This window comes from Pagrus pagrus (assembly GCF_965226575.1).
Source record: "Pagrus pagrus genome assembly, chromosome: 8".
NCBI lineage: Eukaryota > Metazoa > Chordata > Actinopteri > Spariformes > Sparidae > Pagrus > Pagrus pagrus.
This window is the reverse complement of record NC_140192.1, coordinates 25,115,625-25,242,820: the sequence shown is the minus strand read 5'-3', so window position 1 is coordinate 25,242,820 and position 127,196 is coordinate 25,115,625. Positions and strand designations below refer to the sequence as shown.

Below are 127,196 nucleotides of genomic sequence, written 5' to 3'. Positions count from 1 at the left end.
CTCAGGAACAGCTCGAGGAACACAATAAAGGGCCCAAAGTGTTGACCGGGACCCAAATTCCCCAGATCCCAATCTGATCGAGCATCTGTAAGACGTGCTGGAGCAGGTCTGATCCATGGAGGCCCCAACCCCCAACATACAGGACTCAGAGGATCCACTATAAAACGCCCTGGTGCCAGACACCACAGGACACCCTCAGAGGTCCATGTCTTGACAGGTCAGAGCTGTTTTGGCTGCACAAGGGGAACCTTCACAATATTACAGTAGGCAGTTGGTCATAATGTTATGCCTGATCAGTGTATACTCAGTGGCTCTTTTATTAGGTACACTGGTACAATCTAATGCCACTCAATGCAACAGCTCTGCCGTAACATCCATCTGTACCAAGCTCATAATATTGTTTTTTTTTTAGAAATGTGTAATGTCAATCAAATGTTTAGAAATGAGGTGGTTTTCACTGTATGACATTATAATGAAAGGTGTTTCTATTTTATATGTTTTTTACATCAATTATAAATCTTGTTTTTTCAGGTTGTTTAATTGCAGTATTTCTTTTTATTGATAAAAAAAAAAGTGTAACAAGACAGAAACAACAAGAAAACAACGACAGCAACAAATTGAAATGGGCTGATATACAGACAACAAACAAGTACAATTATTTTGACAAACAATGATATTTGATGAGTTGTGTGTGGTTCGAGTGTGAGTGGATGTTTGCATATTTGTATGAGTGGCAGTGATCTGTATCTGTGTTCGGGGATCTAGGTCAGGTAGGTTGGTAGGTGTGTGAGTAAGGGGTGAAGTATGAGCGGCGGAAAGAGAGAAGAAATAAAAAGTAGAAAAGGTTTCTAATTTCGTTCCTTCCACTTAAATACATGAGTGTGGCAGAATATTAGAGAAACAGTTGAATCCAGTGCAACACCACCATTAACTCTGACCTCAGTGCTAAAATGAATAACTGAATGAAGACCTCTGTGACAGTATCAAAAATAAGAAACATTATAAGTGTTAAAAAAACAGACTTTATGGCAGAACAGTTGCTGTACTACGCGCAGCCAGCAGGTGGCGCGCGGACACAAAACAGCCGCTGTGTATGTATGAATGGATCAATTATCACTGCGGCCCCCCCCCCCCCTCCTCCTCTCCTCTCACCCTTTCTCCTCTCCTCTCCTCCCCTCCCCTCCCCTCTCCTCCCCTCCCCTCCCCTCCCCTCTCCTCTCCTCTCCTCCCCTCTCCTCTCCTCTCCTCTCCTCCTCCCTCCTCTCCTCTCCTCTCCTCTCCTCTCCTCTCCTCTCCTCCTCTCTCCTCTCCTCTCCTCTTCCCTCCTCCCCTCCTCTCCTCTCACCCTTTCTCCTCTCCTCTCCTCTCCTCCTCCCTCCTCCCTGATGGGACACGCCCCGGGTTTCTGCCTGAGTCAAAGCTTTTATTTTGGTAACAGCACATGGCACCGCGAGCCCGTCCCAGTGATCGCACTGCGCGCGCAGCCACAGGTGGTGTTGAGCCGTGCCTCCTCTGAGAGGACGCCAGTCGGACAGAGACGGGACTAGCAGCGCTTCATCGCCGCTCCAGCGCTCCTACACTGACGGAGGGAGCTCACAGAGAAGCGCTCTGCCTTGTTTTGGAGGCAGCTGTTGTTGGAGGCTGAGGTGAAGCGGGACCTGCCGGGTGCGTGTTCAGGGTTGAGTCGGGGAGCGCGCAGAGATTCAGCAGGTGGAGACTGCACCTTAAATCACCCTGCACTCACCTCGGTAAGCAAACAGCCTTATTTAAAGTGTCTTAACTAAAGAAACTGGATTTAATTCCATTAATCCACACTTTGGAGGGGTTACATGGTTATTTGTTAGTCGTACTTTTGTTTGCAACTTGTGCGTCATGTTGTGATTTATCACTGGATTAATGCTAATTATTAAACCTGATAGACTGGTATCTGTTAACTAAAAAAAGTGTGGGAACCTCGGGGAAGGCAGCGAGCCTTTGCTAAATTATGATTGATGCCGCAGTAAAAGTATTCAGAAGCCACAGAAGGGGAGCTGTTTTGGCCAGTTAGAAGAAGTGGAAATTGCAAGTCAGTCCAAATGAATAGAAAAAGTAGAGCCACACAGAGCACACTGGCTCCCACCCTGTCAGCGCATCCAGGAGAGCAGGGAGGCTGAGCACATGAAGCAGTCAGTGTGATTTGTGGAGGGGCTGGGCCAGGTGCAACCTCAGGACACCTGAAGTCAGTGTTTATGTCACATTAGTTGAATTGGTGAAGCTGTTATCTTCTCTCCTCCTCTTTAAGTGGCCTGTTGAGGTTTCCAGGTCTACTGTGGTTCAAGTTCAAGCCAGCTCTGCCCACACATGGCTGTTCATCCAGCTCACCTAAAGAAATGTGCACAGCTAAACAGATCTGACTTGTGTGGGCAGCAGGTGGGAAAATACTTAAAGGAAAGGTTCTCCCCAAATATGAAAATTCAGTCCCGATCCACTCAGCCACATGTGGATGAAAAGTCAGTCAAAGTTTCTTCGCCCACACAACATTTCTGGATCTTCACAGCAAAACAGCGCTGCAGCATTCTCCTGATCAACTGAAGTAGATGGAGACTTGTTTTAAAAAGTAAAAAATAAAGGGGAAAAATATAGAAAATTGGCTTCATACAGCTTGTACGGTGTAATCCAAGTTGTCAAAAGCCCTGAGATCCCAAATTAATTAAAAAAGATGTTATTTACTTTCCCCTTAAAGCTAAAATCTTCACTGTAGCTGCTGAGCTAAAAGTGTTAGCACGCGCCCCGTCAGACACGGGCACAAGAGCTTGACTGTGCCTTGAGGGTGTAGATAGTATCTCTTCAAATTAATTTGGGACTCGGGGCTTTCAGAGACTTAGGTCATGCTGCATTCACTTGCTCCTCGGATGGTCCCATTTCCTGAGTTGGGAAGTTTTTCTTCCAACTTTGGTGCGTCACGTCGGAATGTGATGGCAACATGGACGCCAGAAAGAAGTTGTTTAACATTTAGTCGCTCAGAGTGTTTAAACCACACGTTGACAGCTGTTTCCAGTATTTTAGTGGCAAGGGAGACTTAAGGAAATGGCACAATGACTTTACAATACATGAGTTCGGTAAAAGTTTCTTACCATCAGCCCAAAGTGTACTTATGTCCGCCATGTTTCAGTGTCATATGACGTCAACTCAGTAACTCCTGAGTTTTTTCTCAGTTGGAAAAAACGTTTTTCCGATAATTCCAGCAGCAAATGAACGCACAGTTACGCTAGGACAAGCTGTATGGACCTATTTCATTTATGGTTTTTTTTTACATTTTAAAACGAGTCCCCGTCTACTTCAGTTGTTTAGGAGAATGCTTCAACACTGTTTCTCTGTGAAGCTCCAGAAATGTTTTGCGGACTACAAAACTTGGCTGAGTAGATTAATGACTCAATTTTTAATTTTTGGTCGAGCTGTTCCTTTAAGGTGTTGGTCGGCGTTCCTGTATAATCCAGAACAGTCCCTGTGAAACCTCATATTCCTGAACCCTTCACCGCCTGCTGTTTGTGTACCTTCCCCATTGTGTCTGAGCCTTTCATGTGTGTACTCTACCTTTCCCTCCTCTCACTTTATATTGTGTTTGTTTCCTGATGGCTTTGTTATTTTTGTTTTTGAGTGAGAGAGTGAGAGAGAGAGAGAGAGAGAGAGAGAGAGAGAGAGAGAGAAAGAAAGAGAGAGAGAGAGAGAGAGAGAGAGAGAGAGAGAGAGAGAGAGAGCACTGTGCTGTTCCTCAGATAGGATGAGGCTAAAGCCATCAAGGAACCAAAAACAGACCACTGTAATTTAGGATAGAGCAGCAGCTTTTTAAGAAAACAGGGAAAAGGCCAACTCGTTACCTTCTAATTCAGGGAAAGAATTTTTTTGTTTGTGTTACAATTGCATTGAGGTTTTAACTGACGCAGAAGAACATTTTTGTCTTCTAGTTTTGTTACCGTGTTGTGTCTTCAGGGCCTATGAACATGTGCACGGTCATGCAGGAAGTCTGACAGATGCAAGGGGGGTAGATTTTGGCCTGTGGTTTTCAGATTTAACTGATACAGAGGAGTTATGACTGTTCTTTCTTTCACACTGCATCAGATTAAGTAGAAAAAGCAGTTTCTCACTAGGCATCAAACGATGGGCTGAGGTGCACCGTTGCAGGAGCGTGCACGTAATGAACAAAGCTGGCGGTTGCTTGGTGTTTCTTTCGAGAAGAGTGCCTAATGGTGCATGCAGAGGATGTGGTGAAGTGAACTGATTGCTGAGCAGCAGAGTGTGTAGTCTGTGAACTGCAGTAACATGATCTCCAGATGATGATGATGATGATGATGATGATGATGCAGAGGGAGATAAGTCGAGCCAATAGCACACTGAACTGTTCTTGTCTCGTTACCTCACGGTGGAAACAATCCAGTCAAGTGTTGCAGTGCTGCAGCAAACTGGTAAAGGGATGATGGGTAATCTTAGAAAGAGTTTTTTTTTGTATTGCAGTAGATGATGAGGTTATGTCACTTTTTTTAAAGGATTATTCCACACGAAAATTAAAATTCTGTCATTATCTGCTCACCCACGTGCCAATGGAAGTCCATAAAAGTCCACAAAACATTTATGGATTTTCGCAACAAAACAGCATTGCAGCATTCTCCTTAATGACTGAAGTAGATGGGGATTTGCTCCAGGAATATTTTGTGTACAAAACTTCATCTGACTTTCCATCGACATGTGGGTGAGAAGATAATGAATGAATTTTTATTTTTGGGTGAACTTGTCCTTTAAGATTATGTCAAAGGCGCGCGCACCCTTTTAATGGGAGTGACCCACGAACATTTCAGGTATGGCTTCGTCTGTAATTATTTTGATGACAAAAGCGTGATTAGCGATAATATATTACCACAGAAACTCATCAACCAACACCCTCTTTTGGCGTCATGTGTTATTGTTTGATATTTTCTCATCTCCCTAGTGACTGCAGCTATATCTGACCCAATGGGTGTGATTTGGAGAATACCTAGAATGTTATTCCACTCTGCTCAGGCCGGGGAGAGGCTTGCTATTGCATTCTTCTCCTTTTTATTCAGTGGGTGTGTGTGTGTGTGTCCAGGTAGGTGCCGGCCTGCCAGGGTAACTGCATGACACACAGGGTAGAGTCAACATCTGACTGCATCACTGACGAGAGCTGTGGAAAGTTCACACTGGTGAAAGGCCACCAGCGAGAGCCTGTGGACGAGCGTGATTCATCCCAGGAATATTCCCGGGCAGCCGCTGTGGTTCATCTGAGAGGGAGAGAGAGAGTGTGTGTGCCTTTGCATCAAAGCTCAGCAAAATCTCTCAGTTGAATGCATTGCGTCTGCTATGTTCATCAGCCATTCTTTCAGCATTAGCTTGTCGGGGGAGCCAGTGCTTGTTCATTTCAATTCAGTGGATTTTGGCCCAGAGTTGAGGAAGAAGAAAAACAGTCTCTGCTAAGAACTGACTCAGGGAAGAGGTGAAGGGTAGATGTAGGTGGCCAGGTTCAGCTGCCAGACATTTTATTAGACAGAGGTTTAGTCAGATATCTGTTTAGTTAATCTAATCCAATTCTGTTTTCATTAATATTTGATTTCCACTACAGGACATATGATTACATCTTGTTTTTCCAAATGTTTCGTTCCTCAGAATAAATGAGGTGTTAATTCTCAGGGTTAGCTTTGTTAAACACCATGATGTTTGTGGTTTCCTGCGAAGCAGATATTTATTGGTTTCCCATTTCACTCTGCATGTTTATCAGGCCACGCATTCTTTCCATTTGATGCATTATAACAGTTTTCAGTACTGATACTAAGTAGAGGTGTGAGAATTTCTCAATTTTTAAGATGCATCGCGATACGGACAAGGAAGATTCTGCATCGATGCAGAGACGGAGCATGATGGAGAGTCTGCAGCTTATGTTGATTGTTGATTGTCCTCAGCTGGACTATAAAGTTTCGTTGCGATGTTGCTCCCGTGCTTTGAATTGGACAAACTGGACGAGACCCACACTGAGTGTGACTTCTGCCTCACAACAATTACCAATCATGTTAGCCATTTTTTACCTGAAGCTAACGTCTGCAGCCATAAATGAGAACTGTTACAGCAAGCCCAGCTAATCAGCCAAGATCTGAGGAGGCGCTGTCAACTTTGCCATCCAACTCTGACAGAGGTGTGTGCAGCAGAGTCAATAAATGCCTCATCTTAAACCTGCCAGGTGAAAACAATATTACTGTAGATTACAACAAACATGTAAGGCACTGCAGATGGATAAATGTTTTCTTTTTGTAATGTTTATGTATTGAAAAGATACAGCTTTTATTTTGTGGACATTTGTGGTCCGATTATTGGAAGGACTTTCTGAGTAAAAGGGGAATTTAAATGATGAAGACGTAGCCATGTGCAGTAATATAGATGACTGAGGATGCCAAACACTGAGATGCATCGAGAATCGTTTTGCATTCAAATCGTTGACAGCTGAATCGTAATTGAATTGTGAGGCCAGTGAAGATTCACACCTCTAATACTAAGGTATACTATACAGGATTTCCTAAAAAAAACAAAAAAAACTGTAGCCTCATACACTCAATACAGTAGATACCTCTTCACACTATACTCACTCATAGATACCAGCCACCTAAATAAGTTGTTTATCATCAAGATCCATGCCTTATAACCTGAGAAATTCACGATAGTGTCGAAAAACACCGTCTGACAATGGTAAAGAAAGTGAGAGAGAATTCTTGGATCTGCACCATAACAACACCAACACAACCAACAAACGGGCATGGGCATGGTCACAGGAAGTAAAGGAGGGGGCTGCAGCATCAATACAATATAACAAAGCATTTTAAAACCATCATATATGCATCATGCATAACATTTGCCGAATTTACAAGAAAGCCCTAATAATTAAGAATTTGTCATCGGCAGCATTTCAAAAGTTTCAAAAAGTTTTTCTAAACTCAACAACTCACAAAATTTGACGATTTTGTAGTGGAGTCTGGACTCACTTCCAGCAACCCTGGACATGGGTGAAAACACAACCTCCTTAGCGGAGGTCATAATCCCTCTCAGTTATCACTTACGAGCCACTAGAAGAGACCCTACCTTTGCCCGTGTTGTGTTATTTAGTACTTTTGCTTTGAGTTAAGCGTTTGTGTTTGACAACCTGGGAATGACACTCGACTCTTAATCATCTTGTTTACAAAGATGAAATTTGACAAATCCTGCACAGTATGCCTTTTTAAATACTAAAATAACTGTAAACATGGCTACTGGTTACCATAGCAGTATTGTGGTGACATGCTGATCAAAGTTAATTACTCATCAGGGTTGAGTCATCACAATTTCTGCCACACTCCAGTAAATTACACACACAGTTTCAGACTTGTTTTAGCACGTTTTACTCCTTCACCCCAAATTACCCATAACTTTGTCACGGTAAACACACCAAATTAAAGATTTATGCACATCGGTTAGGTGTTATTGAGTCTACGGACTGCCCCTGACCACCAGGGAGTTTTACTGAGGCTTGTGGCACGTGTTTTTTCTCATTTCTAGGTCAACATACGATCATATACCGCAAACCCAAGGTGACATATTTATATTTATGTGTGAGAGAAAAATTCTGCCACACATTTAGTATCACATACTAAGAATTGTTTTGTTTAACCTTTATTCACTAGGTCAAAAAAGTAGCGTTAAACATCAGTGCTAAAAATCAGTCGTACAGTTTTAGCTTCACCATAAACTTGAGAAAGTAAAAGAAAACAGTTCTCTGGTTTAGACACAATGATGTTGTTCCGATTTGATCCTTTAGTTTTCTGCATGAGCACAAGTGATGTGTTATTGAAAAGCTTTTGCAGATGAAACCCTTCAGGCTCTCTGCATGTTCGAGCAATGAGTCTTGAATCCAGCATTTGAAGACGGCCTCTTCTTTACCTTCATACCTCCAATATCTCTTTTGCCTGTAGGGACAATCTCTCATAGACGTGACAAGTGCCAAAAGGCCTTTAACATATAGAGAATGCAGATGACGGCTAAAACTTCCTCTAGTGAGTGAAAAATGGTAATATGGAAACTGAAATGCTGTCTCAGCTCCTGTGGTGTTTACCTTTTGAAATCTGATCAATCCTGCCATTAAATATGCCATTTTAGATTTTTGATATAGTGATATGACAAAGGTGGTGTTATTTCCTGTTTAAAGGCTACATTACGGTAAATGATGAACAATGTTAAACTTACCTGACTGTTTTACCCACTTAGTCATTATATCTACATTACTGATGGTTCTTTATAAAAAATCTCATTATTTTAATGTTTTGTGAAAGTACCAATAGTCATCCCTACAGTATTGAGATATTTGGTTAAGTATATTGTGATATTTGAATTTCTCTGTCAGTCCTAGCAGTAATGTAGTGCTTGTGAGGAGATTTATTAAGAGATATGATGTGTATGGAAATAAAGCCTAAAAATATTGTAATATTACTTGAAGGCCATAAGGATATAACCTCACCAATAACCCTTATCTATAAAATGCGGTCGAGGAAATCTTCTGGGTGCAGCTTATGATTATCTTCTTTAACGAATAATCAGCTGAATATGTACTTAATTATTCATTTGGTCCATAAATGTCAAAACATTTTGAAAAATTCACAATTTACTGAAGCCCAGGTGATTTTTACTTGTCTTGCCTGACCAACAGTTAAGCCTAAAGATATTTGGTCTACCTTCACAGAAGATAAAGACAAGTTCTTCACAGTTCAGTTGCAGGAGTTATCAGTTTTTAACATTGTGTGGCATTTTTGCTTGAAATATCACAATAGCAAACAATCATCAAATATCAGCTGATTTATTTTTCTGGCAATTAACTGATTATCAGCTCAACGCTACATTTGTTTTAGCTTAGTGTACGAGCCAGTGGATGAATCTGTTGAGGAGATTTGAATTCTGACTCTTGTAGTCCGTCAAACGATACACCTTCTTTTTGTGGGTGCGTTGGAATGCAGGTAAGTCATTGTGTGCACAATTCAAACACATCGCATCAGGCGTAAGTGAGAGTATTTCACCCCACCCATAGCTACAGCTCTCCTCACGCCGACCTCCTGCCGTGCAGCTGATGCTGAGCTGCGAGCCATAGAGATGACTTCATGACTAGAATTCTTCTCATTGTGTCGGTCGCGTTGAATTGTGATGCCAAACTGGCGCGGCAGCAAAAGCGGCGAGATGTCACCAGAACAGAATTCACCTTTTATGTGTATTGGCAGCTTCCCAGCAGCACTTTTGTGTGATAGTGGGGTTTCATCAAACAGTGTTCAGCACTTTGCTTTATGTGAGCAGCAGCGCAGTCTTAAAACCTCATCAGTGGCCAATTAAGCACCATGAGCGTGCCAATTATCCTCTCCACCACGACTTGTTGTTTGTCTTCTGCGCTGTTTGTCCGCTCTGCTGCATTCCTTCACCGTCCTTTCACTTTGACATTATCCACCACTCGCGTTTTTTACGATGCAGGCAGTGAACGTTTACGCAGAGAATTAGCAGGGTGCTCAGTTGATAATGAGCGCTCTATAGGAGACGTTGCAGAAGCTCATGGTACTAATTGACACCCCCAAAGGCTGGGAAACTTTGGGGCGGCTGCTCCCTGTCATTATCACAACTGCACTTATTTCTGGAGGCCAGAGCAATTAAGAGACTCTAATGATGGTGAGCCCAGTAACCCTGCTAATTGGCCCAGACTGTTAATAACTAACTGGGTCTGCACTGCGTGGCCCAAGCACTTGTGGAATGTGCGGCCGATGAAATGGGCCAGCGCTTGGAGGGATTTAGGGGAGTAGCGTGGCTGATGTCCTAGATCCACTTCATTGTAATATCCAGAGCCTTCCCGTACTTACTCCTCTTACTTTGATCTGTATTACGCAATGTTCGTAAGTGTTGACAGGCTTTTATCACTTTATTTACGGTTATTGAGTTAGATTATAATTTCCATTCCACTGTTGGCCACAGCGTGTATTTCTGTCTGCACTGTCTGATATGATGTGCTTTGGAGTATGAGAGTAAACTTAATATTGAGATCATCAGATATTAACCCATGATTGACAATGACAGTGTGTATACAGAGGTGCAAAAATATGGTAAAGCTGCAACTACTGCTACTGTCTTACCTGATAAATGGTTTCATGCTTCTGTATATGCATGAAACATTTTAATAATATCCATGATTATGGGAAAGTTAATAAATATACTGAGAAAAAAATCCAAATTAAAGTGCATTTTGATTTAAAGATCTGGAAATAAACTTCAACATGACACTGTCTCTTTAGAAAGGATCAGGCGCATTAGCTCTGTAAGGATGATGCAAGACCAGTTTCTGTTTGTGCTGTGAGTCAAACAACAGATGATGTACACTTGTTCGGGTGGAGACATTTAATTTTTCGAGAGGAGCAGTGTGTACTTTAAATGGCTTATGTCATTGTCTGTGGGTGCAGCTATGTATTACCTGTTACACTGGCGTCTTTGGGTAACAATGAATGCACATTTTCTCAGTGAGGAGTTGCAGATACAGCAGCTGTGTGTGTGTGTGTGTGTGTGTGTGTGTGTGTGTGTGTGTGCAGGCCTTGATGTGTTTATGATCCTGTAAGTGCTCCTCCCATTATCACTTTACACCACAGAGCTTTGTGTCTCCACCTGCCTTCTTTGCATTTATACAACAGACCAGCTTCATATTAACCATGAGCAGTTTTAGTAAAACTGTAGAGCTGCAACAATCACTCAAGCTAACTATTTTGATAATTGACTGATCAGTTTGAGTGTGTGTTACCCCTCAGAGTTGCCATAAGGCAGGGTTTGCGTACCAGCTCAGTGAGCGTACCTCACTGATGCCTCCCGCTGTTGCCCTGACTGTAGCCTAGTTGTGTTCAGCCTCTGAAGCTTGAAATCGAGTTGCCTGCCTAGCTGTACAGAGGGAGCTAAGCTAAGACAACGCAAATAACTGGAAGACGCACACTAACAGCAGGGGGCTTTTAAATGACAATGTTAGGATGGTCCTGTTGAGGACTGTCAGCCAATCGTCTATCGTCGCAACCCAAGCCGACAAAACAAGACATATGAGGACGTCATCTTGCGCTTTGGGAAACATAAATTTCCATTTTTCACCATTTTCTGACATTGTAGACCCAACAACTAACTGATTAGTCGTGAAAATAATCAATAGATTAAACGACAGTGTAAATTCTTGGTTAGTTGCAGCCTTAGTAAACTGGCAGATGAATCTACTATTTCAGAGCTGAAAAGTTTATTCTGTCGTGGTTTTGGCCCACTCATAGGGCTGCACGATACAGTCAAAAAGTTATATTTTGCCATTATTTTGACAGATGTTGTGATATAATTCATGATTGTTATGGATGATTCGATTTTACATGAGTTTAGTTTATCTTGGTCTGGATGAATGGAGTTAGAGACACGAAACAGTAAAGGTTTCTTGACTGTATTTGAAAGGCTCTCACTTATTGCCAACATCACTGTCATGTTTCGCAACCCATCTCATTACCCTGCTGTACCTTTCTAATAAAGACCTTGTCATCCTCGTCATGCTGTTTGTGTCAACAGTTTCACACTGATAACATGAGGAGAACTTGAGACTGAGTGACTTCTTGGTAGGAAGCCCAAACACAACCCCAAAGCACGCGGGTATTATCATAAAGCAGTCAAGGAACATGAAGCTGGATAGCCAATAATCACTGCCAAAATAACGGTGATAAGCGCACAGCTTTTACTCATGTGGATACTTATTTCTGTGCATCTACAGAGATGAGCTCATGCAGAAGGTTCCACAGACTGCTGGAAATGATGGACTTGCCACCGACAGCAGCACACTGTCATTATGATTCTGTATTTTGTGATGTTTTGAAAACTCAGGCGTCTCCAGTAATTAAAGAGCTACATCTGGGGAATCCATTCCTCCTCTGTCCTGTCATGTAGCCGTGTAGTTTTGTGATGGATAAAAATACTTAACAGAATCTTCAGCCTGACCCAAACATCTTAATACTGGATAAATGCCGTTTCATCCGCCTCCAAGAGAATGGAACAATCACAGCTCCTCACATGGTTTCACTAAACATTGGCGTCTCCAATGAATTGATTTTAAACACTGCATTGACAGTTTTACATTCTCAAATTCACAACAGACTGTGTGGAGAGCAAAATCTGTACATTTTCGTGCAAACCCAAACCAGATATAAATAAATGTGTGTATATATATATATATATAGATGATTATTTATGCTGTCCATTTTTCTAAACATGTCTCAAAGGCCGTCCATACTAGATGTCATGTATCGTACTACACCACTGTGTACAGTAGACATAAACATTAAACACAGCGGTCACAGCTCCTTGTACACTCTGCTCCTGCGACGTTTTCTTTGCATTTGCGTTCCTTTTTCCCAAAAGAGCATTTGGCTTTAATGAAACGCTCTGGTTTTACAGGCACTTTAGCGATGTTGGTCATGTGTCTCTGGTTTCAGATTCTTCCCATTCCTGTTTGATGTGGTTACACAATCCGTGTCAGGGGGACTTAGGCCAGTGGAAGTGAGGTGTTGCTGGAGATGAAAGGCGGCTGATGCAAATGTTCACCGTCTTCATCTGTTGGTCCAATATTAAGCGTGGCCAGCAGTAGGACTGCAGCAATGATTATTTTCATTACTATCTGCCAGTTACCTTCATGTTAAAGAGATTCATTGTTATCAAATATTTAAAAATGGTGAAAAATTCTCCTCCCCATTTTTCCAGAGCCTAAAATTGCTTCTTTTGTCCGACCAACAGTCTGAACCCTTGCAGATATAGTTGTATATTTGATATTGATATATCTTCTGCGAATATTTTATCCAATTTTTGATGATGAAAAAATGTTAGCACAGATGCTAGCTGCCACATTTGATTTCCTTTAACGCCTTGGGAGGGTCTTTCGACCAATCAGAGGCTGGAGTGTCTGCCAGCGTGTACTCAGAACCGCTAACTTGGACCCAAAGTGAAGAATTGGCATGTCCCACATTAACCACCACAGCCTGATGTCTGAGGTGATCACACCATCAATGTGTGCTTCAACTTTTGTACATTTTTTTTTTTCCCCTGCTTGCCAAGACTTGTGAAGACAATTTTCAAAAGCCAAAAAAGTATTCATTAAATAAACTTCAGTGAGATTCAGTTTCCACTGTGTTTTTTTGCCCTTTAACTGTTTGCACATTCATGTAGCATCACTGCAACATACATATTCTGATAGCCCAGGTTGACCTGGAAAAATGACGTACATAACTGGGTTGATTTTACACGAGCATTATTACACAAAGGGACCAGGCAAACAGGACAGAAGGAAAAAACAATAGCGTAGGTCTCAGGGGTAAAGTATGTCTTAAATGATTAATCAGTAATCAAAATAGTTGGCAACTATTTGACCAATCGTTGGAGCTCTATCCCACAGACATTCAGCAATGTGCATGTTTATGACCCCCATGTTGCTCACACTCATCTTCACTGTGTCTCTTTTTCAGGGTTCTGACAAGAGTGTGTGCTGACCTGATCACTAAATGGCGCTGACAGTGAACCTCATCGGCCCGTCACCATGGGGCTTCAGAATATTTGGAGGAAGGGACTTCAAGAAGGCCATAACCGTATCAAAGGTACTCGTCAACAGTTTCCACGCTGAACCCAGTCGCACCTTATCAAACCATATCCTCTGTTTTCGTGAAAGCGCAGCCTGTAATGGCATGTCATGCAAAGTCAACTTCCTCCTCACTACGACTCTTTTCTTGTCTTTGTTTGTGTTCGCGGGCCGCTCTGTACCTATTTCCTTGACTACTGAAGCCGCTGGAATAGAATGGAAGCAGATTACATTAGAAGGAAACCACTGATTACAGTTACAGTGGAAGTTGAGGTGGGAGGTGAGGAGTTCCTGATTCCAGAGTTCAGTGTGAGAGTGAGTTTATGCTGGCGTGCTGATGTGCGTGCGTTACCACGTGCATCTGTAAATTTGAACTTCAGCACGTGCATGATGTTTTTGGTGACCATATTTTCCACGTCACTGTTTAAAAAAAAGGGGAAGGTGGAATAGAAGAAGCGGAAATGTTACCACTGAAAGCAGACAGCACGCAGTAAACACCACCAGGAAACTCCGACTCAGACTAACTCCTGCACGCCAGAGACACCCAGTTCTGCCCACTGCACATCCTCAGCCTGGATTTTTCCAGAGAGACTTCCCCCAGTAGTCCCTCAGACCATAAAGGATAAATTATGGCTAAAGCATGGCAGAGTACCAGTGTTTCACTCAGACTTGGACTTCAAAGGCATTTATTGTTCGCCCCCTTCACAATTTAAGCTAGAAAAACATGTCTTCCCGTGATAAATGGGCTTTAAGTCAGATTTTTTGACTGCTATCCAATAAACAACACCATGTTTGCTTGTCTCAAATATCAAACGGGTTCTCTGACGTGACAGGGTTTCCTGCTGAGGGAGAAACTTCATCACTGAGCTTGTTTTCCAAAGCCCAGTTTGAGAAACAGCCTCTCACCCCCACCCACCAGTAGCTATAGGGCCCAACCATCTGAAGAGGTTGGCACTTGGCACACAGACGACATAGATGTCCTCTTTTATTCCTGTTGGCCTGAAAGATAGCGTAGCCCCGATTCACCCGGGCACAGACCCTGGTAAAGGACCCCCAGCTGCTCTTGGTTTATGTGAAACCAGGCGTGTCCTGATCAGAAAAGGCACGCACTATTGTGGGTCACCACAGCAACGCTTAATTGCCTCTCGAGTGGGCCCACAGACATGGCACCTCTGCCCTCATGCTCGGCTAAACTGACAAACAGCCTGTTGACTGGCATTCTCTCTCTTTGCATCCATTTTTCCTCCAAAGATGTAAGAGTGAGACTTTCATCCTCTCTGATTGGCTCTTTATTCATTTTGGTCTGCATTCTTTGTTTTATTGCCTCCCTCTGTTTACAATTGTGTTGGGAGTAATGTTTGTGGCAAATGTCGTGCTTCTTTCTGTTTTTTAAGCCTGTGTGTTTGGGTGTGTATGCCTGGGACACAGGACCAAGCTGATATGGAGGCTAAGACGTTATGTTTCAGCCCATTAGTTTGGAATTCCCTCTGATTTGGTGGTATAGCATTGACTTTGACATGCGGTGAGGCTGGTTGCAAAGGTCAGGCCCAGTCAAACCATCAAGTAGTGTCACACTAATGACTTTCCCCCCGAGGGTGTCATGAATCTGTCTGCTGTTGACCGGCGCTGCCTCATTCCATGTGTGTGAAACGCTGCGGCCTCTGTTGGTATTTATTTGTTATGATTTGTGGTGAGGGACCGTTGGATTAAGAGCGTAGCAAAAGTGTGAAGCAATTGTCAACACGTTTCCTTATTTACATTTGTTGATGCTGAATAGCAGCCGCTGATGAACTGTCCACACGTCCATAAGATACAGATCTGTCTATTCTTGCCAGATGAATAGCATCCATAAAAGTATCGTTCAGAGCAGGACCTGGGGCCAGTGGGACCTAACTGGAGCTCATTCTTCTGTTCAACAGGTCAACGGGGGCAGCAAGGCGCATCAGGCAGACATGCAACCTGGCGACATCATCTTGGAGATCAACGGGGAAAACACTGGCGACATGCTGAACGTGGAGGCCCAGAACAAGATCAAGAACTCCAAGACTCAGCTGCAGCTGGTGGTGGAGAGGTACGCTGCCGTGCAGATCTGCTATGGAAAGAAATGCTCCTGCTCCCATGACTTAGAGTTTGTGTCGAGCATATGTATACTTTGGATTTATAAACATAAATGCATACAAGGGGTGTAATGGTTAGAGGGTTGCCAAGGTGACAACATTTCTCCACCTAATTAGCTCATGACAACGCGTAAAATCTGTAGAGCGCTGTTTTGATTTACAGGTAATGCAAACCGACCATTTCCTGCTGCTGCAGGTTCACATTAAAGCAGAGCAAGTCATTTTTGGCGGGTTTTTTTTCACAGCAAGTCAGTTTAAAATAAGTCAGGGAGAAATGGAACAGGGAGCAGCTGTTAGATGAAGAGCTTCCCAGTGAGGTAACCAGCTTCTTTTCCCTCATCAACGTTATCAGGTCTCCTATTAGCACTGGGTTTAAATCCTTTTTCACTTTGACAACTTGGGGAAGGGAATCGCAGAGTAACTCATGATACGATATGATTCACCTGTTGTTGCCCGCGATAATGATGCAAGGATTCTGCAATAATCGATATATTGCATACATACACGATATCTGTCGAACTAAAGAATACAAAATAACCCTAAAAAGGCAAAGTGCATTGTGGATTTACTCACTGCGTTGTGGTGTCAGCTTCACAGATTTTGGGACTGAGATGGAACAAAGTACAAAAAGAGTCTTAGCGTAGTGCTTCTTTATCACACAAACTGACTGCAGCTTGTCCATGTTGGCGTGTGCCGTCATTCCAATGTGCCAAATGTTTTGATAAAAATATTGATAATAGTATCTCGGGCTCAGTGCCCCCTCGAATCAAACCACTGCCACTGCTGCGCCACAACTTCATCTCTTCTACTTTCACTTCTAACCTGACTCACATTGACGTCTTAGAAAACTCCAGCTAACTGATGTTTACCATATGTCCCAACCCTAAAAGGACAAAGACATTTTTTAAATACCCCTCGATTCTGGCCCAACTTCACCTACTTCCACATTTCATGGAGAAGTCTAAAGAGCTCCGGTAACACTTGCAGTATATAGAATAACTTTATTATTAGACCGATGTTTTTCAGCTCGTGACCGTCAGAGTCATCAAAATATACTTTCCCCCTCAAATTGGACTCCTTTCTCTTCTAAAAATGTGTTTTGTTGGACTGTTGGACCCGGTTCTCACTCTGTGACGGCCTGCTGTAAACAGCAGCCCGGTTCTGTTGAATGACTGACTCTAAATGGTGCATTCAGGGCTGCTCATTTGGGGCTTCCATTTCGACCGACACTTTTTATTGCACAAGACCGGTTTTAAAAGAAGTGTTTATTTATTTTTGTTTGCTTAGTAACGAAGGTATGAACCAAACTGAGGCTCAAAAAATGAAGTCTGAACAATACAGTGCCGTGCAGCCTTCTTCTGCATAGTTCCCCATATGCACATCTTTAATGTCCCTAATTCTCTGTGTTCGTGCCAAGACCACAATCGCTCCAGTTCCCATCTCCCTTTACACTGTTTTCAACTTTATCATGCAAGCACTGTACAAACAAAACAAGTGATTGTAATCAGGGGAAATGCCAGCATGTATGAGAGCCACACAGTTCCCTTCCCTGGTCCTTCTTAATAAACATTGTTTTGAGATTTGTCAGGACCATGTTGGATGACGGGGAGTTGGCTGCTTAAATGGTTTTCCTCTGAGCCAGGACTGCTCTTGGCTGGCATTTTGATTAAAAGGTCCTCCCTAAATCCTCATTTCTTGTCACTGTTGCCCCTCGTCACTCTCTTTCTTAATCGTTCTCTCTTATTGCACCCAGACGTGCGCGCACACACACACACAGTCTCACACTCGTGTATTTTCCCATACTTCCTCCCTGGATGTCTTGCGTCCATGTGAGTGAATTTTTTCCTGCTGACCTCATGTCTCCCGCCAGGCCAGAAACAACAGCATAACCCCTTGCTTGCCCAGAACAATGCCACTGTGTACTTCTGCCATGCCTTTAATCCCATTCTGTTATCTGTCAGCAGTTTTCAGCCCCAACACTTTAATGCACCTCACAGGCTCCTGCCTCCTGTCTCGTCAAGCAACAAATCTGGATTACTTTTAGATTTTCCCGTAAGAGGTTTGTAATTGAGTAGCACAAATCTGTAATTTTTAATTTGTTCTTCGCTTTGTTGAGTTGAGAGCGTCCCCTTTTTTTCCAGCTAGACATCTGGTTGCCAGTTTATTCACATGAAACCAGCAGTGATGTGGGTACTGGCTGTCATCACACAGCTGGTGAAGAAGCTGGCAGCAGCCATTCTGCATAGAAGAGTTTTCTTTTAGGCGTGTCTGCTGTATACAGACGCAGTGGTTTGTTGTTGCTGCATCCAGGGTGCTCATCCCAGACTTTGCTAACTGGGTTATTTTTAAATGACAAAGCCACCACACCATCACTGTCTTGTCATTGACCCTTCAAGCTTTTTAGTCGGGCTTGTTTACGGCTTCTTGTTTGGACCTCATTGTTCATTGATGTTTCGCGGATGATGTCACGATGATTAAAGCATTTGTCCTTCTGTGATCCTGTAGCTCTCTACTGGACTCATGGGTATAGCTTTACCTCACAGTCGAACTGGAACAGTAGATTAGAGTTTCCTCTTTGATACTGAGACACTGTGATATGCATGCAGCATCCAGCATACGTCATTATCTCATTTGATCATGACAAATTCAAAATGCACTGACAGTGCTGTTGCTACAGTGACAAACACAAACTTGACTGCATTTCTTTGACTTTCGCTTAAGCGGTATAGCAGCCGCGCTAGCTATCAAACCTACATGGGAGAATAATAGAAGGTCAGTTTGTTTCATATATTGCCCAAAATGACAAAAACACATTTCAAATAAAAAAATAAATGAAAAGAGGACCAAAAAGCTGTGAGGTATCAAAACTTGGCCTTACATTTCTGGACACATTCGTAGTTTTAACTTTTTCTTTGCTCAGAGAGTTGCTGATGAAGTGTTTTATGAGTGCTTATGTAGATTTATGTTATTTTTAAAAAATGAAGTATTGAACAGAGGTATTATTTCGGCAGCATTACCAGAACCGGCCTATTACATAAGCACTAGTATCAAACATTTTCAAACATTCTATAAGGCAGTGGCTCGCTTTATGACCAGGTCAATTACCAATTGCAACTGTTTGCTGAGGGAAAATGTGTCACAACATACAGTAGTACACTAACATACACCCTTATGTTACTGCTATACATCTCAAACTTGAATGAGGCTGTAAATAGGACTTTTTCCAGTCACCACCTGTGAAATTCTGGTATTTCTTAGCGAACCTCAAGCATTTTGCCTCGTTTCCATCGTTCAACATCAAGTGGTTTAGAAACTGCTGCTCATCCTCTCAGACTACTACAAGACAGCCTTTATTGACACGGCTCGTGCTGATTGGAGCCTTCTGTTGTTTAAGTTCTGTATCTGTGATGAAGTTGCTTTCCAACGTCTCAGGGAACTTAGCTTGATGTATCGATCTTCAGATGGTTTGGTCACTTTGGGTCTGCCTGATGGTGCTTTGGATACAACTGATCCAGTTTCAATGTTCAGTGATCAATGCCCTGCCCCCTTAGAAACCTTTTAGTCCAGCCTCTCAGAATAATGTTTGACTTCTGACCACTTCATTTACTTTTTGAATCCTCACACATTCTGATTATTTCCAGGTTAACGTGACAACATTAAGAGACTTTTGGACTCCAGTGTACCACTGTACTGTAAAGTGTTGTGTTACAGAGACTCTCCGGATTGCAAATCATGTTTCCCAACCAAAAGAGATCGTGCTTAATTTGCACAGCCCCCCGCAAAAATCACATCATCATTTTATTTTTATTTTTTTGACAAAAATGAACATTCACACTAAAATCGTGGCTCGTATCACAACCGCAATATCTGTGAAAATAATCTAATCACAGCTTGACACAAAGTATGTGCCTATTTTGCTTGTTATGGGTTTGAATCCTCTTGAACTCTGCTCAGTGTTACTTTTTTTTAATATTGTAGCTCTGAGAATGGAGAGGTATTCTTACAATGCACACATTTGAGGAATCTGCCTCAGGCAGGTTAACTCCAGGTCCCCTCGATGACAGCTGTGAACAGCAAGTATCAGCAAACGGTTTCAGGTGCTGATTTATGCCAGTTTCACATCCCAGTGGTGTAAAGTCACAGTAAGCATTTTCACCAGAAGCACATTCTTCTGTTAAGGAGACTTTACCTGGAGGTTATAGACTAGACTAGACGCTGATCTGATCATTGACCTAAAGACGTCTCATTGTCTAAAGACCTTGACTTCCTCTGGTGTTCTCGTGTACATGGTAGGAAGTTTACAGCACATGAGCATGTTCCTAATTCATAGCAGTGAGTTTTTCAGGCCTGCCACATTAATATCTCTCCTACGGGAAGAAACATCTTATGGCAGCTGTATCAGCTTTCATCTTCTCACCATCTCTTTCTTGTAAACAATATTTGGAGCCCAGGCCACGAGAGGTGTGTTTCTGGGTGATTTACCACAGGCATCCAGGCCTTCCTGTGTGCCTCATTACCCCGGGCTCAACTGAAAGCCAGTCAGCCTCTAGTTCTGCAGCCAGGGGGGCACTGTGTGTTTGCATTGGCGCTTATGCTGCCCATATTTTCCCCTCCAAATTCAATGATGGAATTGCTTACAGACTGTGTTTTCTATTTAGGAAAGTCAAACAAAAGTGACTAGTTGGAAAGACGAGATCCATCGAGAGAATATTTTGAAAAGGGGGACAGAGTCTGCAGCACTGGTCTTCTGCAGCAATCGTGAAGATTCATGGAAACATAGCAGTGGACGCTCGCCAGGACGTTAGCAGGAGGGCAGTCCAAAAATGAAGTTTACTCAGATTTATGACCCTTAGAAAATGGATTATCTTTTCCTCACTCAGCATTTTCCTTCAACTTCCTGAACACATTACATACAGCACTCTGAGTACATCAGCTTGTCCAGAATGTAATTTAGACCTTTTTTGATTTCACATAAACTTCTATACTGCCAGGTTGTGGGGTTTTTTTCAGTTCAGCTATGATGATATGGGGTATAATCCTACATGCTACACAGATGGAGGCAAATTAAATTTTAAAAATTTAATTTGGATTCTGTCTTTTCTGTCTTTCAAGACCTGAACCTCCCAGCCCAGGACAGACCAACGGCATCAGCACCCCTGAGCAGCTCACTGGACGTTTCCAGGTCAGTGCTGCAGCTCTTGATTACCGGACTTACCAGAACTTTATTCTCCATGTCTTTATGATTGCGCATAAGTGCCTCTTAAATTTGGATAAAGCCTTGTTTTGGCTGCACCAGGGTATTACGCTTCATTTTTACTAATGCATCCATCACACATCTGTTTATCACATATCTGCTCGTTTCACTGTCCTCAAGATGGAAGCAATACAAGACGTTGTAATGATTTAGTGCTTGTTCCTGAGTTTAATGGAGATCATGAGTCCCAGAGCACCACCCACACTACATGGTGATACTGAAGACAAAATACATACTCCTGTTTTAGGATGCAGCGTTTCCTCCTCTGTGCTGACATTCTCACAGGTGTCCTTTTTTATGCTTCTCAATTAAGCCGTGCAAAAATGCAGTCGTAAAGATCAAGTTACGTTCAACACATGCTAATACAACAACATGTTTTGCAGGAGGCAGTAATAGTGAGTCGAGATGAGAATCAGAACTACAGCGAGTACACCATCTCCAGCCCTGCGTCGCTGTCGCCTGGACCTTATTCACCACATCCTCCCGCCAGCCCCAACGGGAAGAGGGAGATACTGACACCGACCATCAACAAGAGGTAGCTCACCTGAACATTTGGTGTTCAGACACGCAGATCACATCAGGTTTCTTCCATACCTGACAGAAAATCATTCAAATAAATTGGCTGCAATGCATATTTGATGGCATGTGGGGCCTTTGGCTGCGCCCAGTCAAACCAAGCTGCATTAATTTGCTTTACCATCGCCTGTTTGACCTCGCCGAGTTGAGCCTCGCCGTGCTCTCCATGAACCCTCTCCGAAGTACAAACCCCCTTCTCCCCCTCAAAAGTGTGTGTTGCAAAACGATACTCAACTCATGTCTGTGCAGGAAACCTGAGAGAAAAATTGTTTTAAAAGGCTTCCGACTGAATCTTTTTTCGTTTCCTGTCCATGTTTGTACTTTCAGACATCTGCTGTCTTTAAATGTCTCATGCCAAAGGTGGTTCTTGAGGCAGATGCAGCCCTCCTCCTTTTAATCTCAGTAAAATTGTGCTGTGTGAAGAAACTACTGTGGATTACAAAGTTTGGAATTTACCTAAAAAGTTGCAATAAAAATTTTAAACCATGAAACTTTGATATTAGCTTGCAACATTTGGAATTGCTGGTCCATGGATGTATAATGTATAACGAGGATGCAGTGGTGCCGCTCAGCCTTGCTTCTTATTCTGCCCAGTGGCCACACGTGGTACTGAAGTGAAAAATTCCCCACAGAACACACAGGTTATAAAAGACTAAACTTATTGACAGGAAACCTTCAAACAAGGACCAGTTATTCTGAAATTTTTATTTTTGTTTCTAGATATTCAAAACTTTCCTCAAGCCGAGAAAAGCAATTTAAAATCTGTGACGTCATCACAGGACTGAACAGGTGCCTTCGTTGGGTCTGGTATCCTGTTTAAAATCCTGTTTTTAAATAATACATCCATGTTTTGACCACTGAATACTGAAATCCTCAGCTAGCTTGTCCACTCTTGCATTGTTAATGTGCTTAGCATTGTTGTAACAAAAGCAAAGAGTTCAAACTGTTTGAAGTCACACACATGAGATTTGGTTACTTGTAATTTATAGTTTGGACCTGAAAGATTAGATTAAAAAGAAATTCTTTCAGCTCGAACAGGGTCTAAGATAAAGTCTAAGAGCTGGACATTTCAGACGGACAGTTGAGTCTTTTTCAGAAACCCGTCTATTCACCACTTAAATAGGCTTACATCTGGACAAAAGGTTGCAACAAGTGCTCTCTTGACTCCACAACAGGCCCAGAGTCAATAGGTATGGGAATAACAGACAGAAAGTGGAGCCATGGGATTGTACTGTAGTAACAAAGGATATGCACAGGATATCACATTCCACCGTTTGCATTCACTTAGACAAAAGGCAGAATGTGGAACGTTCACCAGCATCTCTCTGAGCAGAGCTGTTTGTTGACTCTCCTGGACAACTGTTAATGGGTCAAAGTTTAAAGTCTAGTTTTCACCCTCGTCTGGACTGATGAAGCTGCCCATCCCGCACAGACATGATTTGTCATCATATTAAATACAAAATTCTGGGACAATTATTTTGTTTTTCTATCATATTCACTGTAAATCAGTGTTTCAGTGGATAATATTGTCAGTAAAATTGTGTGGTACATAATGTCTCTTTTCAGGTGATTTTAGGAATTATGGTTCAACAACAGTGGCTCGCCGAAATAAACAAGTTAATTGGTAATCAAATTTGAATTTGTGCAGATCCCTGTGGGAAACATGCAGAACTGGAATATGTTTAAGCAAGTGCATGATTATGGGAATACAATCCTGTGTATATATGTAATTGTTATTTCTTAATATCAACATATATTGTGAATATACTGCATTTGAAAAATCAAATAATAGATAGAAAAATGTTCACGATGACCAAAATATCTGAACTGAACATGCAATAACAAGAACGTTTGTTTTTGACTCATCCAGCAAATACCTGACCAATCAAAATACTTAATCACAGTAATGCAAAAGTCATGAAAAAATATAATATTGCATTTAGTCTGTGCAGTTGGTTGATTTTATGAAATGGTCCAATATAGCCACAAAAGCCTAATGATGCATCCAGAGTTATTAAAGTACTCGACAACTTAACTTGTCTGTCTCTTGGTTTCTATCATCATATGCCCGTCCCAAAATCATACATACTATATGTATCATTGACCCTCTGTTGTCTCGATGTTACAGTGTCCAGCTGCGCTCATGGTCTCCAGAGGAGAAGAGCCACAGACTGTCCAGACCACTGTCACAGGTTGGTGGTTGTTGTTTCTTTAAACCTTTAAACCGGCCAAATCCTTTTTTCCTCCCTAAACCTTCTGAGATTTGCAGTGAAGCGTTGCCCAAGATTGACTGTTTACCCTGCTAAAGAAAAGCAGCTGAATTCCAACTATAAAGTGTCTTTAATTAGATATGGAAAATTGGTTCCTGGTGAGCATGAAATTACGGTTTCCTCCAAGAGGAGACATGGGAGAGGAGTTTGTTGTGTTCCTGTCTTTGCACTAGAGCTACGACTGGTCTAGCTGATCGAAAGAAAATAAATTGCAAATATTTTGCTAATTGATTAATAATTTTTTGTAATTTTTCAAGCAAAAATGTCTCCAACTTCTTGGATGTAAGGATTTACTGCTTTTCTCAGTCATTGTCACAAGAAAATGTGTCTTTGGGTTTTGGACAACAAAAGAAATCTAAAAATGTCACTTTGGCCTCTGGGAAATTGGATTTATGGATTTATTGCACACATGCAGGTTTGGGATCTATGAGTTTAATATACCGGACAAATACATGCAGCTGTTTAGAAAAATGTTTTTGTCCTCACAAAGCCAATCTGTCATTCATCTGTAGCTGCAGTTCACTTTGTCGGTACAGCTGGAGGTTTTTGTCCTCATGTGTGTATATTTATTTGGCTGCACTGTCCCAGACTGTAAGAATAACACTCCAAATCTCGGCCTTTCCTCTTGAATTGTTGCCCTCTGATGCCATAGAAGATGCCCTACAAAAGGTTTGAGGACTCCAGCATACTGTATGTGGAGTCAACAGTAAAGGCAGGATACACAGAGGAGGTTTGACATTTCTACAGCAGGGAGTGTATAAACTTCAAAGGTCAGTCTTTGAAAATATCTGACATTAAGCTGAGCAACAGTCCGAAGCTGTTTCATTCAGAGCCTGCTGTATAGGGAAAAAAATGATTACTTTCTGTCAAACAATGGCCTTAACCTTTGGTTGTCTGAATGGAGGCTCATTAGTCTCAGTAAGAGGTAAAATATGGGAGGCAAATAAAATACAGACAGGGGTTATCATGAGACTGCAGCTTAACTATGCTGTCCTTATCCACCAGTCCTGCATCAAAACCAAGAAGGGGGACTCCGGCGTCTGGAGAGACCTCAGTGAGTTAAAGAGAGAAATTGTTGTGGGAAAGTTCATCGTGAGCTATTTCAGCTATGCCTCCATGCTTCGTCTCAAGCGTGGGTCCCACTGAAGATAGAACATGTGAGCTGACAGAACAGGAAAAAACATACAAGACCTTTTGTAACGACACGAGGAATTCCAGCCATTTTTATCATTCTGGACATAATGTCAGATAAATATGCAGAGGTTTGAACTTCAAAACATTCAAGGGTTCCTTTTAAGAAGCCGCTGGATGAGAAGGTCCTTTTTTTTAAGGTTTCTCCTCGAGTTTGGGATTCTTTGTGTTGTTTACATGTTAAATGGGATTCAGATGTACTGTCACTCTCAGCGGTGTCCACTCTCTCAACATGGTGGCTTACGTCAGAGCAGTTTTCATCTGTTTCCCAGTGGGAGACAGATGAACCAGTCTAGCCGTGATGTAACTGGGCTCCAAGTGGCTCTTCTGAGGATGCTGTCATTACTTTTTCTGCAGATTATGACCAGTCTTTCTTGGAATAAAATGCTCATGTTAGTCATGACTGCTATGAAAGCTGATCCCAGCAAAATATAGTCTTTAGGAATCCAAAGACAAAAGTCTCCCTTAATAACTAATTTGATGTGACTGCAAAGCCGCATGGCATGTTGTCTCCATCCAAGTTGTTTTAGGGCAGGGAGTGTGTGCAGAGTGTCTGTGTGTGCAGACATGAATCAGCTCTCTGACTTGGCTCACTGTTGAGGCAGATTCAACTGACATGAGTGTGATATGTGATGTTCATTTAGAGGACGGACGCCTGAGGCCGGACCGAAGATGATAAAGTTGTCTTGTGTCAAGTCCTTCACACTTGGAAGTGAATTAGCTTGTCTGTGCTTTGGATCCCTTCGGCTAGAAAGTAATTGTAAATTAACCATTTCAGATTCCAATGGTGAGTGTTGTGAAGGCCATTTTACACATGAACATCACTTTACTTGTCACGAAGAAGACGACTCGGCCTCAGTTTGATCGACATGAGTGTTTACCAGACAGAATGGAAAGAGGAAGAGATGAGTTGCATCATGGGAAATTTAGGATGATGTGTTTTTGGAGACATTATGCTGCATTCCCCTGTACTCTGACTTCCAACATGGTTGAACAACCTTACAAGTCCGAAACAGGACAAGATGTTCGTATCATAAGAGTTCTGGTTTCAGTTTGTTGTCCGAGTATCGACCAATCATGTTCAAACCGGGTTTTTTTGCACGCAGGTAAGCAGTGCGTGAGTCCAAGATGCAATCTCAACACCCATTGGCAATTGTTTGACGATTCATTAGCTTTTTTTTATCCTCATTCATATGCAGATAAATTAAGCCTCAACTTCATTCTCACTTCTCAAGTTGCTAATCAGACAATAAACAATGACTGGCACGGGGAAGAGGAAGTCTCGTTCTGATTTCCATTATCCACCGGCTACAACGGAAGCACTACAGGATAGGCTTTTGTCTTCAGAGGCTAAAAAGTCATCAGATGCTTGTCGATTGGTTCCGATATCGCATCTGGCCACACATGCTCAATTAATCTTACTGATACGACATGTTATTGTATTATTCCTCACTGCAGGCATTGTAAGCCGTTGTTAAGTACAGATGCTGATGTTTTCAGCATCAATCCCAAACCACATTCAGCAACCCACTGTGGAGTTATAGTGAGGCTGCGGCCAGCAAACCATGGCGGAGCACACTTCCGTATTGGCCTACCAAAAAACACATTAGGAGCTGTGTTGTGGCCGAGAGCTCCATCAGTGAGCTCTGAGGAATGAACGCGCTCATGTCACAGCTGTCCGTCCGGGACGCCCTCACATGTTTGTGGTATTTATGGAGTCGCTTGTTCTCCCGTTCTCCTGACCATTTTTAAATTCGCCCTGTTCTCTCATTTTTCCAATGTTGGAATCTGCATCGTTGTGTATCCTTTGGGAGTCGTTACATTCCTTCTATCTCCTGCTGCTCCAATATCAACGTTTGCCTTTTTTGGCTTTTTTAACTGTTGGTTCAGTATGTTTGAATTAATATCAAACTGTATGTTTTCAGAAGACTGCAATTTGAGATGTGTAATCACTGCCTCGTCCACCCTGTTTTACTTTTTAAACCTGTTTTGGACTGTTTTCTCTGCCTTCTGTGCCTGACAGCCTGAGTGTTTACCATCATCCAGCCTATTGGATGAGAGTTTGGGGTTTTGGCTGACCCCTTCCTCCGAGGGATGTCTACCCTGGTTTTAAAGCGGTGACGAGCCTCCTGCCGCAGCGCTGTGATTAGTGAGTGGAGTTCTTTCAGAGCGCTCGGTGGGGAAATGGCTGGGAAGAGGCCTGCCATGGGCACTCTGTGCATTATGCAGCTCGGGCTGGCAGGAACACAGCAGCCCAGTGAGCGCTGAGATGTGGAGCCTCCATGACAAGGGCCTCTGTCCTGCCTGAGAAGTGCAGAGTGCTGCTGTATCAGGTGATCAGCCTCTCTGAAAAGCTCCTAAAAGGCTTTTCCACCCCTGTTTTTGCTCCCTGAGTGTGGAGAGTGGGATGCGCAACAGGATCCCCCATTTTCCAGGGTGTTGGATGTCCTGAGAAAAAGCCTGTGTACAATAGTGGCTGTGATGGCAGAGGCTGTGGAAGGCTGGTGCTGCTTTTTCCCCTCGCGTCACAAGGCCTGTCGTTGTGTGATGGGAGCTGGAAGAGACGGGGGTCGGGGTGGAGCGGCGTGGACACCAGGGAGCCTGCTGACATTCCCAAACTGTACTTAAGCCATCACACCACTGTGCTCAGCCCAGAGGCTGCTCCAACACAGCAATGTCCTTTGTGCCTCATCATGAGTCCAAATTGCCTGCACATGAATTATAACATGCAAAGATTAGAAGCATTAGACAATGCACTTCCTGGCTTTGACTTACAAAAGACATCTTCATCGACCAGTGTTGACCTTTTCTGCACATTTCTTTCGTTGCTTTGCATGCTTCTTGCTTATAGGACTTCTCTTTGTTTTTGTTGCGGTTACTGCATCTAAACTTGACTGCAAAACAATTTTCCCTCGGTTCAAGAATGTCTACGTTGACCTTTTAGATTTCCCATACCGCAAACATTTGGCCATGTGCATGAATGTTGTTCAGGAAGTCGATCCAGTACATCTCGATCAAGCTCTAAAGGGTCGTGTGTTGAATAAGGAACGTGACCTTTTTAATCAGTAGTCCTGTTGCAGGAAGCATTCCTAATGGTATCAACCCACCAACTTACCCTGACCTCCGACCTTCATTAGAGGAAAGACGAATGCAAAGAAAGCTGCATACCTTTAAAATGCATTGCTTTAGACATTTAAAAACTCCTGAGTGAAGTGAGTAAAGCTGTTTCTGTATTAGGTGTAACTTTGTACCCTGCAGTTTTGTTTTGTCTCGCCATGATGCGACTGGCTGTGTTCACTGACTTCAATATCTTTTAATGACGGCTCACCACCATGACAAAAGGAGCGAAGGCATCCTGGATTCCTTGAAGTCAGGCATGAGATTATATCTGAACTGGCCGGCCACCGTCATGATTCAGAGCATCTGTTTATATCATCAAGAAATGACCACAACAGGATCTCTGTTGCGATGCACAGGGCCAAAACCAAACTGCTTTGACCCATCACTGGGCCATTAGGACCAGGCTCCGTGTCTGGGTTTGCAGTTGCTGCACTTTGAGGTTCCTGAGGGTTGCCTTAGTGGGCTGCAGGATCCTGTGCTGGGATAGGGTGGTTGCTTTATAAATATATCCCTCCTAGCGTAGGATGGCCAGCTCCTGCAGGGTGACACTCAGTGCAGACCAAACCTTTCCTCTTTATGCTATATTGGGTGGAGTGGCCTTGGCTGCATGACATGTGTCAGTAAGCTCTTTATCCAGAGAGGGCAGGGTAAGTCTATCCATACATCCTCTATTCCATACATCTCCACCGTTCTCCTCAGAGCAGCCCGGCCTGCGCGCCAGTGGCTGGCTTTGTCCTGCACTATTCTGGAGGTTGTGGTGGACTGGAGTGCAAAGCTGCGGTCAGCGCTTTGAGCCAGAACTGGTGACTTGGCATGCAGGAATAGAACTAAGTTTTTGTTTTTTAAATGGGACCAGAATGTAAAACTTTATATTGCACGCACTGCTGGTTGAAGACTGCGGTTATTACTAAGACTTTACTTTCAGAGAGTTGTCGAGGTAAATGCACCTCACCTGTAGCTGCTTCTCCTCCAGCACTAAATGTAGACATGCATAACTTTTCCTTGACGATGATGGCTTGGAATGATGTGCTATTTCAGGGCTGACATGAGCGGGGCTGTTGTTTGGATTGGCAGGTCGGCGCTTCGCTAAGCCAAGCTAGTGTCAGGGGAGCGAGCTGGCTGTGGCCACGGTGGAGGGATGTTTTCTTCTCTGCACAGTGAGCTCTGTGACTGGACAGTGTGAGGTCTTTTCACGTGGACTCGTCGCCGTTAAGCTCGGGGTCCATTGTGGCCCCAGCGCGGGCAGCATGCCTCTCCTCATCCCCGCTGATTGATCAGCACGCGTGTTTTTCTTTCCCCCGCAGTGGAAAAGCAAACTGGGGCACTTTTGATTCCCCGTGCTTTCCAAGCCCCCGGGCGCACTCATGGGGACACTCGGCCCTGCGAGTTTTATGGGGAAATGTTGGCCGGGAGAGATGGGCCTTTTTACTAGTTGCTGCTGTTTACGAAGGTGGTTGAGCGGTATGTCAACATTCCAAAAGTTGTTGTCAAGGGAACGACGTGTATAACTGCCCCTCAGTGTATCCGCGCCAACAAAAACAGACATGTCAGCATATATTCCCCTAGTTTTACACAGGACAACACCTTGGTTTGAGGGTAATGGTTACTATGGCTGCATTTGTTGGTCATAAATCATAATTGTTAAGCTTGTAAAATGGCATCAGCAGTTAACACCGAAGAATAATTCTGCTACACTGAGACACCATAAAGGCATGTCTTGCTGACACTTTGGATTTATGTTTTAGCCATTCATGGAAATTCCTGTAGAAATATGAGCATTGGGCTACACTCCATCATGTTGTATTGCATTATAAGTCATAGTATTATGTTATACAGTAGAGTTACTGTATCTCTGTGTGAAACCAGAGAGAGAGAGACGTAGCAGACTGTTTCTAATTACTGCTGTCACCATTAACCATTAGAGCTCTGACTGTCACCTTGTTATAGAGGGGTTTTACTGATGAGCTGTGAAAAGTGGCACCACATCGAGACCTCCCAACTCAGTGACATTTTTGAGTCGAAAGTCAGCTTCTTTCGATTGTTACTGCGCTTTATTTGATGCATATGAAAGGAGGCATCCAGGCGACCGTAAATTAAGTATCATGAAGTCCAGCGAGTTTAGTCCAACCATAATGAACTCCAGATGTCTAATGGGCTTGATATGCTGCTGCAGTCGGAGCCTTGTGGGGAATTTAATAGGGATGAAAAATGTGTTGCTTGTAGCACCCTTCGAGGATAAATAAACGCTCAGACTCGGTACTCATTCCTCATTGTGTCTCTGACTTTTTGGTGGCAGTGTGGGTGAGCGAGTGCCTCCCTCGGACCACCTACACTTTGATCACATGAAACGGCTTTGGCTTGTCTCAGGGGTCTCAAAGCATTTACTGTGCCATTACAGTTCACACACAATCGGGTTCATCCACATTCATCATGAACATTACAGGACAGAAATTGTTTTGCTAAAAAATTCTTCTTGCATCTACTTGTAAACAGTTCAGTGTATCATTAATGTGTCTTTTTGAGCTGATATTGAGTTGAGATTAAGAAAAATAAATTCTCACAGGCAGAAAACAAAAAAAAAGAGTACATTCAGCTCTGTTTTATCTGACAGTGGCGACAGCGTACAGAGGAATTACTGTCTACTGACTGTCGTCCTGTTGTCTTCATCCCTCTGCTGTTCGTTCGGCCTCTAATCTTATCCATATGGTTTATATCAGAGGCAGTTTGATGGTGTGTGGCCGCGGTGAGCGACTGGAGAGAGGGGGAGGTACAGTATTAGCACTGGCATCACGGAGATCTGTCTCTTTTATTCCATGTTATTGAACGCTGCACGAGGATTTTTATGTAGAAAGAATTATAGAGGATTGAGAAGATTGAGCTCGACTTTAAAAGCTTTCTTCATGTAGTGACTTGGTACTGTATGTGAAGAGTTTTACATTCCTTTCATGATAAAGGTTGAATGACACATGCCCTGAGGTCTATTGTTTGTACTGTATATATTAAAGGAGCGATTTGTAAGATATGGCAGATATAAAAAATTTTAGTTTAAAACATTAAAAAAATGAAGTGGAATGAGTGTGAAGAAGCAAAGAGCCAAAGACCTTTATGTACTGTGTTGCATAGATGTCCACTGAAGCTACATCTTATGTACACGTAGCTTTAATTTCTGAGGATGTGCACAGTTGACGCTTCAGACGGATTTAGGATACACGAGCCAGCCCTCGTCTTACTAAAGTAAGACAAGTTTAACTGCCTTGATAATTTTTCATTCAAACCCGACATGAACAAAATAAAACTCACCAACACAGTTCCTGGTCTGTCTTTCCACCATCACCTCTGGTTAGGTTGAAAAATAATCTTTTATTCAGAGTAAGATGTGAAAATATTCCATCCCTCTCTCTTATCTGCCACTTCACAGCTCTGTGTCTTCTCGCCCTCAGCGTCATATTCCTGATCAGGGCCACTGTAAATCACCTCCATCCCTTGTCTTCAGACTGGCATCTGTTGGTCTCGAGGGCTGTGTTCAGTCGCAGGGTGGTGTCCAGCCATGTTAACAGACCACAGTCAGCTGATGGGGCCGCTTACCTCCACAGCTAACTGAGTTAGACTTTCTCATGGCAGCTAGTCACTACAGCCAAAGATAGCTACACAAGTAACACTGTTAAATGTTGGACTTGAAAATTCATATGGAGCTGTAGTCAGTTTTCACCCATTAGCGACATGAACGAGTCATATTATTCCGATCAGACCTTCCATAAAGAAGCTGCAGCGGGATATGAGGCAATAATAAAGGTCAAGAATGTTAATGAGATGGATTTTGATATAAACCGACGTCCCGTGTTCAGGCGCACATTGTGTTTTATTTGTTACAGAGTGTGCACGCAGCAATGCACCATTGCTCAGACATAATTACAAGGCAGGGTCCATCAGTGACAGTGGATAACGAGTAGGTTACCATCAGCCTCAGGTCTTTGCTCAGGACCTCCACCAATGCACACTGCTGGATAGGAAACAGTGTACACAGCTCTGATTATTACCCAGCCCAGGATGTCTGCTAGTGTCCCCCCCACCTCATTGTAGTTCAGCAGTCATGTCTGTGGTGGAGACAGTGAATGAGCAGTTATAGCACTTTCTTACAGCAGCACCAAGATTCCCAAAATAAGAACTCCCCTCGGCATCGCTGCTGTGTGCTGCTGGTCCATGCCCTGTAATTGAAGCTGCAGGGTGGTAATGATGATGATGCAGAGTGGCTTGCTTGGAGCCAGACTGAAGGCTCCTCCACTGGCACTGTCCCCAACGTCTCCCATGGGTCTTGATCTGAAACAGCTGCCCTCACTTCAGCTCACCATTTCCTGTTTGTTTGTGTCATGAAGTGGCCAATCATAGGCCAGAGGCTTGTTTTCATTTTAAAACGGCTCTTTTGCATTTTTGACAGTTTTTTTTCCCTCCCGTAACGTGCCTTTTCTTGAACATAAGCCAGTCACACTCAATAACTTCAATCAAAGCATGACATTTATGTTCAGTCATCCAAAGACGCTCTTTAGAGCAGCAAAGGACATAAAGACATTAAAACAAACAACAGATTATTCCAGATTTTAGAAGCTGGTATCCCAAATGGTTTTAAATCAATAAATCACTGTTAATAACTGTTGAGTAGACAGATAGAAATTAAACAGTAAACATAGAAATAAGCACAATTGATCGATTTTGACTGTGAGAAATTAGGTTGGCTATGGTTTGTCAGGTCAGCTCACACATTTCGTGCTGAGATAGTCTCCCGCCCCCTCCCCTCTGCCAGGGATAAAAGCGGGTAGAGAAAATGGATGGGTGGATGGATGATTCAAATAAACAGCAGACAACTAGTCTGCCATCTTTGCTGCAGATGTCTTGCTGCCGCAGAGGGGACACATCCTGCAGAAAGTTATAGATTTCAACATCAAAACTTGTAAAACTTGGTTTCAAGTGTTACTAAATTAGTTCAGAATATCATATCCATTCATAATACTTTTTTTTGTTTTTTTTTTGGTCGTTTTTCATGAGTTGTGCTTAAACAAAATGTGCTTATAAAAAATAACCTGCACCAAGAAATGTTAACTGAAAAATGAGGTTAAATACATTATGATGCGCCAGTATGCAGTTTTTCATAACATCTACTGACTTCATATAATGCCCTCATTACATTGCCCCAAATCTCCTATGTTAAAGAAAAAAATATCTCCCATGTTTCCCCACCACTTTTCAACACAACGTGATGCCCTTCATTTTTGCACAGAAGTGGGTGATCTTACCTTTTTCCAACTGAGCCCTGCCCACTTCAAACTGTAGAAAAAACACAGCCAAAAAATGTGAAATATGCAAAAATGTTCAAATTTTGGCAGAAAATAGTGTGTTTGTGTAGGACAAAAATAGGTTTTCTGGCCCTTTTTAAAAAATGAGGGTTGTGTTTCAGTGTATTGAATGTACTCATGAACTCACACCGGTTAGAGATGTTATTGTATATGCAGGTCAAGACCAGTACAGCAGACTTGACTTGGCCTAATGATTCTGGGTATGTTGACTGTGAGCTCTGATTAAAGTTTAATGCAGCTTTAATCAGAGCTTCCTCCTCTCTCCAGCCACAGGAACCAGGAAGACTTGGCTGATTTTCGTCAGTGGTCTCTCTGAACTGCGCTCCCATCCGAGACAAAATAACAGGCTTCCCTCAGCTCGCCTGTGCCCCTCCCTAAAGTTTGTTGGTGCATGAGACATTGGGGCATTGTTGGCACTTCCATGGCGAGGTTTACCAAACGCATTGTAGGCCTGAGATCAGCCGTGTGTAATGGTGTGATGGCTAACAATGCAGCAGTGAGGATTTTGGGGGAGCCCAGCTTACGGCCGCTGCCAGCCGTGCCATGGTTACTGCTATAAAAGGCTGGCATCGGAGACTGTAGAATAGATGATTGTTGTGGGAGAACCGCTCTGGTGGTGCAGACAAAGTTTTTTTGAACTTTCTAAGGTCAAACTCAATCACAGCTGCATACTCGCTGTCACAGAGGAGCGCTTGTTTTTTTTCTCTCTCTCCCTCTTCCTTTTGTTTTTCTTTACTTCATTGCATTCCTCTTGAGTCTCATAGATCAGAGTTGTGATTTTACCCGTAATTCTTCTGCTGCTGGAGAGCATGAAGATCCACATTCAGTAGCCAGACGCTTATATAACATAGGCTTGGTTTGCATTAGTATGGATTCATATACACATACTGTGTGGCTTCACTAGGTTTTCCTGAAAGAATCCCTAAAGCATGTATGTCTATCAGGTATATGCCCTTGAGATTGGTTCACAGCAGGAGAGGACATGGATGTCTCTATCCTTGTGGTCTGATGATATGGAATATGTGATGTTATGCCTGCAGTTATTATGCTGGGTTTATCCTGGGAGGAATCGCAGGGAGATGTCCCGTTGATCGTTTCTGGTAAAGGCTTCCTGGCACGCACCGCTAATCTGCCCACTCGCTGAGGAAAAAGAAGAGGAAAATTGGACTCAATTGAGAACAGAGACATTGTTCAAAGAGTTGCTGAATTGGAAGCGGGTGCTGCTGGCACTGGACACACAAATCTTTGACTCCATCGGTGCCACTGTGTCAGCTTCGAGCTCCAGCATCAGCTCCAGCTTGAGTCACAGACGTGTACCAGTTCAAAGGGCCGGGTAGAGACATTTCTGCGTTGGATGGAGGCTGCGTGACACTGATGCCAGCTGGAGACAGTTGAGGGAGAAAAACCCATGAGCTTTATTGTGAAAGCTCTAGTCTTGAGACTTTTGAGTTGTCTGAGGGCTATTTGATTCATAACTGTTCCTGGACTGTGCACAGACCCGAAATAAAGTAATAGCTTTGTTTCCCTGGTAAATTGGAAGTTGTGAAACTGTTTGGAGACAAATTTTTAAAAACAATGCTATTTTATTGGTTTGCTTTTTGCAGCAGAGTTTAAGTAGCCTTTCTGTTATCATCAGTAAGTGGCAGGGCTGTAAAGTTTAGGACTGCACAATATGGAACTTTTTCAGGTAATACGATAACTGATAATTGGCTGCTTCTCATGGCCAATATCAATAAGTCAACTGATATTAGTTTTTATTTAAAAAATGTAAGATTTAATATTGAATGTCTTCTTCTTCTTCTCCTTCTTCTTCTTAAACTCTCCCAACCAATACAAATTCTCCATTATTGGGGTGATAATTTACCAGGCCGATATTTATCGTCCATCACTGTTAAAATTAATGAAAATATTATGGAAATCGCAATACAGCAATATTGCAATTTCCAAAACACAGATGCTGCAGTTTTTTGATAAAGGTTGTCATTTGTGTGACAAAACAGCATCATAATGAAGTTCTGTAGTGCTGCACAGATGTCCTGGCCTACAAATGTTGCTCTGCAGATGGAAGGAAACGTGTGTTTGTTGCAGACCCTAACAAATGTCATACCATCACAATATAGCAATACTGACAGTAGTTTTGTCAGTGAAAATTTAAATTGCAATGCAAAAATGACCATTCCCACTTATCATATCACAATTGCAAAATCTGTCAAAATAATCTCAATATATATTTTTTGTCATATCGTGCAGCTCCAGTAAGTGGTCAGTATCCCAGGTGGTGAGAAGCCAGACAGGGTTGTGGTTAAAAACAATTACTTTGTTGGGATTCCTGACAGTAAAAATGTCTGCTTTGAGTTATGTGCTGTGCAGACTTGGTCCAGGTGTGCAGAGTGTTTAGTGTGAACATGTGCCTGAGGTCACTTTCATTAGTGGCTCACTCCTGCTCTCTCATGACCTAATTAAACTTGAATAAATCAACCTTTGCCCATAATGTTGTGACTGTGTGCTGCTGCCTTTGGTTTCTGCAATAAAAAGTGGCATTAGCACATCAGCTGAGACCTTCAGTTTATGAGCTTCTTGTGTACAGAAGGTGTGCAGCGCCCTCTTCTGTCGAAAGCCAAATACTCTCTTAAGACTTTGCTCACAGTTTCCTTCCATAATAACAGTGTTACTTGTACAGTAAGTGTTCAGTTTGAGGTTCTCCGCCTGGAATGTTTTCTCTCATTTCATGACGAGGGACACTGTTTATACCAACTATGAATCATTTTGCCCTGCATCTGGAAGCTATTGAAGTACATTCTGCCTCTGTGTTTCCTATCAGACCAACAGTTGAGTCAGTGCCAAACATCTGTTGCCAGACAGTCCGTCATCTATCAGCTGAGGGGCTGAAGTGCAGCACGTATATAAATAGTAATCAAGATAAGAAATGTTGATGTGGGTCGCTGCGATTGTTGAGACTGATCGGGCCGCAGGAGAGGAATGTTGGGCGTGACTCATGCAGAAGAAACTTAATGTGAGAGCACAGGGCAGCAAATTCAATCAAAGGGTGACTAAGTGTATTGTATATTAAGTTCTCAAAACTGAAACTCGCGTTCTGTATGTGGTGTTTCCCCATGTGGATCTCATTCAAGCTTCTGATAAATCTCTCCTGTGTTGATCTTGACTGGATATATCTTACATGAAGGTGTGTCAGACCGTGTTTTATTCCAGGTTGTCATACAGTAGTCTCCTCAGATTTAGAGCTTCCTGAAACAAGGACGCTACATTTGTTCAGCGCCAATACACTGCTTATCCAAGATTATTTTCCTGCCTCTGCATAGCTCTCTCTGTGACTCTTTTTCAGGAACATTACATCATGATCTAAGCACTTGCGCCCTGTCTCAATAGATTCATTAACTCTAAAGCTGCAAAGTTGGTTTGAGCTGCAGCAGGAAGTGAGACTTTCATGATTAATCACTTTTTTTCTTTTGTTGTCGCCTCCTCTTCCTCTACAGGAGTTCTCCCCTACAGACTACAGAAGTAACTCTGTGTCCAGCAGAACCCCGACACCACCGGGACGCTACTCACCTCATAGCCCCATTGATCGGGACGTACCCATGTCCCCTCGCCGCAGGTAAAGGCCACGCGCGATCAATGCAAACATTTTGTATATTAATACCTATGCATACACACATATAATCTTTTATTTGCCCAATTTATTGTGATGAAACATGAAGTATAAATACGATACAATCCTAGAAAATCTAATCAGACATACAGTAGCTCTTCTGAATCATTGCTTTTACTGCATCTATTGGAGAAGTGGAAAAAAAGACGTGCTGTACTTATTTATACTTTTGAATATGAACAATCCAAGGTTTTTACAGTGCACAAGACACACCGCACTCACAACTGAATACATATTTCATGCCATTTTAATTTTATGACTTCATGAGTGTAAAATGGTAAGTTTTGGAAAGTTTTTACATGAAAGTGTCATTTTATATTCCAGTCTAAACAGCCAATAAAAGCGGTTCCTCCTCAGAGTTTGAAGTGTAAAGTACAGCCTGAAGCTTCCACATGTGAACAGCAGCAGGATGGTTTCATGTACAGGCAGTCATACAGCGCCATCTATAGGCCAGTAGGGGTGACACCCACAGATTCAGGCCTTAAAAGTCAACATTACCTGGTTGTGAAACGCTCATAGTCTTTTCATACTGGCTAGAAAAACTACAATAGAATCTTTCAGTATAACACTGACAGTAATAACTACCTTAAAAAATACCCTAAAAAATTTAAAACCCAACCGTTTTTTGGGGGCTGTGACAGATAATGTTTGAGATTTTGTTTAATTGTAAAGTATTATTATTTATATATATATTTATGAATATTTAATGGAAGTGTAATCTTGACAAAATGGTATCTACTTACCACGTCAGTATTGCTGAATCAGCTCTGACACTCTAATCAAAACTTTTTACTGCAGGCTTTTTGGATATTGTGTAGGATTAAATGAGGATAATTTGTGTGGGCAGCCAGTTTCTGCTTGCAAAATGTCTTTTTATATCTGTAATTATTATTTCCTCTTGACGTCAACTGATTTTGGATTTTTAAAGGCTGCTATAAAAACAAAAGCTTGGGCAAGAAAAAGCCAGTAGCTTATTAATCACCCTTTACTCACAATAATAAAAATCTGTGAGAAATAAGCAATCTTTGATTTTATTAGAAACTGATGCTGTTGAACTGAACACCCAAGTCAATAAATATCTAAATAAATAAATAAATCTGGGCCTCTGAACTCAAAGTAACCGTACAAAATCTAGATGGAATATTTTATTGTACTTTTTGAGGTATTATTTTCCCTCAAAGTCAGTAATTTAAGTCGAGAAGCTGGATATAATAATGGAGAAAACTATCAGAGTTCCCCTTATAGAGCAGAGTTCCCCTTATACCCCAAAAGTTTGTCAAATGTCCTATCGGTGCTAAATCGGTCAACCTGTAGTTTCCTCCTTTCAAAAGTCTGTGAAAGTTCCTCTCAAATCTGAGAAGTCTGTCGAAGCAGTACTTTCATTTAGTGTCAGTCAGTTTGTGAATTCACTGCAGTGCTGCAGCTGACTCTGTTCTCAGAGCAGTTTGCAGCTGCACGACAGCTACAGATGAATTTTCAGCCTTTGGGAAACACTATATTGTGTCCACCACCTGCACTGCAGTTTGCTTTCCCTGTTTCGCCCCCTCTGATGAGGTGATGTAGCTGTAATTCGACTCAGTTTGTGGCGTGCAGGTGCTGCCCTCTGAGCATTTTTTGTAGGCACGTAAGACCGTCCAATGTTTTCTGTCCCTGCAGAAATGAAAATCTTCTTTTGAGTCGCTCACATAATCCTTTGTGTCCACTCTCTCGGCTGGTGCGCCTGGTGCGAGTGTTTTCACAGTGCAGGACGGTTGACTTTGGCCCCAGTTCCCCCCTGCGTAACCACGGCCAGTGATATGACGTGTCGGCAACTCCACTCCTATACAAACACCCCATATTCCCAAAAAAGTCAGATTGTACTTCTCCCCCTGATTGGCCCCCAGCCTGGAGCCCCCAGCCTGCACACCAAGCCTCTCCCTGCTCCTCCCCAACCAATCACAGACTCTGTGACACCCATTTACCCTCCCCTTCGTGTCGCATGGCCAATGAGTTTGAGGCCAGAGGCACACCTTTCAGTCAGACTCTTGTTTTTCTGTCTCGTCTGGTTTAGATAGAGGTGTGCGTTCGGCATCTGCGAGCGTGTGCTAATATTGTTTTTTCTCTCACGCATGTTCTGAGCCTCTACAGCAGTGTTGGCAGTACAGGGACAGTTACTGGAAACAATAGCTGAGCTTCTTTTTCTTTGTTCCATCTTTCTTTCTTTCTGAGGTGAGTCATGTCATTTGGACTTTTGTCATTTGGATTTCTTTTTGTCAGTGTTGAGTCCTGCAAGTGAGCCGATTTGAGTAATATGGATGGAATTCAGCCTTGTGATCTTGGGTATGTTTTGGCTCCATGCATGTGCTATGACTAGATCATTATCAGTGTTCCTCTGTTCCAAGTCTGGGTACAACACACTCTTGTTAGATGCAGACATTGTAAAGATGTGAGAGCATCTACTCTGAAGTTGTCTGATTCTTTGTAAAGTCTGCTTCCACTGCAGATCCTTACACTCGACTGCTTATTCAGATGCGTGCCGTTCCCTCTCTCCCTCTCTGTTATTTGTTTTACCCCCATTTGACCCAGACTTTCCATTTGTTTTGAGATTGCAATTTCAGAAGGGACGGTGAGCGAAGCGAAAAGGGGAAATGGACTGAGGGTGGAGCTGAGCATGTGGAGAACTTGGAGGGTGTTCTGTAGAGGTCTGTTTTCAATTTGAACCATGTTCGGTGATGCAGAGGAAAGGGTCTGAGCATTTGGTCGCATATTTGTTGTCTTGTCAGTTTGCCATCTCCTGTTTCAGCCATGTTCATTTAGCAGGAAGCCTGAACCAAAAGCTGAAGTCCAGGAAGGAACAATACATGTATTAAACAAACACAGCCATGTTTAAACCTTAATGAACATATGAGATGTAGTTTTATATGCAACACAATGAGGAAGCGTCCATAATAATTTGGAAAGTGACAGTTTTTAAGGTTTTGTCTTTGATGTTTTGCATTTTGGGTCTTTGAGACACAGAGGAAGCCCTTTTCTCTCACCGTCCCCGAATTTTAGAACAGCGCGTGAGAACAGTGATCCTGAACCGAAAAACAAAGCGACCAGGGAATGTTTTTTGTCGGGCCAAACTGCTCAATGTTCTTGACTGGCCAAGTCCATCACCTGACCTCAATCCAACTGAGCATGTGTTTCACAGACTGGAGACAAGAGTCCAAAACCAGCGAGAAGTGAAAACTGCTGCCTCACCAGGGAGGATACACAGTATTTGCTGATGTCTGTGGTTCATTAATTCCATAGACTACAAAAAGTTTGACACTCAACAGTGTTATCCGAGTTTGTCAATTTGTCATATTCCATATCAGCAAATGGGCGATAAAAAACAAAACAAAACACTGTTTGCTCCAAACTAAAGCTTAAAATTGGCATTTAACCTCGTAATCATGTTTTATTTCAAATTCCGGCATGAAGGAGGATAGAACAAACACAAATCTTTCACCGCCCAACTTCTTTTGGACTGTAATGTTGTAAGATTGTCAAAAGTATCAATACTTTTCCCTCATAGCACACATACGTCTTGCAGATGTCGGCAAGAGTTATGTTGGAAAGACGTAATATGGGGATTGTTGCTCATTGGGAAGACATTGGTGAGATGTCGACCAATGACGATGTCTCATCAATGTCTTCCAAACTAGCAAACACCCCCCATACTATGTCACTCCAACATAACGTAAGTGTGCTACCTGGATTTCGATACCACATGTTTAAAATTATATGATAACCGCATTCGTTAGTAGGTAATGAAACTATAAAAAATCACATCTACAATCAGATTTCCAACCCAAGGCTGCACAGATCGTTACCTATGTTTTCACTCATGTCCGTTTGTTGGTTGGTTGGTTTGTCAGCAGGAATAAACAAAAAATACTCATCTAAACTCCACGTAACTTGTAGTGATATTTGCGTCTGCATATTTATGTGTTTCCTGTAGAGATGGTCTAGTTGAGGATATTGATTGGCCGACAGCTGCCACTTTGACAACACTGAATACAGGACCAAGGTGGTTTACTTACCGGGTTTTGCTCCTTGGAAAAGAAAGAAATTCTGGTATTTTGTGTGTTTTTGGGCCCTGGTATCATCAGAGGTATTGGGTGTCATCTTTTATACTAGTATTGTATTTAAGTTAAAGGTTCATCACAACCTTACAACATCTAAATGCCTCATTAAAGCCTCATAGTGCAGTGATGGTCAAAGGTTCACATGTGTGTTACAACACAGTAAGAAACCCTGTAGATGGTTCAAGTTTCGGTCACTGTCTCCGAGCAGATTCCTCACAGCACAGGTGTCAGCTGACCAGTAAATATTTTGGCAGATTTGCTGCATGTGACAACAGGTGAGACAGTCAGTCAGGTGAAGTTGACTAACAATGGCTGACAGGTGAAAGGCATCGAACCACACCTGGCCCTGCTAGAGTGTACCTGGCCAACAGGTTCCTGCTGACAGCAAACACTCAGCTCCTCCACTCAGACAAACAGACTCACACGAGAGCAGAGTTTGTGTCTCTGTGTTTCCTTTATACTCAATGATACTCCATGTGTTTCTTCAGCAGGGGCAGGGAGGGATTGGTATTTCAACCACACATTATAGAAGCAGTAAAAAGTAACCACTTTTCCACCACAGCAGGGGTAAAGAATTTGCTTGTAAAGTGAGCCACTGTTCTTTCTTCTAATTTCTTAATGACTCGACGGCGTGTACTACTGAAAGGTGAAAGCTTCCTCTCCCCTGCTGCCTCCTCCTGTGAACCGACTGTCTGGAAACACCCACAAGATGCAAAGTTACAAGTAGTTTTTTCCTGTTGTTTCTCGGTGGTTTAGTAGACTGTTAGTAGGAGGTACAGAAATCCCTTCTGTTGTTTTCCCTCATGCCTTTTGTCAGGCATAGGACCTTCTAATTTATTTACACATAAATAATATTTAACCACTGTTGTCTTACAGTATAAGAGATTTTCCTCGTCATATGCTTCCATTGTCAGCCTTGTGTCCTCTTTGTTTTTGCCTTGAGGCTGGAAACGGTGCTGCTGGTAAGGGAATACGATGGGGTCCTGTTGAGCGTGTGTGATTGGACACTCTTTGGCCTCTTGCCTGTGGTGTGCAATCTAAACTTCATGCTAGAAGGTCAAAGTCTTAAAGCCAGCTGCTGCCCCCTCCCTCATTTCCTCTGGATTAAGTTAAACCAGACTCTGGACTCCTTCATAAATGTACATTTTCTGCCGAACACATCAGCTCAACGTATAATTTTAGTGTGATAACGTGGGTTCCTTTTTTTTTTTCTTCCTCCTACAGCAGTTCAAGCTCTGACTTCGCCATGCAGAAGTACGACAAGGAATCTGAGGTGTACAAGATGATCCAGGAGAACAAGGAGTCCCGCACGGCGCCTCGTCAGTCCAACACCTTTAAAATGCTGCAAGAGGTCCTGGAGGCTGATGAGAAAGGTTAGAAACACTTTGCATTCAAAGTTAATATGGACTTTTGAAAGTAGATTGATTGGATGGGTGATTAGATTAAATGCTGATGTTTTAAGTGTGTCAATACTTTGAAGTACGCAACCCTGAACAAGACGAGTAAGTACAGAAACATTTTGTTAGATCTGGACAACACTTTTGACATATCACAATATAAGATGACACAAGATGTCCAAAATCTAAGACGAAATATAGTCTCATAACGATGACGATATAATATTGATACATTGCCCTCAATCCCAATAACTTGTAAGCAGGGGCTGTTCTCAGTATTTGGCTATAACGTCAAATGCAGCATCATTTATATCGTCTTCTGCAGTTGCTGGCACCAAATCATACCCGTTGAGTGTATTATGCAGAATAGAGCTGCAACGATTAGTTGATTCATTGATTCTTCAAGAAAAAATGTCAAACGTTTGCTGGTTTCAGCTTCTTAGACATCAGGATTTGCTGCTTTTCTTGTCATTTATGATAAAAAATAAAAAGTATTTTGAAGATGGACTGTCGGTTGGACACAGGAAATAGATATCAATCAATAGTGAAAATAATTGCTAAAGAAAAGAATAATTAGTTGCAGCTCTAGTGCAGAACAAGCCAGTGAGAGTTACTGGATCCTAACTTGGACTTCCATATGGCCGTCACCTGTGCAGGATGTAGAGAAGAGCTCTCCTGTGTGCAGTTTATGTTGTGAACAGCATATCATGAAATACATGTGTCCTCCTTTCCCCCCTCCGCTTTGATAAACGGCCGGGCAAATAAATCCAGATAGTAATAACATTCTTTCATGAAGTGATAATGACCAATGTGTGGAAACCAATTTCATGAAGCGTGTCCCACGGGTGCTGAGCTAGTGATGACGAGTGGGAAACACAAACGAGCTCCACGGACAGAGAGCAGTGAAGACAAACAGCGTGTTGATGTGATGAACAGAGAGACTGTCAGAGCATCCCAGTGAGCAGCTGTGTTAATGTGTGTGTATGTGTGTGTGTGTGTGTGTGTGTGTGTGTGTGTTTGACTCCAGAGGCAGCCCTGCGGTTTCCAGGGAAGCTCTCGCCCAGTGTGCCCAAACCAGCCACATCAGTAGGAGGAGTCAAGAAAACCCACACCTGTCAGAAGTGTGGTACCAGCATTGTGTAAGTGTACAGTCGCCTGCAGTTCACTGGAATAACAAAGGTGTGGTAATAATTTCAATCTTAATGTACCCTGAAGTGAAAGATGTTCTGCATTTACAGTGAGTCACAACCGGTTATTGAATTGACAGCTGCATCTGCATTTATTTTAACTGAATCAAGAAAACACAAGAATCAAGTCTTTACTTCTTTCTAAAGCAGATCAAATGTTGATATTTTCTTGATTTAAAGGATATTTATTGATTATTCAGCCCCATGCCGATGGAAAGTCAAGTGATGTTTCCTAAACAACTGAAGTAGATGGGGACTTATATGAATATATAAATGAATAAATGAATAAAATGGAGGAGCCATACAGCTCGTCCTGCATAATCCAAGTCTGTGGAATACACCCACTTCAGATGGGGTGACGCTAGCATTTTTAGCTGAGCAGCTACAGGGAGGATTTTGGGGTGAATAACATCTATTTCTAATCAATTTGGGATCTCTGGGCTACCAGAGATCTCGATGTGTGCTGAATGTAGTCATTCTGTGTTGGTTTGTAGGTTGTTTATTTTAGGTAGGTTGTTTTAAAACTAGCTAATTCAGTGATTTACTAGAATGCTGCAACACTTTACTGTGAAGCTCCAGAAATGTTTTGTTGAGTACGAAACTTCACCTGACTTTCCATCAACGTGAGAGTGAGAAGATAGCGACCAAATTTTCTTTAAGTGTAGCTCAAATATCGTCACCTGTTAAAATATCACAAAACAGGTGAAGCTGTTTTGGAGAAAAATGATGTCATTACTTTGGCAAAGCATTTGTATATAAAGACACAGGATTAAAAGATCATGCACATTTTTTTGCTGTGGTGTCAACTAAAGTTGTCTGAGGTAACAATACTTCAACACTTGTTTGATACCAGGTGTTGAAAATGATACCATCTCTGCATTTGATATTATCGGAAGTACCAAAAATCTACCATCAGAGTTTACATCTGTTCCGTCACAGGAAAAGCAATGCGTTCAGTGAGTTTAGCACTTGCGGCTGTCGTTCATCAAAAATGCTTCGACAGAGCAAAACAATGGTCATTTTTGGCATTTTTGACAGCAGGTCAGTTTAAAATATGTCAGGGAGAAGTTTCATATAGTCTGTCTGAGTATTAAACAAGAAGGAGCTGTTAGATGAGGAGCTGCAGGTGACAGGATGCACACCTGCAACTTCTCAGTGAGGTAACCAACTCTTTTTCCTTGGTTAACGTTATCAGGTTCCCCATTAGCGTTGGGTTTAAATTTGAAATATTGCCAAATAGGCGCTTTCCTCCGCCATCGTCTTGGCTCTCGCCTCTCCTTACTCTCATTACCTGACAGGTTAAATGTGACTCCTGCCACTCAGTGCTGTAGGAGCTGCAGAGAGTTTGTAATTGCAACGTCCGTCATCTGATTAAGTATTGTTGGCCAGTGTGCGAGTAATGTAGTCGGTATATGCCTGACCACCATGCAACACCACTAACATCACCTACCGTAGCAAGCCCCGTTTATCTGTGTTGATTTTTGAAACAATCATGTTGATTAGCATTGGGAATGAAGGTAGTTTGTCTGATTTCTGACTGCATCCATCTCTCCACAGCACGGTGGCTGTGCGCATCATGGACGACCACTACCGCCACTCCGAGTGCTACACGTGCACAGATTGCGGTCTTAACCTCAAGATGAGAGGTCACTTTTGGTTCGGAGATGCGATGTACTGTGAGAAGCACGCCAAAGAGAGGCACCAAGCTCTAGGAACTTCCCCTCGAGCCACCGTGTCCCCTCGTTAGTGAGCCGGCCGCTCCTCACCCGCCCCGCTCTGGACGTAGAGTGCTGCTCGTCTGCCTGAAGCTCCACCTCATCTGACTCAGTTAAAGACATTGGGATGGGGCGTGGAGGTGGACACTGGTCAACGATATGGCACAGGATGTTCTTTTCTGATCACATTTAACCATACTTTGCAATATTATGATTCACTTTCTTGCCTTTCTTATAATTGTATGAGAATTGGGGCTTTGTTTTCCATATGGCCCAGCCTCCACAGTCTCTTTAGGTTATTCTTAGCTCTAATGATGCACAGCTGCCGTGGACTCAAGCCACATCACATTGTACTAAGGCCAGATTTACATAACACCAACGCTTTAGACAAACTCAACAGGACTGGCTCTCTGACTCTCTGAGGATCTGGATAATCATTTGAATCTCCTGCTGACACAAAGGGACCAAAATCTCACCTACACTGCATGCCATTTATAAAAGACGTGCTGTACACAGACAGTGCTGTGTGTGGGTGTGTATGAGTGCATGCTTTCACGTGCAGAAGTGTGGTGGCTTCTGCAGGCCTTCCCTGCATCTGTGTGTGTGCGTGTGATTGTGTGTGATTGAGAAAGAGAGGAAGGGGGTCCAAGTTGTTACAGATGGAAAGGAGTATGTGAATTTTTCGCTAGAGTCAGGCCAAAAGCCCTTGAGTTTTTTTTTCTTTCTTTTGTAAGCAGAATTTATGAGTAGAAATAATGAAATATACATATATGCTGATGACTTGTTTTGCTGTTTTGTTGCTTATGAGGGACTATAGATTCATACAATATACAGATATTTTTGATGTTTTTGTGATTGAACTGTATTCTTTAATATAGACGATTTAAAATGCATATTGTATGCACAGGACATTTAGTGTGAAAAGAATTGATGATACTACACTTGTCCAGTTACAGCAGTACTCAGAGATACACTATAATGTTCGCATTTCATGTGGCACTTAATAAAACCGCACAACCTGAAGCTTCTGCAGCTTTACATTTCATTACTTTTTCATGTCTGCCCTGTCTGTAAGAACTTTTACTGACTTCTCATCCCACATGTTCATCTCACGTTATTAACTAAACATAAATAACACACAATATAAAGATAAACAAAGTCGTTAAATTACAAGTTTATGCCTGAGTTTGTCGCATCTTGGCAGTAAAACACAGGTGTGACCAATTACAATAATGCTGACTTCATTCCTTAGTGAGAAGTATGTGCAACAAAAAGGCCCTGGAGCTTGGGTTGCACCATTATTAATGTTATTAATGACATCTGTGCTTTTCTTTCTGACAAGTTAAATGTCTGCTGTGAGAATGGTCGCTCTACAGTACATGACAACTGACAACCCTATTAATCCTTAACCAGTGATGTGTTATATTAAGGTCTTACTAACATTAACAAGACTGTATAAGTGCTAATGACAGCATCAAAAACAATTGGTTAGATGATAAGACATTTGTAAGCACTTACATGAAACTTGTTTACAGTTTATAGACACTTAGGAACGTTAATAAAAGCCTTGAGTTTCTTAGTTGTTTATAACAGCATTACAAACACATTGAGTATAATTTACCTACCACTTATGTCATTGATAAACCTAAACTAACCCTTTGTTTGCTTTATTAAGATTGATACACACTTTATTATACTTTTATTAGCTGTTTACCTGCATTTTACAGCTTCCAAAGCAAAAACAATGCCTTTTAAAGGTTGAAAGATAAGTTCACCTTAAAATACATTTTCAGTCATTCAGTCTTTCCGATGGAAAGTCAGGTCAAGTTGTGTGGTACAGAAAATATTTCTGGAGCTTCACAGCAAACGAGCATCGCAGCATTCTCCTAATCAACTGAAGTCAGGCATAATCCTCGTCTCGGGTGGCCAAATTGATTTGAGGAGAATTTACAGCTGTGCAGTCCCATCCATCCAGCTACAGTGAAGATTTTGGCTTAAAAGAGTAGAAATAGTGTCTTTTCAAATACATTTAGGAGAATTGGATTATATTGGACGAGTTGTAGAGAACAATTTTCTTTGATTTAGTTATTTATTTATTTTACATTTTAAGTCCCCATCTACTTCAGTTATTAGGGAGAATGTTGCTACAGCGTTTTGCTGTGAAGCTTCACAAATGTTTTTTAGACTGTGAAACTTTTCCAATTTTCCATCAGCACAATCTTATCCTTTATTATGCACTTATTTCGTGTTATGTCTAATATTCAAACAATAAAAATGTTTATTGTGCTATTATAAACTCATATATTCTTAGTAATGGTAATTAGCACCTCATAAGAACTTTAATGCTTGTTACAAGGACCTTTATTATAAAGAGTTACCCATAAAACATAACCTTATATCACAATTCTCCATTGGGGTTAAAAGATTTGCATGCAGAGGAATCCTTGTTGGTTATGATAGGAAACTTATTACATAACAAATATAATATGAAAAGCTGTTGCGTCTGTCATACCGGTGTCTGTTTTGGCAACACTTGTTCAGAGGAACACTGACGACCTCAGTGTCACCACATATTTACATATAACTAAAAGGATTCTGAGACTTGTCAGATACTCTTAATACCACATGAATAGCAGCTGGGTGGAGTTTTTAAATAATAGGGAGCGGTGGACAGGTTTATCAGGTAGAGCGTCACCCACATCTGAGAGGTTGCTGTTAAGCAGCACGTAAAAAAAGGCCAGATCTCACCTGCTTTCCACTGCCTTCAACTTGGATCATGCCGTGAAAGGATCATTTTAAAACAATATTACTATAGTTCACCTTGCTGTCCAGCAGAGGGCAGCATCACTACAGTTTCAAAAGTGCAACTGCAGAATTACAGGGATTGCACATCAGACATATCCAAACACTGACACGTATTTTCACACGAACAGTTCTTGTTTTTTATTAAGAGGCAAATGTATTTACCTCTGGATGAATGTGTTATCAGGAACTAGGATTTCTTTATATGAACATGCACCTAACAACTATGCATACATTTATTTAAGTACATGTAACTACTGGGGATATGACAATACATCGACCAAACATCGGTATCGGCCGATATTGGACTTATTGACTGATGTAAAAATTACAGCTTGTCCAGTGTAATCAAAGTCTCTGGATGCCTCATGATCCCAAATTGTTTTGAAAAGATGTTATTTACACCCTCAACGCACAGTCGAGCTCATGCACCCACTTCAGACGGGTTCTTGCTAACGCTCTTAGCTCAACAGCTCCAGTGAAGATTTCCACTTTAAAAAGGGTGTAAAGAAAAGTCTGAGCTGTATGGAGCCATTTTATGTTTTTCTTTTCGGCTAACTGTTTTAACACTTTAAAACAAGTCCCCATCTACAACAGTTGTTTAGGAGGATGCAGCAACACTTCTTTGCTGTGAAGCTCCTGAAATGTTTTATGGACGACAAAACCCTCTTCTCATCTGCATGAAGGTGAGTAGATAACGACAACATTTTTATCTTTTTGGAGGACTTTTCCTTTAATGGTTGTTTCATAAATTTGCATGATCAAATTTGTGGTCTTTCAAAGATGGTATAATGAAGGGCTGAATTACTTTAAAACATGTTTTTTATAATGCAGATGGAATAAATAACGACAAAAAGAAAAAAAATATTGGCATCAGAATTGGCTCTTGGCCAGAATTTGGAAATCAGTGCCTCCATAATAAATACAATTCAATATGTACACAGGATTAAATGCTACTGCATTAGGCCTACCACTCCTGTTGCTATGTCTACTGCTTATATCAATTCTTAATGATCAACATAGGTATTTACTGCTGCAAAAAATGGCACCACATTATGATTTGATAACCCCATAAACTGTAGAGGCAGTAGGTTTAATGTCCCCATAAATACTTTATTAAAACCATTCATCCAGGAAACACTGATGACTGCTCAGAGAGGGAGGTCCCTCTGTGTGCTGCCGATCACACCACTAGATGTCAGGAAAGACTCAGCGCCAGACGAGGGCCTCGCACAGGGCCTGACGTTTGCTTCCCGGCTGGAAGTTTTCTTTTGTTTATCCTTTGGCAGAAACTCTCGCCTGAGCTATGCCTCGAGCTCAGCAGTCACTCGGTCTGGTTCACATCTCTCATTGCGCCGAAAACCTCATTGTTTTTAGATATTTCTGTTATAACATGCAATTTTGGAGGACAACAGGAACATGCCCAGGAGGAATCATCAAAGAAACATCTCACGTATGGTCTGTCCGACATCCCAAAAGCTTGCGTAACTTCCACCAAAATCTCCCCTAAGACATTATCTCAGTCTTTATTCTGTGCTCTCTGCGTTCCACCTTTCCTTCCCCGATGTTCTCCCCTTTCTCAACACCCCACCTGGAATGGAGTCCAGATGTTGAACAGGGAGAAGGAGAGATTGCTTGCTTGGCTATAAGGAGTGAGAAGGGGCTGAGGGGTGCATTGAGAGAGAATGTTGGAACAACATTAAAGTTTGTCTGGATGCCATTAAGTACAATTTGATGTAATGTGCAGTTTGGGACGTGACATTTTAAATGGAAACTGTGCTTTCCAGATGAGAGAGATTTGGGCCTGGTGGAGTTGGAGGGGGGTGTTGTACTTGAAGCCTTATTTAACAGCTTGGATAAACAGCCCGCTGTTTCGGTGCTGAGCAGGCGCCCATCTACTCTTTGGGCTCTCTTTCAATAATCACGCTGACTTTCTGAGGCCGCTCCAGAGTACAGTATCATATACAGGAATAACAAACCCGGGGTCCACTGTGTGGGTCAGAGCACAGTGGACCATTATTCTGCCGGGCACGCTCGCACGTCTGAGGTGCCTGCAGTTTGGATATGTCAGCGAATGGATGTCAAGCCCAATTGCATAAAGTCCCCTTTCAAAAGCTTTCCTGGTTCACCTTCTCATATTTTGAAATGCTCTCCAGATTTGAACCGATATGGTCTCCAACCTCCCGGGCCTCTCGTATATCAAAAAGTATTTTTAAAACAGAAATCTGTGGAGTCCAGGGCTGTATTTTGGGAACTTTCCATACACACAGGCGAAAAATGTGAAAAGGAGACTTTGAGGAAGTTTATGACCCTCTGTGTTTTTTGGATTGTGTGCGCTTCTTTCAAGGGGGAAAAAGTCATATTTAAAAAAATACATATTATTCTTTCAACACGAGTCTTTGGAATATTTTTCTATTTCTAAATCTCAGCATTTGAACTGGATCTGTGAGCCCACATACAGTATTATATCTGCTCTGACAACTAAAACTACATACGGTATGCAAAGAACAACACTCTCTCTTGCCCAGTTGACTTCACTTCTTGTTAATGTTCAGCAGGTTACTTGTTACAACTGCAGAAACTCATTTACATTCAGAACAAGGTCGCCTCTATCACACAGTCCTCCCTAACTGTGGCCATCACCTTGTGTTGTAAGAAGTATCCTGCAGTCATACTTAAGTCAAAGTAAAGATATGTTGAAATATTACTTTGATATAAAGGGAAACTCACTCATATGAGTAGTACTTGGGTAAAAGTGTGAAAGTATCTGATATTAAATGTACTTAAATGTACTTTCTGACTGTCAGAATCAGTGTTTTTTTTATCATGTTGATTGTCGACAAAAAAATAATTCAAAAAATGTGTAAATGTACTCGATTACATTCTGTCAGTGGACTCAGTTAACAGAAAACTCAAAAAACAAGTTCTTTGTGTAACTGAGATGATTACAAAACACTTCCCCTGTATTTTTATTTCATTTATCAGGGGTTTTAACCTGGAAAGTAACTAAGTACATTTACTTAAGGTGCTTTACTCGAGTATTTCCATTTTATGCAACTCTATACCCCTACACCACTTCACATCAGAGGTAAATTTTGTACTCTTTACTCCTCTACATTTGTGTGACAGCTTTAGTTACTAGTTACTTTACAGATTACCGCCCTGTCCAGTGAAAACCACGTATCTCCAGATGTGCTGATGTTAAATATTTGTGATAAACTCACAGTGTTGTGAAAAGTACCAAAAATACTCGAGTAAAAGTCTTAAAGTATCTGATGTTAACTGTACTTTGGCACTGATGCAGCATGTAATCTGCAAAGTAACTTATAACTAAATATATCAAATAAATGTGGTGGAGTGGAAGTGTAATATAGCACAAAATGGAGATACTAAAAAAAATTGAGAACTTCAAAGTTGTACTTAAATGCAGTACTTGAGTAAATGTACTTAGTTGCATTCCATCACTGCAGTCACCACATAAAACTTCTACTCTCTGCTGCCTGTGTTTCATACTGTAGGTGCCTCTGGAACAGAAAAACAAGGCACTAACTTATGTCACAGAGTTGCCATCTACAAAATGACATCTCAGTCTAATTTTATTTTCAGGATCAAATTGTTCCAGACGGCCGTAACTCTTTCTGCAGCAACAATTCACCGGAGTGTATCTATAACAGTCTTTGCTTCCTCTCCTTCCTGCTGATTGAATGAGAAGCATTTTGATTTGCCGGAAACACACAATACACAAGAGGCCTTCAGCATTCATTCATAACTGTTGTTTATTCTCCCAGAGCAGGCGTGCATAGAAATCAAGACCTTCCTGTCGTCTACAGCCCGACTGGAAGCAGCTAATTCAAATCAAAAAGCAGCAGAAACATCAACAATATAGCATCGAACTCATTTATATTAAATAAACTTCTTTTTTATAACCCTCAATATTATTGTCTTCTTATTTAGTGCTAATGTGACATTATGACTTATTACCTTCACTAAGGAGGTAAAGTTTTCACCTGTGTCCGTTTGTTGGTTTGTTTGTTGGCAGGATTTCACAAAAACTCCTGAACAGATTTCCACAAAACTTGGATGGAGGATGGTACTCAGTCCAGAATAGACCCCATTAACTTTTGGTGCGGGTCCGGATCTTTCTTTTAACATTGTGAGATAGGGCATTTTTTTGACATTTTCATTATTTTTTTTTTGCAAATAGTGCACGGACCTTGATGAAAAAAAAAAAATCTGGCATACTCAGGTGGCTGGTATCTATGAGTGAGAACAAAAGGGGAATGTGGGCGTTGGCGGAGGTAAGCGCTCTACTGAATGCCACTCTAGTTGATTAAGAAGGTAATAATCTCATGTTACCTGCGAAGTGATAAAGATATTATAAATTACAAATACAATGTATTTGTGCATCACCAAATGTTAATGATGAACTGAAGGATGAAGTGTTCCTATATGTGTTGAGAAAATTCTCCTACTTTTACAGCTAAATAAACTATTTAAAACCCTGGTTGGACTAACTGGAAAATGCATCTTCACAAAGATGAAAACTGTTCATCTGACACCTTGAAAAGTTGACTTTTGTGGTTCTCACAGGACAGGGACCCTACAAACATATGCTGATTTTATGTAATATGATGCATTGCTGTAAAATTAAGGTCCTATTTGTAAGAAAAATTGATTTTTGAGTCTCACTCCCAACTCAAAAACTGACACACAAACTGGGCCGACCCGTCCTACAATCTCAAAGCGTTTTTGACAAGCTTGGAATGAGACTCAAAAAAACTTACAACTTCTTCCTTTAAACTACCCATCAGTCTATAAAGTAGTTAAAATTAGCTTAGGAACTAGGACTTAGGAATTAGGAACATTTTACTACACACAGTACTTTTACTTGATACTTTAGGGCATTATGTGAGATTATTTGCTGAAGACATTCAAAAATCAAAATTATGATCAGAACGTAAATAAATGGCAGTTTATGTATCATGTTTCAGAGATACCTACTGAAGTTAGCATGCTAACCAGCATGTAAACTATAACACTCCCAGTCCAAACTGCAATCTGCACGGCCAACTGAGCTAACTAGCTAATTGCCGCTACAGTTAGCAGCAGTTACCCTGGTGACACGCTGCCCCCTGTTTGTTTGGAGTATAAATATGACAGGTGGTTAATTCTTACATATTGCACCTTTAAGTACGTGTTGATTATACTTATATACTTTTCATTTAGTAAGGTTTTGGAGGCAGTATTTTTACTTTAGTGGAGTATGTTCAAAGTGTCGTATTAATACTTTTCCTTAAAAAAATACTTCTTCCACAGCTGATTGTCGTGTAATTTTGTCATATATTTCTCTTGTAAAAGATATAAAATAATAAGTCATTATTCCTCATCAGTTTACTTACATTACAAAGAACATATGCAAATTATTTAGAAAAGATTTTTAAAAATATATAATTATATAAATATATAATTTAGGCCCAACACCAGTACATGAAATATCCCTGCGGACTGTGTGATGGGTGTGTGAGGTGAGCTCAGGTGTGTTCACCCTGCCTGCCTGGTCACATGTGGACCTCCTCTCTGCCTGCCTCTCTCTCGGCTGGGCTGGCTGGCTGCGCTAGGACCGCGGGGACCAGAGCGCAGACGCAGACGGAATGGGCGCACTTGGGGTTGTAACTGAGTGAGTTTGAGTGTGACAGAGGCAAGCAGGCAAAACCGCTAGATTTTGGGAATTACACAGGAGCCGATCGAGACCCGCTCACGTCTTGTCCGAGATATTTTTTTTTTCTTCTCCTGATTAAATTCAGCCAAAGTTGAGAGAGTGCGCGCACAGGACCGGGGCGAAACACGGAGGGAAACTTTTTGCTGAGCAGCGGAACAGATGGGAAAAGTTTGAGAATATACTTTGTCTTTACTTCTTCATATATATAGATGAGTGTGTGGCTCCGGCTGTGACTGCTCAGTCGTGAATCTCATCAACCTGGATTAACTTTTAGAGCTGGAGATACCGGGAATGAGGACACTCCCAAGTATCCTAAAAGTGATGTAAGTCCCTCCAGGTAATTAACACGACCTCCAACTTTTCGAGACACAATCCTGCGCCTGTTTGAAAGGTGTTGGAGACGTTTGGATGGACTCACACATCCATTTATTAACCATCTGGACCAAAGGGAGCTGTGCGCCCGGGCTGCCATGACATAACGGGACACTCTTGGAAAGCCAGCGCTGAATATTTCTGAAATGAGCGGATAATTCATTGTTGAGCATTCATTCAAGACCTGCGAGATCATTTTGTTCCTTCTCGCCCTCTTTTACACCCCCCCTGAGAGCTTCATGGTGGAGATATGGGATGACTGGAGGCGGGGGTGCAGCTGAGGTGAGATCCAGCCGAAGGACAATGTTTGCGCCCGGCGTTGGCATCCCTCTGCTGCCGGGGCGTCTGGTACTGATGCTGCTCCTGCTGTCCGCCTCCGAGCCGAGGTTCTCCCAGGCTTGCTCCGGCTTGCTCGCCTCCACCAGCGGCTGCAGCTGCACGGACGAGCGGTCCAAAGCGCACGGCGTCCCGGCTGTGGGGAGAAGGGTCAGCTGCAGCAAGGAGGAGCTGAGTGAACCTCCGGATGGCAGCCTGCTGCCCAACAGGACCGTTACTCTGTAAGTTGGACCAGTCTGGCAAGTTTACGGTTACCTCTGAGCTAATGATGTATAATATTATGATCACCCTGCTGTGGTGGTGAGATCATGCTGACCTTATAACCTTAAAGATTGTGTGAGGAAACTCTTGCTCCACTTGAGGATCCACAGTGTTTCCATGGGTGACTGTTTAGTTTGAAACAGACCAATTGAGGGTACAGTCTTCCAGCTAAGCCCACACACCCATGACTCCGAACCCATGACCTCAGGTTTAACTGTATTGAGGACTTGCAGCAGTAATAAAGCTTATTAGGTCAGAAGTTTACATCTTGATCTGGTTTGACTCTGTAGTGGAGGCCTCTGTAAAGCATTAGGAGGATCAGTGAGAGGGCAGCCATCATCTGGCCCTGCCTCTTTGACACAACTCTGTCACTTTAAATTTGAATCTGACCCAGCCAGACAGCTCTGACTTCAGCTTTCCCTTTCACCCTCCGCCTCCCTCCTGCACATGGTCCAGCTGACTTGCAAAACTAGAATCAAAAGAGACACTTTTTCAGTTTTCACCAAAACCATTTGGTGAGAACTGGACGGCAATAATTCTGGACTGAGTTTGATATTTTTTTTAATTACGGAGCAGTTATTCATTTGGTCTGCTTGGACAAAACTTGAAAGGGCCACATCACGGGCCAAAACACACTATCTCCCATGATGGATGGACTACCGGTCTGTCAGTGACACATTTTTTGGGTGGTGTTGTAAAGCAGCATGCTCTTTGCAGCTGCTCAGGCTTTCTGAAGACGTTGCTCGTTCCCACAGTATGTAACTGTCTGTGTACTCTGACCCAGTGGGAGAAACGCTAGCTGCACATGGGCACAGTAAAAGAACATGTTCAACTGAGGTAAAGTGAGTGGATTTATGCCCCAGGAGAGCTAAAGGCAGCCAGCAGTCAATTTATAGGTCCTTATGTTTCTTGCTTAATAAAGGCAGAATAAACATCTGGGGAACACATTGCTGGAAACCAGAGGAGGAACAAAAAAAGTGGCTTGGGTGGCGGTGGTCGAGGTGATTGAAGATAATCTTCCATCCCAGCGTCGACTCATTTTGGTCGTTTCTGTTCACATGTCCGGCATTCTGTGAGCAAACACTTCCGTCATTAACCCACCATTTTACCTTTACCTTTCTCGTGTCTGGAAAGCTCATTTTTTCCTGAAGATTTCCTCAAGCGCCCACGCTCCCATCGTCGCTCATGACATTAGCTCCAGATGTGGAATGTGAGAAGTTGTGTTGATATTCGTGTTATTCCTGACATTCCTCAGCCCGCTCGGAGACTGCAGACAGTATCCCAGGTGCAGCAGGGGAGCTCTCCCCGTGCCCTGCGCCACCTCGGTCCCTCCCCGCATCGGACGGGCCTGACAGCCAGCCCTCTCTCCTGGGGCAAGCCTGGAGGAATGCTCTCCTCCATGCTGAGCAGGCGAGGGCTGGAGGACACCGGGCCCTGGGCTTCCGGGGCCGGCTGCTACGTGTAATGGACAACAGCTGGCCCCTGTGAACATTCCAGCTGAGGCCCCTCAGCCTCATGGGAAATCCCAACAGGGATTTGTTTATTAAAACTATTAGTTGGCTGTTTGTTGTTCCTGCCAGCCATAAAGAAGCAACCAGTCGCCCGGTATTATCACCTCGTCCTCTGGCTCTTGATTACGTTACTGTGTCAGATTACATTCTGCACAGTTCCTATAAACTCACACTTATCGCCAGGTTAATGATGCATCACGCTATCCTCAACCATCCACCATTATGCCCCACTTTCCCTCTTATTCTTTATCTCCAGCTCCCCATTTCTCTCTCCTTCCCACCCCCTCTATCATGAGTTCATCCACACGCAGTAACTCTCAACCTAAATATTTAGTCGTCTTGGTAGGAAACTGCCATGTCCAAACTCCTTCCAGATGTGAGCCTGCGCAGGCTTGTGTTTAGGCCTAATTATGCACGGCTGCAGAGGAGCTGGATCACTGGGAGAGGAAGAGGAGAAGGGGAAAAACAGATAAGAGTGTGAAAGCGGAAAGTGGCGTCGTTGAGGGCAAAGTAGGAGTAAGTGACGGAAGTCGAAAAGTGGCTGAAGTGAAGGAGAGAGTTGAGCATGAGGACTTGAAGAAGTGGGAACAAAGAAAGAGAGCAGAGCAAGAGAGAGGATGGAGGAGGGAGAGGAGAAGCTTGGCAGGCGGTTCAGAGGGATGTGCCCCTGGAGACTGAAAACTCCCCTGCCCCTGACTAACAGATCTTCGACACTGGGGTGAGAGGGAGGAGGAGGAGGCAGGGCTCAGCAGCCCTCAACAGCATAGCTCCACTTCACAAAGCTCCATGTCTCCATTATTATTATCAGTCTCTTCTGTGTGGAAGAGAAAGCTTTTGGTTTTTTTTCCGTGACAAAAAAAAAAAAAATCTGCATATGGACACACATGATATACATTCAGCCTAAACACACAGCGGTAACTCATTCCTCCGCTCTGTGTGGTGGCAGCTGTGTTTGTTTGAATGTTTTAATGGATAACAGACAAATGAAGAGAACGTACAGTGGCAGTTCTATGTGCGAATGTGCTGCCGTCTCATAGCTTGTGGTTTTTAACCCAAGTCAAACGTGCTCCTCCCTCGGCGTATTTTGTTGTCATCGTCGCCGGTGACTGATGGCTTCGGCTCAGCGGGTGCCAGCTTGAATGAGTGGGCACAGATGCTCAGGGTGGGGGGGTCAGCGTGCCCGCCCTTGGCCCTGATGCACCCTCACCAAGACAGCTGCAGTGCAAGACAGTTGCTCCCTGCGTGGCTGCACTTGAGCCCAGTGTGTCAGTGTTGCTGGCTGGTATTCAGGGTTTAAGATAAAAATATTCCAACTAGGGCCGTAATATTTTTATCTGTGAGGGTCACTGTTGTAAAAGAACAGTTGTCCTGGATCCAGTTTGGACTGGAGAAGTTATTATTGAGCAATGGCCAGAGCTTAGTTTTAGCTTGCTCTCTTGCTGAGTCTTATTCCCAGGTCATCAAAAATGCTTTGGGTTGGTTGTCGGCCCAACCCACCAACCCAGATCTCTGGCATTTGACGATCTGGGAATAAGACTCAAATCTTTCTCTACAGAATCACATAACAAAAGTAATTTGCTTCGTTGCCTCGAGGCAGATGAGAAGATTGATACCACTCTCAATTCTCTACACTACATATGAATCTACAGCTAGCAGCTGGCTAGCTTAGCATAGCATAAAGACTGGATACAGGAGAAATAGCTAGCCTGCTCTGTCCAACGCTAGCAAAATCTGCGTCCAAGCACGTCTAAACCCCACTAATAAACACATTTTTTCTTTTTCACTGCTGGCTCAATGACAACTGGATCGCTTTACGTTAACGTAGGGTAGTAGCTACCAACAAAACAGAGCAAATCCTGAGTTTATTCATTCATTTAGTCTATAAAGGAGACGTAAAAGCAGATAGAAAAGTTGCCAGGTGGCTAGCATGGCTGGACAGCCAGTCAGCCCAGATTTTCCTGCCCAACAGCCGACAATATAGCGTAGTGAAAGAAAAGTTTATGGGGAACCTATGTAAACGCTGACGGTGCCACTGGTCATTACATCGTGCGATCAAAATGTACTTCATAATGACGAGTTAAAGGTCAAAAACTTGTGTATTGCCAGTTTCATTAAAACAGATGGGAAATACGCTTATTTGTTACCGCTGCTTCAGCCTGATGCTGCTCTTGATGTTTTACTCGTCTGTTTTCGTGCAGATTAAAGGTCCCATTTGCAAGTAATTAAGCCAGGTTTGCTGTTTCCAGTCTTAAGCTAAGCTAACTCCTGGCTGAAGCTTTGTATGAACCAGACACACAGAAGAGTGACATCAGTTTTTCCATCCAACCTTAAACAACAAAATGATTCCTGAGAACGCTTTTTAAGCATATCTGGCTCCAGTGTAGCGACACCTAATCTTGTCTTGATAGTGGCTGAACCAGTCATTCGCTGGAAAGGTTTGGACGTTGAGTGTGCTGTTTTAAAATGTTCTAACTTGAGCTTTGAATGACTCGTTTTTATACTTAACCCACATCTGTCTGGTTTCTCTCTGTTCAATTGTGGTCCCATTTAGCCGACCATCACACAGCCGGTCGTTTTACTTGACTCACCTCAACAGTATCATCGATTGGCCGCAGTATGATTCCCTTTAATCACCATTTTATCTTGCTGAGTCACATCGTCGGCCTCTAACTTGTGGCCCATGTGTGGACGGAAACCAAACAGGCAGCAGATGTGTTGGTGGTTGATGTTGGGTCTGTGAGTCAGTATGTGTTGAGACGGGAGTATGTCGATGAAGAGACCTAAACAGTCCTCTTATCAGCGGGGAGAATTCCAATAGCAGGGAGAGCGCCGGACCCGAGGCATTCCTGCAGCGATAGGGTTTATTTATGTGGGGAAAGGTGTTGAGAGGAGGGGGAGCGGGCTCTCCTCCACACATGTTAGGTGGGGCAGTGGTCAGCAATAAATCAAAAAAGCAAACAAAAGGCCTGACACCGGATACTCTGAGATTTATACTCAGCTGCGACACCTGCCCATGCCACACAAGCCTGCATTTTATTGTGCCCTCAGAGGTCGAGATAACTTCTCCTGGCACACACTCTGCTGCACTGTAGCTGTGTGGATGATGAATGTGTCTTTCACTTATCACCTTGTTGTGTTTGTTGATTAAAAGGCTGCGATATTTCCAAACCTGGCAATAACAGAGCGACGTGTTGTCACAGTAATCTCATACCCCCAGTGGCTTTTTGTTATTTTAGTTTTTCCTTTCCCGCCACTCTCTTCTTATCTTACTCCAAAAATGCCTGACTTTGACTTTTCTTTGCCAGCGCTAACTTCCCTCTCCCTGCGCCTGACCGCAGCGGCCCCCAAAGTTCCTGCTCTGGGTCGACAACACATGGATACAGGCGGAGATAATGGGCGTCTATAGTGGGAATGACTGTGGCTTCAGTGTGTGTTAGTGTGTGTTTCCGATGTGCTTTCTCTCGAGGACTAATCCGTGACAAGAGCGCAGTCATCCGTTGGATTTAAATGTAATCTGACAGTGCTTTTATAACTTTTTCATTACTCTTGAATTAGAAAGATTTAATCCAAGTTATCAGATGTAATAACATGTCTTTGTAACTTTTTCTAAATAACTCTGCTGACTGATCCAAGCTCAATAGACAAACTGTTCACAGCTTTTGAAATCTGAAGACAAATGCTCAGTCCCTTTTCACATCAGTCTGGATCTTGGTGCAACTGTTGAGGGCTGAAGTCATGATGTCCACATGAGCTTGTGTCCCACTAGCTTCTGATATGATGTCCACTAGAATACTTGCCTTTAACATTTGAAACCTTTGAGATTTAAACGAACAATTAACAAAATTATTTTGTCTGCAAAACTAACTTTCCAGTAATGCTATCGGTTGCTTGACATGTCTGAGCAAACAGCGACCCCTCACTCATGAACTCAGCTCTTTTGTCGAGCGATGATGGTCAACTCGATGATACTTCTGAAAAACAGTATTCGTTAGAGGCAACTAAAAACCGAAATTGTGAGCAAACAATGATATTAGACTGTTTTTTAAAAACGTACTGTCCATCTCGGGTGGCCAAACATTTTCCCTTTGGATGGTCAAATCTGAAACTTAATGGCTGGTCATCATGTCACATTAGACACCAGTTGTATTGTATTGTGTTATATTAGGTTCAGAAGTCCCCTCAAGTGACTGACTCTGTGCAGTGTCGCTCTGCTGGCTGTGCACAGATGATAAAACAAACAAGATATTTGCAGAGCATTTTTCTACCACAAAAGAAATCAAATAGAATAAACAACAATTTATATATATGTTTAATATTTGTTTTTTTCCGCTAGAAACATCGAGCGTCATTGCGGGATAACTTTGGCCCACAGGCCCGACTCTGGGCAACCCTGATCTAAACATACAGAGAAACCACACAAAAGGTTCTTTTGCAAGGCTGGATTGTTATTTATTTGTATTATTACAAAAGGAAACAGGAATTTGAATGAGTTTTTGTCTTTTTTTTTTTTTGTGGAACAGAACCCAAAGGTTTTGGTTTCCCTCTGGGTCTCTTTGGGATATACTTAGTTTAATGTTTTGGGAAATAGGCTTCATTTATGTATTTATGTGTTTGCCAAGAGTTACATGAGAAGATAAATCCCACTCTTAAAGTTCCAGTTTGTGAGACAGCCGATTGTTGAGCCTCATTCTCAACTTGCCAAATACTGAAGCCCTGGGTTTCCCAGGTCGTCATCGGGCTGTCCGCTGACCCGAAGCATCAGTGTTTGACATGTTGGGAATGAAACTCAACAATCATCTCATTGGACCTTTGACCTAAATAAGAGCAGTTAGCTTAGCATTAATACTAGAAATATTGGGAAACCAATGCAGAGCTTATCGTCTCCTGGCTCTAGCTTCATATTTACTGCAGATAGAGATTAGAGTGATATCAGTTCTTCTCATCTGACTCTTCCCAAGACAGGAAATGCCCAAAATGGGGAATTCTGAAAGTGTAAAGTGAATTGCAGTAGTCAAGTCTGGAAGGGACATTTGTTTTAGTTCATTTAAAGGAATTTCTTTTAAAAACATCTTCAGCTGTATCATTAAACAAAGGTTCAAGTCAATCACACAGATTTCTAGCTACCAGTTACACATTAGATTCCAGGTTGACAAGTTTAAAAAGACACAAAAAAATATTTTTTCTGTAACCAAACATACTCGCGTGTCCAATTTCAGTTTTAAGTCTATAAATATAACCTGTGGCTATTTTTTCCCCATTATCTGCTGACATGTAAAACAAACAATTACAATTTCATAGCTCCAAACCAGTTTAATGTTGAGTATGCTTTTACTGTTACACAGAACCACAAGATATTAAACATCTGTCATTTCAATTCTTTCATCCATTGCTCCTTCAGTAAATATAGTTGTGTTTATAGCCCCACTCAAAGGGACAGAGGCAGTTGTGAAATAAAGCAATAAGCTTTTATTAAAAATCTTTGCTGATGGAGTAAACCACTGGTGAGAGCTACAGTATGAATATTTATCCCTTCAGCTGAAATCAAATCATTCTTTGGAAAGTATGTTGGTCCACCATGCCTCGTGATTAATCTAATAAATTCTGGGCAGTCACACAAACAAACAAAAAAACCAAAACCTTTTCTCACAGATGCCTCTAAAGACGCAGTGAGAGTATCTGGGGCAGAACGATTTTTCGCCGACCCTTTTGTAAAAAAGCAGCCTGATTTCCCAGCAGTCTTTGCTCAGGAGCAGAAAACAGAGGCTGGTTATGAGACAGAACAATGAGACCATGTTCGCCAGGCATACACCACATTCCACTCACTGTCTGAAAAGGCTAAATTCACTAAATTGCCTCATTAAAAGTGTAAAAACACTTTAGACAGTGATTAAACTGACTGTTGTGTTCCTGCTCTGCAGCCATAAACTTTCCAATTTGGTTTGTCTTGACTTGTCTTTGACTCTAAATAATGCAATATTTATTGCAGCTTTTACAGTAAAGGCGCCGGTGTTTTGACTTTGTGCTCTCTGGCTGTTAATATTCATAGCAGCTACTTGTTTACGTCTTTAAAGTCCACTGGTTGTCCGGCTTTCGTAAACTGTTATAGGCGGCACAAGAAACACACTTCACGGATGGTTCCTGTTAGCAAACCTCGATGAATTGTCTAATAAGACGAGCTCCAAGTGGGGGACCTTCCTCCCCAAAGTGGGTATTGTGTGTGTCTTCGCCTGTGTGACCGTACACACACATGTGGGAAGGGCGTGCATGGCCACAGCTCTCAAAATAGGCTTCAGTCCTCCCCTCTCTAATTAGAGACATTTCAAAAACCCAGATTTTAATTTTAGACTAGTAGCTTTCGGACCACTTTTGCACACACACATACATACATAGAGTTAAGCATACACACTTTCCATATAAATAAATCTGATAGGTCACACACTTGTGCAGCTAAATATGCACACACACACACACACACGGAGCCACAAACCACAAAGCCTTACTCCCTGGCCCAGCCTGGTAACCCAAGCACAATGCAGTATACTCTATAATAAGTGGTTGCACATATCAAATGCAGGAGCTCACTCCCCACCATATCGAGCCTCGAGGCAGGAAAGTATGATAATAGCTCGAAGTAATGTAAGATTCTCTACATACTATAAATCATCCAGCTCATTTATTTGCCACTTTAACATCTGCGACAAGAATCTGTTCCACCCCTTCATGTGGCTTCTCTCTGCCTCCTCTCCCCGTTTGATGACTGATTTGCTCAATCAGGTTTCGCAAAAATGATTTCACAAAAAAATATTTTGCATGCAATTACATGGATGCTCCTTTCCATGACAGGCGGTGAATGGGGCTCGTAGCTTGGCAGTGTTCCCTAGTGGCTGCTACAGGCCCTCCGGTGGGTCAGGCACAATGGGCACATTCACATCTTGACATGCATTTGCTGCTAAAGTGCCCGTTGTGCTCGAGGGCATTTAGTCTCTCTGTTGCATTCAGTGGCGTGACTCTCTGAGGACAGGATCAGGGTGCAAGGGGCTCCTGGGACCGCTGGCTTAGGTGGCTCTCCGTCTTTTTACGACGAAAGGGTTAAGCTATTTGGACGGACCCAGGCACTGAATAGTCAGCACAGTCTGGAGGCCTCTTATAAAGTACTTATTGTAACAAAGATGACACAGCCGGCTCCCAGTCTGAGAGATCGCTCTGCTCATGCTCTCTTTCGTTCCTCCTCCCTCAACCGTCCTCTTCTTGTCTCCTGCAAAAGTGTCCATTAGCAGGAGAGGGACTGAGAGACGAGGCTTTTGAAGCCGACATGTCAACAGTGAGGCATGTGCAAACAGTCACCATAAACGTCAATGAACTGGATCATTTCATACCATAAAAAGAATAATGACAATCGTAACGTTTCATGTCATGCAGAGCCAGCACAGTAGCAAATCTATAATACACAATCCAAACATAATCAAACCATCTGCACCACATTTGTTATATATGGGGTTGGGTGACACAGACCGGCCAATATGAAAATTTTATAGTTTTTTTTTTTTTTTTTTTTTCCACAGCCCGCTTACTCACATTTACTGAAATGACGATTTACTTCCCCAAAACTATAAACACACGCAAAAAAAAGCCACACTTGGTCTGGCCAAACCTCAGACATCGGAGACTAAATTAAACACTTTATTCAAAACATGTTATCTTCCATCTAAATTAAACTGCGGATTACTTCTTGCCATGGGATGACAGAAGGAAGCTGCCAAACGCCACAGAAATAAGTGAAAAACTACAATCACGGATCAGGACACAGGCAAGCTCACACAACAAGAACTAGTTTCCATCTATCTATTCACATTTAACAATTTCAAACAACCTGCTGTTATTACAGTATGATTATGTAAGAACTGCTGTTATTTGGTGCTTTCGACTTAGTGACTACATTAGAAACAGCATATGAGACTTTGTCACGGACAGAGCTGGACTTGTTTTTATCATCGTTCCTGGTGTTTACACAGTCCAAGACAGAGATACGCATTCCACAGTAGTAGACTTGAGAAGTTGGCAAAACAGAAAATACTCACCATTATAGCCTGTTCCCTGTCCTTACTTGGAAATCTTTTGTGCATTTGCCTTAAAACATTAACAGCGATAAAACAGAAGGGACAGAATGATTGAGTACTACACCCATTTTAACATTACCCCTGGTGTTTACACAGTCCGAGACAGAGGCAGTTATTCTACAGTTGTAGACTAGAAAAGCTGGAGCAACAGAAAAAAAGACTGAAATGACTATTTTGTCAAAAATCTGAGTAAACACACCATAATAACCTTTGTCTTCAATTTTCCTCATCAGTCTGTCCTTGCTTGAAAAATCTCTTGTAAACATCAACAGTGACCTTTCAAAACACAGTCACGCAAAGTGCTCCACACAACCACATAAAACAGAGAGTAAATAAAACAAGCGAAAAGCCACAAAAGCTAAACACAGAACACAAGTATCGCGAAGCAAGTAAAATCACCGAAAATCGATTTTAATTGCTTTTAATTTGCTACATTTAACGAGGGAACCCCAAAATGCAGAGCACAGACTCAGTGGCTTGATGACCAATATAGGGATTTATTGCCTTAAGAGAGTATGGACTCCCCTCAGTCCGTTCCTCTCAACTTACCCCCTCGCAAGTGGGGCTCTGACTGACGAGGGTGGAGGGAGAATGGAGGATGGCTGAGCCGAGGTGGGCAGGGAGCAAAGGCAGAGCTGCAGGCAGGCAATGGCTTGATGTGCTATTAGTGAGCGTGACTGGCAGGAGTGAAGGTCATGATCCAAACAGGCTGAAGCAACAAAGTGGCGATGTATGGCTGAATGACCAGGGATGAAGAAGAACTGCTAGAATGATGAGCTCATGCATGGCAGGTGTAGCAGCCAGGCCAGATGCAGGTGATCAGGTGCTCAGGCAGCCCAGAGGGAGAGACACGCCTCCTGCATTCACCAACAAACAGAGACAGAGCAGGGAGGACTGAAAACAGCAGGGAAAGGGGAGAAACACTAGAAAAGCAGGGAAGGACTGAAGTTAAGGCACCAACGGTAACATCAAGTGGGTTTTCAAAAGTGATTTGATAGGCGAGAGTGAGTTTGCAGCCCTGTCTGTCTAGAGACCCTGGAACAACAAGGAATGATGCATCTGGGGGCCTCTCAGTGACTTCATAAGTAATTAATACAATCTGAAAATCATTTCTAAAAGAAACAGGTAACATTGTAATAATTATAATACTACATTTAACTTATGTAGTGCTTTTCAAGGTACTCAAAGACGCTTTACAAAGGAAACAAACAAACCCAGGATCAGTGTTCTGAGTCAAAGTCCTGGCAGCAGACTGTTGGACGAGCTGGAGCCCGTGGGTTCTTTTACTAATGCCAGAGAGGAAGGAATTACGACAGTCTTATCGACTAGTTATGAAAGCATGAATAACAGTTTCCAGATGTTCGTTAGGAAAAAAATGAATAATATATTTCTAATAGTAGCACACAACAGACAACAGCATTAGCAGTGAAGGTTTGCCTTTGTGTTTAGGTGTGTTTTGGCTTGTGGAGATTTTTAATTGAAGACATTTTGACATGCTACAGTATGAAAAGCACAGGTGTAAATAATAAAATCAGTGATGGCTAATTTACTTTTAGCTGCTTCAGTTTCGGGGTTGTGGTAGACAAAATTCTGGCCTGTGTACAAAGGCGTCCACTAATGGCCCCTTCTCACGTCCAAGGCTATTGATTCTAGTATTCCCTTTCTCTCCCCAGTCCTGCTCCTGGTATTTTTCATACTGGTGCACTGTCACACTCTCATGGTTTACTGGGACACCGAAATAAAATAGTTGTTAATAGCATCATATGTAGATAATGTACCTTGATTAAAGTCTTTTTTAAAGAGAGAGCGAAAAACATTTAATGAAAGGTATGCACCATATAACTGCAAATGTATTGTTATGTACCAGTTAGACACACGCACACACACACACACACACACACACACACACACACACACACACACACACACACACACACACACATCCTGTGACATGTCATGACCCAGAATTCTCGGCCACTAATGAAGCCCCGCACCAATTACTGCTGCAGGTTTGTCGCCACGGGAGCCCCAACCCAGCAAGGGGTGTGTGTGTGTGTGTGTGTATGTTCGTGTGTGTGTGTTAATGTACACCAAGTGACAATAGACTGCTGACTTCAAAGAAATTGGATGCGGTTGATTTCTTACCTCAGCCTGAATTCACTTTATATTGCTGGACACACTAATTTGTTGATGTTGAAGCGGGTTCAGCTGCAGAGCTGGTCAGATATGACACAATCAACTTTTAGCAACATTTCTTTGTTTATTGTAGTTTGAATAAAATTTTCCTGAGACCAAGAACTTACCTGTCATTACCTGAACCCCCCTAATGCAGATACAATTCTTTTATCTGTCCAGAAGGCTACAGCTAGCAGTGGTTGGATGTAACTGAGTACATTTACTCAAATACTGAAAGTAGAAATTCAAGAGTGAGTATTTCCATTTTCTGCAACTTTATACATCAATTACATCTCGGAGGCAAATATTACACTTTTGCTCCACTACATCTGTCTGACAGCTTTAGTTACTTGTTACTTTTCTGTTACTTTTCACTGAGCTCATGAAAACTTGACCTTTTAGAGATAAGTGGTTCATGCAGGACAGGGACACACAACATATGATGAACTTCACAGTACATATTTCACAGTGTAGTATTAGTACTTTTACTTTATTAAAGGATCAGAGTACTTTTCACAGTGCTGACAGCCAGAAGCCGGTTAAGGACTGCACACAGCCTGGCTCCGTCCAAATGTAACAAAATCCACCCACCAGCACCTCTGAAGCTCACTAATTGACAAGTTGTGTCGTTTGGTTAATCTGTGAAAAAGTGTAAAAACAATACTGTGCGGTTTTATGGGAGGTTATATGTCTTGGACTTTTTACACTAAACTAACAGGCTTAAATTTAATGGGCAGATAATACTGGAGCGTGTTCTTCTCATCTGACTCTTGGCAGAAAGTGAATAGGCGTATTTTACAGAGAGTCTATTCCTTTAACTCGTTTATAAACAGTGTGTAATGTTTCATGCAACACAGGTATTATCATATTATGCCTTCTCTGATGTCATAACTGGCTCTATGATTGAGACGGGGCGGCTCCTTGTCCATAAGGTTAAACAGCAGCGTAACATAGTTCTCCTGTAATGGCTTCTGATCTATTGGACCTGGCATTTGGGCGCAAAAAGCGGCCTTGGAAAACCTTGTAACAGCCAATTTAAGTAATACATGTTTTTAATCCATCTTTCGGTTTAACCACAATATTTTGTTGATCCACTACGTCTGTCCTCATTACTGCGTGTGTGATGTGTATGTGAGGAGAAATGCTGCCACGTCCACTTAGTGTGCCTCCGTGTACTGCCAATATACTTGAAATGCAGCTCTGGCAAGCGGAGGCGTCTCGAATGGAAAGCAAAGAGGGAAAAAGCAGTAAAAAGAAAATGTTGAAGGTTTTGTATAGAATGTTCACAGCTGTAACGTACACAGTTAAAGTGCTCACACAAAGCTGTGCTGTGAGTGTAAAAGTGGATAATTGCAGACTATTGCTCTCAGCAGAATTTAATTACCTCCAAGGAAAATTCCCTCAAGGCTGAATTATTATTTCTAATTTATATGAACTTCAGTACTGCTGTGATACAGACCGGCGTGTGCATTATCAAGTCAGCATGCTAATTAAACTGGGCTTAATTCAATAATGAAGCGCTGAGACTCTCATTGAAAATCACTCTCATTATCTGGCTCCCATTGGTCTGTGAATTAGGACTGGATTTATGGCAAGTTACCAATCCCTTTCAAGGGTTCTTGTCTTTCACCTCGCGTGTGGTCCTCGAGGGTAAGAGACCTATCCAGAGTTAAATGATGTTTACACAGTGGCCCCCGTTGGGTTGTTTTGACTCTCTTTATTACGCTGAACCTGCGTCTCTCTGTCTCTGTTGGCCACGGAGAGCTAGATCAACGCCCGGGGTGGGACAGGAGGTGGAGCGTCTAATCAGAACTCTTGTCTTCACACAGTGACCAGTCGCGGCTCCGGCTGTTTCGCCCGTCACGCTGCAGAAATGCTCTGTATTAAAATTGAAAGAAAATATCAGTATTATTCAGAGATCGTAAAGGGTAATACATGGGTAATGAGAGCAGGCAGCTTAGCCTGCAGATGAATTCTTATTAAATATAAATCCCTCCTTAAGACTCTCATTGTGTTTGTGGTTTGCTGTGGAGGCCTGCAGCTACACAGAGATCACTGTCCAGGATGCTTGAATATTTAGAAGGCAACAGGGGCCAGTTGGAGTCAGCACTTTTTACTCAATGCATCTCATTCACGTCCGGGACTAAACGCCAAGCCAGGATGGAGCATTTCCTGTTTATGATTCCCATGAAGTTTAAAGTGTGTCTGTTGGGGAGACTGTGTGAAGGGTGCAAAGATACTGACACCAAACCTTCGGTGGTAACCGACTGTAAAGCAGGACTTCCTGTTGGGTTTGGGTTTCTAGCTGTGGTCAGGACAGAATGGGTTTTCCGTCGCCGTCCCTCCGCACCAGGTTGTGATCTGGAGAGCTGAAAGGACTCTGTTCAGCTGCTGCACGCCACACACAGGCCTTCACAGCTCCACCACACAGACGACTCCTCAAGAAATGATCGGTTGACAATGACCCCAAAACCAAAAGCAGCTGTAGAAAACACGCTGCTTTTCACAGACAGTTTACAGCGCTAACAGGTAAACACAGACATATGTGCACACACACACACACATTAGGCCTTCAGGCAGTATGTTACAGTGAAACAGCCTTCAAGTCAGGAGTCAGGGGGGACAGCGGAAGTAAGTCAGTGAGCAAATACGATTTGCGACACGCTGTCATGCCCCTGTGTGGCCCTCAAAGGCTTTGTGGGTTTAGGAAGCAAATTGAGCAAACCAACAAAGTGAGTGGCACGGTGCAGGGAGGAGCCGCTGCGGTTTACTAGACAAGACTCTTTGTACGGTTTTTACTTTTTCACACTCAGTCACGCACCAGAGAAACCCTGAGCGGAAACATGAAGCACACCAGTGGTAGTTTTCATTTGGGTGATAATGAATCGAAATGACCACAAGAACACGGATACAATATGTATTCTGTGTAAGTAACGCTGGTCAACAAGTTTGCTTTGACAACAATATGTTTGGAAAGATCGCTGCCAACATCTGGCTCAAGGTGATGCAGGGGATTTTCCGTGCTTTTATAAGAGCACTTAGGATATGAGATGTCAAACAATATTCCATAGTATGAACTTTGGCAATTTTACCCCTCAAGATTTTTTCTACCCTGAGCCGCTTCACTGTACCAGATTACCTTCATTGCCTTTATTTTAGTATTTTTAAGGTTCTTATCTATTTCATGTGTTTTCTAATCGTAAACTTTCTACAGAGACCAGAATTATTTAAGAAACATGCTGGAGAACTCAGTGCGATCAACTGGAGTCAGCTTATTATGGAAAGTGAGGCTGTTATTTAGTGCAAAAAAAAAGAAAATGTATTTTGAATATTTGCTTGTTTGAGCGTTTTTGGGGCAAGTTTGGGAGCAGGAATTAGATTCATTGTTGATAAGTTTTCTCCTTGCAACACATCCTGCATAACTTTACTCGAGCAGAGGATAACTTTCAACCCATACTTGCCGACACACACACACACACACACACCTACCTTGGTTTCTCCCTTATTTCAAGGCCACCTACCAGCGCTCCCACACACACTAATCCTTAAGTTTTAGTTGAGAATTTGCCAGGTCTTCTATAAAACAGAATCTTGCCTACGTGCACAGTCAGTTTTTAATTGGAGCAGGTCAAGGCCATACTCCTTAATTACATTTCATTTACACAGACCCAACAATTCCCCCCATAGGCAAGCACTTTAGTCCACACATTACAATCACTTCTACCTGGCAACCCACAGCCGGATTCAGGTGGCATGTACGCAGCTGCTCTCTGCGCAGGCAGACCACCACTGAGCTCCTGTCAAAATGCTAAATGTGAGGGCGGGACAGCGTCACACATAAAAAATCTGAATACAAACAATCGCAGTGTTTGTTTACTTTGTGGTTCAGGGGTTCCTGAATCACGCTCTGGCTTACCTACAATTTCACTGCATTGTTTAATGCTGAATGAAGAAAATGACTGCTTGGGTTGAAACAAAACCATCATTGGTCCAAGATATCAAAAATGCTAGCAGAGCAACTCAGTACATAAAATGGCAGAAACATCAGTTGTGTTTTACTACGTCTTGAAATGTACATACACAATGTTTGTGTATTCATTTTCAATTCAGACTTGTAGTCAACAGAAAACATAGCAGAAGTGAAGAACGTGTGGCAAGTAACGTGCTGGTTCATATACTGTATGTGCTTTCCATGTGTGCTGTGGTTTCACTGACCCTGTTTAACCCCTCTGCTCTGAGCACGCCACACAAGAGAAGGTCTGGTGTCTGTGCTTCTGTTTGACCCGCCTCTTTTCATGTGACCTCCCGCTTTTTGATCTTCATGTAAATGAATTAGATGAAACGGGTGGATGGGATCCCGGAGCCTGACATGTGGCCCTGGTTTCTTCGATGGATTCAATTAGCCCATCTGATGTCTCAGAGGCCTTTGTGGTCTGAAAGGGTTAAGCGAATGAGAGATACCATCCATAGTCTGGACTGAGTTATCACAGTGTCGTGCCATGTACCATACAGAGTATTGCTCTTGAAGGCAGATTAGCTGAATCTGATCTGTCTCTTAGGGAAGAGAAGCCACTCGTGTACAGTTTAGGCTCCGGTAGCTGAGCAGACGTTAGTCCTCAGAGCGGCGCGTGATTAAGAAGCTACTCATCTTCTTTGCTTGTAAAGCTCTGTTAACCTTTGTATACCCCGGTGATGAAGAGATGCACTCTCATGTGCCTCCAATGTCACCTGCCTCCAGACACTCCTCCATCTGTCTGCTGCCTGGCCAGGAAGTGCTCTCTCTACAACCCCTGACCTCTCAAACCGGGTTCTGAATAAACAGCTAATTGGCTGGGTTTCCTGTTTAGCCTGATGGGAGCGCAGACTATTTCTGTCTGTTTACAGAGTTCTGCCTCTCTCTCGTTCTCAGAGTTGTACTCTCTGCATTGTTTATGAAAGAACAATGTCCTTCAATCACTACAACTGTGCTCCAAACATCAGGCTTCGGGGATTACACAGTAGTGACCAGCCTCTGCAATTCCCTTGCGTTCCTGGAAGTCTTTTGTTGTCTGTGGGAGGGTTTCAGTTAGCTCATTTTGTGGCATTTGTTTATTTGTGAAAGTGAGCTTTCATGTCCCGGTGTACAGAACAGCAAGATAATTAAAATATTGTGTGTTGAAATGTCTTAACTTGAGGCAAACAAGGGTTATTGTGATAGGATGCCACATGTGAACTTCATCTTTTCCCAAACATGCGTGCAACAACACACAAATAAACACATCTGTGTGTCTGTATTTGTCAGTTATGTGTTTTGTTTGCATAGAAAGTACATTGGTATCAGCACGCTAAACATTCATGCACACATGCGTAGCCGAATATGTGAACCGTCCTTTTCTTTTCTGCATAATAAGCTTAGTCGAAGAGGAACTATCTGTATCTAAACTGCCTGCGTTGAATTAAATGGCTTGCCTTTTTGCCAGATGTGACTTTCTCCTCTCCTATCTGTATTGAATTATTCAGGCAGTTCCGGATCTTCTGCAGCTTTCATCTGAGGCCTGCATCCAGTTATTGGAGAGATACTGTGCCCAGAGTCAAGTGAGAGACCTAAAGGTTCAGGAGTCGTAGGTTCAAATTCAGGCTACGCCACATGAGGACTGACTCTGCACATGAGTGTTAATTTGTGAACATGACATGCTTATTTTTAACTTTTTTCCAAAGCTAGAAATAAAACTGTCATGATGTCAATTTCTAGACTCCGACTTTTAAACTGAATGTGGATTTTGTGTAATTTGACTGATATAGCACATTTTCAAAACCTTAAAATAAAGATAATTTTGGTTCAAATGCTTAGTAAAACAGTCATTAACAGTGGAGCAGCTCTCGTCTCTAAAAACATCTCTCTGGTTTTCTTTTGGTAGATAATTGTAGGAAGATATTGACCGAGGTGCAACTGGAGCAGAAGATGATTCTCTTTCCATCCCTGCGTTTCTTTTATTTTGCTCCTTGAATGGATGAACTTCTCTCTTCACATCACCCTTGTATTGTGGCTGTTGGTGAAGTAACCAAAGTGAATAAGTGAGTCAGGCTGGTTTGTCCCTGTGTACCAAGACTGGATGATTAAATCTGGTCATTAACTGTGCTGGAAGGTGCAGAGCTGAAGGCAGTGTTTTTATTGATGTGGCAGGAAACAGGGGGGGCTGACTGCTGCTGCTGCTGAATGTGTAAATCTCACAGACTGTTCACATGCCGCTCCTACTTTTAAAAGCGCTCACACAGCTCCACTCTCTCGATTGAGAACACACTTAATGTCGCAAACAGCCCATTAAGCACCATGTGGTAGGGGCGAGGATGATGTGAAACTGAAGGGTGTGTTAATGATGGCGGGCTGTCGCCAGAGCAGAGCCCTCACAGCACTCTGAGCTCCTGCTGAGGGGACCAGGCCAGTAGCAACAGCAAAGGGGATCCCGCTCTGGGTTGAGTACAGAAAAAGTCAACACCGACTTGAAGCTCGAGACAGGATGCACTCGCTTTTTTAATATTCAAGCAAAACCACAATCTTTCCCTCGCTGTTCCCAAGTGCTTTAGCAGCCTAAATTTGGGATACACAATCCAAACCCCAGACTGTATGGTGTCAAAGATTTGTGCTTTGTGGGCTCAACGACCTCCTCCATTAAACTTCTGTGCACTCACACTTCCTGGGAAAAAAAATAGATTGACAATGACAGTCTAGGCTGATAATTGGCAAAGCACATCACTATGCAGTTTGAAGCTATTTTGTAGGAAGGCTTGCATGATATACGAGGATCTGCATTGTGCAGTAACATTGTTCATGACTGCGATGGCTATATGACTTCTAATGAATATACTGTTCTATTATTGAAGTGCCTATATTAGCTCATTAATCTGAGGTTATCTGACGACTTCATCTAACTGGCCAAATGGTGTTGATGCATGGCCCATGTCAACCCAGTCTCCAGAATAAATGTTGGCAATGCAAATTTCTGCAAACCAAGGATATGTTGAAACTTTACGTTTCTTTAGATTTTCAATTTTATCTCGTGACAGCGTTGTGGTTACGCTGTGGTTACGCTGCGGTCAGGTTATCCGTTGTTTAGGGATAGGAAAACATCATGTTTGGCTTAAAATACATGTTTTTGTCACCACAAACAAGGCTGGAGATGCCCCAAGGTCTTGTCACCACAGCTAGCAATTGTCCGGAGGTCTTGTTAAAAATATCCAGCAGCTTCGCACATAGAAATCTTTTGAAACACAGTCTTGAACTGTGGTCACTTGCTTGGCAGCCTTCTTACCTGTAAGCTGTCCCCTCTACCACTCGATGTGAAAGTCATGACACGGTCACCAAAAACAAGGGTGGAGATGTCCCGACATTCCATTAAAAACATCAGTTTTTTTGTTGCCACAAACACAGCTAGAAATTGTCCTGAGGTCTCCTTAAAAATAAACAGTGGTTTCACACATAAAAATGTTGAAATGCCGTCTTGAACTGAGGTCACTGGCTTGGTAGCCTCTTCGCCTGTAACTCCACCACCACTGGCTCCAGTGCCTGATATGAAAGTCAAGTCATAAAGACGTACACATTACATTTCTTTAGATTAAATTTTTTTATTTGATCTTTTGATCTCTGGTTGGGGTAAGATACAGTCACCACTTGATTAGGGTTAGAAAAACATCATTTTTTTCACTTAAAATATCCATTTTGATGCCGCAAACGTGGCTGGAGATGCTCTGACATCCATCAAACAAATCCATTTTTGTCATTACAACCACAGCTAGAAACTGTCCCGAGGTCTCCTTTTACACTTACAAATGTTGAAACCCAGACTTGAACCGCGGTCACTGGCTTGGCAGTAAATGCAAACTGCCTGCTGGCTGTAGCTTAGCACACATGACACTCAAAAAGTCAAGCTATTCCGATATGCAAAGGTCTATCTTGAATCAGAGCAAAGTGGTTACTCTAAATATCCATGTCCCATGATCCCCCGTCAGTTAAAGCATCTCAGCCTCACTTCCAGTGTGTCCTGTGGCCCCCTGCCCTCTGGTCTGATAAGAGCCCTATGAGCCAAGTGATTCGCCGGCAGGGAAGAGGCTAATTAACATGGTCTGTGCCGTCAGTCGTTTGATGTGGGAAGACATCCTTTTGATGTAGAAATGTATGCAAAATGATTATCAAGATCACAGCTTCCTCGCTAATCTTGATGTCCTAGTCCGTCTTTAACATTAATTGGAAACATCTTAAGATAATGTTTCTAGTCAGGCTAATCTCGCAGCACCAAGTGGACATTTCACTTGGCTCGCATCCTTCTCTTGTGACCCCTTCAGTAAAACCTGAACTCTCAAAGAAGCGGCCGTCCAAGATAGTGATTTAGCATGTTCTGGTTTATTTTCATTGGCATATCTCTAACAATACTGTGTTGTTTCTTTCTTACAGGATACTGAGCCACAACAAAATCAGAGTTCTGAGAAACGGATCTTTCTTTGGACTTAACGCTTTGGAAAAACTGTAAGTAGCCTCCTGTTTATCTACTAGTATTTCACTTCTATAGATGCTACAATGTCATGTTTATTGTTAACATGAGATATAGTGTATGCATCCATGTAGGAGCTGTTATTTTGGCTTGCCTCAGGGCCTTTGTGGGGAAATACAGACACGGTATCAGTGGGATCTGCGCTGATCTGTGTGCGCTGTTATCCAATGATGGGCTTCATTCCAACAGGGAGGATGATACACTCAGACTGGCTATCACGGAGTTTAGTTATGCTGAAAAGTTCACATTATTACACTTTAGTCCTTCATTATCAGGTAAGCTCCACTCCAAAAGATAAGGGAGATCCCTGGGAGGAGGGCGTGTTGGCAGCTTGGCCTGTGGTTCACAGACAGTCTAGCCCTCCTTAGTAGCATCGTAATCTCTCTGAATGGGGTGTGAGACAGATGATAGACAGGATAACTCCTGGGGAAATAGAACTGAATGGCGGTACTGGTGACCATAGTGGAAACTGGTGCCTATGAATAGCTCTTTGCCCTACCTCGGTCAGTCTGTTGGTTGGTCTGTTCACTGCTGAAATATCTCGACATGTCTTAGATTGATTGCCATGAAATTAGCTTCAGGCATTCACGGTCTTCAGATGATGAATCCTGCTGACTTCTGCGATCCCCTGACTAATCCTCTAGTGCTTACATGAAGTTGACATTACAATCAGGATTAATAGTGTTGCAAGAATGATTCCCAAATCCGGTTTCCTCAGCTCATATAGTATATATATATTTTTTTTTTTACTAACTCTAACCCCGCCGAAGAAGTTATATTTTCACTCGTGTTGTGGTTGGTTTGTCAGCAGTCTTGCACAAAAACCACTTGATGGATGTGTCTCAGCCTAGAATAGAGCTCTATCACTTTTGGTGCCGATCTGGATATGGTGTGTCTTAAAAAAGGTAGTTGCTAATATGTGGCTAGTTGAGACTACAGAGGTTTGAAAGTTAACGTACCAAACATCAAACTCATCTACTCGTGCTAATAGTGCTACTACTAGTAGTACTAATGCTAATAAGCAAATGTTAGCATGCCGCAATTACGGCCACGAACCTGAGCCCCTACACAAATTAAATGGTGTAGAAATACAATAGCACGCTGGCGTGTACAACATCCATATTCATACGCACAAGCACAGCTGTGCCTGCCCCATACTGTACTACACAGCTGTCTGACAACAGAGTAAAGCACCAAAGATTTTCAAAATATGGCGTACACTTTAACTGATATATATATTTTTTAAGGTGTGCCTTCTTTTAGGTGGCTAAAATACATCTTGCTGTCAGTGCCGTTTAGCAGTACAATGCTCTGCTTCCCTGTAGGTGCTACTCGCTGCTTCTCCACACAGGGAGAGAGCTGACGGTCATCTACTGCAGGTGATACACCGACGAGGGATAAATACCTCATACAAACCCACATCAAAAGACCCAAACTGTCACTTTAAGAGCAAGGCTAAAACACAGAAATGTCTGACAACTTAGCTTAGGTCTTCCATGGAATGTGATGTCAAAAGGGAAGAGGTCACTGCGGGAGACATTATCTGTAGGGGTGACCCACGAAAGTGAACGTAGAGGTGCAGAAACTGAGTCTCAAACGTTCCACATAATGTCTCACGTGTAATGAATATAACTATTTACACAGATTTTGTGTAATTATAAAACTACAGATTACCGGTATATATTTAACTTTATTACACATATTACTCCTATATAACCAACCTTTTTTACACTAAGATGGTGAGAATTGTATCATCTTAGCAGGTCCAAACAAGGAAAACTGCAGAGACTACAGTAGCTTGTTGATCTCTTAGAATCAAAAACAGAAGATGGGGCGGCTGGCAGTACAGGTCGGATACAGTAGGCCAGTGTATGATATGAAATGACTTTTGGTCAACTTTCATTACAGTCAGGCGTGGCGTTTAATGGCTACAGCTGCTACCACTCCTGGCTTTTTTGGCTACTGTGATGTGAGAATTACATCTAGTCTGTGTTTCCCACCAGAAGGTGTGCTGTTTTACAGAGCATCCCAGTAAATCTTTATAGCGCCCTGGTAGCTAACAACACACATGGAGCAGCTTCAGTCGGATACTGTAGTCTGGCAGACGTACTTGTTGGAGGGGGATGGGTACGTCGAAGGGATATTGGTTCCACATGCCACTGGGCGCTGCCACCCATGAAGCTAACAAGCTTCTCAAAAATGTCGAAAGAAAGAAAAATATGGTAATTTGCTGCAGTTTTTAGCTTGTTAGGACCTACCTGCTGGAGCTCACACCAGACGTGCCAGTCGAGATCAAAAGCCAAATTTGCTGAATTGCTGTTTTTCTGTCTGGCATGCGAACGCCATGGGTGAACAATTCCAAGTTCTCAGTTCTCACCTCGACTGTCTTGCACCAGCGACGCTGATAAAGCTGTTGACAGGAAGACAGTAAACCAAGAACCTGTGACTAATACTACTTGGGAGAATAATTGATAGCAAAGTAAAGCTAAAGCAGATCTGTAGCTTGATGTGTTTGGTGTAAAATGAGCTGATGTTGCTTGTTTTTGTAAGTGCAGACAAGGTTCCCTGCAGCGCCGTGGGGTCGGTGGGTTGGGTAACCCGAGCTTACCCACTAACTGGCCCTTGTAGCTGGAGCAGTGATAAAACTAGCAGGGGGCAACAGGGTGGAGCTTTCCTGGAGGCTCATAACTCGAAGACCTGTGAGAAAGACACAGAACAGGCAGACAAACTAACACACACACACATATTTATGCTCTGCAGAGAAAGATGTGGGCGTCTGGTGTAAGGAGAGGACATAACGTAAATCATGCAGGCCTCATTTCACTCCTCTGCCTCAACCTCTGCTGGCTCGCTGACACACAGCGGCGGAGGTCTGCTCACTCACTCTGACGTCTTCAACCTTTAATTGAGCCCTGCACAGCTTATAATTACATCTGAGCTCATGGTAAAATTGCTGTCTGATGTGAAAAAAATGCCACATTGAAATTCACCGTTGCAGCGATGGAAAGGTTTGAAGACAGGAGTGAGTTCACAGCGAAGGTTTGGATGTTAACTGTGAGATTTCAGTTTTATTTCGTCTCCTCGGCCCGGCATCGCTCTTCAGGTCCTCTCATTGTTTCCAGTATGTCGGCTACATGTGCTTGTCATTTGGCGCAGTAGTGAACAGTTACTCATATTATGTGGTCAGTGCTGTAATCAAAGGCCAGCCCACTAGGGCTGAGTAAACACACATCAGGGAATTACACTGCATCTCTTCCCCTACGTGACGAGGATAAACACAGTCTGCTCCCCGACTGCACACACACACACTCTCACTCTCGGTCCATCTTTGTTGTGACTCTGTTTCCTAGTATGGGCACCATCCTTGCTTCATTTCAAATGGGCCTGCTACCTCTCTCAGTAGACACACACTCACACCCGACTTCTATTGAGAGTTGAATGCAGTCTGATCTGCTGTTGTTCGTTGGAGAATACAGCTCCAGGGCAGGCCACCCTCCTCCAGGCCTGGGCCAGACAGTGCAGCAATCTACACAGTTAGCCCTTTCATTGGGACAAACCTCCTCAAAGCCACTATTGCCTTCATAACCTGCCAAACCACCCAAGTGCAGAGGAGCAATTTAGCCTTGTTTGTTTTTGCCCTCTTACTGGACTACTGTGTTTTTGTAGCTCTTTTAAATAGGCCTGCCATCCAACAGCTACATTTGGATCTTGGAATTCCTCAATATTTCCAGCTATTGGGATGAAACAGCCGTTGAATCATACCTGACTTCAGTTGCTGTGCTTGCTAATTCCAAAATAAGCCACTTTTAGTGGACACCATCATGCCTCAAGACCAGAGGTGGGAAGTAACAAAATACAAGCACTTATGTGACTTTTTACCTCAACTCCCGACATTTGAACACAAATATTGGTACTTTCTCCTCCTTCCTCTTCCTAAACTTTAGTTTTAAAGCATTTGTGTCATTGCACCCCGCCTTCTCTCACAGGACTGATTTCACCCTATCAGTGCGTATCACGCATGGCATACGTAGCGAGATGAAACAACGTAAAAGACGTTGCACGACAGACTGGAATGGGGGGGAAAGGCGTGTTAGTGTCCCGTGTCTGCAGAGCCTCTGCCTGGATTTTCTTACTTTGTCAGTTGGTTGCTGTTCGGGACGCTTTACCAACCTAAAATGTCGGTATTTGATGTCCTGGGAATGAGACTTTTAAGAACAGCTCGGACAAATCCTGCTGATTCTGCCTTTGAGTTTAATAGTCTTTGAATTATATTAATATGACTTGAGATTCTGTTAACTTTGCACAGAAACGGACGATACTTTTATACTTTGAGTACATTTCAAGAAGTTCAATCAGTACTTCTGCTTTCACCAGAGTCTTATGTTACACGAGTATCTGTACTTCTACTGGAGTAAAGAATGTGCGTACCTTTGCCACCTCTGTTCGATACTGTACTTGTGCACCTATTTGAGTACCTCCACCTCCGCCACCTCTGTGCACGCCCTTTCTGATGAGAGCTGACGCTGGCAGCCCCACTAACGAGCCGGGACCTTTATGAGTTGCGGACAGATCCCAGCAGCCTGTCCCGCGCTGATTTGAGGCGAGGTAATGAGAATAATGAGCAAAGAGGGCCGAGGCAGTCTGGCTCTTGTCCAACTGGGCCCCACTGCACCATGGGACACAGGACAGACAGGGCACAAGGGGCCCTCATTACCAGGTCTGTTCACCCTACAGGGAGAGAGGGAGCAGGGAGCAGAGAGGGAGAGCAGAGGGCAGCGATGATGATGGATGAGGGAGCAGCAGGGCGCTCGCAGTGGACACGACTGAAAGGCAGGAGTGAGGCTTGTGGTTAGAGGCTCAAGGTGTTGGCAGCATGATAGACTTTGTCAACAAGAGTCTGAATGTGTCCATACAGTACCTGACGGGATTGTACTTTTTACACACGCACAGGAAATTTCTTCTGAGATTTTCAAAAACTTCCTGTTGACTCAAAATCATTCAAGAGCAGGAAATAAGGATTTAGGATCTATGTGTTTAGAGCAACAAGAATTAAGGGAAGCTTGCACTGAAACCTGCGACCAATAAGTCACACAGTGCATGAGAATGTGCAGATGCTGGATGTGTTTAGGAAAATGTCCGCATGATGGAAAGCATATACACTATTATCACATTACGGTGAAGAATTCTCGGGCCGATTCATTACTTTTTGACTTGATAGTATCTGTTTTACAAAAAGGGGGAGACAGGCCACTCTGTCTTCGCCTGAGCCTCGCTGAAACCGACCTTGAAATCGCCTCTGCCATTCTGAGCAGCCAGGGGTTAGGAAGTGGTCCAACTTAAACAACTTTACCATCTGACAGAGGGGAAGTGGAGCCGAGATGGCTAAAGATGGTATGGTGGCTGGAGAGAGAAAGCGAGAGGGGAAAGAGAGGAAGACGGAGGGAGGGAACGAAGGAAAGCGCACTCCTGCAGTTTGTCTTATATAAAGCTGAGGTTGTTTTGCTTAGCGGGAGATTAACATTATTTCCACACAGGCTAAGCAAATTACCTTAATGAGTGGGAACAAAGCAGAGGTGGGCAGCAGTATAGCATGTAAAAACAGTGGAGAATGTGTGGACATGGCAACGAGCCCTCCTGTCTAGACCGGTCTGGGTAAGACAAGGTTCAGATTGTAGCAGAGAGCTAAGGCCAGCATGGGAGCCTCACTTCTCCCTCACAGAAAAAAATGAACATTTGTGTTGGTGTGTTTGCCCGCACACGCCACCGAGTGGCCCCCGGTTAGACAACGGTCACCTAATGAGAGTGCATGACATTAAGGGGTGGAGCGGGTGAGGAAGGGGTTAAGCGTGCTGGAGAGTGGAAACAGAAAGGGGGGTGCTGCTGGAGTTGATAGACTCCAGATGTGTCTTTCAGATAAACTGAAGGAACGGGGTGTGTTTGTATTGCAAGCCGAGCTCAGTCATGGCTCTGGGGGTTTATTGAAACAGCGAGCGAGCCCCCTCATAAGCCCATTACCAAATTGTACGCTTTATACGCCAGTAACTCTCTCTCGCACACTCGTTCGGCAAACTTGATATGGTTTCAATGGCGTTTTTCCTCCAGAGGAACTTGAGCTTTCTCAAGCTTACTTCCCCCCACTTCCGTTTGTGTTCCTTCTCTGCTTTATTTTTGCATCTCCCCTCTCCCAGCTCTCTCGCTGGTCCTCCCCCTTCCCACTCTCTGCATGCTGTAGTCCACCTACTGGCAGAAAATACGCTCACGATCATGAGTCTCTCTTTTCATTGATAATTTGAATGAAAGGCGTTTGTTCCTGTTTCCCTTCCAGCTATTAAGTGTGCATTGTTTCAGCCCAGTTTCGATGAACTTATTGGGAAAGAGACTTTTGGGTCTTTCAGTACAAATGACTCAGTTTGACGGAATAAAACAGCATTTCTCCGCCTTTTGTCTCATCAGAAAACTGTCACCACCGGCCCCGAGAAGCTTTGACTTTACATGATCATTAATCTGACGAACGGATATTATGATCGACTGTATGTCCCACTGAAGCCATAAACCGACTTTCATTGTTTCTCACTGCTGTGCATGCTGGTAGATCTCATGAAAGTTAACAGAGCTGCCCAAACAGGCATCGCCCCCGAAGCCAGAACTGAAGTCAATAACAGTCCGTGGTTCCAGAGTTTTCCTTGGCAGAATAATCTCCAGCTCTTCTTGCTGCAGACTATAGAAACATATAATCAGCTTAGGACATTTTACACATCAAATGAAAGTGTATATTGCTATTTCTGTACATCTACAATTGGATCAAATGTTTATTTTACAGTTTCTCAAGAGCAGAGTTGAGGGCCTAAAAGTAAAGGCACTGGATGATCAGGTGGCGATTGTCCAGATCTAAGAGGAAACATCTGAAGTGTGTCTCCAAATAACAGGGATTTAATACATTTAATAGAAAAGGTGTATCTTTGCTCCTTCAGCTTCATGGCTGCACCAAGGCAAGTGGCTTCCAGATGAACACAGACAAAAAAAAAGAGTTGATTAGGTATTTCTAATCTGAGAGGAACCAGAAAAAAATAAAGAAAATAATCTGGGGAAGGGGCAGCAAAGCAGGAAATTAGTAGAAAAACAAGAGCTCGGCAGATCCCGGTTTCCTGTTTTGGGGGGAAGGCAGGAGTACGTTTGGGGCCTGTGTTACAGAGCCCCCATTGTGAGCAAGTGTGTTGAGGAGTAGGGAGGTGGGGTCTGCGGGGCCATACACAGGGCCGATTCTGCTCAGTACTGAATCCCCTAACCCACCTGCCCCTCCCTACAGGGGAAAGCTAGCTAGTAAAAAAAAAAATGTCGAAAAAGGAAACTGTAAAAATAAACGAGCAAGGGCCTCTTCTAGACACGCCAACCAGACAGGAAATGACACTCGGCACAAAAATGGTCTCCACTGACCTCTGTCAGGAACCAAGGTGCCTTTGCTTTCTTATTCCAACATACCCTTCATCCATCCATAGACATATATATTTGTTTTTGCCTCTGGGCAGTTACTTTTTATTGCTTTGCATCAAGAGATAAATGTGAGTATAGAAATTGGCCCTGTAATGTCTTTCCATTAAAAAATTCCAGGAACAGGAAATTCTTGATTCCAGTCTAGCGATAATGAGTTGCCATTCCCTGGCTTCAGTCATTTTCCCAGCTCCCTCCGGGGCCGGGGCCTAAACAATGTCAGTGGAGCACTCCAGTCCCCGCTGCTGTGCTCCTGATAATGGAGCACTCCACGTCTGGAGCGCTCTACAGGCCACGTCTTCATTATTACCCTCTTGCTGCCCTACAAGCACGTCGCTCCTCTCCAGCCTGCATGGGGCCCAGGTGCTCATCCCTTATGCCCACAGAGAAATGACTCTTCAGAATGGCAGAGGACCAGCCCCATTGATCAGGAGGAGTTTTGTGGGGAAAAAAAGACATTCTTAACGGCAGCCGCTGGTGTTAGGCCCAGCGGCAGCAGACAATGGCCCCTTCTGGGCTGGGAGCGAGCTGGAGTCTGTCACAGCCCAATCACACAGGCCACATGTGGCGAAGGGGATAAAGCAGTGTACTCCTGAGGTTACAGAGCATAACGCAAAGAGGAAGACCTTGGTCACAACAATAATGTGTCACCACCAATCATGTAGCTTTTTGAAGAACATGCTGCTACTGAAGAGAATAAAGAAGTAATAGCTACAAGCTGCAACTTTTAACCTTTTTAACTTTTATCATGCTCAGCAAGTGAGAGGCTTTAAACTATTTCTCATCTCCGCTATGATCCTCTCGCTTGGTGACAGCTGTTGTCATCAGTGTCAAGGCCACTGAGCTGTGAAGCTGTTGTCAGGGAGGGCACTGTCTGCTGCAGAGGGCACACAGACAAGTCATCGCCTGAGTGTGAGGCCTGCTTTGAAAAGAAAAAGAAGTCGGATATACATCTGTGAGTTGGGGGCGTGTGGCAAGCGGCCGCAGCTGAGATTTAGCCTCAATTATGATAGTGAACAAGAGCTGACGTTTGGGGCTACAACAGAGCGAAGCGCTTGGCTACTGCTTCAACTCCTGTTGACTCGGGTGAGCTCCTCCACATTCCCCAGCTTGGTGATAAGAGAGTGTATCAGAAGTAGTGGACTGATGATAGCCACACACAACACCCTACTCTCTGAAGCGGGGAATAAAAGAGCAGACTGTAGGAAACGCATATTTTGTTGAGTATTAACGTTGATGTCACAAAACACAAAGATGTATAATCATTTTAATGTTTGACCAGCATAAACTCTCTCTCTTGTCTATTTATTACCCATACAATATATTAAGTGCTTCACCAATGTATTGCATACCACCAGTTTTGATTAGACCTTTATTTTGTAAAGCAGTTTAATTGAAATGTGGGTCTATTTTGCATAGAGAAACAAGTATAAAGAGAAGACATACTAAAGGAAACAGTTTCGCACAAAATCTCCACCTAGTTCCATTGATTGAGGCACGGTGTTGATCTAGAGTCCTAATGTGCAGAAACAGAGGGAAAAGACTCCTACACTGGTTTAATATTGCACTCCTATAACATTGTTGGACTCATGGTGGATGGTAGAAAACAAGGATGCAGCAGAATCAAATGCAGCCCATGTAATATAGCCTCGAGCTGCTCGCCTCAAGCAGCAACCCAATCATCAGAATAAATGCTGGCAATGCACGTTTCTACAATCGCAGACATGTTGACAGCTCTGCTCTGGTTAGGTTTACGCACAAAAACTACATGGTTAGGGTCAGGAAAATACCATGTCTTGGCTTAAAATACCTACCTCGCCAAGAACACAGCTGGAGATGTACAGACCTACCATCAAACTTATCTGCTTGACATTGTCCAGAGGTCTCTTTAAAAATATCCAGTGGTTTCACTCTTACAAATGTTGGAACTCAGTCTAGAACTGTGGTCACTGGCTTGGCAGCCTTCTTGCCTGTAACTCCACCACCATTTGATATAACAGTCAGGTCATAAGCATGTAAACGTGAAGGGGATATGACACATGTTGTAGAAATATCAATATGGTACATAGCCCCTGACACGTAGAAATGACAGAAACGTAAGCTACCAACATCACTCGGCTGTCATTGTCAGCTCGCAACTAAAGGCTGTTGAAAGACAAGCGGCGTGAAAGTAAGATTGCTATCTAGAAATCAGGACATGGGTTCTTCCTCACTTGTCAGTTGTCTTTGTAATGCAAATGCATGTTTGAGTGCGTATACATGGAGGTCAGTGTTACACAGCAAATCCCAGAGTGTGAAAAGGACAGACAGGGAGGGAGAGACAGTCATCAGAGAGAGGAAATAGTGGGCAGTGCCTCGTCTTTCATCGCTGCACTAATGAGCCCCGGGACACACAGACTGGAAACTGCAGTATTGTTCTCCCCCCCGCCCTGGTCAACAAATCCTATACAGCTACTGACACACAGAAACGTGTACATTCAGAGCAGGACATACAGGCACACACAGATTACCACATGCATTGTAAGGCCACACACAGACAATGGAGAGTATTCTTGGTCTCTGTCGAACACACCAGCACCAAGATGATTTCTGTAACTTCTTGGTCAGAATCATGGAGGTGGAAACGTCTCCACCTTTTTAGAAAGTTGTTAAGTTGTTGCAAAGTTTTCTGCCTGACAAGCTGGCACGCTGTCAAAGAGCTGGGCTGAGCCTTCCAAGGCTGTCTGCTTTGAGACAAACACAACAGACCTCAGCCTTTTGGTCCCAGGCCAGACAGCTTTTGCTCCATCATTATAACCTGTCTCCCGTCTGTAATCCAGATATGAGCGATGGCCTAGCCAGAGCTTGGACCAACAGCAGAACCCCTGATCTCTGACTCTATCCCTGCCACACCGCACAATCTAATTCTCTACGGCAAGCCATTTTCTGTAACAATTTTCCTGCTCTAGTTTGATCAAAATAGCTCATCTCCTGGAAAGCAGACAAGACAATGGTTAGGAGATGCCTGAGGTTGAACATGGTGTGAGGCAGCGCGGTCAAGAACAGCCCTGACAGATAATCTTTGTGGAAAGAAAGGAGCAGAAAGTCCCCTGAGGTCTTGCCTACCACAGCGGCATCTTGGGCAGAAGTGAAACAGACAAAAATGCAGCCACAGCAGTGATGCTTTTGAGCTCCTGTTAGGAAATCCTCCTCTGTGACCGGTCCGATGGGAGCAGACATTATTCATGCTGTAGGAACATGGATCACATTACAATGCACATCGGCCTCGTCCTGCCGATAACCATCCGTCTTCTGACCCGCTTTAACCTCGCTATTCCCACCTGGCCAATAAAAAACTTCTTGTATTCAAAATCTAAGGCAGGTTAGCTGATGGAGAGGGGCATCTGGCTGAAGAGTTAAACACATGGGCGTGGGTACGGAATGGGAAGAGGGTGGAGAAAAGTGCAGCGGAGAGAATGAAATGACATCCTCAAAGGCAGTTAAGGGGATTAATATTTATGGTTTGTAAGTTTACACGGGGGGAGTCATTTTGAAACTAGCAGAAAAAGCTTGCTAGCAGTTTTAGATTCCGCTAATGTTTTATTTGGTCGAGTGTCTGCATCTTGCTAAGCTCAAGCCCAGTTGGCTGATGGGATAAGATTTCCTATCTGTGTGCAGAAATACCCTGCTGTGTCCCAGTGGAGGAGCCAGTTTTAGGAAATGTGTCTCCACTCCTCTTCATTTTGAAATTAAAGGAGCAGTTCCACATTTTGGGAAATGTGCTTATTCTCTTTAATTCTGCGTGAATAAGATTGATTCAACTTTCAATGTTTCTCTATGTTGCAAATTTACGTTTGTTTAGGTTGAATTTTCTATTTCTCTCTTGTCACAGTGCAGTGCCTATGCTCTGGTTTCGTTTAGGCAAAAAAAAAACACTTGGTTAAGGTTAGAAAAATATCATGGTTTGGCTTAAAGTACCTGTTTTGGTGGCTACGATCACAGATGGAGATGGTCCGACCTCGCGTGAGAAATAGCCGGTGTTGGTCACCACAAAAACGCATGGAAATATCTGCATATCTGACTCAAACTGCAGTTGGGTCTTTGTCAGCCTTGATAGCTGTAATAACTCCACCACCATCTCCGCATCCCAATGCAAAAGTTAGCTAATAAGCATATAATGAGAATGTGATATGCCACGTTTGCTACAAATGTCAATCTTGGACATATCTGTGGTTTGAAGAAACATTAACTGCTAACATATCCTGGTGACTGGGCTTAATAACCCAAGCTAAGCTCCTGGCCCCAGCTACAACCTACTATACAGACAGAAAACTAACTCTCGGCCAGAAGAAACAAACTAGTGTGTTTCTCAAACTTTAGATCTATTGGTCTTACACAACAAGACAACATCATCCCTGCATGCATTATCTCATTGACCTAATGTTTTCTCTCTCCCCAGGGACCTCAAGCACAACTTAATCAGCACCATCATGCCCGGAGCCTTCCAAGGCCTGTCTGAGCTTCGGAAACTGTAAGTAGACATTAACATGATCCACATTCCATTTGGTTCAGAGCAGCAAACATATTAAAGGAAATCATAAATGCAGGCATGGAAATTCTGTATTCACTTGTTTGGTATGAGACAAATAAAGGAGTCGATATGAGCAGCGTCGCTTGCCAACTTCACAGTAGTTGTGGAAAGACACAGGCCCACATGTCCCTTCGAGTCTATCTTAAGCCGATTCTGTTTTGGCTGCTCATGCGTTATATTGAGGCAGTAACACTTGGTTAAGGCGTCCTTAACCAAGTGTTACCGCTGATCCTTGTGGGGGCCATGCAATGTCATGTCTGGTGCCCCGATCCACCACTGTGGAAACCTCAGGGCCTCCTCACACGGCATTGGATGTGACAAGGCGGCTGTTTGCAGCCACTCGCTGCTCAGTCACTGTGCTTTTGGACACCGAGGTCTGGTTGCGGCGTGGGTCGGAGCTGATCGTCTGTGCTGCGCCGCGTGACTCCCCTTCCCTCCTCCCCCTACTTGTGTTTTCCCTGCAAGGTCTGGGGCTTCTCAAAACAAACAGGGGGAGATAAACACATGCTCTGGACAGCTCTCTGCTGGGTAGTGTCAGAGGTGCAACAGAGCAGATCCCTCTCTGGCTGTGGCTATACATCACACTCAGAGGTGGACGGGAGAACAGGGGCCCTGCTTTTACCCCATCGGTGATAAACCTTCGTTAGGGTCCCGCGGAGAAGAGATAAGAGAAAGTGGCAGGGACTGTGGGCATGTTTATTTAGATGGTAAACTTTCTAAGCCCTCTAGTTACACAATACCAGAGGCAAGAAGACAAACCTTTTATCACTATTTATTTAATCATAAATGGGACCTGGAAGGGTTCTGCTCGGTTTTACTTGTATGCCGAGTATGTAGTGTTTGACCTGATATCACAAAAACAACATGAGTATACCGAGAGTCGAGATATTACAATCTGTGGCTGAGTGACTGAGACGAGTAACATTCCTTTGTCTTTTCACACTTTCAGCGACCTTTCCAACAACCGCATTGGCTGCCTGACTGCCGACATGTTCCAGGGATTGACCAATCTCACTAAACTGTAAGCGACAGATGAACTAATGAACTAAACATTAATAATATTGTACTTTATGAGTTGTCGGAGAAGTTGTTGAGTTAACTTATAACTTCTGTTAGGAACCTCTCTGGCAACATCATATCAACCTTGGATCCAGGGGTGTTTCAGGAGCTGCCGTCCCTCAAGCTAGTGTGAGTATGAGACACTGCCGGCACTCCAACACATTCACTCACAGCAAATCACTCCATATCTGAATAAAACAGTACATACCACAGATAAAGATAACATTTATTCTCTCAGTTTATATTTATTTTCTCACTGTGTTGTAGAATGACTGCAGAAAATCTCAAATAAACAATGGAGATTTATTTGGCATGTATTTATTTTGATTTGTATATTTTTTTATCTCGGCCTTATTTGCAGATGAAAAACATATTTGAGCCAATGCTGCCATAAATCAGAAGATAATCTTCTCTGCAAACATTTCAAATGTGAACAAACACTTGCTTCTTCATGCAGCACTGCCAGTTCTTGCATTAGTATTGACAACAGGCAATTAATTGCAGAGTGAATACAATCCATCTTTAACATGTGACAGATAGAGTGTTGGGGCGGCTGTAATTCAACATTGGGATTAATATTTTTGTTTTTCCAATACTGGAGGTTATCTTGAGTATGACAGCAAATCAGCCTTTACGTACATTTGATACACTTGAAATTGGTCATTTTAACCATGTTATCTGATAAATTTCCTCCAGTGATGTCACTCATTATGGATAATGTAGGCGCCAGGTTTAGAAAAGGAGGAAGAATACGTGGAATAAAAAAGTGGTACTGCTGTATCGATCTTGTCATTTCTTTTTAGATTTTCAATAAAAAGTCCAACAGTGTTAAGATAAGATAAGATTGTGCTTACATTACCCACAATTCAGCTTAGCCACTGAGTGACTGAGTGATCACTGGAGAATATTTATCAGACATATGCGGTAGTACTCTGCAAGAGCTTTGATCATAAAATACCCATTAATATATAGAATTGGTGTTACCCTTTAACAAATATGCATCAAGCCTTCAAGTATTTTTTGTCTTGTACATCTGTGATATGTTGATCCTATAATGAGCAACTAGAGATATCGCTGTATCTGAGCCATGCAGAGTGAAAAGGGAAAACCTTCTCACACTTCTCTCTCCAGAAACTTCAACTCAGAGTACCTGACATGTGACTGCGGGTTGCGCTGGGTCCCGGGCTTCTTCCGCGTCAGCTCGGCCCGGTTGGGGGACGAAACCCTGTGTGCCTACCCCAGGAGCCTGAAGGGAAAGCCCCTGCGTGGACTGAGGGAAAGCCAGCTGAGCTGTGGTGAGAGCCTGGCTAGAATGAGACATATGAATGAGGCGGTTCACCGCTTTGTTTCAGAGAACACTGGCTTTGGGATGACAATGACAGTGCATCATAACAGTGCTCAAGCTCATCCCAGAATTTCTAAGAATTGGCAGACCAAAAGGGTGGAAAGAGATGCATCCCAGCAGCTCAGCCGGGACATATTTCTAAAAGTATCAGTGAGATGTGTTGACAACTAATCCTGTGGGTTTTATTTACGAATTGCCGCTGCCTGCATCCAATCTGCTCTAGAACAGCAGACTCATAATAGCTTCTGTGGAAACATTTAGCTGAGGTTTGGTAATGAGAGAGCAGCAGAAATAATTCAGAGTGATGTCTTGACGGTCACATCTGCATCTTTTCCCACCGTGTTGCTCAGACGGCCCTCTGGAGCTGCACACCCTGTCGCTGCTGCCGTCCCAGCGTCAGGTGGTCTTCAAAGGCGACCGGCTGCCCTTCCACTGCACCGCCGCCTTGGTGGACAAGATCACCACCTTACACTGGCGTCACAATGGTCAGCTGGTGACCTCCGACCCAGAGATGGGTGTCCAGCTGGAGAACAGTGTGCTGCATGACTGCACCTTCATCACCAGGTACAGAAACTTAAGTCACAATCTGACTGCCCTCTGAAGATGCCGTCTATAAATATGTACTTTATTCTTGCCTTGAGTTGATGCACTTTAAAAAGAATATTTAACAAGTTGTGACATTCATTGCAATTTGCGGTGGCAGTGTGTCATAATGAGAAGTCTCTACCCTCTTTATCCAGTGAGCTGATACTATTCAACGTACATGTGGAGGCCAGGGGAGAGTGGGAGTGTGTGGTTTCTACTGGGCGGGGTAATACGTCTCGCAGCGTTGAAATACTGGTGCTGGAGAACAGTGCCTCCTTCTGTCCAGAGGATAAAGTTGTCAACAACCGTGGGGAGTTCAGGTTAGTTATAGCTGCAATGATTTTCATAGTATAAGTTATGATTCGGCGTTCTCATTCTTCTCCGGTTTTAATCCCCAGGTGGCCCAGAACTCTGGCAGGCATCACCTCACATCAGTACTGCCTGCAGCTGCGTTACACCTCCCTGTCTGTGGAAGTAGGTATTGAGCAGAAAAAAGCTTCCCGACAGTGTGACAGTTATGGAAAGTGGAAGGAAGGTGATTATTCAGACTGTCACTACACCAATGGCATCACCCGTGTCCTGCATACCTTCATCCTGGTCAGTACTGCTGTCAGAGAAAGGTTTACTACAACATACGGTTCCTGTTCAGTAGATTTACTTTTATGTTTTCGCTCCTGCTTTACAGAGGCCCATCAATGCGTCCAATGCTGTCACCCTGGCACATCAGGTGCGCACGTACACCCTGGAGGCTGCAGGCTTCACCGACTCTGTGGATGTGTTGTATGTGGCACAGCTGATGGAGAAGTTCATGGAATATGTCAGACAGCTGCGGGAGGTGAGAAAGATTGATGTGCATTTTTAAGAGCTTATAATGCTGTCTCCTGGCGTAACTATCGTTTCACTGTAAAATGTCTGTGGGTTTTCTTTCAGTTGTCAGAGGTGTTGGTGGAGATGGGGAGTAACCTGATGCAGGTGGACGACCAGATACTCACTCTTGCCCAGAGAGAGAAGAGAGCCTGCAGCTTGATAGTCTACTCTCTGGAGACGTTGGCCTGGCCTCAGCTGCACAGTCATGCTCAGGACTTCTCCATGGTATGCTTTCATTTTGTTTTTTTGTTTTTTTTTCATATCTCATCATCATGTCTTTTCTTTAGAGGTTGAGTAGAGCTTTTAGAGAATCCCACTTATATACTTATTGTTGATTGTGATGAACAAGAAATACATGTATATGAAATTAGGGAGTAATATCATATCGTAATATTACAAAACATGGAATGTATGTTCAGAAAGTAATACTTAGCACACCTTATTAATTTATTTATTTAATCTTTATTTAAACTCAAGGATCAAGACAAATACAAAACAGAGAAAAGAAAAAAACATTCCGATTCCAGGATGAATCACAGGAACAGGCAACAGTAACATCAGTTACACAACAGACGACTCGAGAAAGACTGAACTAAAGACTGGACTTAAAAACAAACTTAACTAATGAGGGGATGAGGTGCAGGTGGAATGAGGCGGAGAAACACAGGGAAGGGGAATGACCGGAGGAGCCAAGAGAGCAGGGAAGGAGCTGATAGGCTAGAGAGCACACTGGAAACATTGCAAGGCTAAATAGACCGATGCGAGCGGGTGTGGTGGGAAAATCAGGCTGATGACGAGCGAAAGAAAAGAGGAGGGAGACGGAGCAAAAGTCACCAGGAAAAACCCAGAAAACACATAAAACTAAAATTAAATTAAATTGAAGTGACAGGACCATAATGACATATACTGATAAAGAAAATGCTGTCCCATAATAGGCCAGTAGAAAGCCATTAAAAACTTTTAGATTATAATTTGATAGATCAATGAAGATACTTAAAATGTAAAATACATTCTGTAAACCCCACAACAACTATGGTAGACATTAGACAGATAAATTAAGTAATTCAAATGTAAAATCAAAATACAGCTATGTTAAATATAATAATATTAATATTTATGTCTTGAGTTGTTTTGATTGAGCAGCAGAAATTGCACACTGTGTGTTTGAATGTAAAATAAAATGTGAGACAATTATGTGGGCGACTGATGAACAAATGACATCATATTGCAACAATCTTTATCGTTTCTATTTCTGGATACGTACAGGTGTCCAGGAACATTGTGATGGAGGCCCACTTAATCCGACCTGCCCATTTCACGGGCATAACCTGCACCGCATATCAGCGTCGTGAGGTCTCGCCGGTCAGCCAGGGGATGGAAATGGCAGAGTCCACTAATGAGCAGCAGCTTCGTTTTCGCTGCAGCACCGGCTCCCACAACACCTCCCTCAACAATTTTCCCTTAAAGGTGAGGCATGAGCACCCCTCAATGGGTCTATTACAGACTGTGCAATCAGTAACCTATTTTTCCTTTATTCACAGTAATCAACATGTACTTCACTTTGTATTTGTTTGTTTTTTTCTCTAGAATTCAGTAGCCATGGCCTCTGTGACTCTCCCAGCTACTCTCTTTCCTCCTGATGCTCCTGCAGACTGTAAACTGCAGTTTGTAGCTTTCAGAACTGGCAGCTTTTTCCCTCTGGCTGGGAACTCAAGCAACACTGGGGAACACTCTCGCCGACGTAGCGTCAACACACCTGTCATCTTTGTTGGCCTAGGTGAGGAACCATTGAAAGAAACAGAGCATCCTGGGACTTTTTTCATTCTTTTCCCTGTGAGGATCAAACAAACACCCGATGTTTTGTGTGGATTTTCTCTACACGGTTCTTTTTTTGACCTTGACAATTTTTGTAATCACTTAAGTCTTTCCACCCACAGAAAGGGCACAGCGAGTCCCAGTCTCGAGGGTTATTGAGTCAACCAGAGAATTGTAAAAACTCAGTATAAAAGAACATGAGTCAGGCTCAGAAAACGAAGAATAGACATCACAAAATGACTTACTCAACAATTCAGGCATATATAATAAACGTTACAATCATCACTACAGTTTTATATTGGTAATATTCCTCCTTTCTTTGGCAGACGGCTGCAGCATGTGGAACCACTCGGAACCCATCTGGGTTTCCCTGCGCCACTTGTCCCCTGGTTCTGATGCTGTGGCAGCCCAGTGGAGCCTGAAGGCACTGGAGAGACAGGGAAGCTGGAGCCAGGAAGGCTGTCAGCTGGTCCACAGTGACAGCAGCACGTCCACGATGCGCTGCTCTCTGCTTAGCAACTATGCTGTGCTGCAGGTAAGACAGCCTTCAGCTTTTGTCATTCATCCAGGTCCACCGGGCTGAATGAGACTTTCATTTGTGTGTGTGATTTCTCTCTAGGAGGTGCCTGACTTCCCCAACTCAGCACCCATCTCTGTGAGGGTGCTCCACCCTGTGGTCTATGCCTGCACTGCAGTGCTCCTCCTCTGCCTTTTCACCATCATCATCACACACATACTCCACCACAGGTACTGCAGTGTGTGTGTGCATAAACAGACTTCTCGCTGCTGTTTGTTATTTGTCTTATCTCCTCATTAATGTCTTCTCTGCCCCTACAGTTCTATTTACATATCAAGAAAAAGCTGGCACACATTACTTAATACCTGCTTCCACATCGCCATGACATCAGCCATCTATGCAGGAGGGATAAGCTTGACCAGCTACCCGGTGGTTTGTCAAGCAGTAAGTCCTGATTTAACACAGTCTCCTCATTGTGATTTGTCACGTGCAAGCTCGGCATCTTATCTGACTGTATCATGTGGCAGGTGGGCATCGTCCTGCACTACTCCTCGCTGTCCACCCTGCTGTGGATCGGAGTCAGCGCCAGGGTCATCTACAAAGAGACCGTGTGGAGAATGCCACGGCAGCCGGACGGAGAGTCTCCTGCGCCACCTACTCAGCGACCTATGCTCAGGTCAGCGAGCGAGCCTCACCTCAACCTTCTTCCTGTACTGTGAGATTGTTGTTTGCTATCAGTGCGATTTATGTTTTTAGACAGATGCCGGAGTTCTGGTGCACAGCCACCCAGACTGTGGCCCATCAAAGTGGGTCATTGTGTTCATGAACCAAAGTCCCTCTGTTTGTAAGGAAACCTTGGATGGACATAACAGAGTGCCGCTGTAAGGCACAAAAAAGCTATAAGTCAATATGAACTCAGAGTGGGGGAGGGGAGGAATCTATGAAACCAACATAACAGAAGCAGAGGGGGTCGAAATAAATCACAGCAGGGTGATTCGGGGGGGTGCACTGTCTTTCCAAATATTCCCTTCTATTTCTCCTCCCCCTGCCCCTGTGATCCTGAAGCTGCCATCATACACTGACCTCACTGGCCCCTTTGTAGCCCACTCGGCCACATGGGATCATACAGCAATAAATCACAGACTTCTGGAGCCTTTACTGACCCTTGTGTCAGTCTGCCCGCTAAGGGAGTGAAGGATCACACAGCTCCGTTCAGATTATAGCGGGTCAGAGAAACATAAAAATACAAAAAGAAAATGACACGGACATGCACTCTTAAAAAACATCATCGCAGCCAAAGGTTGTACAAGAACTGCTCTTTATCTCAGACTGCCACCAGGACCTTGTGTTTGATGTGTTTTGTCACTTTTGTTCAAGGTTCTATTTGATAGCTGGAGGAGTCCCTCTTATCATTTGTGGGATCACCGCAGCTGTCAATGTCAACAACTACGGAGACAACAGCCCTTAGTGAGTACTTCCCTTTTCATCCTTGACTTTTTTCACTCTTGACTTTGTGTTATTTTGTTTGGTGCTGAAGTGCATAATTCTGTGGGAGATGCCGAATGCACAGACGTGTCCTTGTTGTGCACTGACCTTTCTGACTTATTTTCTGCCTCTTGCAGCTGCTGGCTGGTTTGGCGCCCCAGTCTGGGGTCTTTCTTTGTCCCGGCTGGCCTCGTGGTGCTGGTGACCTGGATCTATTTCCTGTGCACTGTGTTTCGCCTGAGGCACCGTCAGGCCAAAGAATGCACCGGAACCACCCTGTCCTCTCCTGTGACTGAGAGCCAGCCTGCACTGGCAGGAAGCACCAGCCTCCTCTCCACAGACTCAGTGGTGGGGCCTATAAACCCTGTTGTGGTGCCAGAGGACCAGTATTCACTGAAGACACAGTTCTTGGTGCTGGTGGCAACCCACTTCCTGTTTGTGGTGTTGTGGTGTTGTGGAGCCATGGCGATGTGGCTGACAGGGCACACTAGCTTGTTGTTTAGCTGTCTCTATGGGATGGCTGCTATTGTTTTGGGTGTGTTTCTGGTGGTGCACCACTGCTTCCGCCGTCTGGATGTGCAGGCTTCATGGCTGTCTTGTTGCCCAGGCTATCGCCGCTCCCATCCCATGTCCACATACACACACACCTGCACTACAGGGAGCGGGGTGCAGACCTCTGAGCAGGGATCACAGCTTTTCATCAACTGCCATCCACCTGGTGACTCGCATAACTCCTCATCAGCTCGCTCTTCATCCACGCCGAGTGGAATCAGCAGCGTGGGCCCCGGGCCATGCAAGCTCACCAACCTGCTGCAGGTGGCACACGAAAATTCGAACAACACTTCACGTGCCCCTGCAAGCAACAACACCAGCACCAGTACTGACAACATCACCAAGCCAACAAACAATATTCTGCCCACCATTAACTCTGCAGCCCCAGTGCATCCCCAGAGAAGAAAGGTGAGTAGCAGAACTAAACAAGGAAGCAGCCAGTATCACCATCGAGGTGAGGGCAGAGGCCACTATCGTCTCAAAGCTCTAAGGACTGCTGGAGGTGGGGGCAGCCTGGGAGCTTTAGGACCCCCTGGTTCTGAAAACCTCAGTGCTTCACATGCCGCTCACAAACAGGCCACGAGTGAGAACGGCAGCATCCACCACAGCCTTTCAGAGAACCAAGCCAGCCCACTTACCAATGGGAAGCGCATTGGAGAGTCGGTGGCAACCAGCCCCTCAGAGGGAAGTGACGGGGGCAGCAGCGGGAGCCGCAAGCCCTTCCCCCTGCTGCCCACCATGGCGAGCAGAGCGGCCATGCACGGCGCTCAGAGACGATGTGCCAGCAAAGACAATTTGAAACTGGCAGCAGCTGCGGAGCGAGACACTAAGCGCTGCTCGTACCCTTTGAACAGCGTCACCACCACTGTGCCAGGGGCCGCTGCGCCAAACGGCACCCTGAAAAAGTCAGTGCTCGAGCTGGAGCAGGACATGAGCGGCACGGACCAATCACAGAGCTCCGTTGGAATGAAGAGTGGTTTGTGGAAAAGTGAAACCACAGTGTAACCTGTACTTACATGTGAACTTCTATGCATGACCTTAATGGACTCTTAAATGATCGGGTTATGTTTTAATGGTCTCTTGATTATAATAATTATATAATTTAAGACGTAAAATCAGGAAGGCATCCAGGACCCTAAACTGGTACTTCTGCCTCCGTAGCATTGTAAGAGTTTGCTGTGAAATGGTAAAAAAAATAATAAGGCAGGTTTTTTTATTGTCATTTTCAAACGTAAGATACTCACTTATTTTATTCATTTCACAAAAAATGTACAAGATATCTCTGAAATTGGCATGTGATGTTGATTTTGGATGTCAAATGAAAGCTTTACTGTTTTAGTTGTGATTTTTCTATGCATATCAACTATAGCATGAAATGGAATGCAAGACGGTCCATTCCCAAAGTACAGCTATATGCATTTAATCTGTGGAAAACATTTCACCCTTATGTTCGCTTCACGTAATTGTTTGCGTGTGCTCATGTATGCTTTCGAATGTTCTGTGTGCGTGTGTGCAAGTGTGTGCGTGTTTGCGTGAATGTGGCTGTACAGAATCTCAGAGTGAATTAAAAAAGCTATGCGAGACTTTTGAATATACGATGAAGATGTTTCATTTTTGTTTCCGTGTATTCTCATCAGAACTCAGAAAGGAAGGGTTAAAACATAATTTCCTTTCTCTCACCTGGACTTCAATTTTCAGTCGAATGCAGAATTGATCGTCCTCTCCTGGATGGCGGGGGAACCTTCTCTGTCGTTGTCAGGGATTAGAAATGTGCTAACCTTGCAAGTTAGGCAAATCTCACGGGGTTTGTGATGAAATACTCATCCGATCCATGCTGACTGAAGAGTAAACCTTCTTGTCATTGTCATTTTAAAGGTGTTAGTTTAAAACGTTCCTCATACTCATCATGTATCAGGGGCCTGACAAAAAACATCAAAGCGGGCAGATTGTAAGCTTGAATGAATTCAGTCAGAAGGGATTTACAAAGGCCTAAGTTGGACTAATGTTTCTTTTTTTCTTTTTTTTAACACTTTGACACACATGCAATTCAGGAAATTACATTAACAGGAAACTACGCAGCTCATTGTCACTGCTTTTACCCATTGTTCTTTGGGAGGAAGTCGTCATTAAATACAGACAATCACATACTGTATATGGCTACTTTCCTGTGTTTTGATAAGGCCAGTCTCTCATTAATACAATTTAATAATCTGTGTGCTTTTGGATCAGCCCCTAGCAGGATGTATTCAGGATGTGAAATATGAAAAAATGATCATCTACTCCATGTGAACCTCTCATTGAGAACAAATATAAACATGAAGACACACTTGTCTTGTTCATAATTCAGTATGAATTTCAGTGTCGTCATGTTCAGGTACGTCGTACATCTGGTGCAGATACTGTTCTCTGTGTTAACCTTGGCAGCGGCTTGAGCTAATCTTGACTTTTGCCTCTGTATCAGTAACTATGATTTTGCTGATAATTTCCAAGACGTAGAATGCATTCATGATTAACCAAATGTTCATTTAAACATTTTAACTCACTTTTTGAAAAGACATAATGATTAATTTCTAATAGATTCCTAAAGTGTAACAAAATGGTGGTGAAGGATAGAGCAACTTTCAATTGATTTTTCAATAATTCACATTTCTCATTGTTTATCAGTGAATGTTAAATTCTGCCAAATGTCCCAGCCTTCTTCACTTACTGAAACAGTCTGTAGTGACGTGTACTCTATTTTGAATATTACAAACCCTCTAAAAACCCATGAAAATGTGGTGATATGAAAGGTTTTGTTCTTGACTTTATGCCCCAGAAATGATCAACTATTTAAGGAATATTGCCTGAAATCAGTTATGTCTTAAACGTCATGATGAAAGGCCCGTGACTATATCAAGTTCCAGATACCAAGATGTCAGTGAAAGATAAAAGACGGAGTGACTTCATCCTGCTTTGTTCTGGATGACTCACATTGTATTACTCCACCTGAACGTACTGTTCCTTGAGCTTCCTCAAATAGATAATACTATCATCTTATCAGTTTTGTTGTTCTGAAACAACTCTGTTGATAAGAGGAAAAACAATTTCATATAGCCTACCTTATTTGCCTATTATGATTAAATTCCCTGCAGTCTTTACTTCATTAATACATTTCTCAAGAAACCTAAACCTAAAATTAAAAAATACTGAGAAAAATACTTTGCCTGGATATTTCTTTATTCTTTGTGTCAGAATAGCATCACTGGACTCAGTTCAGTATCAATCCTTGTCCTATTTAACTCTTCTATGACTTCAACGAGGGTAAACTGACTCCTGATCAGTGTCTGATGACGATACTTAACGGTCCACTGTAGCCAAACGCCCCCCTACACCACCGTCCAATCACTGACGGGCTCCAATAAACTGACAGAAATATCAGCCAATCAGGCGGCAGTTTGTAGAGTATGGGTGGGAACTGCTAACATCAGGGAAGTGGGCTGTTTTACTCAGAGAATTGTTTTCATGAAAGCTTCTTAAAGGAATGACTCGCACCGCAGTGATGTCCCGGGTGGCTAACTCAGACTAGTACCAGCTCAAAGTTGGTTAACCGAGTGTTAGCTCAACTTAAGTGTTATTAGAGGTTTAAATATTACGTGACGGAGAGAAGAGATAAGTATTACGACACGAAACTGAGCTTCCTGAACTGAGGTGAAGCTAGGTAACCCAAACCTCCGGCCGCAGAGGACGCCGAAGGGGGAAAAAAGGGAGTTCAGGAAGAGGTTAACCAACCTCCCAACGCAGTGAGCTATTTATAACACGATTCGGATTAACTTTTGGTAAAGCTGAACGAATTTCGCGATGTCTCTGGCCGACCAGAGCCAGCAGTGGTTCCCGACGAGTGTCCAGGTAACGGTGCATCAGGCTCGGAGCCTGCGGGTGAAGGGCAAGAATGGCACCAACGACGCCTACGCCATCATCCAGGTGGCCAAAGACAAGTTTTCTACCTCGGTGGCCGAGAAAAGTATCGCCCCGGTGTGGAAAGAAGAGGCTTCGTTTGACCTGCCCCTCTTCCACCCGGGCAACGCTGAACGCTGCACGCTGTACATCATAGTAATGCACCGAGCTCAGGTGGGGCTCGACAAGTTCTTGGGTCAGGCTGTGGTAAACCTCCTGGATCAGCACGACAACAAGTCTCGCAAAAAGTCAGAGTAAGTGACTGCTGTGATATGGACCTGACCTTTTCAAATTCACTCTTAACATTGCATCTGTATTGGGTGTTTTCCCTGGGTGTTAGGTTATTTGTAGTAGTTCAGAACTACACAAAGTTATCCACCAACCTCAGGTAAACAAAGCAGAATTATTTTCCTTCTTCTTCTGTAAGCTGTAGCTCAGACTTGATCTTAATTCCAGTTTGTTTACAGTGCAGCTTCATCCCATAAAGTCTCCAGAAACTCTACAGAATGAAAGCAATCCATTCACATAAACAGTCCAATACCAATAACTATAATGTTTGACTTTAGGCAACATCATAACACTTAAAAGCACGGTTGAACTGCAATCTGCAAATAAATAGGTCAGTAAACAACCATTAAGGAGCCCCTGGGCCCCCCAACCCCCATCCCCATCCCCCAGGGTTTGATTGACTGTAATAATCACTATATGATTAATATTACACAGTGTCTTTAAAACTAATTTGCACTGAGTGATTATTGCAAAGCAGACCTAAAAGGACCCCTCAAAACAATTACAGGCAAACTTTACAATATTAATAAGGCAAGGTATTTATTTGATGTATTTCTATAAACAAGCCATCGTCAGAGGGGAATAAGGTCCCCAGAACTGTGTTTGAAGCTAAAAGGGTGGTTTCTTATATTGGTCCTGCAAATATAAGCAAAGTAAAAGAAAGAATATGAAGATTAAAAATCAGGCAATGCATTATTTTCTCTTCTGATTAAAATGTCTGACCTAAAACTACATAGTGCACCTTAAAGAAGCATTAAGGAAACTGTTGTGTCTTACTTCTACTTTCCTGATTATGTATTTTATTGATCTGGTAGTCCAATGATGATTTGGACTTTACCCAATATATGAGACATTTTACAACCTTTACACAAGCAGAGGTTATTTTTAGCATACAACCTGAGACATCCGTCTTTGAATTTGCATCAATAAAAATCCATTTATACTTGGCACACTGTAGCTGCTCTCAAGCTGCTCTTTGTATAAGCTTCTTTTACATATTTATTATTAAACCATGTCTCTGATCATTTAAGAGCATTCCTTGATTTGCTTGTATGCATAAACTGTGAAACCTACCAATACATTATGCATCAATCCTTGATCTCTAGTTTCAGAGACAAATAGAAACACAAATGAATTATGCAGTTTTTTCATGACACCCTTTGCTTATATATTCTGCAAATACAAGGCCTTTTAACAGGTAGCAAAAGGAAAAAGCTAGTTGTTGCCCTTAAAATGTCAAAACATAGTGATGGACTCTCTCTCCCCTCCCCCCTCTTATCAGTGACTGTCTGAGAGGAAAAGCAGAAACTACTGTATGGTGATGGTGGAAAAACAGTCCTGGGTTATTCTTATCTCAGTACTTCCCCCTGTCTTCTCCCTCTTTGTTGGACCAACCTTAATGTTTGGCTTTTACTTCATACCTTGGTGTGAACTCTGTCTGTTCCATGGAGGCCTAATTGGAAAAATAATTTTCTCACATTGCTGCTATTATTGCAACATTCTTCAGGGCTATTTACTAACAAAGAATACGTCTGCTCACACCCAGAGACGTTAATGAGTCAGGATGACATGTTTGGTTTGACGCAGCATGGGTGTAACATGGGTGTAACAGGAACCAAAATAAAACATTGCATTAGTGTTGAATTGAGATGTATGTACACTCCCTGTTATGTAAGAGAGGTTTTAAAATAAAGATGGTTCAAAATAGACACTGTCAACTTTTAACCACAGTGGTAAAACTTTCCAAGTGTGGGTTTTAATATCAAAATGACCTTTGGTAAAGAAAGAGTGACGTGCTCGTTATGAGTTCTTAGTAATCACTCAACCAAGGACAGCCTGGAAACACGCTAATATGACCTCATTCACTTGATTATTGTACAGTCATATCTGAAACTTTATCTTGTGTTTGCTCAGTAGGTTTTTACACTATCATGGTAAAGTTAATTCCTTGCACTTTCCTTTCCAAGTCTGAACTCTTGCAGTCTTCTTCAGCTTGGCTTGCTCCCTGTCTCCCTTAAGACCCAGTATGCAGGCTGGGTATTGGATGTTGCTGTTTTCGCCTTGAAGCGTGCGGTGTTCGATTACTATCCCACTTCTCTATAGTGCTGATACAGGGTGTGACACCGAAGACTTTGTTATTCTGCTGAAAGGGAACTCTGCTGTTGCCTCTCAGACAAAACAGTGTAGCCTATTCAAGATGAAATGAGGTTTTTGGGTCTTTATATTTGAGTTGGTGCAAGAATATGAGTCACTGTCACATGTCATCAGACATTCTCATGAAAAACTAGGTTACTATTTCAATTGAAGGATTAGTTTTATGTTACAGTCATGTTGTTATTAGGGCTGCACAATATTTTGAAATAGAATTGAAATTTCAGTATGACTAAGTGCTATATCCAAAGAAGCTGTAATTCTTTGATAAAGGTATATTATGTGACTATGTGACTTAGTGCTGCAGAGATGCCCTTGCCTACAAATCTTGTTCTCCATATGTAAGAAAACATGCTTATTTGGTGCAGAGCCCAACAATTTACACAGGATCATGATTTTAACAGTTTTTTCCGTGCAAATGAAAATTGTGATGCAAAAATTGATCACAATCATATCATGCAGCCCTAGTGTGAGTGCATTTAAAGGGTTTATTCAAGTGCATTTTTTACATTTACAAATTACTTAAGAATCCTTGATTAAAGTCTACCAGTAATATGTTTGTGGCTGCAACTAACAATTATTTTTATTGTTAATCACTCTTCAAGCTTATTTCTAAGATTACAAGACTACAAGTATTTGTTTGGTCTATAAAATGTAAGAAAACTGTGCAAAATTGCCATTCCTAGGAGTCAGAATTTCCTTCAAGGTTTCCGAAAATGTAATGTATAGTCTCATACAAAAATATTCCCTCTCTGTCCTCACACACAGGAAGTGTCTTTATCTGCACAGACCCTGCCCTCTCCCTGTATCTTTCCTAGTGCTCTGTTGTGTTCTGTGGTCTGGGAATGAGACTCAAAATTCAACTATCTTTCTGCAGAATCACTTCCTGTAACTTTAAATGTTGTGTTGAAAAACAGCAAGAGACAAATCACACATAGTATGCATTGAAGCACAACGAGACATGTTTTTGCCCAACCAGTGGTTAAAAACCCAAAGATATTCAGTTTACAGTCACATTTGGTAACTCAAGCAGCAAATTCTCACAATTGTATACCCCCAAATGTTTGGCGTTTTTTTTGTTTTTTTGTTTTTTTGTTCTGAAAAATGACTTCAACAATCAATCCATTATGAGAATTGTTCAGTTACAATATTGGATTAGATCCAGTTGTTGCAGAGCCGGTTCTCCAGAGTCAGGTTGATGTGTTGAGACACGTTAGCTACAATATTTATGTTGTAAACAAAGAAACCAAATATTTCCCACACGGATGTATCATGTTTATTCATCCAACATGAGAAACTTTCCTGCGGTGGCGTTTAAAAAAAAAAAAAATCATGTTACTCCCTGACGATCCTGATCCTGATGTGTAAAAATCGTATTTTGTAGGAATCTGTATTGTACAGTATTGGTACTTATTCATTTTACTGGCTGTATCCACTCGGGTGGCTCAGAGGGTAAATAAAGCCTCTCCTGTTAATCATTATACATGAGACAGGAGAGCTGCCCTTGACGGTTAACAGAGGGAACCAGTCCAGCAGGACAAGTGAGAGCGTGCGTCTTTAGTTCTGTGCTAACAGAACATGTGCAGCCTGCCCGTCTGTTCATAATCACAACAATGCATTGTGTGTGTTCTCTGCTGTAATCCATATAGACAGGACAACAAACAACAGTCTTCTTGATTGGCTTGAGAAAGTGTGATCTCTCTGTCCTTGTGCTTTGACTTAGTTAGGGATTGTTTGTCTTGGCATGCTTGGTTTAGGGTGGGGACTGAGGGATGTTTGAATTCGACTCAGTTTAACTTTCATTACATCACGTTCCTCCCTGCATGTTGGAGAGTGTTTGAGGAATGTTGGTTCACTCCCAGCCTTGCTTCCTGACTGTTATCCTCAGAGGAGCCGGTCTGGACGTCTGCTACAGTGCATGACACTAACGTGAATGCTGCAGCAGTAAACTCCATTTGAACTGTAGATATTTGTCTGGTTAATGCCTCACCATGCTTTATATTTAAATTTAGTGATAGATATTGTCACTATTCCTCCTTTTATCTCTAACAAGGTTAGATTTAACCTTACTAGAGCTCACATATAACTCTACAAAATGATCAAAGAGGAAATCACACAGTGATGTCAGTTTTTTACAGATTTTGAAACTCTTCACACAGTCTACGCTGCACAACAGTAGTCAATATGGACTAAACTGATGATGCCTTTTCAGTGCTTAGACAAAAAACACCATGAAATGTTACTTCTTACTCAAACTCAACCACTACCAAATCTCTGTGAATTTACAGTCTATTTTGCACATTTGCTATCGCAAAAATTGTCCCAAACCACAAAATGACTTCCAGTTGGAAAGCAAATTGCTGCATCTGGCTACCTCTACATCTAAATGTATTAACAAATAATTGTGCCTATTTTCATTCCTTAATGACCACTATTAAAGACTTGTGCCAACTCAGGATAGGTGGCAAATGAGGCAGAATCCAGAAAGTTTTTGTAACTGTATGTGACTGCAGCATTTCACTGTTTGCCTCCAGTCACAGAGTGGTTACAGCCCATCCCAGGATGGTGTCAGTTTTCCTTCCAATTTACTCTACATATCTCAACCCCACAGAGGAATTAGTTTCCTTGTGGAGGTGGAAAGTTTATGATTGCCACACAGCCACATGATCTGATGTCCCTCTTGGATGCAGTGAATGCTGGATGTGTGGACATAATCTGCAGAATGTTGTCAGTGATGAATTAGGTGTGCAAAAATATTTTTTCACAGGTGTGATAGCACTGTTGTACTGGAATTTCTTCTTCTATATCTATCATATGCAAGCATGTATAATGAATACATATAGTTAACTCCACTAAGGTTTGTCAGCAGGATTAAACCAAACAAATGAACAGATTTTCACAAAACATGAATGGAGGATGGGTCCCGGCCCAGAATAGACCCCATTAACTTTTGGTGTGGATCTGGATAAAGGGATGGAATTTTTTCTCACTTTCTTTAACATTGCAAGATGGGTGTTTTTCCGACATTTTTGTTAATTTCTCAGGGAATAATGTACAGATCTTGATGGAAAAAGGTGTATTGAGGTATTTTGCATTAATATCGGTATGCAAAAAACGGCATACAAATACATCCTATTGAAGTATTTTGCAGCAGTTCTGATTCTTTTCTTGTCAAATAGAAACCAGGCAATAAAGAAGTGATACGTGCTTTAATTCTACCTGTTGTTAACATTATTTTAGGTTGTTGTGTAATGAGCGATAACGTTATACCTTTGAGAGACAAATGAACTCGGTGTAAAGAAATGTGTGTAACAAAAACAGTAAGTTAACAGTCGCAGGGCTCTGCTGTGGAACAAGAGTTCAAAAGGGGAAAGGCTCGCCCCCATGTGCACTCCTGCTACAGTATTAGTATTAGTCAACTAATAATAGCAAGGCTGTAATTATACAAGCAGAAAGCATCTGTTAATAGTACTAATTGCCTGTTATGGTATGGTTGTAGAAAGGGCTCTCCAGAACACTCCGACCTTTCCCTTGCCGACAATAAGTGCTGATCCTGTGCAACAAAGAGGACATGGGGGGGAGCCTGAACAAAGCTGTAATTGTCAGGCGTTATCTATGGTTGGCATGGCTCTCGCAACAGGAACTGGAACAAGCTGTATGTTAGTTAATGATACCTATCAGTCTCAGGTCAACGAGACACAGCAGTCTGAATTGAAGCATTTAAAGTCAGAGCTGTAAGAGACCAAGGCATTGTTGTTGGATTTATTTACACTTGATTTGTTTTTATTCAGCGTTAACCTCATTTAATCTGAGTTTAAGTGAGCCCATATGTTACTTTTTTCTTTACATGGCAGTTTTGTAGTGCCAATCCAGCTTTCTGGGTTGTAGTATCACTAATTACACACAGTTAAACTCGAAGATTTATATGTACTTTAATCTGCTGTGTAGGGCTGCCTCTAATGAGTATTTCCATTATGGATTAATTTGTCCTTTTATTGATCAATGGATGAATCGTTTAGTTTATAAAATATATGTAATAATGTTGATATCAAGTAGCCAAAGTCCACAGTGCAAGAGTCTTCAAATTGGTGTGAATTCGAGCACATGTGAATAAATAAGCCTGCAGCTAAAGATCATTTTCATTCATTAAATTTTTTCAGTGAAACACCTAATTAATTAACCTGCTTTGAAAGCATGGCAAATCAGAACAAGCAATTGTTTTACTTGCCTGATTGATTAATCTATTAATCAGAAGTTTCAACTTTGAGATTATCATCTCTCAAACAATCTTCATTGTCTGCAATGAGGCTTAACACGCTGTGTTCAGTTTATTCATTACATTCTTTAAGGGTGAATACGAGGCTAAATTACCCGATTAAATGTGAGTTTATTGTGGTTTAATGATATACAAGCCTATCTTTTATTTTCAGGAAATTCCTATGATGCAAAAATTCCCCTTAAACATCTGTTTCATTTTGTCCCATTGTTTTTCAGTTGGTACAAGCTGGTGGACAAGACTGGAAAAGAGGACAAGGCGCGAGGGGAGGTGCTGCTTGATATCCAATTTATGAGAAACAACATGTCAGCTAGCATGTTTGACCTTTCTATGCAGGACAAGCCGCGCTCCCGCATCTCCAAGCTCAAGGACAAAGTCCGTGGGAAGAAAAAGGATGGCTTCTCTGACTCTGCCTCGGCTATAGTTCCCTCTGTCAGCCAGGTCCTCACCGACAGCGACGCTGAGGCAGATTCCCAGTCGCTCAATCAGTCTCCAGGAATGAAAAAGAAATCTAAATTCAAAACACTCTTTGCTCCAAAGTCAAACTTGCAGCGTAACATCTCGCAGTCCATGTCTACGCTGGGGTCGCTGCCTGAGAAGAATTCATCTCTCAGTGGCAGCCGCTCGTCTGGCCTTAATGTTGACTCTCCCGAAGGTAACTTTATCTCTCTCTGCTCAGTGTGTACTCTGTTTACTCAGCGCAACGTAAATAAAGGTGCTTTGCGTGTCCACAATGACATCATGATTCACTGTCTCTCCTCCCACAGGTAAGAAGAAATTCAAATTCCTGGGACACAAGCGAACAGGCAGCTCTGACAGCAAGGTGTCTCAAGGTCCTTTCTCCCTACTCGGCCGCTCCAAGCAGAGTAACAGTGACCTGAACAACCTGTGCATCAATGGCAACCATGTGTACGCAGAGGAAGAGTCCAAGAGTGGATCTACTCTCAGTTTGAACAGCTCAGGCCAAGGATCTGTGGAAGATATCCACAAACACACCTCTGATCCAGATTCCTTCAGAAGTGTACCTGTCCCCTCCATACACATAGAGTCGGATAGGGAAATACTGGAGCAACAGCGCCATCAAGAGGAGAAGGAGAGAAGACAGGCTGAAGAACGGCGCATAGCAGAGGCCAAGAAGCTGGAGGAAGAGGAGAAATACAAGATAGAGATGAAGAGACTGAAGGAGGAGGAGGAGCGCAGAGTACAAGAGGAACAGGAGAGGAAGAGACGCTTCCTTGAGGATGAAGCAAGGAGGAAGAAACAGAAGGAGGAGGAAGAGAGGAGAAAGCAAGAGGAAGAACGCAGGATGCTGGAAGCAGCAGCGGAGGAGCAGAAACGACAGGAGGAGGCCTCCATGAGCGACAGGCTGACGTCTCTGTTTGGAATGATCAGAAAGAAGGAGGAGAAAAAGGAGGAGGTCCAGCAACACACTAAAGAGGAACTACCCACACCAGCCCCTCGCCGTGAATCCAAAGAACCCGAACAACCGATCTCCCACCACTCCACCAACCCGTTTGAGGACATCTCCCTCAGCTCAGATCCTTCAGCTGATCAGCCGAAATCCAGCCGCAACCAGCAAACCCCCTCTGCCATGGTCTTCCTCAACCGCACTGCTAAAGTGTCTGCAGTCAAACCCAGGTAGGCCTTTTTTTATTTGGTTCTCTTAACAAGTAAGGCCTCATTCAGACCAAATCAGGCGTTGCTAGTGTGTTTTGGAGAAACACAACCCAATGTCACACTACACAGGCAATTAACATACAGTAAGCTGGCGATCAGACTGACTGGTCAACAGTTTTGTTGTTCTAGCAAACACTAAATTTAAAAATGCATTGTGTAAATATCGTCTACAACTATAATACTTATAATGGACAATTTTTTGAGCGCTGTTTGCAGTGAGATGTTCTGTGTCAGGGTGAAACAGATGCTGTCACATAGGCCAAAAAAAGACACATGCCAGACATTCAGAGGTCTGCCAAATTGCTCCAATTTGCTATCATGTTGTTTGGAGCCTCAAACGACATTGCTGCCAGGATACTGCACCAGCAGGGGAGGGATAATACTCTGCAAACTGGTTGCAGATAGAGAAAGTATCCCTGGAAGTATGGCTGCACGATTCATCATAATATTATCGAAATCTCAATATGGCAATATCCAGATTACAAGAAGCAGCACATTTTTTGATAAACGTAAAATGTGTGACAAAACAGCATTATGATGAAGCTCTGTAGTGCTGTCTGCAGGGATGTCCTGGACAAATCTTGTTCTCCAAATGTAAGAAAATGTGTTTGTTTGGTACAGACCCCAACAAGTGTTCAATCATCATGACTTTTCTTTTCAGTGTAAATTAAAATTGTAAAACGCACAAAGTATAATTCCCACTCATTGCGATTCAAATCCCACTTGCCATATCTGTCAAACTAATCACAATAGGAGTTTTTTTCCTACCATATTGTGCTGCCCTACTCCCGAGTGGAGAGCCGGCAGAGTTAGAGCACACAACAATGATACTCTCCCGGTTGTGTCCTCCCACATCTCCACACAACACACACAACAACCGTTGGCATACTTGATTTGGTCTGAATCCAGCTTCACCCTGCATTAATGTTATGTAATAATATAACTGTTATGTCAGTTTTATGACACTTGGAACACTTGTGGTTGCTTGGAGTCACTTTATTCTTAGCTTTGCCTAACAACAATTAGAATATTGCCTTCAGTAGGATCACAAATGAAGCAGCACACAATGATGCCTTGATGGTTGTATATGTGCATTTTATTTAACCAAAAGAAAGCCTTACCCTGCAAGCAACAAAGTAGTTGTTTTCTTCTACTCCTTGTTATCCACGCACATATCAGTGAGAAATCTTTTTTTAACAGAACCAAAACACTTGTTTGTGATTATTTAGTTTTGCCCTATACGATGTCTGTCAACACTGTAACTTGAAAATTTCACAACTTTCCATTCTGTTTCTGTTAACATTGGCTCAACCTGGTGACTGTCTTGAATTACCAAAACCCAGCGGTTGGTGGACCTGTTTGACCAGTTTGGTCGCTGTACAGATGAGAGTCTGGGTGTGACTTGTGTTTCTGAGGATGTTGTGGAACAGGTAGTGGACTGAACAGAGCTCATAAGGAGTGACTGAGCCACAGTCTTACTGTCTTTGCGGACGTGCTGGGTGATTGCATTTTCTTTTTTGTTTTAATTTGTTTGGTTTTTTTGATTTGGGGCTGGACTGGATTTCTCATACCTGGGTCATAATGGTAAGAGGCTTGATCTTGCTCTTGTCATTTATGTTACAGTGGTCCTTGTTTTCAAGGCTTTTAGGGTTTTAAAGTTGTTTGTATTGTTTAGTTGGGATATTCTGATGCTATGTTGGACTACCTTTAATCAAAGTGGGATAATCTCAAAGCAGAGATGTCACATTGTCGTCTTTTCATTTGGACATTCAAAATTCCTCAACATGGGAGTCGCAGCTAAAAATAGAAATGGTAACTGCAAGGCATGTGAATCTTAGATGTTCTGTGTGTAGGTCGTGCCTTTGACATTTTATCAACAAATGAATTATCATATTTAATGGAAGCCTTGTTTAGTGCAGATTTGGGAAAGTTTCTATTGGTTGAGTAAATATTGAATTTTCTAAGGGCTAAATTATGTGAGGTTGTAGATGGGCTTTATATAGTTTTTGTGACTGACTTGTTGACATGTGAGATGCTAGTTTAATTGGTGACGGGTTGTACATTGGTGGAAATTACATTAGGTGATGTGATGGTCACACTGACCTGTAGGCATTTGTTTTCACTCCTCGGCAGATTGCCTCAATCTCTGGAGTCTGAACCCGCTGACTGCCAAACCCCCAGTCAGCTGTGTCCTTCCCCAGCCACCTCCGAGTCAACCCTCTCTAGTGTCCCATCCGAGTCCCCTGATACTTTCTCCAACCTCCACTCGTCCCTGGCTCCATCAAACATAAGTCAAAGCCTGTCTGGTTCCCCTCCTGGCAGCACAGAGAATTTGTCCTCTGCTGGATCTACACCCACCATGGCGGATAAGAAGAAAAGAGCCCCCCTGCCACCATCTCATCCAGTGCATGGCACCCAAACTGGAGGATATCAAATCAATAACCCTGCATACGTAGACGGCCCGCAGCAAGGCAAAAAAATGTCTCTACCACTTCCTGATTATGAAACCCTATTTCCTCAGAAAAGACATGGAGTACAAGGGCAAACTCGATGGGACCACATCATCGCTGAGGTCAATCAGAGACATATGGACATTCCATCTGATTTTCTGGGTCCAGAAATGAGTGTGGACGGCCCAGAGGAGCATGAACCCAGTTCACTCCCACAGAAGAGACCTGCTTTGATGCCTAACCAAACACAACCTCAGGAGACCAAACCTGTGTCAACCAAAAAAGTAACAGCCCCAGCTCCCCCTGAAAAATTCGCACCCCCACAACCTCGACCAGCTGCAGATTCCAATCAAAGACAGAGCCAGAATATTCCCCAACAATCTCTCATGAGGCCTACTCCGTCTGCTGTACCAGGACCTGTGAACACTGATTCTTCAAGCAGAGAAATTACTTCAGCGAGGTCCAGGGAAGGAGCACGGAAGGTGTTGCGTCCATTACCTGCAGTCAGAGCATCTAGCCCAATGAACATGGATACTACAACACCAAATGATCAAAGAAATGTGCAAGTCACAGAGAACAAAGAGGCACCCACAGCCAAACCCAGACAGAGGGTGAGTGGCAAAGAGCCAGAACAACAGGAAGACTCTGCTGAGACAGTAGTCGTCTCTGACAAAAACATGAACAGTAACATTCAGATGTTATCTAGTTCAAGTGTGAGCAGCATGGACAAAAAAGGCAGACAGGTGAAGGAGACCTTTGCAGAGTTTGATCCGTTCCCCAATGCTGATCTTCTTGCCAAAGACCAATGGGCTCAGGTGAAGCAGAACCAAGAAGTTGATGACCTTTTTAAACATAATGTAGAGCAGAAACTTGAGGATCGGGGAATGACAGCAGATGATCTCGATAGCATTTTTAATCAAGACAAACTGACAGATCCATTTGCTATTTTTAACGGCAGTGATTCAACCAAACACAGTGAGCACAGGGAAAAAGATGATTCAAAGATAGATAGTCCGGCTTTCCAAAGAAACAATTCACAGAGACGAAACCAGACTCCTCCTTCCAAAACTCAGCCTGATAATAAGACGTCCAAGTCTCGACAAGAACCCGCATTTAAAGAGGAATCAACCAGAACCGCAGCTAATCAAGGCCTCAATGCACAAAATATCACCAAGGAGGCTTTCACACCGAAGCTTCAAGCTGATGTGAAGACACAGAGCCATGTGTATGGAGGAGAGGATCCATTTGGAGCTGAACCTTTCACCTTTAACCTCACAGAGCCCCTCCAGGTAGTAATGGAGGAACCAGAGCCTCTGGCAGGAGGTTTGTCTGGGGGAAAGCTGCCTTTGAGGGCATGGGTCTCACCCTCTGAGGCTCAGCCTGTCAGTGCTCAGAATAGCAATGGAGGTGGGCTAGCCTTTACTCCACGCAGGTGAGCTTGAACCGGCTGTGTATCTTGACTTTGTATATAGCATCCGCCTGCTGTTGTTGTATGTGAAGGCAGATAAGGTGTTGGGATCGACATTGGGTGTGACTGTTTTGGAAGCTTGTGATTTCTGGGCCTCTTTCCTCCTTTTTGAGTTTAATTCTGGATAGTGGATTTGAATATGATTTGGAATATTTGCAAAACATTAGATTGTATTATTTAATCCTTTTATTCTTCTTACAATATTGTTTCTTATTATTTTCTGTGGAGCTTCTGTGCATATTATTGTTCTCACTTGTGGTAATGAGACTTTGTAATAACAGCGTATGCACTTTCTTTACAGGCCTCATCCTGTGAAGCCCATGAGCACGGTTGAGAGCAAGAGTCACTTTGGCACCCCTGCTGTGAAAGAGATAAAGGTCCGTGACAGCACACCAGGGAAAATTCAGGTACTGCCATGTTGACATAAATGACACACTAGGACCAAAACACCTGCACATTTAGACCACTTTTACACTGAAATTAGCACGTATGCTTTCTTTTTTTTTGACACAGGTAAAATAGGCGATTGAGAGTGGATTGCCTTTTTTTGTTGTTTTTTTGCAGACCATATACCTCATCAGACTTAATCCAGAAGACATTAAACTTGCTTTGAAATGTCTTGATCAATAGCAGTCTGAATTAGACACACCAGTTTTTTTCCCAGAACTGTTAACACAAGTTACTCAGGAGTGAGACATCTCACTTCTTTCTCATCTCACATGTGCATAAAGCAGCCGACAGGGCTCAGTTATTAGTGACACAAAAGCCAATAACAACGGTCACTTTTTTAATATTTTCTACTTCAGATTAACTTTCAAACTCACTGCAGACTGAATGATGTTTGAGTGCTGCTTGATAGATGGAACAGAGATGTATAGAAAAATATTAACAAGCCAGCATCCTGGACTTCATCACACATTATAGCAACACCCATGACTATCGATAAATAGCAGTATGACATAAAAATGTCTTATCAAAAGGTCCACTAGCTTTGTTTTTTCACTCAGCAGATGTAGTTTTCTTTTGTATTTTAACTTTGTATACGCTTCTGATTTATTCAGAATTCTTAGTTTATTCCATAGTATATTTCTTTACATCTTTTTTCGCCTTTTCATTCAAGAGCCAGATGCAACGTAATTTTGTTCTGCTGTGTGCTGGTCTGGTGTATAGTCTGAATGACAATAAAGACGATCCTTGATCCTTGAGTTTTACTGTATGAGCTTCTCCTCACTCCCCTCAGCCGGCAGACACAGTGGAAAGTGGCCCTTACACCCAGCTGACACAGGAAGAGTTGATCACACTGGTGGTGAAGCAGCAAACCGACCTCTCCAGGAAGGACGCTAAAATCACCGAGCTCGAGGAGTACATCGACAACCTGCTGGTCCGCGTCATAGATGAGAAACCCTCCATCCTACATTCTCTCAACGCCGAGCCAGTGTGAAGCGATGGCTTCTGGGGAGAAGAAAGTCCCACTTAATGACCTGGTCATGTTTGTCGTGTGTTTTTGTACTGTGTACTGAGAGACACGATCTCTATGAAGGTCTTGGAGCATATGCACTTTTTCAGTTTCAGAGTCAGATTTGTTTGAGAATGCTGTAAAACTGTCTCTGAACTAATAACATTTGGTGATTACTTAATAACAAGCAATGAAAAGAATCTTTATAGGCAAATGAATGTATATGTTTTGACACTAAGGTACTGGAATTTGCTTTAAATAAACTTGTTACATTGAAACATATTCAACATCTTGATTTATATACTATACCTGATGACACTTGGGTTGAGCTTTATTTGATAAACTAATAATACGGAGAATCTTTTTTTAAACTATTATCTGGCTGTTCACACTGTGCTTTGTGTAACTTATTGCTGTGTGATTAATGATTATAAACATAAACAATCATCACAAGTTCATGCAGCACCTTGATGAGTTAAGAATGTAGCATTTCTCTCATAAATATATTTGCATTAAATTTATAATTCAATGCATATCTTCAGGTCATAACTAATGAAATAATTATGACCTTACGAGCTGAGTACAGATTAAGACTGTTTATATATCAAGTGCACATTGACTTTTCCCTCCACCACTTAAGTCTTATTTTTTATTTTCTTTGTTTATCCTTATGGTTAGCATGTGTTTTCTTAACATTCCTCCCTTGTTCTACTCACCACAGTCGAATGTCAGCTCGTCGTCCAGTCCTTAAAAAGATACATTGTGCCTATTTTTGCTTCAATGAGGTCTTATTTAGAAAACCAGCAATAAATACAACGGGCAGCTTCTCAGAGTGTATACAGTTTGAATTACACAGTAGTTATTTTTTCTTTTTTGTGGTTGTAATTTAGGCTGCGCGCACAGAAATATTATGCAAGTAATCGTACAGAATCAAAGTGTGTTTGTGTTGTATTTATAAAATGAAAACCAAGAGATAATAAAAAGGTAATCATGAGAGGAGCAGCAATAGTATCAGTATCTGTAATAATAACCAACCTGCCTTGTCTTTGTATATGAACTACACTAATGAATGAACCCTGCATATATGCCTTTATATGACTATTATTTTATGTTTGGGCAGAAATGATAGCAATATTAATCTTCAGAATGTACAGCCCTGTGCCTTCAAAACCTTTTTCATGACTTTTCTGTCTGATTCGCTGGATGGACAGTTTGTTGGCTACCTCTCTTCTTTCTCTTTGGACTTGGAGCTTAAAGAATGTGCAGCCTGATGTTTGGACTGTTTGTCTGACACGCTGATGATACTTCACTCGATGTAAAACGCCTGAAACAAGTGATGCTGAGCAAAATCTGATTTTTATTTGAAATAAAGACACTAATTATTTCACCAGTTTGTTTGTGTCTGCAATTACTTAAAATTGCTTTCTTTACAATATGTACAGCAGATGGATGAAATCGAACTTACATATGAAATATTATCTACATATTTTTACCATAATACAAGCGCTCATCACAGTGACAACGCCATTGTTTGCCTTCCCAGGAGCTTTATTTTCAGTCCCCAACGAATTCACTATTTACTAGGGTAAATGTTTGGCAAAAAAATAGTGCCCAGCTGTTTGAGGAAATTATCAAGCCTTTTTAAAACAAGTCAAAAACACAAACAAATTCATCTTTTCTGAAGTTTGTTTTTCATTGATCATACAACAAGATGTTGCCAAATAAAATGGCCTCGTGAAAGAGACGTTACCAAAATAGATGAGTTAAATCTTTACAAAAGGCAGGCAGGATATTCAGTTTGAATTTTAAAAAACAAATGAATTTACAGGGTTTTTTATCTGCATATGTGAAAGAAAAAAGCTCAAGAATAAAGCTTTTAATGACCTCTGTCCTCCCTTAATCGAATAAACTAGAGTTTAGCAAATGGGACTGCTGATGGAAATTTGTAGCAGGCTAGCGACATCTCTTTTTGTACATGATCCCTGACATAGATAAGCATAATGAAGAAAAACTTCGACAAACACTTAGAACATACAGTATACCGTATTTCTTCTACTCCTCGTACTGTGTGCAACCCAATCACCAGAAAAAATGTTGAATAAATGTTCTCTGCAAACCACAGACATGTGCAACTTTACATTTCTTTAGGTTCAAGTTTTAATTTTATCTTGTGACGAGACTGTGCTTGTGGTCTTGTTAGGTTTAGGCACAAAAGCCACCTGCTTAGGGTTAGAAAAAGATCATGTTTTTGGCTTAAAATACCTGTTCTGGTTGCCGCAAACATAGCTGGAGATGTCCCGAGGTCTCCTTCAAAATATCCAAATATCCAGTTTCACACTTACAAATGTAGAAATGCAGTCTCGATGTACAGTCACTGGCTCCACCACCATCCCCTCTGCCTTCCAAAATGAAAGTGTTGTATGTTGAGTGTTTTGTAGAAATGTCAATATGGTACAAAGCCCATGACACATACAAATATGAACGAGTCAGTGGTTTGCAGAAATGTTGACTGCAAACAGTTTATTCTGGCGACTGGGCTGAGTTTGTGTGTGTAATCTGAGCCATTACCCCTCCATCAACAACAGACACCGTGCAGCCTACAGGTCTGCTTCAGAGAACAGGGAGTGTGCAGTGAGCATCTTTCACACTGTCTCCTCACCTTACTTCCTGTACCTCACTTCCTTTCCTCTCTTTTCCTGATCACTCATTGGCTCTTCACTGTTGGTCACACCTTGTTCACTTGATGAAGTTCACCTGAAGTGGCGTTTCCTGTTTCTTTTAGCTTTATCTTTTTTAGAGACATGAGACTTGAACATAAACACTTTATTTGATTTTTTGATACACAAGTCCATGCATGTGTTGTTTCTGTGCTCCAATTCATATTTGATGAAATCTTTCCTGGCTCTCCCTGCATTCTGATCGATGCCCATGGCGATGGTTAATTACACATTTAGGCGGGAGTCTGGAGCCACCTTCGATAACAGCTTGATTACCTTAAAGACATGGGAATCGTACCATCTACACTTATCTAAATCTGCTAACCTGATTCTCACCAAAATGAGATGAGTAAAATCAAGAACTAACCAACAGTAGCCTGTAACCCAGGAGCTTCACAAAACCACGCTGGCTGTGGCGCAGTTGTTGGCCGAGATGCCGATGCGACGGCGACATGTGAACATTTTGCGGAGCTCAGCACGGAAGCGGTCATGCAGCCAGGCGTAGAGGAAAGGGTTACAGCAGGACGAGCTCATCGCACACAGGTGACAGAGCAGCTGAATGAGCAGGAAGTAGCGCTTATCAATCAGGTCGATGTCAATGTCGCGCAGCACGTTGAACACGCTGATGGGCATCCAGCAGAAGCCAAAGGCCGCCACCACCAGGCTCACCAGCCGGAAGGTCTTTCGTTTGCGCATGCGCTGCGCCTCCGCCTGGCTCTGGGTGCGGTGGCCGGGTACGACACAGTTCCTCAGTTTGACAGAGATGCACAGGTAGGAGATGCAGAGCGCAGACAGAGGCAGGACGTAAGTGATGAAGAGGGTGCTGTACGCGTACGCCAGCCGCTCCCTCTCCTGGCCCATCCAGAACTCCTCGCAGATGGTGAAGCCTTCATTTTTAAACTCCACGTGGTAGGTGTGAGCCACCGCTGGGGCTACCAGACCGCAGGACAGCAGCCAGATCCCCGACAGAATGTAGGTGCACCCCAAGACTGAGATGCGCTTTTTCAGTGGATGAACTGTGGCATAGTATCTATGAAGAAGCAGAGAAGAGGAAAGCCTTGGTTAATGTTACCAGACTTGTATCAGATTTGATCCATCCGTCTAAACTGTTCAAAAAAAGTTATGGAAACATGCCAAACTTGAGTTAATTGCACGAGTAAAGAGGAGCAGAACTGCTTGCCAACAGCAATCAACATGCAGGTGACAGTACAGCTGTTAAGCACCACTGGTAATACAGCCTCTAAATGACCTCAGATTGATGCCAACACCATGTTGGCAGTTTCCAACACAAAAAACCAAAGAGAATTATGTGTCTAACTTCACAAAAAATCAATTCAGCTTTGCCACTGTTGCCAAGGTTTTTACAGACAAAGCAGGATATGGGCTTCTGGCCCACAGCTTGGTGTTAAGAGCATAAAACTTTGGAGTGGAGAGCAGTGGGTGTTATTAGTTTGATAAACGGCCAACACCATATTGACAGTTTCCAACACAATAGAAAAAAATCCTCACTCACAAGAACAGTCAAGTTGCCATTTACACGCTGTGTTAGTCTGCAGTGTAGTTTGCGGTCAAAGTAATGGCTGTTTTTAAACTACGTATTTCATCAGCTTGTTTTACATGTAAATTAAATGTATAACAAAAGAATAAAGGTGGTTTCTGTGTCTCAGGAAGCAGAGCGGATCATCCACTAATTGTTAAGTCAGTGGTTTGATCTGATCAAAGTGTCCTTGGTGTTTGAGTGAATGGCTCGTAAACAAAGTGTGGGAGAGAGCTATGTCACCTCTAATGAGCAAAATTGGTACGTTGCATAGCACACTCTGCCATCAGTGTATGTTTGGGTTAATTGGTGAATGCGGCAAGTGTTGTAAAGCACTGAATCATAGGATAGGACTAGAAAAGCGCTATATAAATGCAGCCATTTACCATGTTTGGGGCTTTAAAGCATCTGCAGTGTAATGATGCAAGCAGCCATTTTGAAATACTGTGTCTTATTCTCAGTAGCAAATGTAAATGCATCCCTCCAACAAAGCCCAAAAATTCTCAGGTGGCATCATGAATATAGCTAAAAAAAAAAAAGTAAAAAATTCTTGAAAATTAAAATGGTCAAAGTCCACACCGGCAGAAGATCCTCTCTCCCACAGAAGACACTGCTGCTGAAACGCCTCGTCAGTAGACTGTGACTTTGTGAAATCACACTACATCACCGTGTCACACATTAGCATAGTTAATGCCTAGTTTGGCACATAAGAATTAATTTAGCTCAGCTACTCGATTGATGTTAGCAGTGCTGGGTCAGGCATGTGTTAATGGACCAATCGGAGGAGATTGGGTATAAGGGAGGGGGGCCTTAAAGAGACAGGAGCTAAAACAAAGCGTCTCAGGCAGAGGGGGAGTACAGTGCTGCAGCAATGGACGGTATGAGAAAACTGATGAGTTTTTTGAGAATTAAATCATGTAAACCTATTCTAGTAGTAACCCAAAATAAAATCTATTATTATATAATATTATATTTTCAATAAGGAATGTGGCTCAAACCATTGTAAATGTGCCTGTATTGTGCTTGCACTTGTACACTAGAGTCCTAGAAACTCAGAGAATGTAAGCTTTGTCAGGGCTAGCTTCAAGAAAAAGTTACATTTCATTAGAGGTTATGCTCAGTATAATTTCTTTATAATATGCAGTTTATAACACGGTGACTAAGTTGGTCTGAATAAATGCCTCAGGGTTAAAACTTTCCACTATACATTATACTGTGAGACATGTGAGTGAAATGCAGGATGACTGTAAATGAGGTTCTACAGAATTCCCCAGGTTTATTTATATTCTGTCCACTGTCTTCTGGCTCTCTATGACTTACCTGTCCACGCCAATAGCAGTGAGAGTGAAGACCGACACGTACACCGTCACAGGCTGGATGAGGTACACCAGGTAGCACATGAAGCGCCCAAAGACCCAGCCGCGTGGGTTGAAGGCGTAGGCCAGTGTGAAGGGGACACACGTGGCACACATCAGCATGTCGGAGAAGGCCAGGTTTCCGATGAAGAAGTTGGTGACGTTGTGCATCTTGCGGGTGCGGCAGATGACATAGAGGAGCAGGTAATTGCCAAAGACGCCCACCAGAGCCACCAGAGTGTAGCAGGGGATAATGAGCAGCTTGAAGGACTGCAGCAACTCCACACCAACAAACTGCGGGCTGCGGTTGGAGGAGCCGTTCTGCAGCGCCACCTCGAAGACCTGACCCGTGTCGTTACCATTCACCTCATGCATCACACATGGAGGGGTGAGCTCAGCTGCCCAGCCACTGCCCGTGCTCTCCATCCCAAAAGGCTGATGTCAACCTGGAGGGGTGACGTCATGATTCATTTATTCAACAACACGATCATTCAACACTGTAAAATATCAAAGAATATGCTGAATGACTCTGTCTTTGCACCTGTGTCACCCAATCATATGTTGGTTGGTTGGTTTGTCAGCACAATTACGCAAAAACTACCAAACTGATTTCCAGGAAACTTAGATGGAGGATGGGTCTCGTCCCTGAATAGACCCCATTATCTTTTGGTGTGGATCCGGATAGTGACAACACTTACATTCATTTCTCAGGGAATAATGCACGGATATTGATCTTGGCGGCTGGTAATAATGTTAGCAGTTAACATTTCTGCAAACCACAGATATGTCCAAGGTTGACATTTGTACTAAACGTGGCATATCACGTTCACATTATATGCTTATTTGCCACCCACAGGAGATGGTGGTGGCATTATTACAAGGCTGACAAATCTGGGAAGACTTTTATGTGGCGTGAAAACCATTTTTCTTCTTTTAAAGAGGTCATATTATGCAAATGTTCAGGTTTATACTTTTATTTTGGGGTCCTAGTAGACTAGGCTTACATACTTTAGTTTTCAAATAACACATTTTCTTCGCTGAGAGACATCTCGCCTTTGTTCAATCTTTGATGAGACTTGCACATGCGCATCACTTAACGGGCAGGATGTAGCCAATCAGAGGCAGAGTAGGGAGGGCCATGCCGAGCAAGGTAGTGTGATCTGAAATAACGCAGCTACAGCTGGTAACCATGGCTGTGGTACAGCCGTATATATTTATAATATATATATATATATATATATATATAAGTTACATAAATACATATATATACATAAGTTATGGGAGTAAAGGCTTGACTCCAAACCAACTCCCTTTGGCCCTTTTCCATGCACAAGAATGCTATAACACAATAAAGGAAAGGCTAAAAAGCATAACATGACCTCTGTAAGGAGACCTGAGGGAAGTCGGACCATCGCCATCTGTATTCGTGGCGACTAAAACAGGCATTTTAAGCTGAACCACGATTTTACGTTAACCACGAAACGTATTTAGCTAACAATTATTCTGGCTGTTGGGTTGATCTTTAGTCAGTACAAATATACAGTTTGTGTCAATCAAGTGCCTTCAATGTAAGTTTTCCCTTTTATAATAATCCCATGTCAACGTAGATACAGTCTGATGAGCAAGTTTCTCTGTCCATTTAAAATACTTGTCCTTGTGATGACATATATTCTCAGTCCTGTGGGAAAATCACTACTGACAGTCACTTTCCTTCATTGGAATAAAGGTTTCCATTGACGAACTTCATTAAAAAATACAACAAAGAGATGTTTCTGTTTTCAGTTTGCAGTCTTAAACGAGTCGGTAATTGTGCTACAGTTCAGACTTAACTCTTGTTGGTCACTGTGAGTCACGGGCCTTTCAGTTATTCCATCAGCTTTTCAGCAGTAAATATCAGAGGAAAATGCGGCTGCATGACTCAGACATGCTCTGGACTATTATCACTCTCCATGTGCACAGGAGCTGTTGGTTCCCCCTCACGTCAATTCCCTCCAACTATATTTGGCCCAATTGTGGAAAATGTAAGGGAACTATTATGATGTTGCAGCTGCATGACAGGAGAGGACGATAGTGACAGAAAAGGGCGGCACTGGGAGGATGAATTCACTCAGTGGTGACGCATTTAATTTGCTGCATTGTGAATTTACTATTTCAGATTTTCTGCTGGTTAACGTAAAAGCCTGTTGTGGAGCTCTCGCAGGAAATCTGACTTGACTAAAAATACTGATTTCTATGAAAAGTGTGGATCAGATAAAATCCCCCTGTAATGCTTTTCATAGTAACTGTCAGACAACAGGCTATTAGAGGAAAAGTTTCTGCCTCAGATTCACACAAATTGACCCAAACATTCACGATTTTCACAAAGTCACCAGCATAGAAGAGGTATTAGACTAAGTCATGGCTCAAAGAGAAATGGAATAAAACCATGATAAAGAATTGAATTGTCACAGTGTATAAACATTTTTACTTGTTACTTAACTGTAATCAGATTGCAGTCTAAAGTTAGAGGGTGTTTATGTTGGACAGACTGTAAAGTGTGTGTTGGGATATTGGGCTGTAAAAGTAAAGTTGACTGTTTTTCAATTTCAGTCAATTAAATTATTTATTTATTTTAATGGTAACTAATTCTATGTTTCAACTAATGTGACATTTGATTTAATGATCATGACTGCTTTTCTCATAAGTTTTCATTTTTATCTTTTTTATATTTATGACTTTCTATCTCATTCTTTTGACTTTTTATCTATTCATTTGAATTTCTATAAAAAAAATACTTTTTATCTCATTATCGTGACTTCTTAAGCTCAGAATTTTCATTTTTATCTTATATTTATGACTTTTTATCTCATTATTATGACTCACCACGGGGATATTGTTTTCATCAAGCTTAGTTTGCATATCTTTTTTCTTTGACTGGTGGAAATGTGCTTCCATAGATGAGGCAGGGGCTGCTACAAGTCTCTCTCTCTCTCTCTCTCACTCACTCACTCACTCACACACACACACACACACACACACACATAATGCACCCGTTATGCTATTGATTGATTGATTGACTGACTGATTGATTGATTGATTGATTGATTGATTGATTGATTGATTGATTGATTGATCTACGTCCTTGACGTTGGTTGTTTTAGAGAGCCCAACAAAACTAAGATCATGTCTGAACTGTAATCTCTCTCAGACACAACATGATGATCAGCAGCAGGTCTGTGCTTCTCATATTCTCGTCAACAAGTGAACAGAATATTTTGTATTATTACGCATGAAAATATCCTATACAACTCATCTGCTCATCCAACTGGTTTGAACTCTGCTGTGTGCTTCTGCCAACACGCTGAAATAGTCGGAGCAATATTCTGATATCTGACACATTTTAACGCTTCAGTGAAAACAACCAGAAGTGTGAAGCATTGACAAAATATGTCCTCTTCTTCTGTCTCAAAGACGAGCTGCGTCAAACGGAGACGCTGCCTGCTGAAACTGCGATGCAATTCGAAGGACACAGAAAAGTACCTGTGGAACAGCACACACCATGAGCAAATTAAAATAAATTACAAATCAATAAAAGTGATCTAGACGAAAGCCCGAGGGGTAACTTTTAAAAAGAGAATATTTGAAGAGGAAATCTGTTTTTTAACTGCACTGATACAGATTTGATGCATTAGTTGTTCATGATTTCCATCTCTTCTCTTCTCAACTCTAAATTTCGGATCAAAAAACCAATTCCACTCACAATAGGATTAAAAGTAGCAGATGGACCCACCGTGTGCAGAAGCCTCAGTGTGGAGCTGCAGCAGAGATCCAGCCGGAGCGTCGGTGCGCCGCTGTACAGATGCGCGCCTCTCACACAAATGACCGCACACAGCCTGCGGGTCTGCGAGCAGCACTTACAGCCCCGCACCAGCCCTCTGACCCTGCGGTATCTCGGGTGTCATCGTGGATTTGCGGCGCATTTACGCGTGTGGCACGAGTGTTGCCAGGCGATCAACAGGTCTGACGGGGATGGCTCGCTTTTTATATATTGCTGTAAACTTGACTGACAGCTCTGATGACTGAGAGCTTCTGACGCTGCGTGTCCGCTGAGGATCCTTTGAATCTGCGTGGCTTCATCAAAAAAGTCACGTCCAATAATCCCGCAGTCACACCAACACAGCTACTTTTAGTCACTGGATAAAGAGAAGTTACAGTTGGTCTGTCTTTTCATTTCTGCATTTTGTCCTCTGCAGGCTCTCTATAATATCCCTCACTAGAAAGAAATGTAGTGGACATGTAAAGATGTCAATTATTTGGAGTATTCGCCTGATATCAGCTCTAAACCCAGGTGCCAGAGTAAAGTTTGGCAGGTTTTGTGTCTGCAAATATGTTGAAATGACAAAACTGTTCTCGTGCTCTGGTTAGGTTTTGGCACAAAAACTCTTTGGGTTCAGGGTTGGGGCTTAAAATACTTGTTTTGCTCACTACAAACACAGCTGGAGATGTCCCGACTTCCTGTAAAAAAAAAATAAAATAAAATCTGTTTTGTTGTGGCCACAAACACAGCTGGACAATGTCCCAAGGTCTCCTTAAAAATATTCACGCTTACAAATACTGAAACTCAGCTTCAAGCCTTGGTCACTGGCTTGCCACCGTCTCCTCCACCAGTCCATATGAAATTCTGGTAAAAACACAAAATGTTTATGGCACATTGTTTAGAGATGTCAGTTTGTCAACTGTGAACGAATCAGCAACTGGCTGCGCAGGATCTTGTCTCTTCATGACAGCTGTAGGGAGGGGACAGTTTATATCACTCACTGGTTTGAATTATATTAAGGCTTAAAGTCACGTAGTAGGGCTGTGGCCGCTGAGTGACAGGCAGCCAAGAGCTGTCTGCTCGGCCTCAACTCAGCTAATTCACTGCACTTTATCTGTTGGCTGTATACGTAGTGTTGATGCCTTTTGGAGGATTTTAATTCAGATATTGGACACATGATGTCTTTCTGTGCAGTTAATTGGACTAAAAGACCAATGTGGAGGGAAAGACGCTGGTGTTTTTGATTAACGAGCAACTCTTTTAGGGAGCGTTAAGCAGCAGACAGCTGCTGGAGCCACCAAGGACGTTACATTAAATCTGGACACAGTGTTAGAGGCGGAACCTCATTCATTCCCATGAAAGCTGCTCAGTGATGCTTTGAAGCCAAATAAGTTTGACCCCCAGGGTATGAAAATACCCTGATCTTCCATGTTGTGGGGCACTGGGGACTTTCGCCAGCCGAGCTGGCTAACTCAAATAGAGATAAAATGATTTAATCTTGTGGCTCTAATGAGACTTTCCAAATTTAATTGGACCGAATGGCTCAAACTATGACAGTGGTGGTTGTGCAGCTCAAAAAAATGTATCCACCATTTTACGCTTCTTTCACAATGTAAGCTCATGAGAAAAAGTCTTATGGTTTGGCACCTACAAAATTGGCTTCAAAACCTGGCTCGCTTCCTTGGGGCTTGGGCACCACCCACTTTGAGCTTCATTCTGGCTCTTCAGAAACCTATGGGTGACGTCACGATGGCTCTGTCCACTATTTTATACAGTCAGTGGTTTCACCTGTCCCTGATGGGTAACCTGTATATTTAGTCCATATGTTTTCCCTCTTTTTGTTGTGGTTCATTTATGTTTGCTGTGTTTGTTCCTGGTGTTTCATCTGCGTCCCTGCCTGTGTTCCCTGTGCTTCATTTGGTTCGTATTCAGTTTAGTTTTTGAATTTTTTGTATTTGGTTCTTGTTTTTTCTCTCTGCCTACTTTCTTAGCTTTTGCCAGCTTTTTTATATATCAGCTGCCTGGAGTCTGTATTTAGGTCCATTTTTGCCCTTTAGTCACAGGCACATGCCTAGGCCCTCCTTGCCACTAGGGGGCCCAGACAAATGAGAAAAGAACATCAACTGCTAACAATAAGTAGCCTAATGTTTACCAAAAATGTAAAATATTTTAAAATATAAAATCTAAAAGAACTTCTAAACCATTCTTTCAATATTCATATATTCATATATTAATTTTCTAAAACATAAACATTCACTTTGCTTGTTCTATAAATACATGACCAACAGTTGAGTATGAATACAAATGGATAGGCTAAATTAATGAGCATTATAATAACTGTGCCATTTAAAACATTGTGTTTGTTTACCAAATATCAAAATGTGCATTGAGAGGGGGCCCGAAAAATACAGTCTGCCTGGTGTGATCTATCCATTTAAGCCAGCCCTGGTGATAAGCACCTTTTTATGTCTGTCAACAGACAGTTGTTTGAATGAGGCAGCAGAGGCCACCGCCACGGGGGCGCTAATGTTTGAACTATCATCCTTCACTAGTCACAAATATTTGTAAAAGGGACAGAGGCAGGCTGATAAGGAGGTGAGGTGGTGTCTGACTGTTGAGAGGCCATTGTGAGGAGGACAGCAGGACATGGAGCTCTGTAGGCATGGTGTAAAATTGTGCAAACTGACTCCCAGTTAACAATCATGGCTGTATGCTGTCATTAGTGGATTGATTCTGAATCTATAGCCTGGTGTGAAGCCTGATGACCAGGCCTGCTTTAGGAGATCTTGATTTGATGTCCACAGTGGATGTCGTACTCAGTGTGTCTGAGGCTTCAGCGCTTTCATTTAAAGCTACAACAGTTTGGTTTTCGTCAATAGAGGCTAACTCTGCCCACGCTCCTTCCTGCATGCAGCCAGTCACAGCTCAGCGCCTTGTCAGCAGGGTCTCCTTAGGCAGAGGTGAGCCTGAACTTATCCTTGAAGTTAATGGAAAAAGTGAAAACACAGAACAATAAATACAATGAAAACAACAACAAAAAAGCAGTGCTAAAATGAAGTCAAGTTCAGAGTGAATGTGTGTCATGTGACTTTCAAGTCAGTCTCAAAAATGCAACATGGAACCATTCACGTTGGGTTTGATGAGATTAGAGAAGCCGACAACAGCGAGTTAAATTTTAAAAGTATCCAACTGAAAAAATCCCAGCCCTTCCCTTCAGGCCTCCCTCCAAAGCTACTAAACACATGAACCTGCACTGCCTGACCACGCCAACATCGACTGCCTTGTTACTTTTGCTGGCGAGCTGGGAGATATGTGTGAGCGGCTTACATTTCACAAGCTCTCTGAGCTTTTTTAGTCAATATTAGTAATTACATAATTAAACAACTCCTCAAATTCCACAGTCACATAAACACAAGCAATCATTATGGATCCCACCAGACTTCTTGTAAGACCCGCCCTACTCTGCTCAATTTTTTCGTATGACGAAGGCTTGCCTTCACTGCTTCGAGGTCCTGGTACTCCATGCTAATTACCATGGGAAAACATGAGAAAAGCAGTCAAGTTCAACTGATAGGCATCTGATAGTCCACTGGACAACCAGAGGGAGGGAGGTCAGTGGGTCACGATGAATTTACTGTTTAATCACATCTCAAAAGCAGTGGAGCTCATACAGCGAACTGTGAGTTGTAGTTTCCCCAGTAAACACACCGACCCCTGTGGCTGTCACACCTGCAGTGTCACTGAGCTTTTTATATTTTTTTCTAAAGCAAAAAAATAAAGGACCATGTTCTCATTTATCTGACATACGTTAGATTGACTGAAGGGTTTACTGTGTTTTTTTTAGCAAGAGAGCCTTTAGCCATGTGTCATGCAGTACAAGCACACTGTAAAAGATTTTTTTGTTGTGCCAGATTTTTTTCTTGTGCCAGAGCATTGGTGCTCATAACTAGTATATTTATAGACAGAAAAAGGTTTTACAATGCCACTCTGTGTGGTAGATCGTTGCGTTGGTTTCCCTGTCTGTGTGGCTTCATAAAGGGGTTCCAGATTTCACTGTATTTAAGGCCTGTACATTGCATGTTCTCAAGAACGTACATGTGTGATCATAATTACTGTGCAGCTGCAGTTATACTGCAAACCCTAACCCCCGTTTGAGAGAAAAACAAAACAAAAAAAACCCTTTACACAGTACAAGCTACAGATGCATCATTTGTTCACATCTGTTGTTCTTTATATATGACTACCAGCAGCGGTAGTTTCAAAGGAGTAGTAAGCTACTGTTTGGGAGAATTCACCCGCAATAGCTGGAAACCATCAGTCCTCAACACTTTTGAATGAAATGTGTGGACAGAAGACTTTCAGGAATTAAAGTAAGACAGCTAAATGTGTTGACCC

The 127,196-nt window shown here is 42.7% G+C and overlaps 4 protein-coding genes across 6 annotated transcripts; 3 read left to right on the top strand and 1 right to left on the bottom strand.

The window, feature by feature from the left end:
* The first annotated feature begins 1,389 nt into the window (after positions 1–1,389).
* pdlim2 (PDZ and LIM domain 2 (mystique)) lies at positions 1,390–46,624 on the top strand. The gene is made up of 10 exons (XM_084360205.1): positions 1,390–1,748; positions 13,554–13,682; positions 15,583–15,734; positions 20,893–20,962; positions 21,418–21,569; positions 23,739–23,802; positions 37,034–37,152; positions 42,522–42,670; positions 43,722–43,833; positions 45,439–46,624. The coding sequence occupies exons 2-10, from the start codon at positions 13,590–13,592 to the stop codon at positions 45,626–45,628; spliced, it is 1,101 nt and encodes a 366-aa protein (XP_084216331.1). The 5' UTR covers positions 1,390–1,748; positions 13,554–13,589; the 3' UTR covers positions 45,629–46,624.
* Positions 46,625–54,104: 7,480 nt separating this feature from the next.
* adgra2 (adhesion G protein-coupled receptor A2) lies at positions 54,105–97,849 on the top strand. Of its 2 annotated transcripts, none has more exons than XM_084361094.1 (19): positions 54,105–55,046; positions 75,318–75,389; positions 87,341–87,412; positions 88,422–88,493; positions 88,589–88,660; positions 89,663–89,826; positions 90,227–90,440; positions 90,617–90,781; positions 90,860–91,058; positions 91,147–91,296; positions 91,392–91,553; positions 92,595–92,795; positions 92,916–93,105; positions 93,470–93,678; positions 93,766–93,890; positions 93,981–94,104; positions 94,188–94,336; positions 95,038–95,127; positions 95,283–97,849. In XM_084361094.1, exons 1-19 carry the CDS (start codon positions 54,745–54,747, stop codon positions 96,700–96,702), a joined length of 4,152 nt encoding a protein of 1,383 aa, XP_084217220.1. In that variant the 5' UTR covers positions 54,105–54,744; the 3' UTR covers positions 96,703–97,849. The 2 variants fall into 2 exon arrangements, with proteins under 2 accessions (XP_084217220.1, XP_084217219.1); XM_084361093.1 differs by having other exon boundaries at positions 93,763–93,890.
* A 1,311-nt stretch (positions 97,850–99,160) lies between these two features.
* rab11fip1a (RAB11 family interacting protein 1 (class I) a) lies at positions 99,161–113,678 on the top strand. Of its 2 annotated transcripts, XM_084360628.1 has the most exons (6): positions 99,161–99,884; positions 106,564–107,000; positions 107,113–107,983; positions 110,156–111,904; positions 112,242–112,347; positions 113,181–113,678. In XM_084360628.1, exons 1-6 carry the CDS (start codon positions 99,535–99,537, stop codon positions 113,379–113,381), a joined length of 3,714 nt encoding a protein of 1,237 aa, XP_084216754.1. In that variant the 5' UTR covers positions 99,161–99,534; the 3' UTR covers positions 113,382–113,678. The 2 variants fall into 2 exon arrangements, with proteins under 2 accessions (XP_084216754.1, XP_084216753.1); XM_084360627.1 differs by lacking the exon at positions 110,156–111,904.
* A 1,057-nt stretch (positions 113,679–114,735) lies between these two features.
* Positions 114,736–122,988, bottom strand: prlhr2a (prolactin releasing hormone receptor 2a). The gene is made up of 3 exons (XM_084360629.1): positions 122,775–122,988; positions 118,971–119,451; positions 114,736–117,143 (listed from the first exon to the last, which is right to left on the bottom strand). The coding sequence occupies exons 2-3, from the start codon at positions 119,429–119,431 to the stop codon at positions 116,507–116,509; spliced, it is 1,098 nt and encodes a 365-aa protein (XP_084216755.1). The 5' UTR covers positions 119,432–119,451; positions 122,775–122,988; the 3' UTR covers positions 114,736–116,506.
* Between the last annotated feature and the right edge of the window lie 4,208 nt (positions 122,989–127,196).

What these genes read in the sequence shown, in the direction of transcription:
- rab11fip1a (XM_084360628.1), top strand. Translation starts at nt 99,535, where the DNA reads ATGTCTCTGGCCGACCAGAGCCAGCAGTGGTTCCCGACGAGTGTCCAG. An exon ending in TAATGTTGACTCTCCCGAAG is followed by an intron (nt 107,001 to 107,112) that starts GTAACTTTATCT and finishes CTCCTCCCACAG; the next exon opens with GTAAGAAGAAATTCAAATTC. An exon ending in CTAGCCTTTACTCCACGCAG is followed by an intron (nt 111,905 to 112,241) that starts GTGAGCTTGAAC and finishes CTTTCTTTACAG; the next exon opens with GCCTCATCCTGTGAAGCCCA.
- pdlim2 (XM_084360205.1), top strand. Translation starts at nt 13,590, where the DNA reads ATGGCGCTGACAGTGAACCTCATCGGCCCGTCACCATGGGGCTTCAGA. An exon ending in CCCATGTCCCCTCGCCGCAG is followed by an intron (nt 37,153 to 42,521) that starts GTAAAGGCCACG and finishes TTCCTCCTACAG; the next exon opens with CAGTTCAAGCTCTGACTTCG. An exon ending in AAGTGTGGTACCAGCATTGT is followed by an intron (nt 43,834 to 45,438) that starts GTAAGTGTACAG and finishes ATCTCTCCACAG; the next exon opens with CACGGTGGCTGTGCGCATCA.
- adgra2 (XM_084361093.1), top strand. Translation starts at nt 54,745, where the DNA reads ATGACTGGAGGCGGGGGTGCAGCTGAGGTGAGATCCAGCCGAAGGACA. An exon ending in CTGTCTGAGCTTCGGAAACT is followed by an intron (nt 87,413 to 88,421) that starts GTAAGTAGACAT and finishes TCACACTTTCAG; the next exon opens with CGACCTTTCCAACAACCGCA. An exon ending in CTGCCGTCCCTCAAGCTAGT is followed by an intron (nt 88,661 to 89,662) that starts GTGAGTATGAGA and finishes TTCTCTCTCCAG; the next exon opens with AAACTTCAACTCAGAGTACC.
- prlhr2a (XM_084360629.1), bottom strand. Translation starts at nt 119,431, where the DNA reads ATGGAGAGCACGGGCAGTGGCTGGGCAGCTGAGCTCACCCCTCCATGT. An exon ending in ACTGCTATTGGCGTGGACAG is followed by an intron (nt 117,144 to 118,970) that starts GTAAGTCATAGA and finishes GCTTCTTCATAG; the next exon opens with ATACTATGCCACAGTTCATC.